Source organism: Lytechinus variegatus, chromosome 1 (assembly GCF_018143015.1).
Source record: "Lytechinus variegatus isolate NC3 chromosome 1, Lvar_3.0, whole genome shotgun sequence".
NCBI lineage: Eukaryota > Metazoa > Echinodermata > Echinoidea > Temnopleuroida > Toxopneustidae > Lytechinus > Lytechinus variegatus.
In genome coordinates, this window is record NC_054740.1 from 33,978,305 (window position 1) to 34,122,483 (window position 144,179).

Here is a 144,179-nt window from a genome sequence, read left to right on the forward strand (position 1 = left end):
ACGATGAAGGCACTTTTATGCCCCAAAATTGTCATTTCTATTGTCAAAAATGAACAATTTTGCCCCTGACGGGGCAATTACATTATCATAGTAAGCCTGGCGTCTTTTGACGAACAGTTCCTCTGTGAAACATACCTTTGAAAAGCCCCTTTTCCATCTTATTACAGTGTGATAACGTTTAACCTTTTAATGAATACATTTCAGACTAAAACCGAATGGCAAGCTAATTTTCTTTAATATCTAAACCTACAAATTATGAAAAAGATGGATATCTTCTTAGATAAATGATTTGATTTTATATATTTTGATCCAAAAAGTGAAAAAAAAATCAAGCACGTTTTGAAATAAAAAGATGGCTGTGTATTTATGCAAAGCGCAAGCGATTTTATTATTTTTATAATATGTCCTGAAAGTTTTCTTTTTTCCCAATTATTCACCTCCCTTCCATCATTCAACTTTCTTCCCGGTCCTATCTTTCTTCTTATCTTTCGCCTCACCTTCCGCCGCTTCGCTCCTTGATCTACCTATGATGACCCCTCCCACGGCAGGAATTTTGTGTAAAAATGGAGTATAAGTCTCGTTAATAGAGTGTTTAAAAACAAATTTGGGGGATAAAGCATAGTTAAAGTTCATTGTGAAGGATTAATCATAACTCATGAAAACTATTCTTTATACTGAGTACGCAAATAATTCTCAGTACGCAAATAATACTGAGAGTACGCAAATAATACTGAGAAAATATTCTCAGTATATTCCAAGTAAATTTGGAATAAAGGGAAAGTGAATTGGATTAACAAAGGTATGATTTTACTGGGTATGGAACATTCTCGTCTAACCGTCTATGCACTAAATTCAGAGGCGATTTTCTTTTTTCATCATTTTTATTAGTTATGAAATTGACAATGGCCATCGATGTCATCAATGTCATCACTCTTTGGCTGGTATATAGGGCTAGATGAGAGCTGGAGAATAGTTGGGCCGGTATGCCTTTTCTTTTCCTAACCAAGTTCTTAACAAAAACTATCTGTTTATATATATTTCGAAATTCGAGGATACATGTGTATAATTTCGATTTGAAATTATGTATTTTTTCCATAATAAAAGAGCACAAATAGTAGGGGGACATTTGATATTATGTACCTTCCAAAATGGTAGCGGACGCGTCCCCCCTGTCCCCCTGGGATTTCCGCCCATGGTGATGGGGGAGCTTTTGCATTTTCTAGAATAAAATTGAAAGATTTCGTGCACACTTTGGGTGAATTTTGTGAATTTTGCCCTCTCGATCGGCGGCCCCCGGATGCATACGGTCATGTTTGTCATCTTAAAGTCTTTAAAAGGCCTATATTACATTGGTTTGAAACAATAGAGTTTGCAATAAGGCTCGTAATTTGCTGGAACTGCGACCCTGATCATGAAGAAACACCAGTCTGGGTCAGAAGGGAGGAAACAGGAGCAAAAAGAACCCCAAGACTGTTTAATTCTCAAGAAATTTATTTTTGAATGCTCTTAGAAACGCAACTTTTACACTAAATTTTTACACCCTCTCCCGCTCGATCGCTTCCGTATCTCACGCTTTCAAAAATATTGTGCCCCCTTCGGGATTTTGCCCCCCCCCCAAAAAAAAAAAAAAAAAAAAAAAACTGAAAGTGTTCCGGCGCGCCTGGGTGGAAACAAATCTGAAAGAAAACATGAAACCAAGAAAGGTATTTCAGAGGGAGGTTTACCGTATACACAGGCTATAGGCCTACAAAATAAGAACAATAATGGGAGATAAAGATAAAGAAGATCACCTGCTAATAACGCATGTGAATTAGAAAACGTTCTGAATAGATATGAATAGAACATTGAAATGCTATCCAAACATTGTGATTCATAATGCTGGTCTTTGTATTTTAATGTTCTATGTATAGGCCTACACCTCAACTTTGAGAAAAGGACATTTATAGGCCTTACTACAGATATGATTGGCAAATGCACGTTCTTTAGAGGTGTAGAAAGGGGGTGGATGAAGAAAATAAGTCTAGAAAGAATTAGACAGCCAGACAGAGAGAAAGAAGGAAAGAAAGGAAGGAAGAAAGAAAGAAAGGAAGAAAGGAAGGAAGAGAGAAAGAAAGAAAGAAAGAAAGGAAGGAAGGAAGAGAGAGAGAGAAAGAAAGAAAGAAAGAAGGAAGGAAAGAAAGAAAGAAAGGAAGGAAGAAAAAACTTTCTATCAACGCGTGTATCTCTGTTAGCTCCATGATACATCCATGCGCTCGCCGGAACTACAGACATTGCAATCCATCGTGTGTGGCCCCCTGCTGTCACCGTAGATGCTGGGGTGAATTATCTTCGGACCGAGGTCAAGAAACAGGTGTTTCTATACTTAAATTTCATGCTCGAGGGCAATAGGATTTGTATTACTGGGAGAAGATATTTGATGATAAGGAAAAATGGGGTATACAGCCCTCAAACGCGAGATTTTCGTCATGGTAAGAAAAAGCAAAAAGAGACATTTTGAGGGTATTTTATAGTCCACCAAAGGAAAGTTGTTCATCAGTGACATCACACATCCTTGTCGCATTGCCAATGGGAGGATCTCCATAGCATTAGTGATTGCAATATTCAAATGCTCATAACTTTCTCATTATTTGTCTGATTTTTCTCAAACTTTATTCTTATTCTTTGATTTCTCTGTTTCTACACAAACCTATTTGTTCCAAAGGTTTCGTTCCCCTTTAAACAAAAAAATCATGACATATAGCACCAACATGAATATTATCCAAAATATTGTTAGAGGGTAAGGCAATGAAACTTCTTCCCATCATTGCTTTTAAAATGTTTAGGTTATGAATTCATGCTTAGTTTAGAATCTATAAGCAAACATAATGGCAAAATTAAGGTATGTTTCTTTTACCTTTTCACTATTATGAGGATGGAATCTGATCACATGATTGTCACTTGCAAAGAACTGTGTATGGACAAATATTTGTTTTTCAATATGGGAAGATATGACAAATATCTATTTGGCAGTAAAAGGTATATCAACTACAAAAACATTCCCCATGAATGCATGTTGAACAAACTTTCTTGCCACATAAAAGGTATAATTTTTCCAATGATACTCGTCCACAGAAGCCAACAGAATGAAAAGAAATGCATATTTCTATTCTTTGACATGTGTCGTGTTAGTTGATTATGCATGGATCTATTGGTAGGTTTTTGATGACCAATACAAAATGTTACCATATCACTCTATTATTTTAAAATGTTAGTACAGTGCAGTACAAAAAACGGTGGGATAGACAATACTTTGGGGTGAAAAAATACTGTTTGTTACTAAAATCACTAACATGTACATAGTACATAAAAATTTGAATAGATTGTTTTAAACATGTGAGTATTCAAATGACTTACGCTGCAGTCATATTTCCCCTACGGTGTCCACACAGTGAGTAAAAAAAAACAGCCATCTTGCGGATTTCTATATAAACCAAATACAGGAAGCTGGTACAAAAACAGCCGTTTTTTGACCCATCATAAGGCCAACATAGGCGAAATGTGACTGCGCCTATAGGGGGCTGCCTGTGCGTGGAACTTGCAAATAAATGCAAATCAGGATAATCAAACTAGCTAGTCTTTAAAAAAAACTGGCATTTGATTTTAATAGCATTTGAATTTTCATGAGTTACATTGAAATGCAAATTTATATGCAAGAGACCATTGGCCTGAAGTACAGCATTTCAGAGAGGGAAGACAAGATTGTTTATTGTTGCATAGGATTAAGATAGTGGCTCTCATCATCTTTATGGTATAACACAGGCAGTAGGAAGTGCATTCAGTCTTTTCATCTCCTCAGTAGCAGGGCAAGCTACAATGAAACAGAAATGGGAAAGTACAAGAAAATTTGAATTGAGTCGGGAGTGATTCTTGTGAAAACACACACACTCCACAATAAAGTGGTGCATCCTTGTTAACATTTGGCATACAGATGGGGGCTGTTGCCCCCCCCCCCCCCCCCCAAGTTTCAAGACCAAAAGAAAAAACAATATAGAAATTTACCAATATACAGTGAGACTAATTTCAATCCTTATCTTTTTGGTTAATCTAGAACTAGGAATTTTCTGATCATTTCACTTTAAAATATTTCTACCACCAAACAAGAGATCGTGATAGGCCTAAAGTGTGTGGTAAAGATTTTCAAACTCTCTCTCTTAACACCTATTTTGTACTGTTTTGTGCTGCTGAGCCAAATTGTCATATGTTACTTTCTCAATTAGGTTTAATAAATACTATACATGTATCACTGGTGGGCTGATAAAACCTCCTCTTGATATTTACAATTTTGAGGTCAGATTTGAATTTGTTTAAGTTATAGTAATGGTGACAGTCTCATTTTGACTGAAAACAGTCTCCTGATACCTGTGAAGAACTCTTTCAAGGCAAAAGAAGGGCTTTACCCATGTTATAAAGTTCTCTAAAATCTACTTATTCTGAGCTTTCATCAAAATGATTAGTTTTGAGATACAAGGTTTTATCAGCCCACCAGCATCTAAGGATGGGACTTCCGCATTTTTTAATTTTCGTAGTATTATCATAGGAAATCTGAGAAAACTTACGCTCTTCACAATGATCACCATAGTAACCAGTACCGGCACACTTGCAGACAGCGCCCTCTTTCTGCTGAACGCAAACTCCATTGTTACGACAGACATGCTTCTTGCAAGTATCGCCTGGAATCATGGGAAGGGAACATGGTAGAAAAGAGGTGAAATGCGTGAGATTTTCACAAGATGAGCTGGGAAAAAAGGGGAGAGACCTTAAGCAGATGGGTGTAAATCTCTTACTCTTGCAAATCACACTTTTTCGTAAGATATACAAGAATTTCAGCATTCTAAATAATTTTTTTCTTGAATAGAGTCATATGCACTGTAAATCCTTGATTGAGGTTTTTCAAAACACATTAATATCTACATTATACTGTGATATTAATATCATTAAATAAGCATGGTTAATTTTTGTTTTTATCTCCTTCTAGAGTCCTGTCTCTGCTCATATTACAGATCATAAAAACTAGCAACTATCAACGAGAAGAGAAAATACAATTGAGCCCGTCTAGAATGAGATACATCAAAACTTTAGAGATGATTTTTTTTACTAGAAAGTTGATTCAGAACTATTTGGCTACGCTGCATAATGTCTGTAATAATCGGAGGGATGAGCTGAAAGTAAAACTTGATTTGTATGCATACTGTACTCATTGAATTAACATTTCTATGGTGCCTTTTCTATGGCACCATTTCATCCTCAGCATAACAACCTTCCCTTGAATCCCTCCGTATGTTTAACTTTACAAAGTTATTACCAACCTTTTCCCTTCTCAAACAATTTTTTCGTCTAGTCTACTTCCTTTGTAAGCCTACTGCACTATGTAAATAATTGAATTTCTAATTTTCCTCTTTCGCTCCATAAAACAGCAGGGAAACAGTCCAGTTTCCTTTCCTAGTTTGTCTTTCTGTCCACTTGTTTTGATACTAACTATACACCATTCTAAACTATTTCAATCCCTCTTCTTTTTTTCATTTTCCCATTCTTGTGAAGTATCCCACAAAATCTATAGATTGATGTGAAGACTTGGGAGCATTTCATGAAAAGAATTGTCCCCAGCCAAACATGAGCAGTTCTTCATCAGTGAATTATATGGGGGGGGGGAACTGAGTGTAAATGTTATCAGTGGCGTACCGTGGGTCACGGCATAGGGGGGGCACCAGCAAAAAATGTTAGTCACTTTTATTGGCCGCGCAAAATGTGCTCAATAGGGATAATGGCCTGATAGAGACATTTTAAGGACTGTGCCATAAACATATGTATCCCACTGATCAAATAACGATAGCGCGAGTTGAAAATTTGTCGATATTCAGACCTAAAAAAGAGGCATTTTGTGCAAAATTTTGTAATCATGATGGCACCTCTCTCAGTAATAAACAATGCAAGCACGAAGCGCAAGCTGAAATTTTGGTATATATTGACCCCAAATAGGGATATTTTAAGGACCGTTCTTTAGGAATTCATAAAGAGCATACATGTACATATCTCACCATGTAGTCATCTGTGATGAGCACCAAGCGCTTGCTGATTTTTTTTTTATTACAGTATACCTAAAAATATTAAGCACTTTGTGTATTCATTGCAATCATGAACATGAAACATATTTCACTCATCAAATATTGCAAGCGCAAAGCGCGAGCCAAAAAAATTTGAAATTCAGACCTGAAGAGGGGCATTCTAAGGCTTGTTTGTAGGAATTCATTAAGACCACGTATTTCACTAACCAACTGATGCAAGCGCGAGCTGCAATTTTTTGATACTCTGACCAAAACAAAGGGCATTTTAAGGCCTGGTCCCACTGGCCGAAAAATGTATTCATGGAAGACACAGTGGACGAGCACAATTTGGGTGGTGGCTCCATTCGTTTTCATCTGCTCAAAAATTGAGAAAATAAGTGAAAAATTTGCGAAAACATATCGGAAAATAACTGACATTGGTATTATTTAGTGGGGATGTTAAACAAATGTTCATTGGAAGCCTAGCTGATGGAAGTGGATGGCAGCTCCGAAAGGGTTACCAGAGGTTTTGAATACTTCATATACAAGATGCATACGTTTACATTCTTTCTATTTCCACGCTTCTAACTATGTATAGACGTTTCATGTACCTTATCTTTCCTCCCTCTTTCATCGTTCAGCTGCAGTGGACATGAGTTAAGAGGATGCAGAGGATACAGCAGACGTTTAACAGACATGGGACGTTTTTCACCCGTTTATGTTGCCGATTTACATCGTACACGGCGGAAAGTTCATCTGTTCTAAAAGTTTTGTGTTTTGCGCAGCTCAAAACTTTTTGAGCGGATGAAATCACAGTGGACGGATGCTCCATGGATAGAGCGTTTGTAACACGTTTGCAATGATCACACAATGAATGGATAGCTTTTTCCAACGAATGACAAGATTTTTTTACGTTTCACATCTGCTTTGCATCAGTAAGTGCAGTGGAACCGGGCCTTTAAGTACTGTTTTTAGGAATTCATGAAGAGCAGATCACCAATCCACTAATGCGAACTTAAGCACAGACTGGATATATTTTATATTCAGACCTTTTAAACAGGGCAATAACTTTCAAAAGAAGAATATCAATATGTCACTAAATAATGTAATAAAAACTGAAGAAATATATTTGGTGTATATTGACTTGAAAACTGGATGTTTTAGTACAATTTAATCTCCTTTCATTAGGATTATTTACCTCATTTAACAAAAAATGTGAGCACCAGGAGTGATGAACACATAGGCACTAAACAAATTGTTTTTCATAAAGTAATAAAAGTATTTATTTTATTTTATGTAATATAATCATAATTTATAAATAACATAATATAGGCCTAATGTAATTTATTCTTCCCCAACTACATAACTCTTTCTTACTCCTTTTTTTCTCCCTTTTCCCCGTTTTTTTTTTTGTGCCAGCCGAATGGGGGGCAAGTACCCACCTCCCCCCATATAGTTACGCCACTGAATGTATGATATGTATGTACCGGGGTAGAGACCTCCATTTTTAATCTAAATTTTCATTACAGAGTGCATCACCAAAGAAATTCCCTATTTTCCCATTCCAAAGACCCTCAATTTCATGTTTTTCTCATTCCAGTGCCCGCTTATGAATACTTAGCAGTGGCAAATTGCAATTGACTGCATTCAACGGACAGCCAAAGCTCTGCACAGCGATTCAGAGACCGCTGATTGGTTTATCATGCAGAAAGAGACCAATTTTATGTATATTCATGCAACGCTCCGAAACAGAATTTGTGCTGTTCCAGAGCGTTACATTTTTAGCCATCATTGATCTTACAGCGCTTCCAAAGACGACCATGTTAAGACCAAAGATTAGTTCCAGGCCTCCCTATTTTCATTTTTGGTGTGGCACATCGGTATCATGTTATAATTTGAGTACCCCCCCCCCCCCCCCGACTAAAAAAGTTAATTTTAAGAAGAAACAAAGCACAAGATGACACAGGATTTATATTTTAAGGAAAATATCACAGCATAATAATTCAATCACAATTTATCTCAGTGTCTGTTCAGGATACTATCTAAATCACAAATACATTTAATAGAATATGATATTTGAAGCTTGGGCTTCTGAGAACAGAACTCCCCTTACTCATATCAGCATGGGGTCTAAATAATAGAGACCTTCAAAAAGTGCTTCTTATTGGGTCTCTCATTTAGCTCACACATACCTACATCAATAACAACGAGATTACAAGCTACAAGCAGGCGCGGTAGGCACGTGCCCCCCCCCCCCCCCTTGAGAAGCAAAATTGAAATTTGTAATGTAAAATGCCATTAAAACAGAGGTGTGCCCCTTTGTTTGTAATTGAAGATCGGGTACGAAATACGCTTAATTTGTGGTTGAAAACTTTTTTTTTTTGCTTGTCAAAATTTTCCCCCCGAAAATTAGCCCTCCCCTTTTGGAAAATCCTGGAAAACCCCCTGGCTACAAGCAATAGGCTATGCTCTTCAAATGATCTTTGGTAGAACCAGGATTTCAGAGAAGAGGGGGGCATACAAAGTGGGCCAATTTCTGTCAAATTCACTGTCAAAACAAGGACAAAAATGGGACTTCCAAATACCTACTCTCATTAGTAGGTATAAAATAAAAGAACTTGTACATTGTGCAGTAAGATGGCCGTGATCATGCCCCTCCCCAAGTCCCCCCATAACCTTGTGTACATGCTTCTAATACAACCAGTAAGAACTCTATCCAACCCACGTACAAGTATCTTGGATATGAGTTGTCAGTGTTAAACATGTAAAATGCATGAACCTGCACAAATTTTGTAGAAAAATCTATTCAAATATCAAGGTCTAGAATTGAAATTTTGAAAGAAAAAAATTCTTGGAAAATTATAGTAAAACGGAACCATCTTACTTACCAAACACAGCCCGTTGACAAAGCTTAGCGTTAGCAAACATCCATGTATCTTCGCATGATTTTCCGCACGTACACTGCTGACCTACTGTAGTCATGTTACACCCCTTGAATACAGTGGTACATTCCATTTCAGCTGTAGAATATGCAGCAAAAGGAGATAAATAAACCACAACTTAATTCAATGAAATTGAACAAAGTGGTAAGTGGATCTCTCCCCATGATTAAATCTACCATATCATAGTGCAGAGCTGGTATTGTCGAACACATTGGTGATAACTCAAAACTGGTACAAAATAGACAAATACATGAAAAATATAAAATGGTTCTGATCTAATAGTTTCAGAAATGAAATTTCATTTGAAAAATGGTGAAATTCATTGGATCTAACCACTAACCAGTGAAGATTTTCAGTGCAGATTGCACCAGGTCCTGATCAAAGCAATAAATACAGTCAAGTAGCTGGTTTGCAAAAATGAATGTAATGACCCACCACCCTACATATCACCTTGGTCAAAATAATTATATCATTTCACCATCAAAAGTGAATCTATACACTATGGGTTTCAGAGGAATGGGATATGACAGAATAATTCATTATCTATCACAGAGAATAAATTAGTAACTACACTTCAGGAAACTGCCCAACTGGAATATTACCTGATACTAAGCCTGAGTCATATCGATTATTTTGAAAACCGGTGTTCGACAGCTCTAAATCGATCGAACATCGATGCATCGAACATTGAAGGCGGGGAAAATTTAGTCTTGTTTTTGCGTCGATGCGATGCGCTTTGCATATTGCACTACGCACTGACGATATGCGCTGGCGTTGGCCGGGTGAGCGTTGCACAAGCAGATGACAGAGCAAAGTTCGTTTGTATTTTCCATGATCACAAAACACACAAAAAAGGCCGGGGACCAAAGCAGAATTCTTCCCAAAATATCTTCAACAATGATATTTGCAGATGACAACATATAAGTTTAAAATGAAACAATAATAAAGACATGAATCACGCAGAGTCGATCCGAATGATTTTCGGTCGACTAGCATTCGCAGTCCATTCACCAGCCCCGTCCGCAGCTCCGTACACTCACTCTCCTCCCGAAACGACAGGCGTGCTTGACGTCAGCGCCAGCAAACAATTGCAATCAACGGAGAGCGCTGTAACTTGCCTGAGATTGTGTAGTTGGATCCAAAATGAGCTCCAAATAAATTTATGGGAATAAATACGTAATTTTCTCTGGATGGTCATTTGAATTGCTATTCAATGCTGATATAACGATTGTGAGGAAAGATTGTGGAATATGAGTTATGACGATGTTCGATAATTAATCCTGATAATGACAATCCAGTTTTTTAGACGCAATTGAGCATGCGATCAAAATAAATACGAATGTTTCGAATCGAGCCCTAAATTCATCTAAATTATTACGATTTAACAAGATTTTATGGTCATACTAAGAATATTGACGATGTCAGCAAAGTATGTTATGTTCATATGGAAGAAATAATACTGGGATTATTTCTATTGTTATTCCATCTCTGGACGTCAAAGCTCCGAGAAAATAAGCACAATGCGCATGCGTGTTTGATGACGTATGACATATTTTCCCATTCATGAAATCAGAGCCCAAAGTTGGGCACAAACTAGCTTCAAATTGATGGGAAAAAATATCAAACGCAATTTACTCTGTTTTGTCATGCAAAATGTTATTATATGGTGATATTACGAACTTGAACAGAGTTTTTGCATGTAGACAATGTTCGAGAATCAATCCTGACGTGATGATTATTTTTTTTAGACAAGTGCACTAGCTCGACTCAAGAAGTCAAGTCGATCGTCATGAGATGTCCGCCATTGAAAATTGAAACGAAATACAAACGTTTCACATCAAGCTCTAAATTCATATTAATGATTATCATATGCAAATTATGGTTAAATATTACGATTAAATAATGTTCTATGGTCATGATTTTAATATTGTTCATGAAAGCAAGATTTATTTTACGTTGATCGCGTCAATTTCCGGCCATTTTCTGGTTTGATTAAAGAACAGTACTGCGCATGCACGATCGATGGCCATGACTTCCATTCATGAATTCATCGTGCATAAATTATCTCGGCACGAGCAGACGAGTAAGACTCGAACTATGATCGAAATAAACTTCAAATTAATGGTGAATAGCATCATAATTACTCATTCGGTTTCATTTTGGGGGCAATAGAAATCAAGTAAGTAGTAGTAAAGTTGGACATTACTGATATTTTGATGACTGATTGTGTAAACCAAACGAATCGGCCGGCCGACGTATTTTTTTTTTCGATGCACCGATTTTGCAAAATCTGCACCGGTGTTCGATGACATCGATCGAACACCGATTTTAAAATCGATTCGACTCAGGCTTACCTGATACCCTATAATATTATTTGTAACTATATAACTGTTAATTATTATTGAACTTTCACCAGAGCGTAAATTACATATACAGTGCGTCCCACAAAAAACGAAACCGAGATTTATCGATGATTTATCATTACTTAATCACAAAGACAATAGACAAATGACCTACCATTTTAAAGCTTAGAATCTCCTCTTTCATCTGAAATTACTTAAATTATTTTTTATTCACGCATGAGTGAGCAAAAACAATTTTAAAAGGGGAGTCCAAAAAGTCACTTGGCGGGCCGTATCTGGGTTTTAAAAGAAAACCACATTTTTAAAAAGTTCAATATCTGCTCTTTAATTTGATACCTCAATTACAGAAAATGGTCAAGGAATAACAAAGTTCTGGTTATTTGAAATAAGGCTTGAATTTCAATAATTTCATAAAATGAAGAGGTTTTACAGGCTAGCGTTCAAACTCACTCGACGCTCCGTTTTGTTGACGATCAGCCATGCATTAACTCTTTTGTTACCGTGCGATAGCTTCTGCGGGAAACTGGTGAAAACACGTTCATTTAATGAAATCATGGAAGTGCAAGCATTGTTTCAAGGGATAATAACTTTTTTATTTCTTGACCATTTTGTGTGATTAAGGTATCAATTAAAAGAGCAGATATTGAACTTTTTAGTCATGTGACTTTTTAAAAAAATATTTAGATACCCCCACCAAATGAGTTTTTGGCATCCTTTCTTTGAATTGTTTTTGCTCACTCATGCGTGAATGAGGAATAATCTAAGTAGTATCAGATAAATATTCTGAGAGCCTGAGATAAATTGTGATTGAATTATTATGCTGTGATATTTTCCTTAAAATATAAATCCATGATTTGAGCAGAGAGGGGGTGGGGCAGAATTACTTTCTGGGGAAATGATCGAAGTATTCTGGGATTACTTTTAGGACACATTAGTTGTGATAGGTAAATGTGTAGGCCCTTCATCTCTTAATTATTTTTGAAAATGTGAAATAAAAATAAGTCTTTTAAAATTAAAAAGAAGCAAAATAGAGGTTTTGAATCACACTATGAGAGCAGCTAATTGATATATCCTAGGTAAAATCATAATCATATGTCAAGCATGACACATGGCAAACACATCTTTCCAACATATGGTCCACATTTGAGGGACTAGTCTTGACTTTCCATCTTGTGATAACCCCTAACCGACATTTTGCGGGGTGAGGCAAAGTATTAGTTTAGTACCATGGAAAAATAACAATGAAGAGACTGCATGTGCATGGAAATCCAGGAATGCCACACAAACTCTATGAAGTTTCAGATCATTTATATAGATCTTTTGTCATCTTTTTTATGACATATAAAAGAACTGGAACGTTGTAGGAGAGTTAATATTTATAACAAAAATAAATTTTGCAAATTAAGCACATTTTATAACTTATAAATATTCATCTACATTATAATGTAGACCTATAAGGGGCCAGAAATTTTGAGGAGGTACAACGTGGCGTAAGGGGGGAAATTTATAAAAATTTGCGACTCACAAGCATGATATTCAGAATTTTTTTTTTGGGGGGAGGGGGATACTGGAACTACAAGTGGAGGGTCCATGTCCCCCACCAATCTATACATGCACGCCAATGTCTCTCAACAAATTTTTGTTAGCCATATATAAGTTGGCGAATATAGTGGTGGTATAGGCCCTACCTAACAAATGACCCACTTTCTGTTTGATACCCTTTATTCATGGAGCTATCAACACAGATGCTTTATCCATACTCACACACAACGAAAATAACTTTAAATGGAGATTTGAGTTGTTTTTGCTTTTTTAAAACTTTTGCCCCTTTTTCATCCCCAAAGTAGTAACAAGACTTACACTCTTTCCCATTTCCCTAGATAGGTACTGTTATTATATTGGTCTTAACAATAAATTAAGAAGCAATGGGTCTTCTAGGGTAAGACTAGTAGGAAGTCTGGCTGGTTGACCTCAGATGTAGAAGAGGTCACCGCTGTCAGATACTGAAGTACTGACACTCCTACATTGGGATCATATTACTGATGTATGAAAGCAGCTCACAAGTTTAAAGTTATATTCAGAGTACTGTTTCACTTGCCCAATATCAAAATTCATTTAATCTCCAATACACAATAAATTGCATAAGCATGTTGGTCTAATGTTGTTCATTCAATCATTTATAATTTCATGTAAATGTTTAAGAAGAGAATAATCGGAAATGCTTCATTATTCAAACTTCACATTAAGAAAGATTGCTCGTCTTCTGAACACAGTTTCTAATAATAAACTCTATTTCTTTTCAATTATTATAGTACTGAATTCCAAATAATTGTATCCAGCGCAGTCAAAAAGTTCTTAGTTGGGTTTAGTTCGAGCTAAAACTTTTCCCTTCTGAATGTGTTGCACATTAGAGTTTCATCATGAGATCTAATACTATACTTTAAAAGAGAACAATGGAATAGTATTGGCTTGAGCTAATACACAATCTCCAGCTGTGACTCAGAGAATGAGAGAATCTTTCTTTTTGTAAATACACTTTGTAACCTAAATTGTTTTAACCATACAAATAAGAGGCAAGATTACATTTCATGACTGTAAGCAAGTTCTACACCATTTAAATTCAAACTTAGCATAATACATTTTAATTGCAATTTGTTAATACCAATTATGTACAATATAATTCCTTATTTCATAAATGAATAACATGTATTAAAAAAGGCTTTAGAAGTAATTGAGTGATATCAGTGATTAGTGAAAATAATCAAAACCAAGGGTGACAGCCATAATAGATGAGAGACATGTATTTTGATTGTACTCTCAGTTTATCATTTCATTCAATCTACAACTCAGAAGAAAACACAATATAACACTGTGGGCAGCCTGATATTTCATTTTTAGCACTTCTCATGCTACCTTTAAATTCCAAATGTTTATATTTCATTTCATGCTTGCATTTTTAAAATTATTTAAACTTTTGTATTTTCACATTTGATGCTAAAAATCATAAACTGAATAACACATTTTCAAGCCCCCCCCCCCCCTCCAGAATAGGTGCCTTTTTGAAATAATGTCCTTTTGTGAATCAATTTGAATAATTTCTTTGCTTGTAATTGCATTATACTAAACAAATAAATCCAACAGGATTGAGATTTTGTAAGAGGTTTCCTTGTTCATCGGCTAGTTGGTGGTAAAACTACTACACACAACCCTTCTCTGCATAACTTTGCTTAAAATCAACCTTCAGTCACATCCATCCCCCCCCAAAAAAAAATAACAATAATAAAATTTAAAATAAAAAATAAAACCCTAATTGCCCTGGTGCTGTGTATACAAAGAGCTCTGAAGTCTGAAGTGAATAAATGAAAGCTTGATCATTACATATAACGGCCTATGCTATGACTATGAGTAAAGCAAGATAATCTATTAAAGCATTAAGCTTATATACTATAACAATGGGGGCTTGGGTAGTGCAAATATCAATGTCAGTCATCGCCTCATTATGCAAGCGGAAGGTTTAAAGGAGTGGTGTGTATGTGCATATATATATCTACATATATGTCTACATCCTATGAAAGGGCGAAGTCTATGAATGGGTTTATTCCGTCATACAGATGTAAAGACGAAGGTAGAGGGTGTTAAGGCACATTACGAACATTGAAAGACCAACAAAATATTCACCTTAAACACGGATGTAGAGAAGTATATATATATATACACACTACTATTAAAAACCACAAACTATAAAAATATAAAGGGGTGGAGGAAAATTGACAGATTGTGAATTGGTTCTCTGTTTAAATGCAGAACTCTAAAAATCATGCAAAAGAAAATATCAGACAAAAGATTTTCAATTTTATGAATTAATTTGAGCCTATTTTAATGCATTAGTTTCTTTCAATCTGTGTAAGACAAACATAATGAAAACTTATCTTTAACGTCCCTCCACTAGCTAGCAAAAAGATTGAATACCTAAAAATTGCTGTTAATTTTCACATGTGAATTCACAAATTAAACTTTCTAAAGTAATTTACTATCAAATTTAAATGAAAAAATGTAGATTTAAATGAAAAAATGTAGATTAAAATGTGATCAAATTTAAAGACTACAAATATTGTGATTATATCAGATGTCATTCATTATTATTACTACTAAATTATCATTATTATGATTATTATTATTACTATCAATATTATACTTAGTAATATTACTATTATTATATTAAAGGACAAGTCCACCCCAACAAAAACTTGATTTGAATAAAAAGAGAAAAATTCAACAAGAATAACACTGAAAATGTCATCAAAATTGGATGTAAAATAAGACATTTTAAAGTTTCGCTTCATTTAAAAAAACAGGTATATGCACATCTCGGTCGGTATGCAAATGAGGGAACTGATGACATCACTCACTATTTCTTTTGTATTTTATTATATGAAATATTTTGATTTTCTCGTCATTGTCATGTGAAATGAAGTTTCATTCCTCCCTGAACACGTGGAATTCCATTTTTTAACATTTTGTGCTTCAGGCAAGGAGGTCTTAATCATCAAATTTGTAAAAATTGAAATATTGTATAATTCAAAAATATAAACAAAAGAAATAGTGAATGAGTGACATCATCAACTCTCTCATTTGGATGTAAATGGCTCGTTCGTATAACTATTTGTTAAAAATAAGCAAAATTTTGAAATGTCATAACTTTCTTATTTTACATCCGATTTTGATGAGATTTTCAGCATTGTGCTTGTCAGATTTTTCTCTATTGATTCAAATCAACATTTTTCTGGGGTGGACTTGACCTTTGTTATTATCATCATTATCATTATTATCATTATGTATTTGTTTCTGTGTACCACCTCATTTAAGGAATTGTCCCCTTCATCAAGCAGCCCCCTTCCCCACAAATTGAAAGCACAAGCTTTCCTTACCTTTCGCTTCCAGAGCAAAGTAGAAAGTCACTGCCAGTGAGAGTACAATGAAAGCACGCACCATGGTGAGGAATCAACTATTTTCAGAAGAAAAAGATATTTTTAAAATGGATGTGTTACTGAATTGCAGAAATTATTCAATTGGGCCTATCATTGTTACATGGACTGTTAAATTGATCACGTAATAGGTTCCTGGAATAGGTAGAATTTGTTTTCTTCTCTTTTTTATCCCCTATCCCCTATTTTCAACGTTAGCATCTTCCTTTTCATATTCTTCTCTTGCAGCTTTTGAACTTCCTTTTTCTAATCTTTTTTTATAATTCTAACTAAATACTTTTTCTCAGGTTCTCCTGACCCTGGTTCCACCCTCGGGTCAGGATCCTCCCCCACCTCCTCTTCTTTAACTTTTTCTCCAGTTATTTCTTCTTTTTCACGCAAGGCTCAAGGAATGTTGATAAAATAGAATAGAATTTATTGACTCTTACGACCCCCTTCTGGGGTATGAGAGTACAACACATTTACATGACATGATAATGATAAAAAAGAAAATAATGTATAAACATATGATAATAATACAGAAGAAAAATACCGAATACAGTGTTAAAAAAACAACACTAAAATACAAATAATACCATTATTATGTATCTAGGATTCTAGCAGTCGAGTATATCTTCTCTGACTTTCACTCTCCTTCTCCAGGCTGGAGTCCAGCCTTCTCTTCTTATTTCAAAATTCAATTTCTTTCACAATTATCCCGAAATTATCCCCTCGTTTTTTCTTCTCGTCTCCCAATGCAAGTGCATACGGGGAGGAGAGCCGCGCCGTGGAATTGATGCATTTCGTGGTAAAGCAATTTACACGAAGGAATGGGTGATAATGATGATCGTCATGATTTATCTTGACGTCTGCTACCCGCCCATAAACTACTTCCAATTAAAATGTTTACATTTCATCTCTGCAAACCATTCGATCACTGACTCAGTCATCACGATATCATTTAAGCAATATCTCCTTGATTTAAGTAAGAAATGCTTACCTTAAACAACTTCGCAAAAGGACGGGGTGTAGCTGTTTAAATCACAGCAATTCAGTCACTCCTCAGCGCGGCTTGATGTCTCTTCCAGTAGGCCAGCAGTGGAGTCTATGGGAGTGGATAGGACACCGGCATTCGGAAACTTTGCGGGCAGTTCTTCCAGTATTGCGAGCAAACAAATTAGCATCGCAAGGGCCTCGCGATCCATCTGCGCACGCTATTCGACGAATTTACCCACATTAGATCACAAGTGACCAATCAGCGCACACGTTTGACAAAAACTTTGCATTGCACCTGTGCGGTCAATTTGTAAATGAACGCATGGATGCATTCGGGTATTTGTAGTTCAATAGAAAGGTACTCGCTACGCGTTCCGAATAGTCGACCCACTTACGATGCTTGTCAATCATACCATGGAGGTACCTCCATATCATAGGGGAAGGCGGGGTAAGTTGTGACACTTTTTGCATTTTGCACGTTAGAATTGATATGACTAGTAATATTGTAGAAATAAGTACCTTACCTTTAAATTTGATTCTTGGGAAATATATTTCACCTATATATAACTTTCTACCCCCACGCTGAATGTCATTAAGACCTTTGAAAAAAACGATGTCAAATGGCTCAACTTGCCCCATCTGTGATGAGTTGTGCCACCGTCTGGGGTAAGTTGAGCCACAAAAACTATGTACAAAATGTATGCGGAAAGAACCAGGATGTCATTTTTTTCATTTAAAGTCTTTTCACTTGCTAATCCTCTATAAATACTAACATCTTCTAAAAGTAAAAGAACTGACATGTGAATTTGCTCCTTTCTGCCTGCATATCAATGGCTTTTTACGTTTTTTAACTTTTTTTATTATACATCACCATAAGAATTATCATGGCTCAACTTGCCCGATGTTGATTTGGCTTCAATTACCCCAGTCCAAACTTATTGCGATATTTTCACATCCACACATTTCTTATGCATTCATCATGTAAAAGACTATGACAAGAATGAAAATCCATACCTGGACTAACAATATTGTTCTTATTTCTATAATATATTTAAAGACGTGTGTGGGTAAAAATCACTTATCTATTTCACACCCTTTTTTTACTTTTTTGGCTGAAATTTGTATTTTTCCCTCTAAAAAGTACTTTTTTCAAAGTTGAAAACAAAATGGTGGGGTTAAGGGTTATGCAATGGGTCAAAATACATGACACCACCACAATGTCTGACTCAACTTGCCCCTATGCTCAACTTACAATGCCTTCCCCTCATGGGTGTCAATCACGGGGGGGATGGGGGATATATCCCCCCAATATTTCAAGTAGGGGGGATGGCCTGTATTATCATCCCCCCCCCCAATAATTTAGGGTAGAAAAATTATAATAATGATGATGAAAAAATGAAAAAGTTTGATCATAATAATAATAACGTTTTATTTACCCAGGGTAGCCACTTCAGTTAGGAAACTGCTCTACCAGCGGGCCCTGCATAACATTATATGTTATTACCCTTCTCCAATCTAAATGCTGAGCGCCTAGCAAGAAGGCAGAAGGTCCCATTTTTATAAGTCTTTGGTATGACTCGGCCGAGGTTCGAACCCACGACCTCCCGTTCATGAGGCGGACGCTCTACCACTGAGCCACCATGTCCGGTTATAGTATGCCATCAATCAGTGTGTTTCCCTCGCAGTTTGTGTATATTAGTAAATAAAACATTCCTTTTCAGGACTATCAAACAGATGGGTGGAGGTTCAAGATGAAAAAGAATGAAATGTTTATGTATATGATATTTTTGACACAAGACATAAAAGGACCCTAACGAAAAACAACTTTTTGTTGATAGGGTGTTTCATCCCACCAGTGGTGAATAAATTAATTTTGATAAATCAATTAATTCAAAAGGGTGGAAAAATAAACCGGAGTAAAAGGGTGGCAAGATAAATTGTCTAAGGAATTACCATATAGCTATTACAGTAATAGCTCTATGGAATGACGGTAAGCCCGATGGCGCACGAGAAGCCACACAGTTTGTAATTTGTGCTAGTCTTAATTTGTCCGAATCTGCATTTTATCATCATGCATTAAGAAGAAAAAAGATATTGCCAGTCGGGTAAGATTTAAGAGAAGTTGTACACAGAGGCGGGGGGGAAAGATATCGTTTTGCCTCCCCCCCCCAATAATTCTGCATGTGCAACTAAAAAATAGAATAAGATTGTAATGCTACACTGAAATCAGCAAGCGAGATTGAGATACCAACTCGATTTTCATTTAAAATCGTGCTCAAAATGTCTTCTTTTCAGATTGGAATATATAAATTTTCAGCTCGCGCTTCGCGCTCGCATGATTTCTGTACCAAAAACCCATACTTTTCATCATTAAATAGGTGAATAGAATGTCCCGTTTTCAGTTCTAAACCTCAAAAGAACTCCCGCTTCGATTTGCAATAATCTTTTGTTGGATATAATATATCTTGTTCTTTAGTAAAAGCGTCCATTAAACTATCTTTTTTTCCAGATCGAAATATCAAAATTTCTTCTAGATACCCATCTTAATCATTGGTACCAAAAATGCTTAGAATATCAAGCTTTCAGGTCAGAATATAAAGGAATTTCAGCTCGCTCTCTAGTGAGATACATACTGATCTATCCTCCTCATGAGTTACTAAAAACAAACCTAAACAGGTAAATTTTTCCTGTTTTCATGTCATACTTAAAAATTTCAGCTCGCGCTTCGCGCTCGCATTGTTGGTGAGGGTGATATATATAAATATATATATATATATATATATATGTATATGTGTGTATACATCATGCTCAATAAACAGATCACTATGTACATGGTCCAGACAATTTTTTGTCATTTTTTTCTTTCGTATTAGTTTAGATTAGGCTTACTTGTAACACAAATTGAATTTTCAGTACACTACAACAATGAAGGAATTTCCAAGAACTCCATGCATATCAACCACTCTCAAATGTCCTAACTTGTGATTTTAGTGGGGGTAATGTTGAAAGATCCCCATCCAAATGATCATTTGTGTCAGTCATCCCCCCAACCAAGAATACCGATCGACACCCATGCTACCCCTACTCATAAATGCAAGTTCTTTGAGTTTTATTGGTGCGGGATGTGGTGTATGATGGATTTTTCCTTGGGGATTGTTGACGATTTATTTTTTTTTCTTGCTATTAAAATAAGTCATATAGACATATTCGCATTACTTTTTGCAGGGGGCCTACGCTAATTAAGCCCGGCAATTAAGCTCTGCTTTTTAGTTGTTCTTCATCGAATCCCTCTGTTTCGTGTTACTTGCAACTGGAATTGTATTATCATGGAGGTAAAGAGGGTGGAGTGACAACGCATTGCAAATTAATTCATTCATTCATGTAGTTTTCGATTTCTAAAGAAGCATATAAGAATACACAGGTGCACTGTTGCCTTTAATTGGTGGCGACTTGTGATGCCGCCAGTTTCAAGGGAAACTGAAAATTAAAGTGATTTCTGTTAAAAATAGACCCATTGCAAATATTTCCAATTTTATTTGATCACAAATGTGGATATTAAATACATGACGAAATAAACTTCAAAGCCTTAATATTATGTCCTGAAATAATTGGGCGAAATATTGTATGATTACAGTTTCGAAATGCGAAAAAAACACCTCAGACTAACAATTTTTAAATCAACATCTTACCCCGCATTTTACAAATTTACACACTTCCTCACTATAAAAAAGTTAAGATTACAGTTTCAGGGAATACACCCATTTGTGATCACAGTTGCGCCCACATGCGCCCAGCAGTCGAGTAATTTCAAATCATATTTCAAATAAAAATTGCAAAATTTATTTTTGCTTTCCGCCGTGAAAGTTAGCAATGTGTCTGCTCCTAATATCCGACCAGACGCAGCGAAAAGTAATTATCATTACAAAAGCATATTTCCTATTGTATCTGGCCAGTATTAAGTCCGTAGTTAGGGAGGAATCTTTTGTCTAAAATCTGCAAGAAAAAGCCAATGAAACACATGCCTGATACATTTATCCCTGCGGCATCAAATATGGCTTTAAGTGAAATGAGGGGGTAATCCTTCCTTTTTTACCTCCATGCATGGATTTGGGGATAGCTCTTGAACTTGCTCATCTGGAAATTTTGTCAGGAACCCAATAAATGGATGAAAATGAAAAATGTTTTAAGTCGAGATATAGATACCCTAATAAATATAACGAAGCCCATAACCTGTATGCCTTACATAAGTAATATCTTAGTTCTGAATATATCTTAATTAGAATGTAAAATTGGCAACATAACAGATGTTAAAGTACTTGTTCTTGAGCTCTACTTAAGAAATTGTCAATTTTAAATTTTATAGCATCAATTTATAATTCATATGCTTTTTTGGGGATAAATTATCAATGAACATCGATTTTTTTTTAAATCTCTTTCACAGCCTCTCCTCTGTCTACCCCCCCCCCCCCTCCACTCCCTATTTCCTGTTATACAGTGCGTCCCTCCAAAAAATGACACCGAGATTTATCGATGATTTATCATAACTTAATCACAAATAAATTAGACAAATGATCTACCATTGTAAAGCTTAGAATCTCCCCTTTCATCTGAAATTAATTAGATTATTTCTCATTCAGGCACATTTTTTTTAAACAGTTCAATATCTGCTCTTTAATATGATACCTCAATTACAAAAAAATGGTCAAGAAATAACAAAGTTCTGGTTATTTGAATTAAGGCTTGAATTTCAATAAATTCATCAAAGGACAAGTCCAACCCAACAAAAAGATGATTGGAATAAAAAGAGAAAAATCCAACAAGTATAACACTGAAAATTTCATCGAAATCGGATGTAAAATAAGAAAGTTATGACATTTTAAAGTTTTGCTTAATTTCACAAAACAGTTATATGCACATCCTGATCGGTATGCAAATGAGGAGACTGATGACGTCATCCACTCACTATTTCTTTTGTATTTTATTATATGAAATATAAATTATGCTAATTTTCTCCTCATTGTCAAGGGAAATAACGATTAATTCCTCCCTGAACAAGTGGGATTTGGTTGGTTTAATACTATATGGTTCAGTCAAGTTGGTTCTTATTGTCGAATATGTAAAAAATGAAAAATTGTATAATTCATACAATAAAAAAACAAAAGAAATAGTGAGTGATGGACATCATCGACTGACCCATTTGCATGTCATTGAGTTGTGCATATCACCGTTTTGTGAAAAATAGGCGAAACTTCAAAATGCTATAATTTTTTTATTTTTACATCCGATTTTCATGAAGTTTTCAGCGTTATGTTTGTTTAATTTTTCTCTATTCATTCAAATCAATATTTTTATGGGGTAGACTTGACCTTTAAATGAACAGGTTTTACAGGCTAGCGTTCAGACTCACTCGACACTCAGTTTTGTTGACGATCAGCCATGCATTAAGTCTTGTTACAACCGTGCGATAGCTTCTGTGCATGGGAAACCGGTGAAATTATGGACAACCATTGTTTCGAGGAACAGAACTTGTTTACTTCTTGACTATTTCTGTGATTAAAGTATCAAATAATAATAATAATAACATTTGTAGGGCGCTTTATACTGGTGTTTCAAAGCGCACAGGTTGGCAGATTATAATAATATACAGTCAATCGGTAAAAAAAAAATTATAAGAAAAGGTGAGCTTTAAGTGACGATTTGAAATTTTCTACAGAGGGAGCATTTGGGATATGAATTGGGAGTTTATTCCATAGGGTGGGAGCAATAACAGAAAATGCATGATCACGATCATAAAAGAGAAGATATTGAACTTTTTAGGCGTGTTTTTTTTTTTTTTAATTCAGATACCCCCCGCCAAATGAGTTTTTGGCATCCTTTCTTCAAATTGTTTTTGTTCACTCATGCGTGAATGAGGAATAATCTAAGTAATTTCAGATGAAAGAGGAGATTCTAAGCTTTACATTGGTGGGTCATTTGTCTATTGTATATGATATATGATAAATCATCACAAAGTCTCCTTGATGTTTTTTGTGGGACGCACTGTACACCAGTATTCCACCCCAATACCAATCTATCACCCCTCTACATATCTCTCTTAAATACATAACCATACCAATCTCACACAGCCTCTTCCAAGTCCCTCCCCCCCCCCCCCCATACATATAGGAAATCACGAATTGCCAAAATCTTGAAGGAACAACAAATCTAAAAACATTGGACTTTCATTCTGATTATTTCTTTGACAAAAACATCAAGCCTTTTATTGACTCATCATTTATACAGAAATACAACAAAAAGTAGCATCTCTTTCACGAGCCTAAACTAATACTTTCATTTAAATGTATTATTCATCGTTATCACTGTCAATGCCAAGTGCAGACATTCACTTTTAGGAACTGAACTGGCAATCTTTTAAAAATTATTTGAACAGTATTTCTTCCACACACAATTTCCATCAAGCTTTTCATTGGTTTGCTTCATATAAATACAATCATGTACAACAAAATATAATTGCTTGTTTTCCATACAATAGATATGAAATAAGTTAATCTAGTATGATCTGATTATCTTTAAGCATTCTAATGTGTTGTCTTTTAGCAGAGAATATACAAAGGGAAAGCTAATCAATCTGCTTTTCCAGAGATGGTAATAACACCCCTAACACATTCTGCTTACAACCTGTATAACAAATTTTAAGAAGAGTGGTTTTCATAAACATTCTCTCAATCAAAATATGCCATCCAGAGAGCATCACAGCTAGAAAAAATATGGTCATCATGCAACCATGTGTACCATGTGAAGATAAACTGTGATTTATTCCTAATCCATTATTCTGCTAAGCCTTGCATCGTGTCCATGCATTTCCTGTGTTACACCAACATAATTGTACTAAGAAGTGGTTTGAAGTCATTTGCAACCAGCCTAAGCAACAAAGAAATGCTTGATGCAGCCTTTGAGGGCCACTGGGTTTAAGTTTTTTTAGATTCATATTTCCCTTCTTTACTGCGCAAATGCAGTATAATATAAGGTGAACACATGATCTATTTAACTCTTTGTGCGCTAGGCAATGAACCCCTCTAACCTGGTGGGTGTTTCATATAGCTGTTTCGTAAAGTTACGCACAACTTTACGCACGACAGGAACCTGTTCTTAGGCGCTAAATAAGTTTCATAGGAATATCATTTAGCACAAGAAATGGTCACCAGTCGTGCGGAAAGACTAAAGTCATTCGTAACTTACAAACAGCTTTATGAAATGGGCCCCTGAATTGTTTTCAGGGAGGGAAACAATGCTTTGTTTGCTTGAGCGTGAAATGCGAAGTTCGCGCGACATCAAGTGTGCATTGGTGAGAAGTACGCATGTAAAGGGTTGAATATAGATTGATGATGTAAAATCTTTTCTCTATGCCGAAAGAAATATTATGTTTCCATTTTTATTTGAATTCATACCTGACAGGAAGGAATGCAGTAAATATTCCTCCTCAAATTCACATTCAAAATTCAATGCTTAGACATACACCACTTTATTCAAGTATATTCACAATTACAAGAGGTAAAGCTTTTTTATTTGGGCCTTTGTCATCAAACATGTATAGATTTAATCTCTTGCCCTATTTGATCTGGCACGAGTCAACATTTAGGTATGAAAAATATCCATTACATGTCATGTTGCCATAAAACATATATAATCTATCATTTTGAACTTTCTATAAAACTTTCTTGACCATTGACTTTTTTTAAGACCTTGATAGACGTCCCTTTTCCAACACTGGGATTACTGTATGTTGTATTACCATGTGCAGGAGCTGGCTACACAAACAATAAGGTGCTTATATGACTATGCACAAAACATCTAAAGTGACTCATTAGTCAGTGCATAGTGTCTCCGATATACAAGTATGAATGCCATATTTAAACGCCTGTACATGTGCTTCTGTTCTCTTGAACATTTGATTGGCATGAACAAGAATATATAATCACATTCATTCATCATTATTATTTACAGAAGTAATAGAATCATCTGATCACATGAAATATCTTTAATACATCATATTTATTATGATCACCACATTTGAACTATTTTCACAAACACATTTTGCCTGTGTTGACATACAAGTTTACATAGTGGCTCGACTAAGCACCAACTCTGCTCAGAAACTATTTTAAGTCTTCTCAAAGCTTGATTTGGTAGTTGAGGAGACATTGCTTTATAAATAAATAATTAATTCCAAGGATGTTTAATACAATCATGTAAAGAGGCTTATAAAGTATAACAAGAGGTAACAAACATATGTCTTGTGCCAAAACCATTGCTTTAATATGATGTTAACATGTAATGTGAGACTATTAAGAGTCTATATTAAACATGAAATAAATGGTGAAGAAAAAAAAGAATTTGTCAACCAAAAATAACGGTAAAACTTCAATGGAATATATAGCAAGATATAATTTATGTAAAATGTAATCACATACATGCACAAATAGTAAGTAATAAAGCTTCTTACATCTTGAGCCATACCACCTGCACATTGTAATGCTATACAACTTGATTCACAATAGAAAAAAAATTCTGAGGAAAACATAAAAACATCTATTGCAGCAAGAAATAAAACAAATTACTTTTCATAAATTCACAGTATGTGGACGAGTATAGAATTTTCACAGAAAAGTCAAATGTACTCTTGTTAAACATCGCATTTTGCAATCCAAAACACTTTGGCAAACATACCTATGACTCCGACTGTCAATACATATTAATAATGGTTGGGGGAAAGTGGATATTCTAAAAAATGTTCATTAGAGTATGAGAAAACAGTCGATTCAAACACTGTATGAAGGGAGGTTGGAAACTTTCTGAGAGTGACAATAATTTCATCCAAGATGTATTACAGATGGAATTTAAACACTAAATAGGACAATGATACATGGTATTCATTTCTACTGGGATTCAACAAATCAAGACCAATGTATAATCTACATAACAATGGTGAAAAATTAACACAAACATTGATACCAACAATAGCACTACGAGTTATCGTTAATCTAGTTCCATCTCCACATCTGGTTTTGTGTCGCCCTCTTTGTTAGCGTCTCCCGTGGGTGCTTGGTCGGCAGTATCCATCTTCTCCTCGCCTTCCGTGGTTGGTGCGGCGGCATCACCCTCTTTGGCAGCCTCTTCCGGTGTAGGACCGTTGTCCTTGGGAGGCTCTTCTTTTGGCTTTGGTTTGGGTTTGTTGACTATAGGGTCACAGGTGAATTTCATGCTCTGTTTGTATGGGAAGAGATAATGATAGGAAAACTTATAACTTGGCTTCAACATCCTCCCTGTAATATATGGTGAGGTAACATCAGAGTCATTTTTCTACACCCAAAATCGTTCTACATATTTGTACATTTTCAACCAACTAAAGGGAACAAAACTGCAATAATGGCTGCTAACAAGACAAGTCCCAACTCTATCCCATTAAAGACCTTTTGGTGAGACTTCATAGTTTAACTAATTCTGGGCTGTAATAAAAAGAGAGATCATTTTTATGTAAGAGAGTAGGTGAGATTTTGGAAATATTCATGAGAGAACGAATGTTATCCTTATCTAGCTTTCGGACATAATCTATCAAGCTGTGCAAGCATCGTCTAAATGGAGTGTGGGAAAATAGGTGAGAATCAATTTTTAATAGAAACATTCATTATTGCAGGGCCTTAATTATGTTATCAAAGTCTTGTCTTCAATACAGGAAATTATGAATTTTGGAAATGCTCCTTTAGGAAACAGAACTCTTTCTTTAATGTATTTCTATCTGATAGCATAAGACATACTTGCATTTATATCTTCCTAAACTTTAATTCTTACTTCATCAGCTAGTCTAAAACATAATCCCTAGTTCCTTCTTAGACTGAAAAAAAAACACTTCTTCATTACCTGTGCTTCTAACTTCATCAGCTAGTCAAAGACACAACTCCTTTGATCAATTTACTGTGAGAAAGTAACACCTTCTTACCTGTATTTCTGACCTAATCTGTGATGCCGTGACAACAGGATCTTGGTAGATTTTCTTCTGGTTCTGAGCATTCATCTTGGCATCTCTCCAGGTTTCCTTGTCCTTCAAGCATTTATCGACCTTCGCCATATCATCCTTCTCAATGTGAGAGTACTTCTCATCCTAGGAAAGAAGGAACATGTAAAGGGTCAAGAGTTTGTTTCAGCCCTGGAGTAACTGTTCATTTTTCATTTTCAGCATGTATTTCATCTTGCAATATCCCTTCATAAAAGAATATTTAGAGACTAAACTTCAAATATGATAGAATTAAACTGAAATTTAAACAAACAGAAAATAATAATTTGTATTACTTAATTCATTAAAATATATAAAAAGAAATAAAACAAAAGTGACATTGTAAATACTATAAAATCTTTTTTTCCTCATTATTTTAGATGATGATGAGTATGAGTCTGGTGGTGATGGTGATGATGATGATGATGACGATGACAATGATTGTGATGACGATGATGATAATGTCAGATAATTTTTCTGGTGTTGTACCACAATCTGCTACGCAATTTCTATATGATTGCTACAAGAAAATACCTGTTGAGTAGCAGGTTTTACATTTAGAATGAACACATCTTTGTTGAAATCTATTACTGACCAACACTGCTAAGAAAATTTGAACATTAAAATCAAATGATGATGATGATGATGACAACAATAATAATGACAATATTGGTGAGGATGAAGATAATAATAATAGCCAATTTTTAAAAAAGCGCTTTTCCCAGAATGGCTCAAAGGGCGTTACAGCATATTACTACCCTTACCCTGATGACAATGATGATGGACATAACATCATAAACACTTACCCCTTGTGAATATAGTTCTAGTGCTTTCCTGTAGTGAATTACTGCCTTGCCAAACTCATCAAAAGCAATGGGTCTCTCAGAATTTTCTTTACACCTCGTTTCAATAGGATCACCAATTTTCTGAAAAATATTACAAGAGAGAAGCAAACTAATAAATAAAGAAAATAAGTATTGATTAGCAAAAATGGGATGAGAGTGATTAACTGCTGTACATTATTGCTTACATAAAGTGGCAGGATAAACTATAGAAAATATTTCGAAAACATGATTATAATTGTGAAAGAATGTGTATGCACCAAATTTGATTAAAAGATACCCATTTTGTTGTCTCTTATTATGCTCTCTGATGGTTTCACTTTGGGGTTATTCCTTGAAATATTATTATTATTATTAAACCTTTTAGTACATGTGACCCCATTTCTCAATTTTTACTTCACTTCATATTTGACAGCATTTCAGACTGTCATAAGAACCAGAAATTAGAGACAAACAAGTGGAATGCCTCTGGCCGTCTCACCTGCATCACGCGATTCAACATAGCAGCAGTGTTGACTTTGAAAACTTTTATAACTTGCACAAGATGTTCAGTGATACTTGGTTACTCTTATTTCCACGTTTTATGAACTAGAACAATACACTTAGAGAGATAGGATGGTAATTCAACAAATACCCCTAATGTGGCCAAAGTTTATTGACCTCACATGACCTTTGACCTTGATCATGGGACCTGAAACTTGCACAGGATATTCAGTGATACTTGATAACTCTTATGTCCAAGTTTCAAAAGTCAGATCAATAAATTTGCAAAGTTATGATGGTAATTCAACAGATACCCCCATTATGGCCAAAGTTCATTGACCTTTGACCCTGGTCATGTGACCTAAAATGCGCACTGGATGTTCAGTGATACTTGATTACTCTTATGTACAAGTTTTATGAACTAGACCAACATACTTTCAAAGTTATGACGGTAATTTAACAAATACCCCCAATTGGGCCAAAGTTCATTGACCCTAAATGACCTTTGACCTTGATCATGTGACCTGAAACTTGCACAGGATGTTCAGTGATACTTGATTACTATTATGTCCAAGTTTCATGAATCAGATCCATAAATTTTCAAAGTTATGATGGTAATTCAACAGATACCCCCAATTCGGCCAAAGTTCATTGACCCTAAATGACCTTTGACCTTGGTCATGTGACATGAAACTCATGCAGGATGTTCAGTGATACTTGATTAACCTTATGTCCAAGTTTAATGAACTAGGTCCACATATATTCTAAGTTATGATGACATTTCAAAAACTAAACCTTGGTTTAAGATTTTGATGTTGATTCCCCAACATGGTCTAAGTTCATTGACTTTAAATGACCTTTGACCTTGGTCATGTGACATGAAAATCTACTAGGATATTCAGTAATACTTGATTAACCTTATGGCCAAGTTTCATGAACTAGGTCCAAATACTTTCTAAGTTATGATGTCATTTCAAAAACTTAACCTTAGGTTAAGATTTGATGTTGACGCCAACGCCACCGTCGGAAAAGCAGCGCCTATAGTCTCACTCTGCTATGCAGGTGAGGCAAAAAATCATGAAGGTCCTACACACATGGGGTCAGACGTATATATTTTATGGAATTGCCCTTTGTGTTCATTTAGATATTTAAATCAAATTACTCCTGAATTTCAGCAGGATTTTTTTTTCAGACGTTGTTTATAGAAATGCCTCTTCAATTGAAGTTGATACAAAAATATGTAGGGGAAGGCGGGGTAAGTTGTGACAGTTTTTGCTTTTTGCATGTTAGAACTGATATGATTAATAATCTTGTCGAAATAAGTACCTTGCCTTGAAATTTAATTCTTCTGAAATATTTTCCACCTATATATAACTTTCTATCCCCACACTGAAAGTCATCGTGACCTTTGAAAAAAACGATGTCAAATGGCTCAACTTGCCCCATATATGGGGTAAGTTTGAGCCACCTTCTGGGGTAAGTTGAGCCACAAAAACTATGTACAAAATGTATGAGGGGAGAACCAGCATGTCAAATTTTTGTTTAAAGTCTTTTCACTTGCTAATTCTCTATAAATACTAACATTCTTTAAAAGGAAAAGAGCAGCCATGTAAATTTACTCCATTCAACCAGCATTTCAATCGATTTTTATGGTTTGTTTTTTAAGATACATTACCATAGGAATTACCATGGCTCAACTTGCCCCATGCTGTTTGGCTCAACTTACCCCAGTCCGAATTTAGTGCGATAATTTTGTATCCACACATTTATTATGCATCCATCATATAAAAGACTATGACAAGAATGAAGATCCATACCTGGACTAATAATGTTGTTATTATGTCTTTATTATATTTAAAGACGTGTGTGTTTATAAAGCATTTATCTATTTCACACTCTTTTTTTACTTTTTTGGCTGAAATTCATATTTTTCCCTCTAAAAAACTACTTTTTGTTTCAAAGTTGAAAACAATATGGTGGGGTTAGGGGTTATGCTATGGGTCATCAATACATGACACCACCACAATGTCTGACTCATTCATTATTGGCCTGGGGCTGGTGGCTCAACTTGCCCCTATGCTCAACTTACCCCGCCTTCCCCTACAATTTTTCTAGCAATCAGATTATGTCACTCTTCACTGGTTTCAAGAAACCACAACAGAAAAAGACCACATTAAGATTTCATAGAACTCTTAACATAGTGTCCCTGTGAGTGTCTCCCTGCTGTGTGTGGTACCACAATCCTGTTACCTACAGGTCACCCAAAGTCTGTCAGTAAAACACTGTCATGTTATGAAGAAACCTTGTAGGTACAGAGACTGGGACTACACACAACAAAGCTCAGAGAATGGATTGACTTTAACATCATCTTGCTTTTATCAACGCATTCTGACCATGGTAAATTGCCAACTCATCCACTCACCACATGGTCTACCTTCATTTAGTCTAATGCCATTCCGTCTATCAACATTTTGTCTTAAAACCATTTGGTCCAATAACCATTGAGTCCAATCATCACTTCGTCTAATCACCAGTTGGTCTAAGACCGTTTCATCTCATAACTAGTTGGTCTAATATTTGTTTTATTTCATTCAATTTGCCCAATTAACACCAAGTCTAATTAGACCAAATGGTATATAGACTAAATGGCTTATGGACTAAATGGCTTTGGACAAACTGGTTATTAGACAAAATGGTGGGTGGACGAAATGGCAATTAGACCATGTGTATATTGGATGAACTGATGATAGACCAAATGATTGTAGACCAGTTGGCAATTGGACGAATTGGCTTTGGACCAAATGAAAATAAACCCCGACCATATATTCCTGTTTATTTGTTCACATATTTAGCTTACTAAAATACTCTTATATAACATCAGGGCCCATTTAATTTAGTTGTTTATAAGTTATGCATGCCTTTACACGTGACTGGTGACCCTTTCTTGTATTAAATGATACCACTACCTAGCTGAATGGCACCTGAGATCATGTTACAGTCGTACATAGCTTTACAAGCAGATTCATGAAACACCGCCTTAGAAATGCAAGATGGCTATCAACAGGGTCATTTAGGGAATAAATTATTGTCAGCAGTGGAGTTTCATACCTTCAATGAAGCAAGTTTTGTTTGGTAGACGTTCTTGGCTTGGTCCTCTCCGTCTTCATATAACCAATTCTCTGTATCCTCCAGAAGTTTACTGAAACTCTCACGGTCCTAAAGAATAGAGAAAAAAGAAATGAATAACACACAATTTTGCAACATGGTAATATACATATTTTAAAAATCATAACAATCTAGGCCTCATGTCAGATGTGATTGATCAAAATTATGGTGGCCCTGAAGGGACATCGCAAATAGACCAAATCACAAATATTCACGACGAAATTGGCGACGTCGTGAATATTCAAATTGACGACGAAACTCACGACGAAATTGGCAACGTCGTGAATTTCGTCGTTAATATTCGCGATTTGGTCTCTTTGCGATATGTCCCTTCAAGGTCACCATATGAAATAGCTCTCAAAGATGAGCAACAAGCATCACAATCCATAGTCTAAAAGGCTCATATGCACCATCCCTTGTAAACAAACCAGATGATGATTTATCATACCAATGATGCATTCAGAAAAATGTATCATCCATTGAGAGCAACATGCTCTAATAAACACATACTTAATGACAAATCATGGCTTCACCAATCTTCAATATTTAGGGTCAATTAAAATCACATACTCTTTGTGAGGATAGAACTTTGATTTCATGGTGTTTTTACATGTTAAATATCCTTTCTGGTGAAAAAAAATAGGTGGTAAGATTAAGAAAACAGAGGAAAGCACCTTTGGTTTCATCATTTAAATCAAAGTATTAAATATTCAAAATCTACAATTAATCAAATCTTTCATTCTCAATGCAATCAGATCATGTCATTCTTCACTGGTTTCAAGAGACCATCACAGAAAAAACCACAATAAGATTTCATAGAACTCTTAACATGGTATCCCTGTGAGTGTCTCCCTGCTGTGTGTGGTACCACAATCCTGTTACCTACAGGTTACCCAAAGTCTGTCAGTAAAACACTGTCATGTTATGAAGAAACCTTGTAGGTACAGAGACTGGGACTACACACAACAAAGCTCAGAGAATGGATTGACTTTAACATCATCTTGCCTTTTCACTTTTTTTGATCCTTTACACATATCCCTCAAGAAATAAAAAGCTGAAATCAAGTTTTTTTGTTTCGATGTATACATTCAGAGCTAAAGTAAACAAACCTTTTCTGAGACAAACTGCTCAAGTCTGTCACATATCTTTTCTCTCATCTCATAGACGTACTCCTCAACTGTATTCTTAGCATCATTCTTTTCCTTCTCCAGTCTGTCCTGAGCAATCATCTTACCCTATTAGAAAATTTGCAGGAAAATAATATGTGAATTATATAGCTTTCAATGAATGGCACACAGGTAAGGTGACTGTATATGTACACACGATGACAAATTAAACAGTTTATGCAAAGAAGTACTAAGTTGTAATCATTAAATGAGAAAGAAGGAATCAGGGACAATTAAATAATTCATGATTTATTTTTAAGTTTCATATTCTATACTGAATCTTCTACCCATTCAAGAACTTAAAACACTAGCTCCCAGTAAATGTTGTGTGTATGATCAAAGAAATTTACATGCTTTCAATTGTGCTAAAACTTGCCATCTTAGAATATCACAACTAATATTATCTAACAAACTAGTGTTACTCCATGGCACTATCAATTAATCATTAAAAGAATTCCATGTAACTAAGGTTAATATCAGATCCTGATAATTCATTCATAGTCCAATTGACCTCATTATCAGTCAAAATAAACACTTACCTCCTTTTCAAAGAAGTTGTTGACTTCAGTTACAGAGAGTTCATTGGTATTAGCAGTGATGGTCAGTTCATGTGTTTTGACAGTCTTCTTGTTCTTTTTTGTTGCTTTGGAGTCTGTTTCAGTACTGCCATTCTCAGATTTGCTGCCCTCGCTGTTCTCTTTACTGTCTTTAGAAGCCTAAAAAACAAGACAGAGAGATATGGAACACATGATGGTGTAGAAAATTATTGTATATCTTTCAGAGAACGACTAATTGACCTTTGGAAATTGTTAACAAGTCAGAGCAAATATACTCTCATTAAGTTCTATCATTATTAAGTAAAATCTTGGAAAGAGAATATTTGCCAAAGTAACAAAATCTGCCAGAGTGCAAAGATAAAAGCAACTATCAATGTATGTAACTGTCTTGAAATTCCATAATATCAAAATCAATAGATGAATAAAATCTTGCAAAGGAAACTGACTTCTTGTTAAAAACTACACCAAGAAATGCATCTTTATATCATTGTACATAAAAAATACAGATTATGAAATGAAATCATTAATATTCCTCTATTAGTTTGCAAAAATTGTATATTACCTAGATTCTCATTTAAACAAGTGTGTTTTGTGTGTGTGTGTGTGTTGTTGTTTTTTGTTTCCTTTGCAAATTTGATGACATCATCATCAAAGAGAATTATTATTCATTATCAATCACGCTAAGAATCTTCTCTTGGAAACATCTATTCTCCATGAAAATGATGCTTGACAACAAACACCCCTTCCTTACCTCCTTGGCTTCATTCTCGCCTTGCTCCTCCTTCTCTGCCGGTGCCTCTCCCTCTCCTGCTCCACCGTCCACTGGGCTCTGGTCCATGGGGCTGTCATTCTCCGTCTGGGCGGCTCCAGCTCCCTCCTCCTTGCTGGGTCCATTCTCCTGGGGGCTGGATTCCTCCATGGGTTCTTCTGCCTGAGCAGAAAGCTTCTCTATCAGCGACGCTGAAGACACATGGAAGATGCCGTGACCGTTCACGCGAACCTTCACCTTGATCTTTGAACTCTCACCCTCTGCCGTTGGGAACACGCCATTGATCTTGAAACGACCTGCAAGTAATAAGAAATATTACAGTAACAATTTTGTAAGGGCAACAGATATTTGCTCAGCGACCATTGTCTCAGACTTGATTTCTGATACTTGAACTAAAAATGGGGAATAATTTGGTTCAAATGAGCAAGGAGTGAGTAGTAAAATTGTGAAGACAGGTCAAGAAGTCGTACTAAAATACAAGCCTGGAATGATCAACATTCACACCTATTCCATTGAATTCAAAATGGTCTTTATTTGGCAAAGATTATTCGACCATCTGAATTTAAAATTTCAAAAACAAATAAAATTTGGGGCAAGAAAGGGGATCTTCTACATTCCATCAAAGTCTCTCTACAGAGATTATTCGGCAAATCACTGACAATAACATCATCTTAAACAACACATGGTGATTGCTTTGTGATAAATAGTTCTTACCTATCGTTGGCTCGGGAATGGGTAAGTTTGAGTCGGCGTATTGAGCAACAAGCTCAAAGGGTTCTTTGCGGTAGAATGTAAGCATCTTAGAGAATGGTGCTTGGTGGTTTTTATGGAACACTTCCATTGATCTATCAAAAAGAAAAAGGTAAATGTAAACAAATTAGATTATATGTGAGACCTTGAAATCACAGAACAATGTTGAGCTTTCAATAATGGCAAATATTGAATTTGGTGAATTTCATGCTGAGAGATTGAAAACTTAACCACCTTTTAAAACATACAAAATACTGTGCTTATCATTATACTTATACAACAAAACTTTTCGTTGTCAAGAGCTGATTGGAATTATCTGTACTTAGTAAAACCTTGTTTACAATACCTAAACTTTTGAGAAAGCCACTTGAAGTATCAGATTAAATACATAACAGATTATGAAAGCAATCAGATCATGTCGATCTTCAATGGTTTCAAGAGACCATCAAAGAAAAAGAGACCACATGAAGAATTCATAGAACTCTTAACATGGTATCCCTGTGAGTGTCTCCCTGCTGTGTGTGGTACCACAATCCTGTTACCTACAGGTTACCCAAAGTCTGTCAGTAAAACACTGTCATGTTATGAAGAAACCTTGTAGGTACAGAGACTGGGACTACACACAACAAAGCTCAGAGAATGGATTGACTTTAACATCATCTTGCTCCCTTTTATCTTCTTAGATTTTCTTATTGACCAAATCTTTCTGGAATCTTTCACTTTTCACTCTTAACTCCTTGCAAAATCAAGGGACAATCATGACAATAATGGATTAAAAACATAAACATTAAAAGAATTTCCAATGTAGCAAATTGGGATTGTGAACAACCTTAGTTGTAGTGATCTGATTATGATATAGTATTCATCTACAGTGAAGTTAAAGCACAATTTATTTTTGTGTACAAAAATGGTGGTAGCATGATTGAATATCCAGTAGCCATGATCTGGTTCTTTTGATGTGAAACAGGGAAGCCCAGTTTATGTTTGTGTACAAAAATGGTGGCAGTAGGATTGAATATCCAGTAGCCATGATCTGGTTCTTTTGATGTGAAACACGGAAGCATTTCACGAAACAAATGATTATTATCACTGAACATGTGCTACTAAATCCATGCATCTGATTGGCCAACAGTAAATTTATCAGTCAAAATCACTAACATGATGCTATATGACACACTCCCCTGTTAAACACAAGAAATCAATAACAGGATGTCATAATGGCCCTTCCAATGGGAGGGGTGGGAAGTGGAAACAATGCTGTTATACAGCTCTATTACAATATAGAGATTATCACCTTAAATATACAAAAGTGGTTTATTGTTCCATTTTCACACTTCTGGATAAGAACTGCTGATCCATTAAACTACTGTTTAATTAAACAAGTAAAGGGCACTACCAATACATATTAATCCTACCAGCATTTTACCCCTTCATACAATAAAACCTTCCCATATTAAAACCATGGGTAGACCTACAGGATAATACAATAAAAGCAATACTCTGACCAACCATTTTCACAATACAGCAAGACCAGTATGCATGCCACCAAGACAAAATGTACAAAATTTTATGATCAATTTTTTGTTCATTTCATGAATGATGAATATTCATGTATAATTTTTGTTCTGAATCAATAAATGATGGTACACATGTATACTCATTTCAAGCCAAGATACTTCAACAGAATTTCTCAGCAAATCTTGTAACAATCATTATTTCAAATTCAACTGATGTCTCTATAATTTCCTTTCATTTCTGTACATCTATTTTTTTTACATTTTGTTTTTGTATTTTTCGTTATATCCCCCCCCCCCCCCCGATAATCTCATACAATCTCTTAAGTCAAACTAAACTGTTTAGAAATATCACAGAATTACTTACCCATCCTCTCCCTCTGTTCCTTTCCATTTTAATTCAATAGGATACGGTGTTAGGTCTGTTACAGTGAAATCCCTAACCCTGAATGTAGGAGATAAGATGGCACACTGAAACAGAAAAAAAAAGCAAGATACAAATTATATTTTGAATGCTAAAAACGTTGAGCAACTACAAATCTCTCTTGAACAGTTAAAAGCTTTGAACTATAGATGTACCTGGGTCCTGTTGCAGAAAGAGTTGCAATCAAACGCAACTCTAAGAATCATGTGCAACTTGATTTTCAACCAATCAATAGTGAACATTTTGGACTTGCGATTGATTTTTTGGACTTGCGTTTAAACGCAACTCTTTCTGCAACGGAACCCAGAATATATTTAATAAGCCATTTTGTAAGTAAAATTTTAGATCGAGCCAAACTGAAAACACTAAAGGACAAATGATTTGGTAGTAGTAGTCCAGTGCTTCATGTAATAATATATATGTGAATCATCAGAGGGGGAATCCATGGAATGCAAATCTTCTTTTCATAGGAGAGAGAGGGATATTCATGAATCCCCTTTATTACTCTACCAAATTTAAACCGGAATGATGGATCAGCTGTTTCCCACTAATAACCAAGAATTTTTTTTTACTTAGAAGCTTAGTACAGAAATGACAACCCTATTAACACTACAGACTTCAGAAAGACAACATTTTGTCACATAGCAATCAGATTATGTCATTCTTCACTGGTTTCAAGAAACCACCACAGAAAAAGAGACCACATGAAGAATTCATAGAACTCTTAACATGGTATCCCTGTGAGTGTCTCCCTGCTGTGTGTGGTACCACAATCCTGTTACCTACAGGTTACCCAAAGTCTGTCAGTAAAACACTGTCATGTTATGAAGAAACCTTGTAGGTACAGAGACTGGGACTACACACAACAAAGCTCAGAGAATGGATTGACTTTAACATCATATTGCCTTTTCCTTGAATCATGGTATCAGTATTTAAATTTAGAAGAATCTATTTACAGCATGGACACCCACTTATCTTCAATTAAATATATATAATTGCATTTGACTATAAAATTTAATATGATAAAGACATTTAGCAGTAAATTTCTAAAAAGGAGAATAGTCAGTTGAGCAATGCATCCCACAATATAATTTTTCTAAACAAGCTTGAGCTTAACATCAAGTTACATATTTTCAATCACTTAAAAAAAATCAAAGATGAGTCGACTAAAGCAGCTGACCAAATGATGTAATTAACTGGCTGAGCGAGGCAACATATTTCCTTTACGTTAACAACCTACATAATAAATGATATGATTTATGAGGCAATGATGAGAAATATATCTCACTAATCACACTTTCATATACATACCTGTAGAGCACACCCCCTTGCCACAGCTTCATCCTGATTTAGCGTCGTGCTGCACTCCTTCTTGAAGATCCTCTTTATCGTTTCCTTGATGGAAGGAATACGACTGGATCCTCCAACTATCTCAACAGAATGGATGTCATCTGGTTTCAACTCTGGAGAAATGGGAAGGAAATTGACAGGAGTTGTTGATGTTTTATACAAAATGGTATTTAAATTGTTTTCAGTATGTTCCTGATCTTAAGGTCTAAACCTGGTTGAACTACTGTTCCTCAAATGAATAATGAACAAAAATTAATTATTTATGAGATGCATATCTAGTACAAAAATTCAATAAAAAAATTTAAAGGGGGTTAAAATTAATTTTTGTCTCATATTGTGAATAAAAACATAACTTTTGTTAATTCATTTTTTAAATTCTTCTTTCATAAACATTTTTTTTCTATGTTTAATGTTATATAATTATCTCCACTACCAATCTTTAAACAAAAATTTGTTACATCAATGGTGACACAATAACGTATTTTGCATTTTTAGTGCTGCTCAAAATAAGGAACAAATTTACTGCACATTTCAATGCTTTTAATAAATCTACCAAGTACTTACTCGTCTGTTCAAGCACAGATTTGAGAGGAACTTCTACTCGTTTTAACAAATCTGCAGCAAGTTCTTCAAATTCTGCCCTATAGTGCATAAGGAGAGAAATAAAGAGAAATAAATATAAAATGTCTTCAATTTTATCTGAAAATAGTAACATTCATTTTTTGACAATAGACACTTCAAACCTGCCTGCTCAACTGCAGTTTACACATACAGAAATGTAGGGTACAATTAACACACATCTACAATTCTAATTGATGGCATAACTCAATTGAATACGAAGGTGATAGTGCCTGCAGTGTAATGTGATGTATCTGATTTCTCACATTTTCAGCCAATAAACCCCAGGCTAGGTAGAATATGAGTATCTGATTTCTTTTGATAGGTCTACTACATATTTCTTAAAGCAACTAAAATAACATTTACAAAGGAAATACTAGAAGAAAATGGAATGCATAATGTGAAGAAGAAACTGTTGGAATTTTTTTTTTCATGGTATCTAACAGATTTTTTAAAATGCTTTATTCATTACTGAAATACTTACAAATAATGTATAAAATATATCTAAATATATCCCTTTATGGTTATAACTGCAAAAGGAAAACCAGTTGACTATCAGGACCTAAATATTGCACATATTTCATACATGCACTCAAATTCACCTGGAGTCATGAGTGAAATGTCTTTCTATATCAAGGTAGACTATTTGACACTTACAAGATTAATTTCATGTTAATATTTTCCTAACTAAAACTGGATAAAATCAACAAAGTCAACTCCAAACTGACCAATGTTTTGTTATTGGTAAGGATGGAATAACTTTTTTTCGGTCTGGGGATTGTTTCATGAAAGTTGTCAGTACTGACATGTTGTCTTTCTCCGACAGTTACCATAGTAACAGTCGGAGGCCAGTGCCTCTCACTAAAATTGTCAGCGCTGACAATTTAGTCAGTGCTGACAACTTTTCTGAACCACCCTCTTGGGGCCCGTTTCATAAAGGACTTGCAACTGTTGTAACTTTGCCATTATGGCAACTACCATGGAAACCTTGATTATGATTGGCTGCTAAGCCCCGTTACCATGGTCATGGCCATTATGGCAACAGTTGTAAGTCCTTTATGAAACAGGCCCCAGAAGTCAACTTCATTGGGCCTGACTTACCTATTGATCTTTCCACTGACATCCTTATCATTCATAATACACTCAATGTTCATGGATATAACAGTAGCATTGGCACTCATCAACTTCTTGGTCTTATCACACTCAGCTAGGAGACGCAGCCAGGCTCTTTGGTTAGATTTTACATCGAGCTTGTACCGTGTTTGGAAATCTACTGCGAAGTGTTCGGCGAGTAACCAGTCAAAGTCACGACCACCGAGGTTCTTGTCTGATGCGTTGGCCAGGACCTGTATTCCAATAGACACAGATTCAACTTGAACTATACTTAAAACACTCTTATTAAAGAGAAATGCCAGTAGTTGCAGTAAACACTGATTCATGAGAAAGTCTGTAAAACCAGGCTTAATTGTCAGTGTATCATAGTGGATCTAGATCTGGTACAGTTGCATAAACTGAACTTTGTGAAATCTTGAAATCTACGCTGAAAAATGTTCACACTGAAGATCACCAACATAGATAGGCACACGTGGGACAGTGTATTATTATTGCTGGAATAAAGACCCGACGGAAGTGACCGAATCCGCGCTTATTTTGCCTATTTTTCAGCAATTACACAACTTCTTCCAGAATCCTTTGGCACATATTTTTTACTCATACAAACAGACACTTGGGTGGTCATTATATTAGATTCTGTAAAAAGTCATTTTGAGATCGTTACCAAAACTGGAATTTATCTTTAATACATTTTTAATACATGAATCTGATACATTGTCTGGTGAAGTTGTCAAAACTACAAGATATTTATGATTGATAATATCGTGTCTTTGTGAGAGAAAATAAACTATCTCATTACAGTGAACTAACTTATTTATTGTAACTGATTCTTTGTCTGATTATATAGGAGACATAATGACTAAACCTTGTGGGTACATATTTTAAGTGTACATTTTTCATTCTTTTTATAATTCACTGCTGTTGGTGCTGAGGCTTTTAACATTCAGGATCTAGAACTTCAGCAGATTATTTGAAACTATAAAGTTAGAGAATAACATGGTTACTCTTTCTATATGTGAAAGCAGGGCTACCTTTCTAAAGAAAAAAAATATATTATACAAGAAGCTAAAGATTAACTGACTAGGATAAGGGGAGTAGGCAGGAGAGCTTTTATGCTGTCTTGTTAGATTTAATTCAAATATAATTGCCATAGATTATTACAGTGATAATGATGAAAATGAACAATCAAAGTGTAAGTTCAAATCTCTCTCAAAAAAATCTTCCCCACAAATCACTTTGTTTAAAAACTCAACCTGAGAGCAGTTGAGGAGAATAAATGTATATCTTTATACAAATTATGCAATATGAAAATGATTTCCATCATTACTATCATCTCACCTTGAGTTTACCCTTGTTGAATGCACATACAGAAACTTGAAGAGATGAATGACCACAGTCTACAAAGACAATATTCCTTGGTTTCTCCTCTGGGGTGGGAAGATCTTGCTTGTAGATACCATATGCCAATGCAACTGCATAAAAAAAATACTCATTGGTCATAAACAGACACACATATAACATTTGTGAAGCATCGTTAACTCCACTTACCTATTCCAAATCACCCTACATGTATGTATTACCCTGATAAGATGCACATTACTCAAGAAGCAATTGGACAAAACGAGAATTAAACTTTGTGTGTATTTTGTGTGTATTATTGGTTTTCCTTTTTTCAAGCCTTTTAGGCTTTTTGAGACACATGTTTCTTTATTTTCTTTTTCACATGATTATCTTAATGCTTCATATATTCATATGTTTATGTTTAAATGTATTATATTTGTTTCTACTTGTATATATTTAAGAAAGAAATGCATGTAAATGAAAGTATTTTCTACTCTCCCTCAATGTAAAAGCATAGTCTAGATGTAACTGCAATTAAATCAAACTGATGGTAGACCCAATGGGTTTAGTCTAACCGATATTAGACTATCTGACATGAGGACTAACTGCTTCTGCACCAAGTGAATAAAAACCTTCCAGAAGTGATTCCTACCTGCTGTGGTATCGCTGATAACCCGAAGACAATTAAGACCAGCAATCTCAGCAGCATGGCTTACACCTCTGCGTTCAAGATCAGTGTAATATTGTGGAACCTACATTACAAAGATATGGAACACATGACTGAAAATTATTGGACAATACAAACACTGGAAAAAAAACATGTAGGTGCATTTCAATTTCAATAAATATGACTTGTATGTAAAGATTGAGAAACATAAATTGTGTGCGCTCTAAGATTGCGTAGTGTGTGTGAAAAGACTGTTGACTAACATCGACGAAAGTACAAAAATCACTACAGCAAGTCTTTTGTAAAGGAACAAGATTTAAGTATGACTTTAGTTGCACTTAAATGCTGACGTGTACATGACATGCAACGCGCGATCATACTGATAGTTAAGCAGAAGTGCACGTACTCATAACATGATCTGACCAATGCGGTCACGCCTTTCATACCGTACGCATCTCGGTATTTTAGTGCGACTCTAAGTCATACTTAAATCTTTGTGAAACACCCCCCAGGTCTTTTGTAAAGGAACAAGTTGTGAACTTCTGCTTTTGAAAACCACTATATTTTCACCCAATGTCATAACTAAACCATAGAATAAATCACGTGTTGCAGATTTGTATTAGTATAGGAGCCCTTAAATTAGAAATGACAATTTAAACAAATCAGTAACTAAGGCCTGTTGGATATATATCGCTACTTTCTTATTGAAAGTTACAAGAAACTGTTGTAAACTATTCAAAAAATGTCATTTAACTGGTGGGAGAAAAATATTTGACACAGAAAGCTAGCATTTGTTACTGATAAGTTCTATGAAGCAAATCCAAAGAGGAAATAATGGTCCTTATCTTTTGATGTTTCTTTATTCCTACATATTTGCTTTTGTTTTAACATTGTATCATATTTCATAGATTAAAAATTCCATGTATTTCTAAAATCAATGTTCTTACCGAGATTACACAATCAACCACTTTCCTGAGAAGATTAACTTCAGCGGTCTCTTTTAGTTTTGTAAGCATCATGGCGTAAACCTGCTCTGGTGTGAACGTCTCCGTCTCGCCAAGATACTGTACCTGTAGGTGTAAAACAAAGGGTCTTGTTTACACATGGCCAATAGTTTTACATATAAATTAACCAATTTGGCACAAGAGAAAAGAAGTGAGTGTACTACATGAACATAATTTTAGGAATGTTCCTTCTTCATATAAATTAATACAGATAAGTGGTGAAATTACTGTGTAGTTAAGAATTGAAAACTGATTAGAAATAGTGACAATAAAACACTCTTGAAGGGCTGTGTAGAAATAAAAAAAAACCTGAACATCACCAGGTAAGTTCCTATACTGCTAGATGTACATGTAATACCAAATATTCAGAAACTTCATTAGGCAAAAAAAATATATATATTATTTTGAAAAGGTAAAATTAAGGTGGATATTTTGTAAACTTACTTGCATCCCGACACCCCCATTAGGGAGCTGTGTGACTTTATAAGGTACAACCTTCGCATCTTGTTGGACTGAGGGGTCGCTGTACTGCCGTGCTATAAACCTCTTGAACTGTGATAATGTGTTCTTGAAGTTTGTGATTGCCTGTAAAGAAGAAAAATTACAACAAAAATACAATTAAAATGAACCTCCAAACAGTTTTGAGCAGTATTTCAGTGGTAGTTACATGTATGGTTGTTCTTGCCTTCCAAGAGACCAAGATGCAAGGTAAAGTATAAATGAACAACTTCATTCATGCAATCACTATGGGAATATCCTTCAGACTTCAACATGTGCATATATACATTTGCAGAAAAAATAACATATTTCTTGCATTAAGACAAGATGTGAATGTCAATCATTCATGTACAAACAATGTACAGATGTAGAAATTTCACATGTACATTGTACATAAGTACATATCAGGATTATACTCTTGATGTGTATTTAAAGTTTAGACACAGTCTGTATGAATGGGAAAATAATTCAGCTACCTGGCTTGTCCCTCCCCTCCATGCATGCCTGGCATAAATAACCCAGAAGGACTGCCCCCATTCGATATCAGTGCATTACCTTCTACAAACTCAATCACCTGCCTTGCAAATTGGCAACTCGGGTGGAAAATGCATCAAGGCGAGGATAACCCTTATGGGAGGAACCCTAAGGATAGCTGGCATAGCTTGTACAAGTAGTATAACATTGATGAAAGGCTCGTAAGGTGGGTTGAAAAGTCAGAATATGATCTTGCTTTTGAAAATTAGCACTCTTTATAGTGTACATGAAAAGAGAATGCAGACTATGTCTGGTAGATGGTTCATAGAATGTTTATTAAGTTACAAATGAGGGCATACCTCTTACAAACAACTGATGTATTTACTAAGAATTACATGTATAAACAAATTCTGACTAATCTCAATACATGTAATCTAATTTAAATTACAAAGATGCACAGTGTAAGTTTAATTATGTAGATCTAGACATGGATTAACTTAATATTTTCATTCAAAGGCTGAATATATTTTTATAACACCTTTCTCTCAAAATGAATGCTCACTGCCATTCAACCAGCACATGTGCACATTTGTATGAGCATAATCCATCCATTTTCAAATTTGTTTTTGTAGTTTGGACTTTGATTTGAACTGATTATTGTAGCCTTTAATTTCATGACCTCATCTTGCTAACATGTAATTAGGGTATGCAGAAAAGACATTGATTATTCATGGCCCTTGACTTTACACTGAACCTCCCACTCAGCCTGAATTGCTGAATGAATTAACAATCGAATCACTGACACTGCGTTCACACATGTGACACATTGTACTTTGTAGTTTAAAAGCAGTGTCTCCAGGTCTTTGCATGCAACGGGAATGATTTCCAATGTTACATTCTACACGTTTGTCTGGACAGATGAAAAGGCAATCTTAAGAAATTTGCAACCAACAAGTCACTAGAAAAGTGTTACACAAAACTGAAATTCATAATTTGCAACTAATACTGGAACTCAATAAAAACATTATTGAACAGACCCCCCCCCCCCCCTTGTATATTAGTTTAATACATGTACATGTATATGTTTGCATTCAACTGACAATTTTACATCATGGAGTAAAACATGTTTTTCAAAGGATTTAAGGTTAAACTTGCATTCAAGCATATTTTTGTGACTTGTTTAAATATAATTCTTTCAAAACTCAGCATGCATCACCAGGTACATGTACATAGCAATTATTAAATCATTGGCGTTCATATCAACTGTCATATCAATTTTGGTTATTTTTAAAATAGATTTTGATATTTTTGCAGAAAATGAAAGTACTTAAGTCCTATTCTATTCATGCCTAAATTTCTAGGCAGCAAATTATTGTAGGGTTTCTGAGATATGTGGGAATTTTCACGGCAATGCCATACAAATTGTTGATAGAAATTTGCGCAAACCCCATGAAAAAGGGTACTGTATATATATCGCCAATATGGTATTTTTGTACAGAAAAAATCTAAACCACTCAAACTGAAATTAAAAGCACGTACAGTTTACAATATTTTCTCTGATCCTTGGTTTTTTAAAAAAAATACAGATACCAATTTCAAGCAATTGTCTTGGTCTTTCCAACCATGTATTTTACTAGCAATGAATATGTTGTAAGGCTGGGGAACTAAGAGTGAAAATTATAGTAAACTTTGAAGTCGATTTTCTCTGAAATAGGTTTGCACCGTTGTATGTGTGATACGACGGTGCGGATGACCACCAACGAAATGTTTCCTACATGTACATGGGGGGGGTCTATGCCCGACTACATACATGTACATATGCTTTTCAAAAGTTAGTAACTTGCAGGGAAATGTTGTACTAACTACTGAGACACACTGTCGGTAGTATGTACAGGAAACCTCTGAATTAAGGGGGATCCAGAGTCTAAATCCTGACTCACAAGCAGGCTTTCATTTCAACCATTGCCTCAAGCTCAGACTCAAATAATACTTTCCTCTCTCTCTCTTTACAAGTGACGTGTGAAAATTTTACTTCAAAGAATGGAACTTAATATTCTATGGAAACCAAACATGTTTTGTACTGCATGTACATATAAATTTCTTTTTTTTTCCTTTAAAAAGTATATATTTGGAAATACAACTTCTTTAAAAGGGTGGAAAGTGTTAATTATGACATACAAATGTAGTATGGGAGGAAGACTATCAACGTAATGAAATTCATTCCAAGCCAGCATGTCATACATGTAGTTGGGATCTCTTGCTCATATGAAGAAAATCAATTACGGTACCAGAAAATAACCTTTTTATTCAAAATCACAAACTTTCTTTTGTTATCAATCAAGTCAGCTATTAATAATCAAGTTCCCATATGGAATCTACTTTGCATGCATGCATATCAGGTTGTTCTAAATAACTGAGGTATGTTTGTAAAAAAAAATGAACAAAGTGTATGAATTAAAATATGTTGATTATCAATTGGTATTTTTTATAGAATGAAGAAAATAATTATAAAATAATGTACAGTCCTTTTTAGTGTTGTTTATCTGTACACTGTATATACATAAATGTAACTAATGAGTAAACTTGTTCCAATTATTACAGAGCAATATGACTAGACCCACAAAAGTGCAAAACTGTGTACGGTAGATGTAAATTTAAATGAAACCTTCTTCATAGTCATATTGCAGTAACAAGACAAATTCCTCTAATGAAACTATCACTTTCATGATTATAGCCAGACAAATCATGAATATTTGGCTTCCATTAGTTCTGCATATTATAGATAATTGCCACTGACACAATGACAATCATACTACATGTAAATAGAGCATAACATACTCTATTATAATAGATTGTTTCTTTTGAAGTTCAACCAACAATGAGACTGAATACTTTACCTGACTTCGAGCAGCATGACCTTGCGTCCTCGACTTCTCGCCAAAACTGACTACTGTACTGTTGAGGGAAAGAAAAATATAGAAGAAAGAATAACAAAGAAGCCTTCTTCGTAATAATACATGTACAATGTAGTAGAGATAAAATATGCACTTAAAAGTAGGTCACGAGAATTCCAAACATTAGCACACTGTCATGACCACTTTGCATTTGGGCCTATAGCAGAAACAGTTGTGTTTTCAAACTCAGAATATTCAGATTCATTTATTTCACTCTTTAAAATACACAAAAATACATAAATACATGAATTCTTATAATAAAAAATCAAATATGTATCAAGTTCAGCTTATGATAAATCAGAATTTTGAACCACCGTGAGACAGGATTCCTTTTGAATAGAGAAAAATCAATCAAAAATTTGATATGATAAAGTCCAGAGGCATACAGCCTGGGGTTTGTGATGAGAACTCTGAATCTATTAATACATGGAAGTTATGAGCCAAGTCTACTGTGCTCTGAATATACTGCACAATGTATACTGGTGTACTTAAACTTGAAGGCAAGATGGTAATAAAAATAGCACAAACCGTCTGATGAGGGACTACCCAGAGGGGAAGAGATCATAGACCCCATGACATGGGTCTCCTAGTAAACCCCAGGAGAGATAGAATGCGACCCTAAGCATACAAGAGGTATTCCTGGCATGTCAATGATACAGCATACAATTACAAGCACACACACACACTCCCACACACATACCCACAGACAGAAAAACAAACAAACAGACAAGTGTATCAAGGGTAAATTATGCAGTTCCATTAGGATGTTATATTTCCCTTGTTCTTTTTAATTAGCAAGGACAAGAAGAATTCTTCACTCATCACGATCTTTCGACTCCCAGCAACTCAGCAGGTCTACTTCTATGTATAAATGTTGTGTACAAATACAATACAAGAAAATACCTGATCAATTTAGACTTACATGTTTAAAATTTGGGGGAAATTAATACATGTACAATATGTACATGTATCTCTCATCAATCAACTGAAATTTAAAAAAACAGTTCACCCTAACAAACAGTACATGTAGATTTAAATGAAAGGAGAAAAATCCAAAAACAACACTGAAAATTTCATCAAAATCAGATGTAAAATGAGAAAGTTATGACATTCTAAGACTTCAGTTGATAAAAAAAAGTTACATACAGTACATGTACTGTATGATGGGGGGACCTAATACTACGCACTTTGTTTTCAAACAATAAAAACTGTCCCAATTTTAATATCTCAACAAATTATATTTCACTAATTTGTGGCAAACATTCTAAAGATCATTAGCAAAGTAGAAAATATCACAAAACTCACTAATACGAAAATCCCGTCGTGTTTTTCGAACACCTCTTGATTTCGCCGCCCGATGTAGAAGGGGTCCTAAAGCTACGCACTCGATTTATCATGCAAAAAATAGTATTTCCTGTGCCTCAATTTCTAAAATATATTCAAATTATTATAGGATAAAATAAAATTAAAGCGAATATAACTCCAAACTTCCTAACAGTTGTTGGTTTTCTCTGCATTTAGAGATTTACTGCAGCCTCTGTAGAAAAAAATTAATAGGAATTGTTCATCACTCTGCAGTCACAGTTCCACACACAGAGTGCGCATTTGCCATTGAAAACTGCATGTGCGATGAGTGGTGCGTAGCTTTAGGACCCGCGCAGCTTTAGGACCCCCTACCATACATGTATGCATCATTATATGTATGCATCATTATCGGTATGCAAATGAGGGGACTGTGCAGTGATGACATCACATCACCCACTCACTACATGTATTTCTTTTGAATTGTAATATTGCATTAAATTATATAATATTGACTAGCCTTGACGGGAACATCAAATATATTGCCAGCAAATGAATCATATTGGCCCGAGTCTTTAGACGAGGGCAATATGGGTCATTTAAGGGCAATATATTTGATGTTCCCTGAAAGAGCTAGTCAATATTTTTATTATCATCCAAATCAGATATCTAGAGCAAAAATCATGATAATGGGGATATTTCTTTTAAAAATAGAGTTCTATTGTGTCATGTTAATATCGGTCTACATGTAGGCTCTGCACTTTACTTTACCATTATGACGTACTTGCAAGCGCTCGGATCCAGCGTTGTCTTTATTATGACGTATTTGTTGGTTGCGCGGAGCCGCGGATCCTTATGAAGCGTACATGTATCTCTTTATACGCATCCTAAAATGCCCGGATGTGAGACCAGGGAAAATACAAAGGTATATTTTGTGTCGTCTCTACATGCAAAGTAAATATGCGCATTGAGACCTAGGAAAATACAAACAATATACCTACCCTTCCCGATATTCAGAAAATGTAGGGCAATACGGTTTTGTAAATGACCAGCTCAGATGTCTGATACGGGTGATAATATGAAATATATCTTAGTTTTCTTCTCATAATGTGAAACAAAGATTGATTTCTGCCTGAATATGTGGAATTACCATTGTTTTAACATTTTGAGGTTTTAATAGTCAAGTTGGCCATTAGTGTCAAATCTGTAAATATTGAAATATCGCATAATAAAAAAAAGTGAGTGATGGACATCATCATTGTCGAAACTCCTGAGAGACTCCTACTATCCATAGTCTACATGTACAACTCACAAATTTGTGATTCCAAGATTTTCATCATCAAGCAAGAAAAAAAATCATCCAGCTTGTGAGTTGCATATTGAACAGAGCGGATGGTTACTATTTTTCTTGTTTTATCATGAAGACGATCTTGTTTTACAGATGAAATATAGAATTAATGAACAGTATTAAAGTGATAACAGATTTTGGAACAAAGATGGCAGAGCTCCTTAAAGGACAAGGCCACCCCAACAAAAAGTTGATTTGAAAAAAAACAAGCATATAACACTGAAAATTTCATCAAAATCGGATGTAAAATATATTTCAAAGTTTTGCTTAATGTTTGTATGCAAATGAGGCCGGATCCACTCGCTCGCTACATGTATTTTATTAAATACATATATACATGTACATATGTATATGAAATATTCAAATTTTCTCCCAGTTGTCCTGTGAAACAAAGTTTTATTCCTCCCTGAACATGTGGTATTACCATTGTTTTAACATTTCGGTTCTGACAAGTTGGTCCTTTTTGTCAAATCTGTAAAAATATAAATAATTAAACAACGAAAAACAAAAGAAATACATGTATTAATGACTCTCATTTGCATGTCACTGATTTGTGCATCAGCTGTTTTGTGACAAAAATGCTATACTTTAAATTTTCATTACTTCCTTATTTTACATCCAATTTTGATGAAATTTTCAGAGTTATGATTGTTTGATTTTCTCTGTTGATTAAAATCAACACTTTTCTAGGCGGACTTGAACCTTTCAAGAATTTTACTTGGGTCTATTCTAGGCCCAAGCTGCTCAACTTTAATAGCCTTGAAATAAAGGCGAGAAATAGTCTGTAGCATCTAGACTCAAAGTATCTACATACAGTAGGTTGGCTACAGGCTAGTCATGGCAAGTATTCTTTTCTTTCAATGTAAATTAATTGATTTCATGTACAGTACATACATACATGTAGATACACCAGGGTCTTACAAAGAGATACGATTGATCTGATCAATTGCAAATATGGACGGCCAGCAACGTCAACATCTATTTTGCGTGTTTGTTCAAAATATCTTCTAGCTATGATGTATATTCATGCATTCATTGTTTTCATGAAAATTCACTTTACTTGTCTTTGCCTACAAGGGACATTGTGCAAGTTTTTCATAGAAAAAATTATGACATTAATGGATTTCCATTCTCTTCGTAAGACGGGGCCCAAGGCTCTGTTACACAAACACTAGCAGTTATTTGCTAAATGAAATTGCCTTTCAAGATCATCATCGCAGCATGTGCATTTTCCTCAATAGATGACTAAGAAGAAGAAATCAATCAGAATTGTTCATTCATCAAAGTACAAGTCCACCCCAACAAAAAGTTGATTTAATAAACAGGGATAAATCCAACAAGCATAACACTGAAACATCAATATCAGATACATGTACATTTTTAAGTTTTGCTTAATTTTGCAAAGAGCTACATGCACATCCTGGTCATTATGCAAATAAAGAGACCTACGACATCATCCACTTACAATTTCTTTTGTATTTCATTATGAAATATTCAAATTTTCTCATTTCAAGTGAAACAAAGATTCTATGAAAAAAAATCCTCCCTCAAAATGTAAAATTAAAATTATTTGAATATTATACACCTATCAATGATAGATAATTGTGGTCTGCATGGCCATGCATGGTCTTGTTTTGTCTTGGGTTACAATTGTAAGTCGGCATATGCAAACTTGCTGTACTCCGCCAACTGTGTGTGAGATCACCAAGTACTGTAAAAGTGGAAATTTTCGCATATTTCGCGGCAAGATCGGTGAGCGTGAATTAAAAAAACATGCGAATTTATGAGCATCTATTTTAACGCAAGTTTTGAACCGCGGTTCAATTGCATGTATCGTTTTGGCAAAGAGATTGCATAATTTGATCCAAAGAGGGCGGCATTTACGCAAGCAAGTTTGAGCCCCAATTTCATATGCATCGCGAGAATTTTATCCAAAGCACTGCGATCATTTTTTTAACAGTCGCAGATCGGTATTCAAATTATGATTTTTGGGGTGAAATATTAATTGCTTTTGCTGTTTGATTGGTGAGTGTTTAGATCTGTTTAGTATTTGAGAAGACGTTGGGTCGATCGCCCATATTTGTTGATTGATCCCATGCACTTTTAATAGCCATAATCCCCTCGGTCCTTAGCCGGTGCTCGGCCGTCCATACAAGGCTAGCAGCCCGACAGGGCCTCCGTTTTGCCTTCCCTGATGTCCACCCCGCAAAGAAAAGTTGCACTAGATGTCACAAAAGCTCATGATAAGATCAAAACAATGCTGAATAATGCTGCCCTAGAGCTAGAATTATGATCAGAAAATACAATTTTGTTGCTGAAATTTTCATTAAAACCATTCACAGATGGGCAAGAAGTGACTTTGTGATTATGGAGGAGTGTGCAGCGCGAATTTAAAAACCCACGAATATGTTTTGAAGCTGCCAAGCGCGAAAAATTAATCCCGCGAAAATAACAGCATTTACAGTAAGCAGGTCACTTACTAGGTTTTTGAGTGAGTTTGGATTTGAAAGAGTCCAATGAGTTTAGCAATGTTTTGTCCATGTTTAACTCGTTCTAATCTTTGGTAGTTCGAGGGAAGAAGCTGTATTTATGAGCATCCCTTTTGACTACAAAATGCCGGAGCTTGATACTATTTCCTCTAGTCTGCCGGGTGATTTGCTGGATGAAGTTTTTGGGGTTGATGGCAACACGACCTTTGATTATTTGGAACATTAGGCAAAGTCTCCTATGTTTCCGCCTGTCTTCCAACAAGTCCCATTCTAAGGCCCGTAAAATGGTTATGACGCTGCTGGTTCATCTGTAGTTCCCCAAACAAAAACAAAAAGCTGCCTTTCTCTGAATGGCTTCTATCTTCTGCGAAGTTCTCTGTATTTTTCTTGTAATAGGGATCCCATGCAGGGGAGGCGTAGGATTGGTCTCACCGTTTGGTAGGAAAGTTTTATTTCCTTGGGACCAGACCAAAAGTTCCGGCGCTAATGCAGTTTCGCACCGGCTGGTTACCAGCATACCTCATCACAAATATTTGTTCCCAAATGTCATGACAAGTCTCTCAGTCACATTTCGATGTCAATATATCCACCACTTTTCAAAATATCGTGATCGGGAATGGCCTTTATTTCGGCTTCGATCTCAACGTCGTTGATCGACACGGCGTAGACATCGCTTCGCGGATCGCTTGGATTCACCGTGCATGCACGGTAATGTTGATATGAACTGAAGTTAGCAACCAAATCATGCGAACATAGATTCGCATGCGGCATGCTGGCAGTTTGTTCGCCACATTTTCGCATGATTAGGTTGCTAACTTCAGTTCATATCAACATTACGGTGAATGCACGGTGAATCCAAGCGATCCGCGAAGCAATGTCTACTCCGTGTCGATCAACGACGTTGAGATCGAAGCCGAAATACAGCCATTCCCGATCACGATATTTTGATAAGTGGTGGATATATTGAGTCGACATCAAAATGTGACTGAGAGACTTGTCATGACATTTGGGAACAAGTATTGGTGATTAGGTGTGCTAGTAATCGACCGGTGCGAAACTGCATTAGCGCCAAGTTCCTTCTCAGGAAACAGAGTACTCTGGTCTGATAATATCATCTTCGCATTTTATCAAAAATTCATGGTTATAAATTTACCAATTCAAAAATATCCCTTCCGCAATCGCAAGTACATGAAGTATCGCCGCGATGTCTGACGGCGCGGCCAGGCATTGTGGAAGCAATGCTTTTTAATCAGTGGCTTTTGCGCAACAGCCATACATATGAAAAATTCTGAGTAAATACTAGTATGCATGATCAGGCTTCATCAGTTTCTATATTATCTGTCAAAAATGACATGATCTCAACTGACACTATTTTTTAAATTTTTTTAATGAAGATCATTATCATTTTTGAGGTGAAGTTCATCATACACAAAGTGAAAATTGTCAGGCCAGTATGGCAGTAAGACCAGTATTTCATGCAAACAACATTTTCTTTAAATTACAAAACATGTAAATGTCAAAACAGTTACTCACGGAGTAAGCCTGTCGCTGTACTCATTAGCGATGGTCTCAATCCCTCCTCCCCTCGCTACGGCGATATACGACGAGAGGTTTCCGACATCGAACCCTACCACCGACATTTCCGACCTTCTTTGTCTTTCTTTCCTCGTATTAAACAGTGTCTCTACCCTTTTTGTCAGCCCTGAAATTGTTCTACGTGCAATTTCCAATGGTCAGAAATGATATCATCCGATTTATTCACTTTCGTAAGCAGAACAGGAGGATAGTTTCTTCCACTTTGCTCATTCAAAATATCAAATTTGGAACCAGCGAGCGCTGTTTAAATACCACATGCCTATATCGAATGTGCAGAATGTACGGGGAGTATCCAGAAAGTTCGGATTGATGTGCCGCGCCGGTATTGAGTGTACACGTGAGAGATCGCCGAGACTGCGGTGGTGCTTTACTACGGTACCATACGTTACCACAAAAATTAAATCAAACTCATTGAATGATAACAAATGTGTGAATAGATCTACTGACCTAGTATGGATCCGGATCCGTGCATTGCTGTGTTTTATATAGTTTGTAATAAATGGACTAAATCATCAGTCATTATCGTATGTAGTTATGTATTCATTATAATTAAGGTCAGTAAGAAAAAAAATAATGTCATTTTCATCAAGAAGAACTATCTCAGATTGGTTTTGTATCTTAGGTCTATAGACCTATAAATTAATATAAATCGCAATGAAGAATGTGAATAATAATTATGGTGTTGAACTGGAGTGAGAGGAGAGAAATAATAAAAATAAGAAAAGGGAGAACAAAAATAAAGGAAGGAAAAGAAAAGAAAAGAAGAGGGGGAGGAGGACGAGGAAGAAGAAGAAGAAGAAGGAGGAGGAGGAGGAGAAAAAAGAAGAATATTTTTTTAAATATAATTTTCAGTCTCATGGTCGTCACTGAATGCTTCTAGTAGCAGTAATACATCAGCTGTATATAGCAAATTATGCATATTAATGATAGATAAAAATTACGAATGCAAAATAATACACTAAACATACTGTAAATCAGATGAAGGTGCACAAAGCTGGCAACCCTGATATTTATATTGTCTGTAACAAGAGATGGCGCTCAACTACTCGTTTGACGGCTTCGTTCACAATCATGATGCGAAATGATATACCACCGGTAAGAAGTGGCAATATATATAGCAATAGGTTTTAAAACTCATTGGTTCACTGATTAATCATTTTTTAACGTTTTTTTCAAATGTCATTACTATTCAGTCACACTTTTTTTTTTTGGGGGGGGGGTATGATTATATTGGACACGGGGTCATATATTGATAATTTTCATTTTGTGCACAGCATGGGTGTCGATCGGTGTTCATAAGGGGGGGGGGGGGGTGAGGGATGACCATGGTCATGAGCAGAAGTTTTTTCCAGGGATAAGACACGTAAAAGAACAAACTCAAAATCGAGGGAGCTAATTAATCTAGCTTGCCATTTGGATGCTTTTTAATTTTCTAAAATGAAATAAATGGATTTCGTGCACACTTTAAATTTTGTGCAAATTTTTCAGTAAAAAATATTTACATTTGGGGTAGTAACTGCCCGGCTCTGCCTCTTCCATCGGTACATGGCCATGGGATGGCTGACCTAACTTTTGTTCTCTGTGAGGGATCTTTTTTTTTTGGGGGGGGCAATTGCGTAATGCGAGACATGACATAAAGACAAATTATTTTTTTTAATGTGAGCGAGCAAATTTTTTTACCTTTTAAAACAAAAATCTAATTTTGTAATAGATTTTGGCATATTAAAAAATGTATATCAAAGTAATCCTATTCTTCCATGGTCCCCAATCTCCACATCTTCACGCTGGGTAGTGTGGGTGGGGGGTCCTAAAGACTAAAGTTTGAAAGTTTGAAGTACAAGTTAGTTGTATTTCTATTTGATTTCTTTCTTCTATTACTATCATTATCATTGTTATCGATATTATTAGTAGTAGTTGTAAGTTATGATCATACTTGTCATATGATTCATTATATTGAAATATGATGTTCGACTTTGAATTATTGTTGGGATGATAACAAAAGCCATCCCCCTGAAATATTGGATCGAATTGCTTTTGTTTTTTTTTAAATAGGCGAATTTCAACTGTTGCATATTTATTTTTCATCCATACAGCTTAAATTAATCCTTTGCGTTTTGTTCTTGTTGAACTTACCCCCCCCCCCTCCTCTCTCCCTCTCTCCTTCTCTTTCTCTCTCCCTCTTCTATTTACTTAATGATATGGGGTGAAGGACTCATGTCACAGAAAAATCGGCCGGCCCAACTCAATTTTTTGTTTTGAATAAAATTTTATTTTGTTCCTCTTTCAAATCAATAACAATTCATATAAATAAAGTTTCTTTGCATGTGTACAACAAATAAACAAAGAAATAGATATATATATATCAATGTCAATGAGATTACAAATATTTTAAGTGGTTACAAATGAAATTAATCTGCCAAATTTTTCTATGACAATGTGAAACTATAAGGGAAAAAACCCATATCAATCGACAAAATAAAGAAAAAAAACATACTTTGTAAAAGATTACTTTTTTTCCCTGAATAGAAAATTCAATTATTGGACAAGAAATATAAGAAAGATTAAAAAAAGATTATTTTAACGGTTAATAAGAGGAAGGTTATTATCCTAAAACGTCCCTACACACTCACCTTTCCCCCATGCCCCTCCCCCCTCATCTCTCTCCCCAGACACCCACACATGCAAGCTCACTTCAAAACTCACAACCACCCACAGCTCACCCCCAACACAATATCTTAAAGTGGTCTAGCGCCATCTTTTGTCTAAATCATTATAATTTTAATTAAACATAGGTCCATGATTATAACGCACAACATATCAGAGATCTGAATTTGCCCAGCTGTAAAAGAAAAGGAAAAAGATCAAATGAAGTTTTACTTTGTTTGAATTTAACACAAGTTATGATGAACTAAGTGCTTCGTCGTACCCATATCTAATGATACACACATATCTTTTTCATCATAACTTTTCCTCAGAATACAATGTAAAACGGTTATTGTTTGATCACGTTAATCTGCTAATAAGTTATTTAAACTTTCGAACAATTGGAATTTTAATGGCTTGTTCAATATAGTTGTTACGGTGACGGGTTTAATTATCGTGCTTAAAATTTCAAAGCGTTTATACAGTGAAATCATATAGCTCCATGGTGATAGTTAAGTAAAGATTAATTTTTTTTTTTTTTTCTTTCAATAGCATTTATTTAATCATCTGTATATACATTTCACATTTACATCAAAATACATTAAACATAATCAAATAATACATACGGAAGACGATACAGAGATTTACCAGTACAGTTTTTGTTCATTTCTAGCCTTCTCCGCAATTCTGATTTAAATAAAAACGTTAGATTTGATGGTCTATTGTCTACTTTCCTGTAATTACGTAACAAAATTGATTTATATACAGTCCAAAAGGCTATATTAATGATATCATCTAATTCTTTGTGCTCGTTATTTTTTATCAAAAGATCGACATCGATAACAACGTGTTTATTGAAGACTTTTTTGATCAACCAAATTATATAAGACCAAAAATTTTGATTCAATTTACAAGTAATCAAAGCGTGTGTTATGTCTTCTTCTACATGGCAACTATTACAATAAGCATCTTCGCTTATGCGCCATTTACATAAATTTCTTTTCACAGGCAATATATTATACAGTATTTTGAAATTAAATGATCTAAGTTTGTTTTCTTTTACTGTTAACAAGTTTCTCTCGAAACAAATATTCCAGTCTATACTCATTTTCGAAATATTTTCCCAAAAGAAACAACAACGTGAATTTGACCCTTCAAGACGTATAATATAATTGTAAAAGTATCTTGAAGGTACATGGTCCAGACATTTTACTGAGTTACCTATTTTTAGTCTGGGTATATCAAGATGCGCAGATTTTTGTAGGTTCTTAATAAAAGATTTTGAGAGCCAAATTTTTGGTATAGCTTGCCTCAATTTTGAATAATAAAAAATGACAGATCTTTTACTATTCTTAAATTTCAACATTGATGAAATTTCGGATACATCTTTAAAGCCTCCATCAACATTCAAAATGTCTTCCAAGTATATTATTCCGCTATTGTACCATTCCTTGAAAAATAGTGGTGATTTATTAAAAACAATATAATGATTGAACCATAAAATATTTTCAACCTTATGTTCTTTTCTGAATAATATTTCTTTATCAATCAGACTCCAAGCCCGAATTATTTCAACATAAAATGGAGGTATTTTCTTATCAAACAATGGGATAACGTTATGAACCCGAAGGTCGCTATTCAAGATTAGATTAAGAGTTCCAAAACGCTCAAACCAATAATTTCCAAGTGTTTTCCACATAGAATTTACCTCATTTGTTAACCTTCCTAACCACCTTAATCTGAAACTGACTACTTTCTTTTCTACATCAACCATTTTCAAACCACCTTGTGAGTAATCTTTGATAACATCACATCTTCTAACCTTTTCCATTCGTGAGTTCCAAAGAAATTTGAAAAACATTCTATTTAGTTTCTTGATAATTATTGATGGAACAGAGTTAAACATAAGCAAATGGACTACTTGGCTGAGTGCCAGGCATTTCACAATCGTCACTCTACCGTATAATGTCAAGTTTCTTTTACGCCAATTATCTAGAAGACGTTGCATTTTCTCTAACTTATTTTCCCAATCTGCACTGTTAGCAATTTGCTCATTATTAAAGATAAAAAAGCCCAAATATTTTACCGGGTTTTCTGCCCATGTCAGGTCAAGGTCTTGTATTACCCATCGATTCTTTTCCTTACCTATCCATAAGAGTGCAGTTTTTTCTTTGTTAATTTTAGGACCGGCTACACTACCAAAATCTTCCAATTCAGTTAGAATAATTTCTAATGAGCTATCATCTCCAACAAAAAAGGTAGTATCATCTGCATACTGTAATACCTTTAACTCAAAGTGACCATTGATTTCATCAAAACAAACACCTCTTATAGTATCATTTTTGCGTATTTTGTTTGCAAAGAATTCAGCTGCAATCACAAACAGAAGTGCCGAAAGAGGACAGCCTTGCCTTATTCCTCTTTGCACTTGAAACTCTTCTGTTATCCTGCCATTTACAATTACTGAACTTACTATTTGATTGTAAAGGACACAGATCCAATTGCGAAATTCATTGCCAAAATTCAACTTGTCTAAGCATTTCATTATAAAAGATATATCGATACAATCAAATGCTTTGGTGAAATCAACCATCATGACCGCACCTTCAACATTTTTTTCATGCATGTAATCTATCATATCTTTAACAATTCTTACATTAAAACCTCCTAATCGTCCTTTAATATACCCTACTTGTGTTTCCATAATAATACTTGTTAAAATCTTTTGTAATCTTAATGCTAGAACTGTTGCAATTATTTTATAGTCACAATTGAGTAGTGTTACTGGTCTCCAGTTCTTTAAATCGTCACTGTTTCCTTTTTTATAAATCAAAGTTATGAGACCTTTTCGTTGTGAAGGCGACATCTGTCCATTACTGAAAAATTCATTGAATGCATTAATTAACAACTCGCCTATTTCTTCCCAGAAAACTTGATAAAATTCAATGGGCAGGCCGTCCATACCTGGCGCCTTATTCCTCTTCATAGAGAAAACAGCCTTTTTGCATTCTGCCATATTCATTAAGCCTTCACATTTATTTCTTTCATCTTGACTAAGCCTTTTCACATCTTGTGAGAACACATATTCATTCATATGATCTAGATTAATATGATTTCTCTTATACAGATCTTCATAATACAGTTTAACTTCTCTTAAGACATGTTGTTGCTTAGTAACTACATGTCTCTTCCCATTCACTCTTAGTTGAGTAATAAGCTTATTTTCCCCATTTTTTTTCTCAAGGGATAAAAAATAGTTTGTGTTTTTTTCCCCTTCTTCCGTCCATCTGATCCGTGACCTTACTGCGGCCCCTTTACACTCATTTACGTATAACTTCTCTAACTTTTCTTTAACTTGAAGGTATTTTTCTTTTGATATATCATTATTTCTATTGTCTAAATCACATTCATATTTGGCTAACTCAATTTCCAAAAGTTCTTTTTCACGTTTTGTTTTCCTTTTACGTTTGCTAAATTTCTGAGCAAATTCTCTACATTTAATCTTCAGAATCTCTAGTTTCATCATAGAGGTATTTTCATTATCACTGAGACATTTTGATATAACATTTCTAATTCCCGTCTTAAAGTTATTGTCACTAAGGTAGGAAGTATTTAGTTTCCAATATCCTGGACCTTTAATTATATCACTCAATCTTAATTTCAAAGAAATTGCATTATGATCTCCCTTAACGACGGGTCTAATGTCTGTAGAGACAACTTTCCCCAACATGTCCTTACTTATTATCCAATAGTCTAATCTGGATGCAATATCCATGTTCATATTTCTCCAAGTGAATTGTTTTACATCTTTGTTAAATTTTCTCCAGACATCTACGAACCCTTTATCTTTCAGCAAAATTTTAAGATTGTGTGGAGTTTTATAGTAAAAACTTCTTGACCCTTTTGTATCTTTAACTGGGTCTAATACAGAATTCCAGTCGCCTCCAATAATTAGATAACAATCTTTGTCTTCTTTTTGGATATGATCTATTGTTTTTCGTAGTTTCCTAAAAAATGAATCTTTGTTCTTTTTCTCCGTTGGGGCGTACAAATTAATCAGACAATAATTAACAGAGTTCTTCGTGAATCTTATCACTAATAGTCTTCCAGTGTTATCTACACAGCTACTGTCTCTAGTAATGTTGATTTTTATATTTTCCTTTGCTATAACTGCGACACCTCTTGCACGATTGCTTCCATGCGAATAAAAAACTTTGCCTTTCCATTCACTATTAATCACTGGTTCGATCTCCGTCGACCAATACGTTTCTTGGGCTAAAATGAGGTCAGCTTTTTGGTTTTGACACCATTTGAAGAAGATGTTGCGCTTGGTTTTATTGCGCAATCCTCTCACATTAACGCTTAAAAGATGACACGTTGACATGATGTAAGAAAATTACGGTTAGACACCAATAAGATTTTTCCTCACTTTTTCTTTGATTTCTTCTCCTTTAGTTTTCTTTTCTTAGCTGGTTTCTTCGCTGCGAGTTGAGATCTGGTCTTCGGCAACTCGGGTGACTCTATCGATACTTCCGATTCTGGACAATCATCTGTCTCGATTTCTAGACTATCACCATCACTCGATTCGTCAGCGCTGGTTTCCGTGTGACCTCGATCCCGGTCTGCTTGTTTAAGACGCTCGCTACGAATGAATTGGGTAATCTTTGACTGTGTGTTGCCCGACGTTTCATCTTGTGAAAGGGACTGTAATTCGGTAGCCTCTTGGTTGTCAGCTGTTCGTCTCGTTGTCTTGGTAGCGGTCCGTTTCGGCAGCTCAACTCCAGCCTGGTTGTCAGCTATGTGGCTGGTTGTCTTGACGACGGTTCGCATCGGCTCCCTTTTGTCGTTCTGACTTCGCTCCCGAGTATCTAAGGTTCCCTGCTTACCGATCGGCTCCTCTCGGCCTTCTTCGCTTGTTAATCCGGGGTTCGGACAATCTCGTTGTAAGTGCCCTTCCCTCTTGCACATCCGACATACAATCTGGTTTGTGCATGTTGAACGATGATGTCCCTTATTAAGGCAGTTTGAACATATGATTTGATCTTTGATGACTTGGTTTGCATGAAAGACCTTTCCACGAAAATTTCCGAAAGACAAGATTCTCGGAACAGGTTGTGCTGGTTTTTCTATATAGATGACTCTGTCGCCTGTTAGGCAGTTTGTTAGTTGGCCATCTACCCTCAACTTTGGGAACGTAACCTTGCCCGACACCTTGTATTTTCGTTTCTCAAGTTCATCTACAATCACTGAGTTGTCTACAGACAAAGGAATGTCTTTCACAGTTAGTCTAAGAAGGTTCTCGTATCCACCCGCTAGAAATGGGTTAGAATCATATACTGCTATGCATGCATTACGAATGTTCAAACCACTTGCTATCAGTGCAATTCTATAGTCCTGATGTGTAATGTATAGCCTCCATAACCCACCAACTTTCTGTATGCCCATGATATGAGATGTAGGCACAGATTTTAGTAGGGCCTTGTATACTTCTTGACTTTCCAAGTCCTTTTCCATAACATGGGGTACATCCCGATGTTTAAAGAAAACTGGCTTACCAGTAATGATGTGTTTGTCTTTGATCCCTGTTGCCGCTGCGTATGATTGCCTGCCATTGGCTTCCGTGTTATAAGCCGCCATTTTCAAAAATGCAAAGACGTATCATAAACTATATCCAAAATCTGACAGAATCCAGTCCAATTTTCGTCCAAACAACAGATCCCTGCTGCCTTTGTCTATATTGTTCAAATCCAAGTAATTTATATTCCAGATAATCCTTTGATTTTGTCGATGTAGAGAGATTTTTCCAGAGCTTCATGAAGTCGTAACTTTCAAGAAAGAGTGGAAATAGCGCCCTCCGTCTAGTAAAGATGAATTAATTTGAACGAAATCTTACATAATGTCTTTCAGCAATATCTAATTTTATTTGGCAGTAAATTTCAACTTTGGACACGAATAATCATTTGATTTTACAAAATTTAGTACACATAAAAAGTCATAATACACCAAAAGTACTTTCCAAAAGACAGTTGTACACAATAGCCTCACTCTCACGGTTACGCCTGAAAATAATGCAGAATGTCCGATGATGGAAACATCTAATTCTTTTTATTTTGATGATTTGATTCTATCAGAAATATCCAAATAGAGCTAAATCTAATTTTTATCGAAATTGTTTTTAAAGATAAACTGATAAATGTGTGCATTTTAATACATTGATATCGAAAGCATTTATTCCATACAGAGCTCCTTCCAAGCGGTCATTTAGGATATATTTGAAACACATTATAAAGTTATGCATGCACTCACGATGCCATCAAATTAGTGTAAAATTTCTATGATTAACATAAGTCTACTACCTTGTGTGAACAACCACTAGGTTGGTGAAAATTGTGTGTCACCCTGTATTGATATCAGAAATATTCTTAGATTTAGCTCCTATATGATTATATTGGAGTGAAACCTCGAAAAACCTCCGCCTTTCTTTTTCATTTTCAACAAGAAAGCATCAGGAAGGAGCATTTAAGCTCTATGATGTTTAATTTCAATGTTTTTTATGTGTTTAAATGTTCATGCGTTTTCCGTTTTGACTAAGATTTTATTCCAAATTGAGCTGGAACTTTTTTAAATACATTTCTTGGAGATTTGATTAAAATATTTCTCAGATTATATACAGCCCTATCATACATGCATCAAAATAAAAGTAACAGTATAGAACCAGGTATAAGTAATAAAACCTCGATTTGCAAAAAAAAAAAGGCTAAGTGCGGATTATTAAGCTCCCTTTGAAATTAAATCCTCCATAATTATACTACTTCTAAAGTCAATATAACTTTCATTCGTTCCACGAAGATAATATATGTCAATACACTAAAACGGGAAATCTAGACCATACTCTTTGGGTGATTTAAAGGAGTTTGCAAGAATAGGCCTACTCAGGTCCCGTTATTACTTTTTTGTGTCCAACAAGTCTCGAATATGCTCTCGTAGTTTGAACTTCTGAATTTTTCCAGATACTGTCGTTGGAAATTCGTTGACAAAGCGAACGTAACGGGGTATCTTATAATGAGAGATCTGTTAAGAAGAAGATACGAAAGAGAAGATTTCAGTGTGGTTGCATGGGGTGTGAGTTGATGAGCGTGCGCTGGGAAAAGGAAGAGAAATTGTGATATTTGAACAGAGCAGATGTGAGAAGATGCTTAATTCAGTAATAACGGAGAATAACCAAACCAGCACAAGGTTTAACACATTGTCAAATTTAAAAGGAATTTCTTAAAAGCATGAACTTGCATAATGTACAAGTGAGAGGAAGGAAAGAGGGAAAATTGTTTTTTGTTCAAAATACATGGTTGTTAATGTCATATTAAAAGAAAAGGAATTGGGAATACATCTTGATATCATTTGATAATCCAATATTTGAATAGGTTTGAAAGAAAGAAAATGACGAAAGGGGAAATAGTGTGACAAGAGAGAAATTAGAGGAGAAACAAATTGCATAAAGGAAATGCTGTTGAAAATAATGAGTAAAAGAAACGATGTCATATTGGCGAAAGAAAAAAAAACAGGTCACGCCTATACCTGAAACTTTGAGGACGAGTCAGGGGGGGTATAAGAAAGAAAATAAAAAATATAGGTATTGGTAATGAAGGAGATGAAGAGGGTGAGAAAAGAAAGATAAAACTACACTGCAAAAACTCCGGTGTTGATTTAACACCAGCCCGGAATCTATATATGTCCACACCAGAGAAGTCTTAAACCACACCAGTTTCGTTTTCGTCTAACACCAGATAGGTGATTATACAACACCAATTAGTATTAATACAGCATCAGTTAATTCCAAACTGGTGTTGTTTCAATACTTCTCTGGTGTGGACATATAGATTCCGGGCTGGTGTTATATATCTACACCGGAGTTTTTGCAGTGCAAGAACTTCAATCAGAGATCGGTGGAGTGTGGAGAAAAAAATAGACTTTCTTAAAGAGACTGCAACACATAATTAGGGCCAAAACTCGCCTTTCCTTTGCAGAACTCTTTGATGTCTTCTTCCGCACTGTTCTCTGTACCTGGTTTTAACATGACTACAGCACAAACCTCTTCACCCATGACGTCATCAGGAATCCCGATCACCTGACAAATCACAATTATGCAGAAAGATACGAAGATGATTTTACATCACTGGCGGATCCAAGGGGGGGGGGGGCACAGCTGGCCCATGCCCCCCCCTTTGAGAAGCAAAATTAAAATTTGTAATGGAAAAATGTCATTAAAACAGAAGTGCACCCCCCCCCCTTTGAAAGTAGAGATCCTTTTTTTGCCCTCGGAAAAATATGCCCCCCTTGGAAAATCCTGGATTATGACATTTTAAAGTTTCGCTTAATTTCACAAATCGGTTATTTGCACATCCTGATTGGTATGCAAATGAGTAGACTGATGACGTCATCCACTCACTATTTCTTTTGTATTTTATTTTATGAAATATGAAATATTCTAATTTTCTCCTCATTTTCAAGTGAAACAGTGATTAATTCCTCCCTGAACATGTGGAATTAGCATTGTTTAATGATCCAGTCAAGTCGGTCCCTATATGGTCAAATCTATATAAAAAAAATGAATTCAAACAATAAAAAACAAAATAAATAGTGAGTGATCGATATCATCACGAATGTAATGTTTTACTATGTTCAATTTTGTTTGATAAGAGAAGAGAATAAAAGATTATTTGAAGGAAAAAAGACTCATTTGCATGTCACTGAGTTGTGCATATCACTGTTTTGTGAAAAATAAGCGAAACTTTAAAATGCCATGACTTTCTTATTTTACATCCGATTTTGATGATCTTTTCAGTGTTATGCTAGCTTATCCTGATTGGTATGCAAATGAGGAGACTGATGACATCATCCACTCACTATTTCTTTTGTATTTTACTATATGAAATATTCTAATTTTTTCCTCATTATCAAGTGAAACAGTGATTAATATCTCCCTGAACATGTGGAATTAGCATTGTTTAATATTTAATTCAGTCAAGTCGGTCCCTATGGTCAAATCTATAAAAAAAAATGAAACACTGTATAATTTTAACAACAAAAAAACAAAAGAAATAGTGAGTGATCGATATCATCATGAATGTAATGTTTTACTATGTTCAATTTTGTTTGATGAGAGAAGAGAATAAAAGATTATTAAAAAAAAGAAGACTCATTTGCATGTCACTGAGTTGTGCATATCACTGTTTTGTGAAAAATAAGCGAAACTTTAAAATGCAATAGCTTTCTTATTTTACATCCGATTTTGATGAACTTTTCAGTGTTATGCTAGTTTGATTTTTCTCTATTCAATTCAAATCAACATTTTGCTGGAGTAGACTTGACCTTTAACTTGAATTCACCTCCGGAGTAGAATTTGAATCCGTGATTGTGATTAGCGTTCGTGATTCTAATCATGTTCAAGATTCACGTGTGGAAAGGTCCTAAGAAATGTTTGCGATCAGCCAATCAAAAACCAAGAAGGAATGTAGTAGATTTTGAAAATTTATTGTAAATTATCGTGTCAGGTCGCAGATGCACCTAATTATTTCTTTATCTTAGTTTCATTATTTTAATTCATTTTTAGGGGGTATTTTGTTGGGGGGTGTTTAGACCGAAAACACAATGAGGAAATGACTCGGATGTACTTACTTGAACTTCCTGTACACTAGGGTGCGTATGGATAAGATGTTCAACCTCTGCAGGGTAGATATTAGACCCTCCTCTGATGATGAGGTCTTTCAGGCGACTTTCAATCTTAAAATATCCCTTGTCGTCTATTTTTCCGACGTCACTATCAATGTAAAGAAGATTGATATTAAAGGTATACATCAGTCACCTTCAAGAGAATAATTTCCAGTTCGGGACAACCTCAGATTACTTATTAGAATTAATGCAACGGTTTGATTACATAGTCTTATGATACATATACCCTTTGGACGATTTAACATTTAACCGCTAGTCTTACAACACCAGTGGACAAAGATTGCAGGACGCTCGAAACATTCTTTCTTTTGAAACAGCTTGGGCCTTGGCCCGTATTCTGTACTCGGGTTTAAATTAAAACTTGGTTTAAAAATCTGGATTAACTATGGGTGGCCGATTGGGGCACAAATCCCTAACAGTACACATGCAATAATTAACGCATTTGACACTCAACTTGTTCATAATCGCCTGGGAATGATAACTGAAGTGTGTTTCTTCATTTTGAAAGCAAAAGCAAACGAAATAGTAAACATAAGAAATAATATGAATACAACATCTTTTGATTTTTGGCTTCCAATAATTTTAGCACATAGTTAGACCGTGGTCTAAGTTGAACCTGACTTCAGAATACGGGCCCTGGTGGCTTTCGTATATCGAGTCCTCTGATTGGACATGGATCCCCTATAATGAAGTGGCTCCCATTGGAATCTGTATCAATACTATATCTAGTTTCAGTTTGTGAAGGTTATCAATGCCCCCAAAATATGGAACAACTTTCTCCAAGATATCAGATCAATAACAGATTTTGAAAGACTCAAGTCTGTGGTAAAGTATATATATATATATTTTAACAAGAAGGACATGTATATCACCTTCCAGTCAAAACTTAAATTTACACACACATAATAGCAGTGTGCATTTGTAAAATTGAATAGTTTCATTACATATACATTAATTAGACAACCCTACATTTCTTTTCCTACCACTTTTAAGTCGAGAATCCTTTCTTTTCTTTTTTTTTTTTTTTACAGAGAAACAGAAATGGGTGAATAAGTTTACCCTGTGTGGAACCACCTATTTTCATCAATGGTTTCATTGGTCCTGTCCGGATTACCCCAATACTCCTTCATGACGCACCATCCTCGGAAACACAGCTCCCCTGCTGTTCCCATGGTAACCGTCTCATTCGTGGATGGATCTATGACCTTTACCTGCTCAAATACATTAGAAAGAAAAGGAGGGTTTTCAACTATCAAAAGATACTGAAATACATTTAAAAGAAATAAACCAAACCAAAACATTTCTTAATGCAAACTTCAAAAACACCAACAAACTAAACGTAATCCCATCGTCATGATCGTTGTGTGTGATGGTTATATTCATATTTATATAGAACATGAGAAAACGGGGTCCCCTTGTCAAAATTGAATAACAAAAGCATATTGTTAACTCGGATCATGTAGGCTTGTCTACTTTGGAATGACTTCAACATACAGTGGAACTAAGTTTGTCGCTCTCCTGTATTTGGAGTTTGATTTCCTTTCATAAGACCACGAAATAACCCAATTATATACTCAAATAACTTCGGATGAATAGTGTTTTTCTTCTTCCCAGTTTTCTTTCCAATAAAACAATATTTTTCCGATTTATGGCAAACCCAAATTAAAAGGATTAACCTATTTATTTGATATGATTTTATGTTCCCCGTCCTCTATATCCTTTCTTCCCTTTTTATGACCTTACAATCTATCAGTGCCCGTCCAAATAAAACGAAAATCATTGCTTATAAAATCACACATGAATATAGTGCATTTAGTAACCTCTAAATGATCCTGGACCTTGCCCACTGTGTTTAAGCGCCGCTCCAATGTATCCTGTTTACATACCACAGTAGATATTCCCCCGACTTCTGTAAGTCCATATGCTGACTAGATTGTTAAAAAGGGAAATTAGAATACCAGTAATTTTCATACAGTCACTATAAAAATAGGCAATCGTGAAGACGGTATACAGCAGATGTAGTTCGGTCACATTTTATGGCAATGGCGTACGAGCCAAAAAATTGAGGCAGAAAAGGAATAATGGGCAAAATTTATAAAAAGTTGCAATCAACCGAAGCGAGCGAGCAAAAGTTTGGCAATTTTATTGCTAAAATAAAATTTTGTGATAGATTTTTACATACTATTCAGAACATTATATCACATTTCCCCGTCTCTTTTTCCTTTTTTTCCTGGTCGTGAGAAATGGGGGGGGGGGGGCAAGCACCCCAATCCCACCATCTGTACGCCACTGTGCACAGGAGACCGGGGTATCATAAATTGTCGGAACGTAAAATCACAACACAAGCTACAGCTACAAACTTTAAGCGGGAAAACCTACCACAACTTCATCCAGTCCCATAATGCTTTGCGCGAGTTTCATCGTCTCTGGTGGTATTGATGCGCCTCCACAAAAGATGGTGTGAACGCTCGATACATCATAATCCTTTAACGATTCATCGTGGAGAATGGATATAAACATGGTAGGAGTTCCGAAAACTAATGTACATCTATAAGAGAAAAGGGGATTATTCGAACATTTTCTTGTTTATTGAGGTTGGCGAGAGCTGGGCAACTGTAACTTCGGTTTTGTCTGGATCAGGGTGAGATAGCTACTTCCCTCGGAATATTTTTTTCTTCTTCATTTACCGTTAAAAGAACTTGATTCTCTCGTTTCCATATGGTCCTTGAAACAACCACAATGACTTTAATCCATTTTTGTCATGATTCACTTCAGTTTCAATTCAATCAATTTCTCACACCTAACGAAAGCAAAGACAGAGGCATTATGATAATAGTATTACGAGATTACGTGAAACTAATGATATGACAAAATAACAAGACCCTACTTTGTGGTGTATGTGTGGGATATATACCATATTTATATGGCATCGCTTGAAAAACGGACTGAAAATTTGACAGTACACGTTTGTCTATAACCAAAAACTCTGTACAAATCTACTTGATGAACACTGAAGTTTTTAATGATCACCAACTTTTCATCCTGAATGGCCTTGATCGTAGGTCCAGGCTCGAAACTTGGTGCTGGAACCACCATCTTAACTCCATGTAGCATACAGTTCAAAGAGATGATGTTGGTTCCGAATATATGGGTGAACGGTGGGGGTGCACACGCCACGTGGTTCTGTGAAAAAATGGAAAAAGGGAACATAATGGTTAAAGAGACAAAATAAGGGACCGTTTTTATGAAAGAATTATGATTATGGTAACTTTGCAAATGTGGAAACTGCCATGGTAACTGTGCTCAACCAAAAATCAAGGATTCCGTGGTAGTTACAAAAATGACAAATTGTAAAAATTTGCCTGAAACTGGTCACGAAAGCGTTTCAAAATAATGGGATAAAATGGGACAATTGTCTGAAAACGAAACAAAAAAAAACACACATACAAAATCAAAACAATACGGACATCTTTTAAATAAAGCACCGGAGAACAGATCAGAGGGTTGATTCTTTTTCAAGGAAAGTAGTCTAAAATGTTAATATATATACCCTGACCAAAATGGGGACTGCTTACATTAAAAATATGTTCTTAATTTTAGTTTATTTCTGCATCTGCATGAACATCATCCATCTATTGGTTATGATGGTTCACAGAATCAACTTACTGAGTTTTCAAGTTCCATTCTGTTTCCCAAGAAGTGTGAATTGTTTACAGACAAGTGGTGGGTGAGCGTCGCACCCTTGGGTAAACCTGTAGTGCCCTTTGATGTGGAAATAATCAACAAAGCAATACTAGTCTGTGATAATTTATCATTTATTTGCATATTAATACAACGACGAATCAAGAAACATAGCACATAATGGTATCAATTACAATAAACTGTACAAAATATTCTTTTCCTTTCATTTTATATCATTTAAGAATTTCACAAGTTGCATTACCTCGTATACATCATTCATTTAAGTCTAAAAAAGATGAGAAAAGTTTGTAACAATCGGGTGACACATGTACCAATAATTACGATAATATTTATAATTATTATTAGTACTCTTCCAGACCCGTATCTTAATACTTTCTTCAATTAAGATTCATTACAGAACGAAACTGGAAAACTTATGGAAATTTTGACAGAGTTATATTGATATTTCATCTCGATGTCGTAACCCAGTGAGGTTTTGTAGAGGACAAAATCTCTTATTCACATCTACCTGCATGGCTTCAAATATGGCTAACTTCAAAGTCCTATTGGAAAGCATAAGCATACGAATCTACATTTTTAATATATACGTATTTGAATATTCATAGATGTAGGTAGCAAAATCAATCTTTGCAAAGTTTGATGAAAATGGCATAGACTTCATTCTTACTGTTTAGCACCATGAAACGTGTATCTCTGTTTGCTTTCTCTTGAGATAAATGGGAAAATTCGAGGATGAGAACTTTCTTACTGAAGTGAATATAATGTTGCTTGGATCATCGAATTGTACACTCTTCATGCAAGCATCCATGATCTTTGCATCCTCATCATTTCCCATAGACATGACGTCATCTAGGGAACTGGTTCCGGGTCGGGATTCGCCTCCGTAGAGTACTATCGATTCCAAATCTGGAAGTCTAATGAAATGAGTAATACCAAACTTCTAAAGCAAGGTTTCCACTTTGGCGAGTTGGAGTTGCGAGTCATACGCGAGCTGCGCGAGCTCTAACTCGCCATAGCTCGCACAAGCTCGCGTGAAATTTACATTTTTTCCTGGAATTTGCTTCAGTGACAAAAGACTCAACATCGAGTTCACTACGCTCGCTGTACGAGTGAACCGAGCGCGAAACGAGTCAGGCCGAGCTTAGTATGAGTTGCGGTGACCTTTATACGACTTAAAGCGAGCTATGAACGAGTTATCAAGATTTTGTTACGAGTGATAAGAGTTTCATACGACCAAAGGACGAGATATGCACATTTTTGGCACTCAAAGATGGATGCCGGCGGCGGTGGCGTCAACACCAAATCTTAACCGAAGGTTAAGTTTTTGAAATTAAATGGCATCATAACTTAGAAAGTATATGGACCTAGTTCATAAAACTTAACCATAAGGTTAATCAAGCATTACTGAACATCCTTCTTGAGTTTCAGGTCACAAGACCAAGGTCAGAGGTCATTTGCGGTCAATGAACTTAGACCATGTTTACTGAGGGAATCAACATCAAAATCTTAACCTAGTCTACGGTTCAGTTTTTGAAATGTCATCATAACTTAGAAAATATATGAACCTAGTTCATGAAACGTGGACATAATGTTATTAAAGAATATAAACATCCTGCTTGAGTTTCAAGTCACATGACTAAGGTCAAAGGTCAATTAGGGTCAATGGACTTTGGCTAATTGGGGTATTTGTTAAATTAACATTATAACTTTGAACGTTTATGAATCTGATTCATGAAACTTGAACATAAGAGTAATCAAGTATTACTGAACATCCTGTGAGAGTTTCAGGTCACACGACGAAGGTCAAAGGTCATTTAAGGTCAACGAACTTTGGCCATGTTGGGGGTATTTGTGGAATTACCATCATAACTTTGAAAGCTTATGGATATGATTCATCAACTTGGATATTAGAGTAGTCAAGTATCACCGAACATCTCATGCCAGTTTCAGGTCACATGACCAAAGTCAAAGGTCATTTAAGGTTATTGAACTTTGACCATTTTGGAGATTAATACTATATTGCTGTCATAACTTTCAAAGTTTAGATACAGTTTATAAAATGTGGATATAGGGTAATCAAGTATCACTGACAACTGAAGTCTTAGGTCACATGATAAAGGTCAAATGTCATTTATTGTCAGTGAACGTAGTATTGTATCATTGTATGAATGGTGTTTTGTGAATAATTATTTTATAGTAGTTTTCAAAGTCAGCACTGCTACTTTATTGGATAGCGTGATGCAGGTTAGACTGCCAGAGGCGCTCCACTTGGACCTTGTCTAGTTTGATGTCTTGTTCTTTTACCTTGGCTCTGCTCGTCATTGAACTTTTCTTCCGTTTCAATTGTCTCTTCCTGCACTTCTTCTAACCTTGTTTGAATGTCATCTTCATTCGCTGTTTCCCTACCTGAATGGCCACAACTCTTGGATCTTTTGGATCGAGGTATATTTCTCTCCTTATTTGTTTAAAGTTGTAATAATGCAGTGGCAACAGCCTTTTTAAAAGTAATTGTACATTGCGTGGGTCAGTTAAAATGTTCACTTTAAAATAAACTCCCTCCTCGGTTTTAATAAATATCAATTGTTATTAATATCAATGATTAGATCATCTAATTTTCTTTAAAATGATACCCTACATGATATGATTATGGTTCACATGGAGGTGCAGTGCCTTGAAATGTGGGGCAAGGTCAAAATTCAAAATTTGCAAAATGACATAATATTGAAAGTCACTGTTCTTTTCATCCATGATGATGAGTGAGATTCTCAGCAATTGTTTTCATGCACCTTAACATCAACATTCAAATGGAATCAAACATACCTCTGCGCAAGCAAACACACAACAAACAAACATAAACCACAAGAAAACATTATGAAATGAAAAAACAGGGCCAATGGATTTTCATCTGTATTGACACAGACAAAAGAATCATGTTCTGTATTGACCCTCCATGATTATTTCTGCTCGTTTTGCAGCTTTTTACTTCAAACTTCATCCAACACTTTTCAATTTTGCTCTTTTTTATGACATGATCATAACAAGCATGGGATCATTTTAAAGGGAATCAAATGATCTTTTGAAAGATATCAAATATGCATTGTGTAAAATTTGGAGTCGGAAGAAATTAATGGCCAAACTCAGATTTCCAAACTTTTTTGCTCATTTTGCAGCTTTTCAATTCAAACTTCATTCAACTCTTTTCAATCCTGCTCTTTTCGTGATGACATGATCATAACAAGCATGGTATCATTGTAAAGAAAATCAAATGACCTTTTAAATGATGTTAAATATGCAATGTGTAAATTTTGGAGTTGGGAGAAATTAATGGCCAAACTCAGATTTCCAAACTTTTTTTTTAGGGGTTTATATGTGGGGAAAATATAGATCACTGGACATTTATCATTCAGTCGGCATGCCTCTGAGCCCTTGCCACGCACTCGGAATAAACTCATTCGAAACTCGCTGTAACTCGGGGTGCTCGATCTAAAGTCGCGCTAATCTCGTGGGCACCTCCACTTGACTCGTAAAACGATCGCAATGCTCGTATCTCGCTCTTGAAAACTCGGAACGCACTCGCGTATACTCAGATGTGGCGAGTTATTACGAGTTATTGTGAGTTTATCTCGAGCTTCTTACGAGTTATTACGAGTACTGCGAGTATACAACGAGTTTAGGTGAGTTCAGCACGAGTTACAGCGATTTAGCAAAATTTTTGAACATGTTCAAAAATTTTGAAACTGCTCACGACTTCAAGGAGAGTTGTCCCGAGCTTGAACGAGCTCCGCCGAGTCATGCCGAGTTGTCGCGAGTTATCCCGAGTTTCATGGTGAGCTTTATGCGAGTTATCGCGAGTGCCTCATTTTGGCAACTCGCTATAACTCGCCATAACTCGCGATGTTAACTCGCCAAAGTGGAAACCTTGCTTAAAGCAAGGTTTCCACTTTGGCGAGTTAACATCGCGAGTTATGGCGAGTTATAGCGAGTTGCCGAAATGAGGCACTCGCGATAACTCGCATAAAGCTCACCATGAAACTCGGGATAACTCGCGACAACTCGGCATGGCTCGGCGGAACTCGTTCAAGCTCGGGACAACTCTTCTTGAAGTCGTGAGCAGTTTCAAAATTTTTGAACATGTTCAAAAATTTTGCTAACTCGCTGTAACTCGTGCTGAACTCACCTAAACTCGGTATATACTCGCAGTACTCGCAATAACTCGTAAGAAGCTCGAGATAAACTCTCAATAACTCGTAATAACTCGCCACATCTGAGTATACGCGAGTGCGTTCCGAGTTTTCAAGAGCGAGATACGAGCATTGCGATCGTTTTGCGAGTCAAGTAGAGGTGTCCACGAGATCAGCGCGACTTTAGACCGAGCATCCCGAGTTACAGCGAGTTTCGTATGAGTTTATTCCGAGTGCGTTGCAAGTGATCAGAGGCATGCCAGATGAATGATAAATGTCCATTTTCCCCACATATAAACCCCTCAAAAAAGTTTGGAAAGCTGAGTTTGGCCACTAAATTCTCCCAACTCCAAAATTTACACAATGCATATATGACATAATTTAAAAGGTCATTCAATTCTCTTTACAATAATACCATGCTTTTTATGATCATGCCATCACGAAAAGAGCAGGATTCAAAAGTGTTGGGTGAAGTCTGAATTGAAAAGCTGCAAAACGAGCAAAAAAGTTTGGAAATCCGAGTTTGGCCATTAATTTCTCCCGACTCCAAATTTTACACAATGCTTATTTGATATCTTTCAAAAGATCATTTGATTCTCTTTAAAATGATTCCATGCTTGTTATGATCATGCCATCAAAAAAAGAGCAAAAATTGAAAAGTGTTGGATGAGGTCTGGAGTGAAAAGCTACAAAACGAGCAGAAATAGTCATGAAGGGTCAATACAGAACATGATTCTTTTGTCTGTGTCAATAAAGATGAAAATCTATTCAAATCAAACCCCTGCTTCTTCATTTTATAATGTTTTGTTGTGGTTTATGTTTGTTTGTTGTGTGTTGGCTTGTGCAGAGGTGTGTTTGATTCCATTTGAATGTTGATGTTATGGAGGTGCATGAAAACAATTGCTGAGAATCTCACTCATCGTCATGGAAGAAAAGAACATTGATTTTAATATTGTGTCATTTTGCAAGTTTTGAATTTTGACCTTGTCCCACATTTCAAGGCACTGCACCTTCGTGTGAACCAAAATCATATCATGTAGGGTATCATTTTAAAGAAAATTAAATGATCTATTTATTGATATTAATAACTATTGATATGTACTAAAACCGAGGAGGAATTTTTGATCATAGTCAGATTTCCCAAATTTTTTTTGAGGAGTTTATTTTAAAGTGAGAGCACATTTTAACTGACCCACGCAATGTATACACATACTTTAAAATGGCTGTTGTCACTGCATTATTACAACTTTCACCAAATAAGGAGAGATATATGCTTCGATCCAAAAGATCCAAGAGTTGTGGCCATTTAGGTAGGGAAACAGCGAAAGAAGATGCCATTCAAACAAGGGTAGAAGTAGAAAAGGTGCAGGAAGAGACAACTGAAACGGAAGACAATACACTAGACGGTGGACTGTACTGTTTCAATAAGAAGAGGTCAATGACGAGCAGAGCCAAGGTAAAACAACTAGACATCAAACTAGATAAGGTCCAAGTGGAGCGCCTCTGGCAGTCTCACCTGCATCACGCTATCCAATGTAGCAGAGGTGCTGACTTTGAAAACTACTATAAAATAATCATTAAAAAAAAACATTCATTGAATGATACAATAGTACATTCATTGACAATAAATGACATTTGACCGTGATCATGTGACCTTAGACTTGTCAGTGATACTTGATTACCCCTATATATCCACATTTCATTAACTGTATCTAAACTTTGAAAGTTATGACAGCAGTATAGTATTAATCTCCAAAATGGCCAAACTTCAATAACCTTACATGTAAATGACCTTTGACTTTGGTCATGTGACCTGAAACTGGCATGAGATGTTCGGTGATACTTAACTACTCTAATATGTCTAACTTATATGAACTAGATCCATACACTTTTAGAGTTATGATGGTTATTCAACAAATACCCCCGACATGGCCAAAGTTCATTGACCGTAAATGACCTTTGACCTTGGTCATGTGACTTGAAACTCGCACAGGATGTTCAGTGATACTTGATTACTCTTATATCCAAGTTTCATGAATCAGATCTATAACCTTTCAAAGTTATGATGGTAATTCAACAAAACCCCCAACATGGCCAAAGTTCATTGACCTTAAATGACATTTGACCTTGGTCATGTGACCTGAAACTCGCAAGGGGTGTTCAGTAATACTTGATTACTCTTATATCCAAGTTTCATGAATCAGATCTATAAACTTTCAAGTTATGATGGTAATTCAACAAATCACCTGAACATCACTTAAGTTCATTGACCTTTGACCTGCCACATGTGACCTGAAATTCGCACAGGATATTTAGTGATACCTGATTGTTCTTATTTTCAAGTTTCATGAATAAGATTCATAAACTTTCAAAGTTATAATGTTAATTTAACAAATACCCCAATTGGCCAAAGTCCATTGACCCTAATTGACCTTTGACCTTAGTCATGTGACTTGAAACTCAAGCAGGATGTTTATATACTTTAATAACCTTATGTCCACGTTTCAGGAACTAGGTTCATATATGTTCTAAGTTATGATGACATTTCAAAAACTTAACCGGTTAAGAATTTGATGTTGATCCCCCAACATGGTCTAAGTTCAATGACCATAAATGACCTCTGACCTTGGTCTTGTGACCTGAAACTTAAGAAGGATGTTTAGTAATGCTTGATAAACCATATGATTAAGTTTCATTAACTAGGTCCATAAGCTTTCTAAGTTATGATGCCATTTCAAAAACTTAACCTTCGGTTAAGATTTGGTGTTGACGCCGCCGCCGCCGGCATCCATCTTTGAGTGCCAAAAATGTGCATATCCCGCCCCTTGGTCGTATGAAACTCTTATCACTCGTAACAAAATCTTGATAACTCGTTCATAGCTCGCTTTAAGTCGTATAAAGGTCACTGCAACTCATACTAAGCTCGGCCTGACTCGTTTCGCGCTCGGTTCACTCGTTCAGCGAGCGTAGTGAACTCGATGTTGAGTCTTTTGTCACTGAAGCAAATTCCAGGAAAAAATGTAAATTTCACGCGAGCTTGTGCGAGCTAAGGCGAGTTAGAGCTCGCGCAGCTCGCGTATGACTCGCAACTCCAACTCGCCAAAGTGGAAACCTTGCTTTGAAAATGAATTAGTATTTTGATACGAGGATAACAATGTATGTTTCGCAATATAAAAGAACTGTCACAGAAAACGGCGGATTGATTAGAATTTCAGGAGGAGGTATTTTCGCCGGAAAAAGGTTGATAACATGGCAATAGAAGAATTATGCAGAAAAAAAGAAACAATATAGTGCATGACGAGACAGAAACAATTAAAAAAATCTAATGTGACTTGACCTTGGCAGAGAAATACCCTCATTGATATATTGTTGCGTTTTGTTTTGCTTCCGTTGTCAAAGATTTAAGATACTCTCGTATTTAATAGTATATATTCTAATTAGTTTGGTATTTTGTTTTCATTTATCTTGTTTTGCTTGTTTTTCTGGGTGATTTACCTTTGGCCCTGAAGGTTTCCTGGCTTTGCTGATGTGATATGGGGACAGATAGTTGCAATAATATCATAATAATCCTGCGTTTTAAACGTAGACGCAGAAACCAGCATCTTGACACCAGCCTGCCATCAATAGTAGATGTGAACATGGTTCAATCATCATCAGAAATATAGATTAAAATAAAAAGAAAACAATAATTGATAACAATAAATGTGAATATAGGCCTAATATTTCTACTGAGAGGAGGGGGTATCGGTCTTATACACTAGTTACTTCTACATTTCTTCTTTGAGTACAAGACTTTTACTAACTCCATCGCTGATGCATATTGCTATTGCTCCTGCTGCTACTTCTATACTACTACTCTAACTACTACTACTACTACTACTACTACTACTACTACTACTACTACTACTACTACTACTACTACTACTACTACTACTACTACTACTACTACTACTACTACTACTACTACTACTACTACTACTACTACTACTACTACTACTACTACTACTATACTACTACTATACTACTACTACTACTACTACTACTACTACTACTACTGCTGCTGCTACTACTACTACTACTACTATATACTACTACTACTACTGCTGCTGCTGCTACTACTACTACTACTACTATACTACTACTAATGCTACTGCAGCTGCTACTACTACTACTACTACTACTACTACCACTACTACTACTAATGATAATAATGATAATAATAATAAAAAATACTGCTGCTGCTACTACTATACTGCTGCTGCTACTACTGCTGCTACTACTACTACTACTACTACTACTACTATTACTGCTGCTGCTGCTGCTACTACTACTGCGGCTGCTGCTGCTTCTTCTCCTCCTCCTCCTTCTATGCCTACCTTTACAACTCCCCTTGTCATTACTTTGGTTGCATCAGAAATGATCAAAACTTCTTTATTTGTGAATTTCCTTAATTCCATAACCTCCATGCAGACAGCGATTATTTTTATTTGTTCTTCATCAATAGCGTGACGACACTTATTATATTTTGATCATCGTTCGTGTTTTTCTTTAATTTATTCTCTCCTTGGAAGAAAAGATTGGGATTGTTACTTACAGTTGACAGGGCATGTTCTAACTCAGCATGGCGACACGCTGGATTGATGTTAACCAAGATGGCGCCGATGGAAGCGACAGCATATTGGGTGTGTAGCCATTCCAGTGAGTTTGGACCCCAGATCGCAACTCTATCACCTCGACGAACTCCAAGGTGTATGAGACCACGTGATAATTCATGTACCTGATGGAAGATCAGGGAATATTATTAATAGGTATAGTTTTCGCATCTACTACGGGGAAACTCTCTATAACGCATCGATTCCCTTGAAAATGCAATTGAAAACACAATGGAGGGATGAGAGGCTTTTGTCGAAAGTTGGTAGACTGGGACAGCAGATCATCCGAAGATTTGCACCGGACGAACAATTGCAAATATGTAGTTGTCCAGAGTCAAGAGATTCCGATGCTGTCCCGGTCCTCCAGCTTTCGACAAAAGCCTCTCAGCTCTCTATTGTGATTTGACTTGCATTTTCAAAGAACTTGTAGAGAGTTTCTTCGTAGTAAATGTGAAAAATCCGGAGTATTGCGCGGTTACATAGAATACAATTCGAGCTCAATCTCAGCTTTTCAATTACCTGGTTATTGTTGTTGATGATAATGATGATGACGATGATGATGATCACGGGAGTGGTCTTGCTGGTGGTGAGGAGGCGGGCAAGAGGAGGGTGGCGATGATGATGATGGTGGTGACGACGACGATGATGATAGTGGGCATGGTCGTGGTGGAGGTGATCATGAGGAGGAAGACGATGATGATGGGGACGATGTTGATGTCAGTGATGAAGATGGACATAAGGGGCCCGTTGCAGAAAGAGTTGCAATCAATCGCAACGCCAAAAATCATGCGCAACTTGGATTTTCAACCAATCAACAGCGCGCATTTGGGACTTGCGATTGATTTTTTAGCTTGCGTTTAAACGCAACTCTTTCTGCAACGGGCCCCAGGAGGTCAATGACGATAAGGATGATGATGGTGGCGATTGTGGTGATTGTGATGATAGTGGTAGTGGTTGTAAGGAAGCGCAAGAAGAGTATTTTTTTTATCCAGGGCATTGTATCCACTTTTGTTGACTTGTCTTCAAGCGAAGCCCATCAAATAGATTTTGAACCCATGATATCTTGTTTCTGAGGTACTCTGCACATTGAGTCAGTACTTGCGGCTACTCTCCCTGAATATCTGGACCAAATTTTAGAGATATTGACAAATTAACACAGGAAGGGGGGGGGGTGGTCCGAAAGAGACTAATACCATGGGTGAAGTGGGTGCTATTGCTTCAAGCACCTCTGTGCTTATTATAGCTGGCCGGCTGGCCCTGTATTCTAACAAACTTACTCTATCACATGCTTATGTTGCTTATGTATATTTTATCAGTATTTTCAGTATTATTTACAATGTATTTATACACGTATTGTCACATTTGAATTGTATTCATTTATGTTTGGTATTATGTGAACATGTTAATTCATTATTGATTTATGAATAGAATGCATAAACTCTTGCAAAAAAGGTGTGTTGGGGTGTGAGGGTGTGTGTGGGTGTGTGTGTGAGAGAGGGCTTGTGATCTGTATGTGTATTATAATGAGTTTGTGTTCTGTGCATATGTGAAAGTGTATATATTTGTGGAAGATGAGTTTCGAGCTTTCGCTCAGAAACGTATATATACGAGGATTGAAAACGGCGTATGTATTGATAATGACCATCATATAACAAAGAACATCTGAGATGCCTTTGTCGAAAACTGGTGATTCGGAACAGCATATTCGTAGTTACGTTTCAAAGCCGACGAAAAATTGCAAATATTATCTCGATTGTGTAGAATGAAGGGGTAAACTGCTGGTTTGTTTTAATTCATCAATTTTCGACAAATCTTCTTTGTTGTCCTTTTTCATTACGGGCATTTGACATAAACCTATACATTTTATCTGTTCTTGAATCATCCCTCTTTACGTCGCATCGCTCACCGAAAGCTCTCTATTATTTTTCAACAGCGCGCATTCTAGCAACAATCCTTTAAGATTGAACGAATATTACTCTGTATTACATTTTTATTAGGTAAACCAAAAGCGCTTCGGGCCGTTTGGGAAAAGCGTGCTATGAATTTTTGGCATTATTATTATTAATATCAAACATTAACCGGCTCGTTGAACATCTCACCTCATTTTTGAAATTCCTAAAAGTTTTCCTCACATTTCCAGATGAAAAGACGACGAATTCTTTGTCAGGGTGTTTCTCTGCGCTCTCAATCAAGACATTACCAATCGTTTTATCAAGGAGTGGTATGGAACTTGTTGCATGGAAATAGCTAAGTTTGGTCTTCCTCTTGCAACAAAGGTTTGTAGATACATTCAGATTCCTACAGAAAATAAGTGAATAGATCGTGCATTTCACGCATTGTTAGATATAGGTAAATTCTACGTTAATAAAGTAAAGCCTAGAAATTACAATTAATTGGTTTTTGCACTCCATCTTGAATAGAGAAAATCATTGCTACACCATTCTAAAGCAATGCTTTTATTTTTGCTTATTTACTCTGGTCAGTTTATGTGTTCTTCGTCTATAATCACAAATATAAATGACATCATTTTCCAGCATGGTATAGGCCTTCGCTGAGCTACAAGTTAAAGTTTTGTATATGACATTTTACCAGAAATCTTTAGACATGTTGACATGGGTCTTGACCATGGCAATGACTTTTAAACGTACTATCAAGGTAAGATTATTCAACTTCATGAAAAGCATGTCCGCTGAGTTTTCTGAAACCGGTATAGCGTCATGACTTTGTAACCGGGAATTGCATGAACGTTAATGCTTTAAACTTAACAGGGTTACTTTTCAAAATGCAATTAATAATTCCACTGTATAGTTGAATGTTCGGCTTACCTGATAATTTTCAGCTTACTGAGATTACCTTGCCGGCGAGATAAGAATTGTGAGGTAACCAGAAAATCTGGCAGGAATATCCTTGAAAGTGACCCCATCGAAACTGAGCTTAGCAAACACCATTATACATGTTATGGTGATTCTGCGTTAGTATACCCATCACATTTCAATATCCACCGAATAGCTTTAATGATCATTGTGTTTTGAAAAGATTTAAGGGCATGGTAAGCTGCAATCCCGTCATTTTGTACAGTACGATCTGAGTTCATTCAGTTATCATACCATATAACATGGACTTTGCTTCCTTCACAACAAAAGTGTGACATAGCATAAAATAGGGGCTTACTATTTCCTTTGCACTGTAAAAACGCTGTTTAAAATTTCAAGCGCGTTTCCGTGGTTTAACGAGGTTGATTTTTTTTCTCAAGACGTATTTTCTTTTATCAGAATGTTTGTCTACATTGATCATCGATGTACGATTTTGAAATAGCACACTCTTCATTGTAGACTTATCTTAGTCTTTTAGTTTACATTTTATTTGTTTTGAATGAAAACTTCTGATCGGACCAGTCGGATTGGATTTAAATCCTATAGATTTCTTTCTAAATATCGAATGATTCACATTCAATTTTAATCCAGACTTTATCGGTTAAATCATAATTCCCACTTGTAAATCCAGGGGCAAGGGCACCCTCCCCCGCCGCTATTACCGTTTAAGGAGCTTATACGCTAATTTTGAAAAAAATTTAACACTTAAGAAAAACTAGCCGTTTAATGATGCTGTCTTGATGGGGGGGGATGCTTTTGGCAACCCGCCCCCCCCCCTTCCCCCCGTCCAATAAAAAAAAACAAGTTTCGATGATAAACGAGAAAGAAAAAGAAAAGAAAGAAATGGAAAGGGGAATGGTTAAAATATGAAATGATTTTACGATATGTTAAAACCTGCGACGATTATAAGAGTCAAGTTTCAAGTTTATTGATTCCATATCCATACATAAAGGATTACATTCAAAGAAACTTAACATTTTTTTTCAAATGACCAAACAAAGAGTGTGATTGATAAACGAACACACCAATGAACAAAATAGCAAATCAAAACGAAACGAAAAAAAAACAATTAAACTAATAACTATTTGCTATCAATACCTGTTACTATCATTTACGCGTTAGTTTACAAGGCATAATGCATACAATAACCAGGTACAAAATATAAAGAGCAATCATTTTGTAGTATACATGTAGCGAGAGGAAGAGTGTATGAGATTAGACGTCAAAGTTTTAATATACAACTTCAATCGCAATTCATATATTCTGTTTATTCCACTGACGCACTGTTATCCGTTTTTTTTTTTTGGGGGGGGCGCCAACAGAAACTTGAATTTTTCTACGTCATTGTATTTAATGAAATCTGGTATTTATGTCTGTTGTGTTTCTACATTGGGTAATAAAGTTATATTCATCCTCTAAATCAATAGAGGGCAGAGCCTTTTCCTATCGGGAGTTGATTATGTCTACCTTGTTCGATCATTAATTTATAATCGCTTATTTTGAGTTTGACGAACGTTGTAATTTCAATTTTGTCAAATCGAAGAGTAAAATTAAATTTCAATTGAGTTTTTTATGCATTCATTAGCATTTTCGTCAAGACTTTCTTTCAATATAGTATATACCTCTCTTTAAATTTATCAACCAGTGCTTTTTCAAGAAGTTTTACCGAGAATGTATTCAGATTTTCCCATGCAAGTGTGAATAAAGCTACATCAAAAAGTGTTTCTATTTTATTTTAGTGAAAGTTGTTTTAAATTTACAATGCTTGGGTTTGGGGCTTCCATGTTATGATGCCAAACCTAATCGATTTTAAAACTTAAAAAGTTATTAGGTATCGACCAGTTTCTGATAAGACTGCACTTTTTACTGTACAAAGTGTATTGATAAATCTTATGTGAATATTTTCTGGTACAAAATATTTCAATACTTTTCAATTCTCCTTAGGTCATAAAATATCTTTTCCATAAACTTCGGTATTATAGAGAACAATTTTTTGATTTTTTTTTCATTATTAAAAGTCTGTTACATCATTTGCATTAAATATTGAGTTTTTAGCATGCTTGACTGCTGCGGAAAAGGTTCCAGACGGTCTGAATATAGACCGGATTTATTAGTGTTCGTAACGCCTTAGTATTAATAAGTGTCCATAATGCCTATATCAGGGGCCGAGGAACCGGGGGGGGGGGGGGGCTGGGGGGGGGCTTCAGCCCCCCACTTTTTTCCAAAACCGTGTACAAAAACGCAAAAATGACCATACGATTGTGATTTTTAGCATGGTCAGCCCCCCCACTTTGAAAATCGTTCCGCGGCCCCTGTATATGTGTATCCTTCATAAAAAAATTATATATTTTAATCATTCTTCAAATTCTTTTTAAAGATTGTTATTTTCGTCTTTTCATCGTTAATATTTAAGTCTCATTTGTAACAGTAAACACAACATTTGTTATGAGCCTTATGAAGTCGTGACAACGTCAGAATTTTGAATGGTATGCCCATCAGATCCTTCATGAAAATATTTGGACGTACTAAGAGGACATTTGACTCTCATTTTTTTCTGTTCAGATGAAATCAAGGATTGCTCCGCTTTAATAGCTTTGAAATTCCATTCTCTGAGGCGAGGTCGTATTCTTTGAACGAAAAATCCACCACGGTCATTGTACACGAAGAAATCGCACCACGGACGTCTAGTCACTGCTAGTTGAGTTTGTACCTGATAAAAGTATTCATGATTGATGTCAAGTTCGATGCGACCACGTAAAGATTCCTTAAGGAATCGGGTATTATGAGGTTTTGGTACCTCACCAGAACCAAGGCTAACGGGACATTTGATTTCCAGAAGACCACATCTGTCGTCGTCGTTTTTGCAAGCCTTGCAACCCGATTCACAATTGACAAGGCCATCTGGGATTGCAACAATACGATTATTTTCTGGGTGGTGAAATTTCGGGCTTTTTTCGACTCGAATCTTGTCGTGGCCCTTCTTACACTTCATATACTGTAAGTATTTTTGTCTTGCAATGGGCTCTTTCTCCCGACCCCATGCGCAGTTCGCAATAATCGGGTTTGGACTACTGCGATTATCTTTTTCTTTGACCATTCTGTTTGGATCACGTGGACGTTGTGACCCCTTACATGAGCAGGCACTCTTGAAGCGCGAAGCACTAATTACATTACCATGGTAACGAGGCTCCGATGATTCAAGACCTTTGGATTCTGCTACGGATTGGTCGGGTTTTTTTGGGCCATGAAGGTTGTATTCTCTCCCTCTTTCACTCAAACTGTCAGATAGTGCGCTTTCATCCCACAGGTTTGGCTCTCCTCGTGATGTGCTTGTTGGATCTGTGTGCTGAAGACCGGGGTTGAAGAACAGGGGCGTTGGTACATATTATTAAGATGCATATTGATAGGGATATATCAACGAACAAAGCGAATAAAATAGTTGATGAAGCCATATGCTAACTACAATAATGATATGGATTTAGAGAGTATGATTTGATGATACCGACAAGTTTTAAAAGCCCCATACATTATACATATAAGACACCACAAAAGAAATGAAGAAACCTCGTAAAGACTGGTTCTATTCGTGGAAAAGAAAACTTACGCCAACATTTTCTCTATACAGTAAAGATCTTGTAAACATTACCTTCAGAGATGCAAATGACATCTTCTTGGCCGCTTTCTTTATACGAGATGATGTGATCCCAACACTTCCTTTCATGGACAACGGATATGTCATCACTGAGGTCTTCAGAGATAAAACTGACATCATCTGGTGGGCAGTCATCTGTAATATCTTCAGATGTATTCATGTGATGTTGAGGCTCCCGTTCAGCTTGATGACCTCCATGGTCAAGATCCAAATTTTGATTCTTGGCTTCATCCATATCTCGACGGCACTCCGGTTCAATGTCAACATCTCCTTGATCATTTGACGGAGACCGGACGTGATTTTCAAGTTGGTTATTTGGTGGTCTGGTTTTGACGTCCTGGGTTTGCCAAGCTGTATTGTGACGGCCAGAATGTTGATGATTAGCATCATCTGTTTTATCAGTGTTTTCTGTAAATATTCCCTCTCGGATGTCATCTCTACCGGGATGGACACGAGGCTTGTGGTGATTACGGGAATAAACACTTCTCTTACCAGTTTGTCTTTTAGGCCTACTCATCCCGACTTGCATCAGATCATGCTCACCTCCTGTCTCCTCACACGATTTTTCTCCCTCAACTTCCATGGCTGTCGTTTCAGTCCCCTTCCAAGGTTGAGGTTCAGGGAATTCAGTGTCATCAGAGTCAGAGAAATGTTCTGATCGACCGAGTCCAAGTTGACTACGAATTTTGCGATTTTTTTCGCTTGGAGTGTCGTTTTTTCTCTCCCTCCATCACGAAGTCTGCCTTCACTTCATGAAAACCTCATCCAATCCTAACCTCTAGTCAATGAATGAATGGATGTCTATCTGTTCTAATCTAACCAAGATAAAACAGCTGTTAATTTAGGCATATGCACAGGATTGATGATTAATTTCTGTATAATCGTGGGGAAAACCAGTGAGAGCAGCAAGGTCACACAGCAGTGGTTCGAGCAAGAAACATATTGTCCCGTTTTTTGTAGTCGAACAATGAATAAACAAGTATTACAATAATTAGATTAACCTCTGTTCTGTATAATCAATAATGGGGAATACCAGAGCCGCAATATCACACGCAACGAGACGTTCAAGGGAGGTAACTGAATATTTTGTATGTTATGTTTACTCCTTACACATTGTAAAAGTTTAATGATTTTATATTACTTTCCCTTTCTTTTTAAAAGATATATTATATGAATTTCATGATTTCTCAAGTTGCCAAAATTATGGTGGGGGAAAGAGAGGGGGGGTGGGGGCAAATCGATATAGATATTATTTGCCCCCTCAATATTTTCATTAGGAGCGACAAGACTCGATGCCTTTTCTAACTGATCTATATCTGACAAAGGATTGTTATAACCCAGTGGATTAGTCTCAAGACTTTGAAACAGAGGGTCATGGGTTCATACCCTGTCCATCATGAAAACCTGATTCAATTCTAACCTCCAGTCAATGAATGAATGTATGTCAATCTGTTCAAATCTAAACAAGATAAGACATTAGCTGATATGAATTTTAAGAGTATTTGCATGTGATTAATCATTAATCTCTGTAAAATCATTTGGAATGTCAGTGAGAGCAGCAACGTCACATGCAACGAGACATAAAGGGAGGTTTGTTGTGGCACATATTGGTAAACTATCAGAATGTGCCGTAATCTTGTTATGGTACATTCTGGTGAAACATACTTGTAACCAAAATGTGCAATTAGTGCACCTGTATGCATGACGGGATCTATTGTTATCAACATGAGCAGTTAGAATCTGATGTGCCTGCACATTTTGGACTATATGCGCATGTTGGTAACGAAACTTAAAAAAACACTTTGAATACGGAAAGAAAGAAATGTGATACCATTTTCTGAATATCATGGCGTGTACAATTTCGTTTTACTAAAATGTGCAGTTACCAGAATGTGTCGTAGCAGACGGGGCGGTGAATATAAGTTAGTCATGGATAAGGACGTAATTGCCTTGTATAATTAATTATGAAAACCCGTTTTTATACTTCAAATGACGAAATCGTTGTTGGATTTCTTTAGAGATATTGTCATAAAAGGTAATTGTTTGGTGAATTCACATTCGTTATCTAAATCTTTTGTTGGTTTGGGGGCAAAATTAAAACCAATAAGAAAACCCAAACGGGCGTCGGGGTTGGTGTATGACAGAAGTGATGTTACTCAAAGATAAACTTATGTGATTAGAATCATATTTATAGGCCATGTATGACCAATGTTGGATATTCATTAAAGTGTCCTTTCCATAAACACCTTACTGTAATTACCAACTGCCAAAAAAAAGAGAGAGCAAGAATATATGAAGATCACAAAGGAAAGATTATAACGTGTATTGTTTGTTGTTCATAGATATTTTCTTTGATTACATAAATCCCAGGATACCACAGTATACTTTGATATAATTATTAATTATGGGTACTATAAATTGCAAAGTTTGATTTTCCTTTAGGATAACCTATTGTGTTAGTATGATGCAAAGTTTTGCTTAACTTAACCTCATATATGATTGTCTCAGTGATAATTTCATTGTTGTAGCTTTCTACGAAATTCAAGAAGTTTCTAATTAAGGGTGTGAAAAGATGAAGTCACCATACTCCATCATCTATTCCTTTATATCTGACATATATTCATACCAGGGTCTCATAACACAAAGGTTAGCAATTGATCGTATGCTTGATTTTCAAGGTTGATTGTACATTGTAGTCAATGGAATCAATCATAAAAAAGTTCTTTGATAACTAAGCTTTGTGTTATGAGCCCCTGGTCTCCAAATTTTGATGATGACCTTCTAAAATTTATAACAAATTGAAGGAAAACAAGATGAGAAGAAATATATTTGGGATTAAACCCTATATAAGCAATCAACCATTCAGATTTAGAAAAAAACACACGATTAAATCATTTTTTTTACAATCTCATAAGATTCATTTATTATACCCTAGGAGTCCCATCATGAACAAAGAGCCAAAATATACAAGTACTTCACAGTAACACAAACTACACATCTGCTAAAAACTACAATTCCAAAATATACGAAGCAGAAAAGAAAAACAAATGAAAGAAATGATTAACGATACAACAAACATACTCAGTACTCATGAGACATACAGAAAATTATTGCAAATTGTACCATTTCATAGTTATCTTGAATATGATAAATGTAATTCAAAATCTATCTATATTTTATTCTGTAATTCTTACATCACTACGCATGTACATAATATATGGTTGTATTTTTAGATTCAAAATATGACTTGGAATTTCAAATGAATACAAAGAGAAAATAATTGAAAAAGTTTTGTCTTTATACATAATATAACAGTTCGTGCCCTGTAACATAAATGAAAAATATACATATATATTTTCATGATTGATATTAATAACAGGTTCTTCACAAACACTGTATTAATGAGTTGCACCAGGGGGCCGTTTCATAAAGCTGTTTGTAAGTTAAGAGTGCCTTTAAGAACGACTGGTTATCCTTTCTTCTGGTAAATGATATTCATCATTAAATGTTCACTGGTGATTATTTAGTGGGTAAGAAGGGTTCACCAGTCATTCTTAAAGTCGATCTTAACTTATGAACAGCTTTATGAAACATCCACCTGACCATAAGATTAATTGCATTGTTTTATGTTACAGAGCACTGATCTAATCATACACAAAATAGTGAGAGAAGTTCATCTAGGTTTATATTAAAAAATTTTCTAATATTCTTTTACCCTTTGTGGAGATAAATATATTATTTCAAACAGTGTTTAAACCAAGGGCTGGGCAAAATCCTCTCTTTTGGAACTTTCAATAGTGATTGTTTGAACAAGTACATTCCCATTATTTCTGCTCTTTCAAAACACTCAGGTTTAAAGGGGTATAGAAGAGCAAAAACAATGTCTCCATTAAGATGTAATGCTATAAAAAGAATATTGTGAATCGATCATTTCATGCAACATAATAATAAATAAATCCATTCAAAATATTCAAAAATTCATGTTACAAATCAGAGACGTTAGTCGTTTTAGGAAAAAAGTATATGTCTGTAAGTGTGTAACTTATGGCTTTAGGTCCTTTCTGAGGGACTTAGCTGTTGAATTTAATGCATGATAGTGCATCAGACACTAGTCATTAGGCTATAAGACCATCCAATAGGTAAACATGCCTTCAAATATATCATATTCATATCTTAAAAGAATTGACACAGTCAGTTTACTGCCAAAATTAAAACCAATACTAAAAAATACAAATACTCCGCTGTAATACCAATCATAATTTTTTTGCAACATCAAACAAAAATGGCAATAAATCAAAACATAACACAAATATGACACCATGATATGATTCATCAAGGGTCTAAACAACAGCACCTCACTTATACATCTAAAATAACAGTTTCATAATGGACAACAAAATAAAGTGAATACATACACTGCAAAAGCTCTGGTGTTGATTTAACACCAGCCCGGAATCTATATCTGTCCACACCTGAGAATATTGAAATAACACCAGCTTGGAATCAAATTGATGCTGTTTCAATACTAATTGGTGATGTATATACACATATCTGGTGTTAGACTAAAACCAAACTAGTGTGGACAGATATAGATTCCGGGCTGGTGTAAAATCAACACCGGAGTTTTTGCAGTGTAGGGCTAACCTTCTCTTGCTTATCATGAACTTTAAAACAACTACGAAGAGCTTTGCTAATATACATGTATAGATATTTAAAAGACTACTAAAGCAATTACATAAGCTGCAAGAATCTTCATCTTGAATCTTAATTCTTGGAAAGAAATTAAGGGTAAGAACTGAATGGTATAAGTTTTAGAAAAAATAATTTTGTTCATATCTGTTGGATCATGTCATTTTGTCAGAGAAATTCATTGTTTCCAAGATTTAAAGTGTGGAGTGAGATGTGAATCAAATAATTATGAACTTGACAGCAAAATCAACAGCTTTGAACAAAAATGGGCCAATATGTGCCAATAAATTTTCTTTTTGAGAATATGGGTTGGAAAAAAACAATGGATAATGTTTTTCTATTTTGAAAAGTGGAATGTACAGGTTACTGAATTAAAAACAATATACATTAATTCAAATTTAACAATAACTTTAACTCTTTGACCGAATAATCAATTTTATTCTTGCATGATTTACCGGATCACCTGGTACTTAACAAGCAAGGTATTACAGGAGAACATCAATTACAAGTGTGACACAAGGCATACTACAAATAACCAGAATATGAGCCCTGTATCACAAAGGTTTGTCATCAATTACATACTAGTAATGACCAATCAAGATCACTGTTGCATGTATACACTATCAGCTAGTTTGAATTGCTGTTTGAAAGTTGCCATTGATCATGGAGCTTTGTGTCACTGGACCCTAGTGTTTGTTTTACTATGAAAACTATGAGTGAAATAAAAACAAGTTGAAGCTTCCATCTTATATTAGAATAAACCATAGATTGCACTATTCCTGTGAATACAAACAAAAAGTGCCCATTAGTGGGATTAGCAAGCTCTGGGCCCTGTTGTACACAGAGTTACGATTGATCCAATCAATCATAACACTATGGAAATCCATCAGTGTCATAATTTTTTCTACGAAAAATTTGCACAATGTCCATTTTATGCAAAGAGAAGCGCAGTGAATTTTCAAGAAAACAATGAATGCATGAATATACATCACAGCTAGAAAATATTTTGAACAAACATGCATAATCGATGTTGACGTTCCTGGCCGTCCATAGTTGCGATTGATCAGATCAATCGTAACCCTTTGTACAACAGGGCCCTGGAAAGCTTGATTTCATTGTCATTTCATTTCTAAACATTGATGTCTGTGTCAAGTAATGATGTTCAGAGTAATAAATAAGCAGCCAATAATATAAACATTTTGATATGTGACATTGTTGATAAGATATCTAGGATTGAATACTGTCACTGTTATTGTTGGAACTATCTGGTATTTGTGGTCTGAAATGTATTTAACATGGAAAATTGTGCCATCATGTAAATTTCAGTGCTTTATTTTACTTAATGAGAGTATGAAAACACAGCAGCAAAGGATCCTGTTTCTTAAGGAGATGCAATTGACGTTTACAATCAATTTTGTTTGTTTGTACATGGTTTGCCTCAGACCTACAATTACAATCAATTGTATAATTGATGCTATCTTCTATCTTACTGGACCCAGTTCTGCTATGCCCATCATATCCCTTCAAGTCACAAGGCTATCCAAAGTTTATTGATAATAATGGGCTAGGTGTTTGTAACAGTTGATAATCTGTTCCTGAAGCTAAACATAACATCTCCCCCTTTCAAAAATCCAACATTGTATTAACTATGATTTAATTCAGTTTGCCTGTAAAAGCAAAGGTCCAACTACACCTGCAAAATTCTCAGTATTTTGCTTTGGCGATTACTCTGTCAAATTGTTGAATTTATCTATTTGAAAAAGTGAATTCAAATTTTCTTGAAAAAGAAATGATACCATACATATTCCAAAACATCCTTTACAAGTCTTTAGTTTCTATAGTATCTATAGTTAGATTTCAAAATTGATTAAAAAAAAAGGATTTAACCACAGTCAGAAAAGGATCTGTGCTTACGTTAACATTAAGAAGACATAAGCCTATGCGATCTACATTTATAAGTACAATTTACAATGTACTACACAGGACAGTGAGACTCGGAACAGAATATCTAAACATCTATATGCAATTCTATTGCAACTATGGCACTGGACATACAATTTAACCGAACATTCTACACCATCTAAACAAGGGCACTTCTAAAGAGTAGTAGGCTGTTTAACATTGGTAGGAATATACAAGATTTATTCATTTCATGAACGGAGGAATACATTCATAATCATCTTCTTCATGTCTCTGTCTTAATAGTAATTCAGCTATTTATGCATGTCACAATGCTCATTTATACAACACAGTTGTATTATCATTTTGATAAAATAACGACAAAAAACAAAGAATCTGATAATTGTATACAGTATCTATACAAAATTGTACATTGTATGTATAATATCAACAATGTAGTAATTGTACAATTTACACACATCAGATCATAGCATCAACGGACGAATGTACAAGATCCAATGTGAGTTTGATCTTCAAGGCAACCATACATTGGTTTCCTTTGCATATATATGTTCATCGATATGTTCATAAAGGAATAGTAAATATACTACATGTACTTCACTAGTTTCTTGCATATGTCATATACACTAGACAATAACGGACAGAATCCATAGAATGTATGCCTGTCAATAGTGCACTTTGGGCACTAAGAATTTCTTTCATTGTGGAATTATACACACACTTTGGTCTTTTCCACTGAATGCCTGTGGGTTATTACACACTTCAACATAACTCTACAAGAGCTACAAATATACGTATCTCGGTATGAACAGTTGCTAAAACTAAGAAATAGTAAATAAAAATTGACAATGAAATAAAAATGCTCATACTTAAGAATGACTTATGGACTGTTTGATATCATCTGGACAGGTAACACCTCATATGGAAATCTTTCAATCTAAATTGAAAACCTCTTCTATATAGGATATTCAACACCCATGTCAGATATTTCTTTATTTCATATTAAGATTAAGTAACTGGCATGCCGAATGCTCAGCTAATACAGTGCAGAGTTCCAAAGGAAAAATCCTATTGGGAACTTTGCTATTTCAGAAACCATAGAAACCCAGATCTTGATGGCTCATTTTCCATGGTAATCATGCTTCCAACGGCAATGTTACCAGAGTCTAGTAAGTACTTTATGCAACACGACACTGATTGTTTGGGAAACTGTAAATATTTTGTCCAAGAAAATATTCTGCAAGCCAGTGGAATGTACTACAACTCTCTTTATAAAGTATATTTAAGCCTTAAACCTTCTCTTATATTTCTCCAAGAATTCAGAATGCAGTTCATGGTGCATTCCATGTGTAAAATCCTTTATCCTTGAATAACACATTTTAGATCTTCCCATTAGATAAGACTGTGATCATCTTTAGTGAAAATTCTTTGTTACATTTAAACTTGTTAACCTTCTAAAATACGAATGATATTTCTTTACTATCAGTAGTATACATCTACTACAATGCAAAATTATTTGCAAATAACAAATTAATCATGGTCTGAAAAAAAAATCTTGGTCTCTTGCACAATCCATTAAGTGCCACAAACCCAAAGAAAATATTGACATAAATGTATTTGCCAGTCTAATTTGCACTTTAAATATTTTCTTTCATCTTTGTATTGGCAATTATAAGCAATACAAATGTCCTATATTTTCCCTCACATTTTATCACCAAATGAAGAATTGATTAAGATAACCACTGGATAAAAGTATTTTTTGCTACAACTACTGATGTACGTGATCACATCAACGTATCTTTCATTCATTAATGCAATATACATATAATGTCTGGACTCCAGTTCCTCATTGTTGACAGTATTCAGTGTGTTTGTGCATGTAAAATGGGACACAGTACACCAATGAATCCTCTAGACCATGTATCTTTCCTTGTATTAACTCTACTGTTTACGTCTGTTTCATGAAAGCTTGTTATTCATCCGTTCCTGTTATAGGCTACAGAAATCTAGCAATGCGATGAGTCATGAGCATGTTTGCCAGATGAAACAGAGACTCCTCTTTATGAAAGAGAGATATTTATACATGACAAAGAGAACTTAAATTTCTAAATGTTGAGAATAGAAATTAAATGAATTGAATTGAACTTGCCATAAGGAAGTTTTTCATCAATGAATACAGCCATTTAACAGTATCCACTTGACCTCTACATGCCGTCATTCCCATATACTCAACACACAGATGACGAGGTCCCCAAGAGTGATCCTGGTTTAACCCGATAGAGACTGCATGATTATGCTATACCACACATTTTCCATAGACCTAGCCCACATATACGCGGGCTCGGGTCTCCAACGGGTTAATACTCTTGTGCAGGATGGGCATCCCGCGGTACAGTACTCAGGGTTCTTTTCAGTGATGGATACTTGTTTCTATAGTGGGATAATAGCCATAGCAGGTTGGGAGTGAAGAAGGAAGAACAACTAGAGTTACTTATCAGTACGCCTCCCTGTATTCATGATGCCACTTTTGGAAATTGACATGAAAGGCCACGATGCTACCTGTTGCCATGCCAGCGATGATTGTTCTGAGTGAGGTAAATAAAGAATGGTTGCAACAGAATGAGAGAGTTATATCATACACAGAATATATTCTGTGTGAAAGTATTTCTTTGATTTTGATTACAGGCTACATGTGATGCTTACATTAACCTAATAGTGATAAAATTAGTTAAAAATTTCATGAGGACTGTCTTGCAAAGTCAAAGAAAGCAATAAGATTTGTAAGTACATTTGTCTCAGATTCCATTTTACTATTGAAATCATTAAATAAAAAGTTGTGAATATGACATATAAAGGCTAGAAATTACACAATAGCTCTCTGTCAAAACAGCTTTAATCTAACAGATTTAATCTAATAGATTTAATATAACACCCACTGATTTTTTTTTCTAATATTCTATGATATAATTTTGGAACAAATGTCAGTTTAAATAATGAAATTAATATACCCTATCTGAGATTCAGATAAACACAAGAAAAATAATTTAACAATACTAATAAAATGGATTATTATGGAGTGAATTCTTATCAGAGCTGATCATATGATTGCTAGGATGTGTTATATTTATGAATTAAATAGACTATATACTCAAGTATTCATATAAAATTGAGAATTTCAAACACTAGGATGTTCTGTGTGTCAAGGTTCACATCAAATATCATTTTTCTTCTATTCTTAATCTGGGTCATAGACTAATCTAAGTCAGAGTAACTCCTCCACATCAAGTCTCTGTGAGCTTACCTCTGTTCATGAGCTAGGTCTAAAGCTAGAATAGATGCATCACACAGCGGGAATGTATGCATGAGTTTATGATCATGTGTCCTCCAAACCTGGACTACACGGTTGTCACCACCAGTGATGAAATAATCTCCTTCTGGTTTCATCCTTACAGCCTGCATAAAAAAAGATTCAACGTTAAAAATGTAAGGATTTTCCCCCCTCATGATTTCATGACTATACTCCATGGATGATTCTGGTATTCACTCATCAAGTGGCACATGATCTCTAAGCTTTAACCCAGGCCTCGATCCTTCCTTAAAACCCTATCAAAATTCAAATACTAACACTCTATCTTTAGTCGGAGGGATTGCCACAAGAACACATTTCAGTTCACCCCTTCAAAACTGATGCTCCTGCTTTTCTATAGAGTTAGGGTGAGGATACATTAAAATTGATGTTTCCAATGCCATAACAGAACACAAAGACAACCCTAGAATGACTAATACAGAAGCACAAAAAATCTTTACAATCAGTTCACTGAAAACATGAAAAGAAAAAACAAAACTATTGTTTATGGATCCTGGGACATTAATACTAATCATAGATCATCAACTTAAAAGAAAAAAATAATATCCTTATCATATCAATTTTCCATTTCTTTAAAATCGCCAAATTCTGATACCTCAAAAGTAAGACTACATGACCTTATTTCTCACTGCATACATGAAATGTTCTGGGAATACTCTCAATGATAAAACAAAGAATAATAATCTTACATGAAGGTTAGCTTCGACGTCGGTGTGGTTGAGGAAATGACCATTGAGGGTGAAGGAACAGATGTTACCCTTGTCAAAGGTCACCATGATGACCCCTTGCTCCGCAGCTATGGAGCAGAGACGAGGTACCTTACAAGGAGCAGGGGGCTCCAGGGATTGAAGGAGATCACCGGATACTGTGTGAACCAAGCATGCTCCACCTGGAGAAAGGATATACTCCATGTTAATGATCAAGCTTTTATGATACATACATTTACATTTCACTTGCTCAAGTAGTAGAACAGCAGTTATATGTTATGTATCATATGAACAAAATTAACAGGAAAAGATGGATTGAAACAAAGGTTCATATTCATCATACAAGTACAAACAAAACAATTCAACTAATTTTTTTTGGAGGTAAAAAGAAAACATACCGAGAGGGAAATCATCACTTCTAATCAACAAAATATTTGGATGAATTTGCATTATACTAACCTTTTGATCCGCTGACCACGAGACCTAGCTCTGTACAAACGGCTACTGAGATGATTTCTGTGTCATGACCAGTCAAAATGGCTCGAGGAGTAGCCATCTCACCTTCAAGAATTAAGGGAGAAGATTTTATTTTATAATCAGTAAAATCATACATACAATTATAAACAAGAGACAAATTGTTCAGAAACGTTCCAAATATTGGAAGTCTCTACAGAATTGACCCCCTAAAAAGGAGTACATTTTCTACCATTAATCCATGTAATACTTGGCACAGTGGTGTGAGTGGTCACAAATAAAAAGATCTGAAAAAAGCTGAAGAGTGTTGTAAAAATCTGAAATAGAAAGAGCTCCCATACTTTTTGTACAGAGGAATGCCAAACATAAGCAGAAATTAAGCTTTAAAAAAGTCTGAAATCAGCTAAAAATCTGAACTCTCACACGCCTGTTGGCATTACTTTACTTTACATTGGATTTGCATTGAAAATTAACATACTCTGAATTATGAGTTAACTTAGGCAATGGATTAAACCTGTGCTATAAGTGAGGGTTGCCAAAAGTGTTCAAAACTTTATTTATTGATGGATTGGTGTTTTTTTCTTTACCTGATTGTTAAGAAAGCATGAATGCTTGTAAGCAAGCAACCATTACATTGCCCATTCCTATGTCTACTCTGTTATTTCATCATGCTTCAATGAAGAATAACACAAGTTTAGGTATTACTCCCGGACTGTCATTAAAGAGTGCCAAACATCCTGATAACTTGAATCTCTACCATTCAAGACATTGTGTCAGACTCCATATAGTAAAACCACAGCTTTAGAACCATAGTTTCCATTGAACACACAATACGGGCCAATGCATCTACTTTTGACCTCCTATTAGCAGGAACAGGTTGCTTTTGCTAAATGTTTAACAATGAAGATACTTGATCCTCAGTAGATAATATTAATCCTACTCACCATGTACATGATTATCTCCTAGCACCCACTGCTGCTTGGCACTCCAATGCCAGACCAGGAGGGTAGCGTCCCTTGAACCTGATACAATGTAGCAATCCCCACCAACAGGACACTCAGACCTTCCTAGACACGTCACCATGTCCCAATGACCATATACCACCTGGGTGACCTTGCCTGTATTCACACACAAAAAAATTAATGATGATGATGAGAAGGTGATAGCTTGTTACAATTTTTGTTTTGTTAATCAGGGGTTACATTAAAACTGGAGAAATTGTAAATGTTAACTTGTATATCCCTGTTAGAATCTCCTATTCTCCTATGATTATGGATTGCATAATGTTACAAAAAGATTTTGTTTTCTCTAAGCATGAACATGTATTGACTAGTATATTGGCAGTATACATGTATACGGTGATATTCAATTGAATTTCAGGCACAATTTTAAGACACACCTTGTTCTTGATAAGAATATCAACTGATAAATTAGCATGACTACATGTATATTCCAAGGACAAATTTCGAATGGGGGGGTGAGGGTCCAAGACTTTGAGGTGATTGATCTAGAAAATGAGAGAGAAAGGGGGTGGGGGTAGTTTTAGAATCATGAGGGTTCTGTACATACACTTATCAGAGATGAAGACCATGAAGCCTTCATCCAAGAATCAAGATGATATGAGGGGGGGGGGGGGTGTCTGAGAATATGAGGGGTTGATCTTGAATACAAGACTGATGAAAGGATGAGTGGGTTGATCTAGAATTAAAGGGTTTGTGAACATACATGTATCTGTGAGGAAGACCCTGAAGCTCTTATCCCAGAAACCACATGACATGACATATCTGTTGTCTGCTGTGGCAATGTAGCAAGATGATTTAGACTTGATGTTCGAATCCATTGCCTCTACAATCTGTCTCCTGTGCATCCCAGTCTGTGATACTGAAGACATTTCAGATTAAATGAAATCAATAAGAAATATTGCAGTGATAAACTATGATAAACTATGCATGTATATTCAAGATTCATAAATGTATATAGACGAAATGGGTGATTTAAAGTTTGGTGTTGGCAACTTGTGGCAGTGTTAGGCTGACATTTACACTAGCCATAGCACCAAATTTTAAAAAAGTTGGCGTGGAGATGTCAAAACCTTGATGTATTTATTTATACCACCTTCCTAAATAAGTTCATGTAAGGTCGCTTGATTCATGCCCCAACAATATGAAATCAAAATCACCATTGTATTTGTGTAGGAACCTGAAGAACCAATTCAGAATAGTACTGCTCTTTGCAGTGTAATACTACTATTGTGGCAGAATCAGAACTGGAGAAATTAAGTTGTGGAGTCCTTGCTTGGAAGCAGGAGATGAGGTTCAAATCCAAATCTTTCTTAGCTCTTCCAGACGGAACATTCAATATAATTCACTGATAACCTGGGGCCCGTTTCATAAAGCTGTTCGCAAGTTACGAATGAATTTACGCACGACTGGTGACCATTTCTTGTGCTAAATGATATCCCTATGTAACTGATTTAGCGCCTAAGAACAGGTTTTCGTTGTGCGTTAAGTTGTGCATTATGAAATACCACCCAGTAATGCTGTGCATTTTTCTGTTACGAATGTAAGTCAGAGTAAAATCAGATGGGCAAGGGTATTTGTTTCTATTTCATCATGAATGTGCCAAGCATCAATAATGGCCTGGTGGCCGCTGACCGAATAGCAGTAGATGATGGGTTGAAATCCCAATGGCAACAAGACTTTTTTCTGACCTATTTTTCAGATCAAACATTAAATCTTAATCATTAGGTGTTAGGAAGAAGAATATCTTTACAGTACAGCTACTCTATTGTTACTTACAGACGAGTGGGTCCAGCTCAATAAGAAGGTTCTTGCCAGCATCCATTGAGTACCCAGGAGTACCAGGAACACCTGAAGAAGAAAAGAATTACAGAAAGAGCACAGGCTATTTGGTAAGATGCTACAAAGATAAACCTACGGACAAATTACACTTGAATTAATCTTAACTCAGAATATGGACTGAGAGCGTTACATAAATATTTTTGTCCATCAACTTTCCTTTATTTGATTGGCTGAGAAGCACTGCTACTTTGGTAACTGTCAGATATTACAGATTTTGTCATATAAAACATCCGACAAGCCCTTTCATGACTCATATGACTGGTGTTAGCAGCAACATGGACCCCACCTTACCCCCTCCCTTCCAGTAGCTTACCACACAAGACATACCTGCTGTTTGGTTGTTCCACTTGTTCATTGCGTAGGTTTGGTTACAAGCTACTGTAATAATGGCCGGAGTAGGTACCATAGGACTGGTGTTAGCAGCTACATGGATGACGGGTGAGTTGGAGAGGAACTTGATGATCATGAGTACTTCTTGCTGTAGCTGGTCTGTGTACATCATTGGGGACTGATACAGGAGGAAATGAGAAAAAGAAAAGATAGGAAAAGGGGAACAGATTTGAATGGATTTTAATGATTTGGATAACAATTTGAAATAAATGAGATTAAGGTATCTTAACAGAAGTTGCATTCACATATTCATAGCATGCAGTTTCTTTTCCAATCCACCAATGTTTTGTCTATGCAGGAATTGAAGGATAGAAGGGAAAAGACAATGAGTAAAATTTCCACTTAAAGCTAGCTGCAGCTAAATACGGTTCAGACTTTTACAAAGTAATGAAACACTATTATATAGCAATTAGAATTTCAGTATTTTCATTATTTAGTATTTTTCTGTATCTCTAGTGATTAGTAATTCTAGTCCAATAAAAAACAATGTTTTAATCTCTGATTGTGACTAATGGCATATACAAGATAATAAACTTTAAGAGGAGTTAAACCTGCATGTTTGTCTTGTAAATATTAAACAAAGTCAGGGATGGAAACTAAATTCAATTTTGAAAGCTTACCAAATGCATAGCTGAACTTCTAGGAGGGTGTGGCTCAGTGAGTAGTTGGGCAGGGGTTTGACCAAAGCTTCTAATCTGATTCTCTATAGCCTGAAAAAGAACACAACCAAAACAAAATTGGTAATGGAGTAATAAAAGTATGAACTGCACCAACTGCTCATTGCTGGAATACTCCCCAGGGAGTGGTAATAGTACATAATCTGTACACAGGCAAGCCAGAATCCAATGACCTTGGTAATCATATATCTGTAAAGCATTTAGAGATGTCTTTTCAATGTGATTAAGTGCTATATAAAATGGATTATTATCATCATTAATTCACTATATGACTAATGAACCCATGACTATCCAGTGACGGTCACAGAATTTTTGTTGATACTCACGTACTTCAACAAAGTATGAAATGAATTTATCGCACGGAACAGTTTACCTCATAACTATCTTGAAAACAGTGTTAATCCCGGTCAACTGCCACTGTTAATTTCTTGATACCATCAAACTCATTTGTTCTGTTATATTGAAGATATTACCAATTACACATAAAAATTCACTCTCGGTTCATTGCAGAGCTACATTTCAATCAATACTCGATCAAAGCAGCTCATAATTTTTTGTTGAAAACAAGTTTTGTGAAATTAAGCACTGGATATTTTTGGTTGTTGTCATCCAAAGCTCGATGACCTGCCATCCAATAAAATAATCCATATCATTAGGATTTTAAGATTACCTCTTTCATAACAGGATCATCAATGGTCTCTAGATCGATGCTGCCCTCATAGGTGAGATAGTAGAAGACATTGGTAGAGCGTACAGCATCGAGTCCTCTCTGCTTGTAGCCAAAGATAAGGTCTATCCATTGATGGAGCTGGCAGGATACAAACTCTGATTCTAGGGCCTGTCATTATGATAAAACAAAGGTTGAAGTCATTGCAAACTTTAGAACATGATTTCAATTTTTTTTTGTACTTAAATTTTTTAGATTTTTTTCCCCAATGTGATAATTTCTTATTGGAACCATTGTGTAATATACTTATGTTATTATTTAAGAGGCTGGACATAAACTAAATAAGCATATGAGTGAAACATAAGACCTTTATCTGTGGTAAAATCTAATATCTTAAAACTATCTGACTACTTAGCAGGATTTTGGTTTCTTCTTCTCAAAATCAACACCCAGGAGTATCTTTTTGAATGTTTCCAGTCATTGGCAGAGCAGAGATAAGAGCAAAGATAGTTGTTATATTGAGCACGTCCAACATACCAGCCTGTTTATCCTGATGAAGTCTTCTGGTGACTTCGCCCAGGGTGGTAGCACAACATCATCAACGACTGTCCCTTCATCCAGAGTGCCTAGCTGGTAACCATTGTTATTCATAAACATCTCAGGTAGATAGAAGAACTCTGGAATCAATTCCTGTGTGAATCACATTATAAAAAAAGCATGGCATTCAGAAAGATTACATTTCTCCTAAAAATTGGCAGATTACTTCAAGAAGCAATATATTTCTCCATAGACATTAACATAATACTTGAGACTTGTGTAACTGATCAAGGACAGGTATACTGCAAGCTTATTTGCCTGTATAAGATTTGTAGTCAATAATTCAAAGTATGGCACAATAATACGTAAGAACACCAGTTGACAAGTAATATATGTTAGTCATTATCTAATCCTGTGCCAAGGAAGGATTGGTAGCTACACACCTCCAATACCTTCTACTTTTTTACTTGCATTGTATCCTTTACAGATCCATTCATATTATTGTCTTTGAAAGGGGTGTGAGGAAGGAAAAATAAAAAGGAATAAGAAAAATAGAAAGGTTGACAAAAAGGAATAGGAATAAGTGACAGAGGAAGTAGACAGAATTACATGAAGATGATGATGATGGAGATTTCATTTCCTTTATTTCACATTAAAAACCATACATAACATTACAGAAAATTACAAAAGAAAGAATAAATTGTATTCCATGTACATATGAAATAGATAAACATATAACAAAATTGAAATACAATGGTAAATAATGTGACCAGGGCTAGGAAAAGAAGAGCTTATCGAGTCTAGCCTGGGCGTAAAAGGAGGAGAGGCCCACCCTGGGAGCACGTACGGTCAGAGGCAGAAGAGGGTCGGGACAGAAGCGGGTCAGGGATTCCCGATTATCATGATTACTATTCAAAGCATTTATATGGAAAATATCTTTAATAGATGATTCAAAGATGACTACCCCAAAGACCTTTTTGGTAAAAGTAAGTTCAAGTAAAGCTTTCAAGTGTTCCAGATGGTAAAATCATCCCATACAAACAAATTTCTCCACTTCATCAAGTTTCTTACTTTGACATCCGATGTGTCCCTTTGGCAGTTCTTCCATGACGAGGCGATAGACGAGAATGTTCTTGATGCATGGTCAAATTTACCTCCTTGAAGATTCAGGAAGTATGTGGTGTAAGGCTCCTGCAATAAGCATGGAATAAAAAAACAAGTAGCTATTATACAACATACAATATTGATGGATTTCCATTCAAAAATGCCTATTCGAGATGAAAAAAAAAGCATTTTCATTCTGTCTTCAGACAATAATAATTTGGAATTAGTAATGAATTATTGGATGACAACAATGAACATACAAATAGAAACAGGTAAAATGGTTGTTCCAATATGTAGGTATATCTTTTTCATCTTCACTGAATATAATATTTATGTTTTTAAGTACTCTTATTCTTTAATTATTCTATCGTTTCTTTCTTATTATCTCATCAAGTATCATTTGAAATTTGTGCAATTTCACTTTAACATGTTTCTGTGCAGTATCAGCAACTACAAATTTAGATTAAAGGTCTGTCAAAGCTTGCAGTCTTGCAAGTGAAAACTTACCCAAAACCGAAAAAATTCATTTTTAGTATCTTATTAGGTATCCAGTAAAAATTTCATGATTGTTGAAAAGAATGTTTTCTTATCCAGTATCATCACTTTCATAATATATCAAAGACTATCTTACCAGTCTCATAAGCCACATGAGTGTGAAGCCTAGAGTTGAGTAGTGTGTGCCGTAGTGGAATGCTGGTATCTTGTCATCTTCCCAATTCTCATACCTCTCCTGGAAGAAAGCTTTACGACTTGGATTCAGCGCCCCCATTGGCTGCAAACAGGAAAATATATAATAAAGGTTGAAATAGAGATGTGATTATTAAACATACACTGATTGACATCTCTGTTATTTTATTTGGTACTAATAAGAAATTTAATTTGAGAATGCACAAGGAAAACATGAAATCAAGGATTTATACCATACATGTTCAGTTGACTGGCACAGGGAAAAACAAAAGTAAAATCAATTGATGTCACCCATCCCATAGGATAAATACATAGAGTAAACTAGGCAACTTTGAATCCCAAAATAATTGTATTCTACATCGAAGTTCAGTTGATATTTCTTAACCCAGAATGTTGTGAATGGCATACCTAATGAAAACCAAAACAATTAACACTGTTGAAAAGTGAGCTTTTAATTTCATTTACCTTGTGGCTTATGGATATTCATAACAGGAAAATGCAAATAACTAGCCTTTAAAAACAAGTGGAATGCCTCTGGCCGTCTCACCTGCATCACGCGGTTCAATATAGCAGCAGTGCTCACTTTGAATACTACTCTAACTTGCACAAGATGTTCAGTGATACATGGTTACTCTTATTTCCCTTTTTTATGAACTAGACCAATAAACTTACAGAGATATGATGGTTATTCAACAAAAAACCCCAACATGGCCAAAGTTCATTGACCTTACATGACCTTTGACCTTGATCATGTGACCTGAAACTCGAACAGGATGTTCAGTGATACTTGATTACTCTTATGTACAAGTTTCATGAATCAGATCCATAAACTTTCAAAGTTATGATGGTAATTCAACAGATACACCCAATTCGGCCAAAGTTCATTGACCTTTGACCTAGGTCATGTGACCTGAAACGCGCACAGGATGTTCAGTGATACTTGATTACTCTAATATCCAAGTTTAATGAACTAGACCAATAAACTTTCAAAGTTATGATGGTAATTCAACAGATACCCCCGATTCGGCCAAAGTTCATAGACCCTAAATGACCTTTGACCTTAATCATGAGACCTGAAACTTGCACAAAATTTTCAGTGATGCTTGATTACTGTTATGTCCAAGTTTCATGAATCAGATCCATAAACTTTCAAAGTTATGATGGGAATTCAACAGATATCCCCAATTCGGCCAAAGTTCATTGACCCTAAATGACCTTTGACCTTGGTCATGTGATGTGAAACTCATGCAGGATGTTCAGTGATACTTGATTAATCTTATGTCCAAGTTTCATGAACTAGGTCCATATATTTTCTAAGTTATGATGACATTTCAAAAACTTAACCTCAGGTTAAGATTTCGATGTTGATTCCTCCAACATGGTCTAAGTTCATTGACCCTAAATGACCTTTGACCTTGGTCATGTGACATGGAACTCTAATAGGATGTTCAGTAATACTTGATTAACCTTATGGCCAAGTTTTATTAACTAGGTCCATATACTTTCTAAGTTATGACGTCATTTCAAAAACTTAACCTCAGGTTAAGATTTGATGTTGACGCCGCCGTCGCCGTCGGAAAAGCGGCGCCTATAGTCTCACTTTGCTTCGCAGGTGAGACAAAAAGGATCAGAATATTCCAATAAAGGCTGAAGTGGTAGCAAGTATGAAGTATACGCAATTATGCATTAATCTGATATAAATCCCTCACTAGCATATGCTCATTATAGAAATTTAATAATATTTAGCCAGAAAACATTCTGTAGCAACGGCCACATGTATCTCTTAAAGAGAAATGCCAGTAGTTGCAGTAAACACTGATTTCATGAGAAAGTCTGTAAAACCAGGCTTAATAGTCAGTATATAATCAAGGATCTAGATCTGGTACAGTCACATAAACTGAACTTTGTGAAATCTTGAAATCTATGCTGAAAAATATTCACACTGAAGATCACCAACACAGATAAGCGCACGTGGGACAGTGTATTATTATTGCTTTGAATGTTGTGCCAGATGCTTGACCCGAATCCTGTGCTTATTTGCTAATTTCTCAGCATTTACACAATTTCTTCCAAAATCCTTTGGCACATATTCTTTATTTATACAAACAGACACTTTGGTGGGCATTTCATTGGATTCTGTACGAACTCATTTTGATATCACTACCATAACTGGCATTTGCCTTTAAACAAAAAGGGATATATGCAAGTCAAATAATCCACTGCTAATGCCCTCTTAGTTCATCAAATGATTGTGTACTTGTTCCTTTAGGATCACATCAAACTGTCTCATGCACTGGACTACGTTACTAAATCAAAGCCATACAACCCACCACACAATTAGCACAGATACAGCATACCGATTTGATCACATTATACCACCACTTAACCTAATGATGCCTGCATGTTCCTGGCTTGGGTTGCAGCATTAATCAAACTTCCAAGGACACATTTCTGTCCTGTCTCATTACAAGATGGCACAACCCAACGTTAACATTCCTCTAATCTTCAGAGACACATTGACACCCACTTTACCCGCTTTGCTGCCACGGACAGTACACTCCCACAAGAAGTCAATGCTATTTGGTCTCTTATGGCATAGAATGGGTTAATTCCCTATCAAGATTGTTACTCAATCCTGAAAGGATAAAGATGATTTCAACCTTGAACATAGGGTAACTTTTCAACTTTTACTGAGCTATAAAATACACACAGGAATGTAACTTTGAAATATTCAATTTCCTTTTTAATATCTAAAGTACAAACAAATTTACAAAATCCTTTGTAAACTAATAAGTCAATTTTGTTAATGGTGCCATAGGTTAGAATATCAGATTATAGACCATTTCATTCATCAATTGGCAGAACAGAAGATCTTTTATGATCTCTATACTATATTTTATTTTTATGCCATTTTGCATTCTGCCCTTATTCCCTCTTTTCAAGAAAAGTCAATAACCTCAAAAATCTAACACTAGTTGATTGAATTGTAAGTTTCAGAAGTGTATCATTGCAAAAAAAAATGTGCCCCTTTTAACTTTAATGCTGGATGTTTTTTTTTATTTCTTTGGTGTCCAAGACTTAGTAACATTTTTTCATCATTTATTTCTTTTTAAAAACACCGTACATGCAGCATACTAGAAAATGGCACTGGGGCATCTGACCCCCCCCCAAGAGTCAACACTATGCGTAAGTAGAGTACTATATGCGCGAATGGGGCTGTACTAAACCGAATGATGTAGGTAAAGGTAATATCGACGACCGACGTCCATGACATAATGATTGAAATATCGCTGTACTTTAGGGGTTCAATTCAGGGAATACTTGCCAATAGTATCGTTTTGTTTCCAATACTTGTTAAGGGTAGGGTTTCGCATGCCAATACTTGTTAAGGGGTGCATTTTCAGAATATGGAAAATATGTGTTTAGGGTGCTTTTTGAGACCCCATGGTCGCGCACAGTATCCACTCGTCAATGGAAGTGGCCTCCCCCCTGGGTATCAACCCAATGAATACTGAATAATCTCTATTCCAATAAGCATACTACATGGTTTTCTGGATTTCCATGGTGTGCAGGTTAAATTGTATGATACCATGTATGTAACTTTCCCCTGCAGCCTGATCTTAGTAATGGAGTGTTTACCTTTGAAAGATCTCTGTAATTGCTTGGTAGAGTCAGGTCTAATTCTGGAGACTCGTAGTTCGTCAGCACCCATGGAAATATAGGATACTGGTTGAGGTCGTTGTATGTACGTCCTGGAAAAAAAAGATGAAATAAATAATATATCATAATCATTACATGAATAAACATTCAATATACCTACATCTGAAATACTACAAGGAAAAACAGGCTAAAAATCCCACAAATTTACATAAATCAGCACTTTCTCAAATCTTGTGGGAAATTTCATATTTTTTTTCTTCTTCTTACATTCAAAGTATTGAATGCATAAAATGGTACTCTGACGTACTTCATATTGTAAGTAACTCAAAATATATTGAGTTAATTCCCATGCAAAGTCCAAATCTGTTATATATATTCAGCTTGATGAAACCATTAGATCGAACATTCTGTAGAATGGACATACCCACCTGCTATAGTATTAAGGTACATGAGATATTCAAAGTTTGAGATCTCTCTTCTCTGCCAGGCTGCTGTCATGTTGGATGCTTTGAAGAGCTGTCGAGGGGTAGCCAAGGAAACATGTCTGTATGGGGATGCGTGATCAAATGGAAGAAAAATGTGTGAAATTGTCAAATAATTTTTTTTTTTTACATTTAGATTCCCATCAAATACTTTGCCAATTGCCATACTGAAAAGCAATGGCTAAAGACTTGTGAAAGATATGTTGGATGGGATTGGAGGAGTAGAGGTAACATAATTGGTGTGGACAAAAACTGCAAGAGAGTGCCAGAAAGGCATAAGATAGAGATAGGTGGAAAAAGTTGCTTTGCTCTTACTGGTAACATCTGAACCAGGAGAAGAAATGTGGATAGATAGAGTTGTCATTAGTAATTGTAATTCCCTAGCCAGTTGCATCATTGGACTGACCGTGTATGGCACAGTCCATCTAAGATTGCTTCTAATACCAGTAATTCATGTCAAAATAAGAATGCCCAAAGTTCCACACATAATAGCATTTTGTGAGAGAGTAGTTTTGAAATGCAAGGGAATATGGTCCTATCTACTTAAGTGTGTTCTCACACCAATGAAAATGAAGGTAATATAGGTGGCATTTCTCAGAAATTTATTGATTCAAAGCTTCAAAAAAAATTATCGCTAATGGCAGGGTTTTTTTTTTCTTAATCAGGGACCAGACGAACATATCCCTATGTACATGAAAATTTGGAAAATGTAACAACACTTATATTTTTAAGTTTTTATTTTAAAAAAGTATCAGGGCTTGATTATTTCTATGTTTTCAAGAGTACCAATTAATACAAAAAAGAGTAGAAACTGTGAATTCACTGCTTTTCTCAACAATTCTGTCTTTCTGTTGTCACTTAGTCCCACATAAGTACTTTATCTACCCCAAAACTTATATCCCCTTTTGTTTTGGAATGAATTGTAAAAATGAAGAAAATAAGACTAAAAACATTGCTAATCTATTGGATTATTCACTGTATCTCATCTTCCAATGCATTTGTATTATAACAAGTAAACAGAGAAAAAAAAAGTAAATCGTAGAATACAAATAAATAGTAATAAAGGAAACCAAAGAGAAAATAAAGCAAATCTTAGGTTAACTACAGCCTTAAAAACAATCTTGCAAAATGAGTGATCAATGTGCATGTAAGTGTTCTATGTCATAAGGTTGACCGTTGCTATAGTTTTGTATAATGTTCAAATTTTGAGATGAATTATGAGAACAGTATTTACAGTTTACGAATGGCAAACGGTGAATGCCTATGTTGACCAGACTTTAACAATGAGATGAATTTCCTTAAAACCCATCCAAACCAAAAACCTATTGTAATCAAATTCATGCAATCTGAAAAATATGAGAAATAAAGATGATCAAATATCAAAATCAATAAACCTAAACCCTTTACACCAGAATACAAATGGTCTGAAATTTAATAAAACATGCACGATGTATGATGAATGATCCGCCAAACCCACTGAGCAATAAAAGAATGAAATTCTGAACATCGTATGCATGTCAGAAGTGGGTGAAGCAGGGAAATAAAATCCTCATCATATTGAAGTTTCCAATATGGAGATCAACTAAGATATCAGGATATAAATCATACACCAATGTATTGCATTCAAACTAATCATTTGTAAAGTTGATAGACTAGAGCATTGGATGGGTAGCTAAAGTAGGGTTTATGTCTTTTTTCAAGAAGTAAGCAGTAATTAATTATATGAAATAAATTTAGGCCAAAGGTGACCTTCACACTTCTTACAAAATTAAACTCACAAAAACAGTCATTTGAATAATTTTAACCTTTTTTTAGGAATATGTTTGACTCATGAGTCATTTGAGTAATTGAATTTAATATTTTGTATCCCTTATTTTCATGATGTTCTGTATGAAAAAATGATAATTAAAAAGAATGCATCAAAAGTCGAAACTAATCATGTGAAATTATTTATTATAAGGGCTGATTTGCCTTTGGTTCATTAATTATAATTTCACCTTTTTAAAGGCAAACTATAAAATCAGAAAGGTGATATGTTGTTTTTATTCATGAGAAAAAAGTTGGAAGAGATTTAGAATGACATACAGGCATCATTACAATTTAGAAAGAGAGACAGATGAAGAGGGAGCAAGATATGAGTGGAGAAGGAGGAGAAGAAGATGGAAAGATGAAAAAACAATACAGAAGGAAGAATAAGAGGAGTTGAACAATTTAGAGAGGAAATAAAAAACAAATATAGGGGCAAAATGAAAATAAGGACAGCAAAAATGAGGGCTGGAGAACCAAGGGAGAATGAGAAAGAGGATTGATCAGTAGAGAGCTTGAAAGAAATCTAAAGAGTAAAAACGGTAGAAAGGAGTTCAAGAATAATCAAGAAGTGCCAAAGCTTATGCTCAGTCACACCATCGAAACTGACTCCAGACCGACCAGAAATCTATTATGTTATAACTAATGACATAACATCAGTCAGTTTGGAACTAGATCCCTTGGTGTGACTGTAGCATTAGAAAGCACCCACTAGGTCAACCTCAAGTGCCCTATCATAACATTTTGTTGACAAAGCTCAAGATTATATTCCTCTTGATAGTGTCTTTAAATATCCCTGCCACACTGATAGTCATACAGAGTGTCATCTTAGTGACATGTTTGACGAGTCTGTTTGTCATATCTTAAACAAACTCTGGATGAGATTCACTTCCACACTGCTGGCAATCACTCACAAACTGCCCCATTTACTTGGAGTGTTTCAGAAGTAGCCACACTGACTCCTTGGCAACCAGGGTTCACAACTTTTGGAATTTTAAGCAATGTTTTCAAACCTCCAACTATTTCATAACTGTCTTTTTTCTTATTTAAAGCAACAGTAAGCCTGAAATGAAGTAATCTCGAGAGGACAAACAAAGCTGTATAAAGCGTAATCATGTTCACAATAACAATCTCCTTGAGTTCTTTATTTGTTTTCTACTTTACCATGAGAACGGAAATATAAAAATGAACACTAAAAATACTTGTAAATGATACAGGTTGATCTCTATAACCTACATTTACAGTTATAAGTTTGAGTAAACTTTTAAAGTATAAAGATGTGATGAGCATTGTCAATTTCCATTTCATATCAGTAATACCAATGGATTCACACTGTTTAAGAGTGATTGCTGATGATAAATCACAAATCATATCATTTTATATTCTTGAAAATGAGTTATGATTTATCTGCCATATCTTGATGTGACATCCCAAAGAAATAAAACATCCAGTCTCCCTTCTCCCTGGCTAAATTGCAAGATTATAGACCCCCATAAAATGAAACATGTGATATTACCCAGAAAGCATTAAATAAACAAAACTATCTCCAAGTGGTCTTTGGATAATATCTGTTCTTTTTTTTGCATCATTATTGAAGATTTATTTCTGATAGACTCGCTTTAGCTGCTGACAAGGAGGTTGGGGTTGGTTTAGGAGAATAGAAGAACTGTGCCTGGTTGCCATCACTTGTGACCTCATCATCGCAAGGTCATGGAATGTGTCAACAGGGGTCAGTAGAGGGCAGCAAAGAAATCAAAGTTTTTGAAAGGATCACATCACAATATCCCTTTGAAAGTGAGGGGGATGGCAGAAAGTTGGTTGTATTTGTGGAAAGTTTGCTTTTTGAGAAATGAGGCGTCGTAAATATTTGTGGTAACTTAAGTAAACTATGCAACTGGGCACTATTGGTTCTCATTTTCTGGTTATAATAGAATCTCCTAATATATTGGATTTGAGAAAATGGCATTATTCAAGACATACCTTAAACATTTATCTTAACATTATCAGGATCTTTCTACATATTTTAAGTCTGTTACTAAATAGAACTAAAACTAGTGGGTGAACCCGTCCATGATACCATTCTCTTTTTATTGATTATCAATGAATGGAGTGAAATATTACTCATATCAGAATAGGTGATACACTTGCAGGTTCAATATTAATTGATCAACGATGAAATGAAGTGCTGAACCTAAAAAAGTGATCTGTACCAATGAAGAATGAATGGATCCTTGCTTATTACGGATTTGCAAAGATCAAAGAGGAGTTTAAAAAAACGGGGAGGTGGAGATCCCCTGCCCCAAAAAAGTGTCTTTTTGGCAAAGACCTAATGAAATGGGATGTAATGATATTCGGTTTCTAAAAGTGGAGAAAAATGGTTATCTATAATTGACTTTAATGCAGATTTTCATTATTCCAGTAAGTCCCATCATTCAAAGTGAAGATATAATTCAGGAATGGTAAACCACCAAGTGCCAAGCACAAACCATTTTCTAGTGTAAATCAAAGTCAAATAGAATAGATATAATTAAGTTTATTACTATAATTTACTTTATCAAAAAGGTAAATGGAAATAAGTCAATTGTAAATACTGTACTGTTCAGAAAAATAAGAAAGAGTTGATTGTATGTGAAAAATACGGGAAAATAGTGAATATGGATAAAAATATAATAATGTATATGCCTAAATAATATATGAAGTATGTATAAATGTATAGGAATAAACTTTTATAATGAAATGTATATTATGCAATGACAAAAACTACTGAGCTTTCCAGATAACTTTCAGTAATAGAACAATCTCAAATAAAGTTCTAATTTAAGTTTTGTTTTAATAACAATGGTAAGGAAAGTGATTATTCAGATTTCATGCAATACTTGACTACTTCGTAGGTTGTATGTCTCATTACCTTATTCATAGCTAGAGTTTATATGATACACAACTAAAATTAAATAGGCGAAGTAGCAAGTGTTTTCAATTGTACGAGGAAAAATATTTCTAAAAAATTTTTGTCCATACAATATAACAGAAATTTTAAAATGATAACTTTACAAGATTTTACAAGGCACTCCATTCCATGAAGGAAATTTAGAAAGAAAACACTACGATATGCTGGTAATCGGTAGTATTAAATCCTATTTCTTACACCATATGATACACATACACTAGGATATCATAATTTAAAACTGCAATTAAAACCCAGACTAATGTTTTTCATAAATGTAGGCCTACATGTGTAAAACATGTAAGGTGAACCCAATTTCATACAGATCATCACTACTGAAAGTATCAATAAAAATCACTTATTTATTTCTTTTTATACTTCCATATCTCATTATGGTGGAATGAATGACAGAAGATTAAAATGAATTGTAAACTGAATCAAGTGATTCACATGGCAGGCTATAGTGATTAAGAATAGAATTGAATAAAAATGGGGAAAAATATCAAAGAAGGTGGGCTGAAAGCAAAACATGCACAGGATTATAGAATTACATTGTTACCTGAACTGAAAGAAACTATCAGTGTCGAAAAAGCTCGTGTTATATAATTGTTGCCTACTGCTTCTGCTGATTTTAAATGAAACATGCGAAAACAGAGCTGCTAGTACATATAAATATTGCCAAGATTTTCAGTTTTTACAGAAAAGGGAAGTGAGATTTTAAGATATTATTGTGAAAAATGATTTGAAATGCCTAAACTGCAGGGTTTATAGCACTTAATCTTAACTAGAGCATCACCAGAAAATTGAATAAACTTGCGGTTAATAGAAAAAAAATAATATTGCAAATAATATTACACAAAACAATTTGTATAAAATCTGTTCTTTTGAAATAAACAATTTTTAAAATGAACTGAAATTGTTTAATTAATTCAATACAAGTCCTTTTTAGCAGAATCATCTATCTAAACTGTGTAAGTAATTGCTTAATTATGAAATTGGCAAGGCAAGTCCATCCATTTTTCAAAAATTATAACAAAATGTGTGCTTTGAGCTCTAAAGGTGTCAATGGTAGTCATAAATATGAAAATATATTTTTTAAACATTTGGTAAATTGTTTAATGGTATTATTCCTTATAATTTGCAAGTAAAGAGCTTCATATTTCAAAATTTTCAGCAAGTGTTTGAAAATGCAATGCAAAGCAAGTTATCAGAGGAATAAAGAAAGGGGGAGGGAGAGAGGCTTGGTTCAGAGACAATTAAGTTTGACTTTGACCATAAAGTTATGTATCGGACAAAGGAATTTAAAGTGAATCCTTTCTTCAACTTAAATAATAAACATTTTCAAGTTACAATTTATAAAATATAAGTGATTAACCAAATTTGGGAGATTTCTCATGAATACATAAATATTCCCATCTCTCTGATAAGATTTTCCAACACAGATCTACAAACTTTAAATGCAACAACCAAGTTGGTATGGTAAAGTGGGTAACACATTTATAGTCTTTCAAGATACTATGGTCCTGAATGAACCTTACCAATGTCACTTTGCAGTCTTACCACACTCCTATATACTTTTTGCATTGCGTTAATATCCGTTTGGCTTTGAGCCTTTGACACTACCATCCTTCTTACCTTGATGCTGGGATGCCATACTTGAGACCTACTCCAACCCTAGGTAAAGCATGGACAACCTTCTTGACTGTACTCTTGTTAGGTAGATTAAACATCACGGAAGCTGTAAGAGATAATAGCAGTCATCGAGAATAATAACTGATTTTCATGCATATGATTTATTCTTCATGGCAATATATTTCTATTGCAAAATTGTATCGATGTGAGTGTTTGTCAAGCATAATAAGTGACAAGCTTGAATATTTTGAGAGCTCTGTAAGAACCCATAATAATCATCATTATCATCCTAATTACAGTTCTGCTTTTACATAATGCTTGAAAATGTAAAAAAAATCCATTGGCCCAGATTCACTCAGGTGGCTTTCAAAACCATCGATTGAACCCAAAGTTTATGTAGATTTATTTACCGCATATATTAAACATGTTTGATTCCAAGGCACACTTTTGTCACATTGCGATAAATTAAAGCTTGTTGCCATGGTTGAGCACACTATTTTATTCATGTGTCAGCGTTTTGAACAGTGGATTTATCAACATGGGTCCTGACTTATGACCTGCCATTCTCATGAATTCAATGCAGTACTATACTACTAACTACTGACCCTCATCTTCTCTTACAGAAGCCTACCAAGTACATGAAAGTAACAGAATTCTCAACGAATTCCTATTGCATAGAATGGGCATGGTGGATGATGTAAAACAGAAAATAAACTCACAAAAACCTTCAACTTGACCCTTAACATGGATACCTTATATCTCAGGATTTTTTTTGATGTATCCCATAATTTTGTGCTTTAATATGTCACAAGTCCCTATAATTAAATGTCATTTCTATTTGGAGGGATATAGATTTTGACTGCACATACCCAGAGGCAAGTGTAAGGTCTCCAGACACTTATCCTCAAGAGGCAATTCTCACTGCATCAGTTGGAGACATGACTGGGGGTCATTATTGGGGCGACATGATATCTTTTCTTTAAACAGAGGAGCAGAATTTCAGATTTCTGGAAGCTTGAATATTCAAGACGTCATTACTGTCATATCAATGATCTTCCCTCTGGTAGATTTTCATGATTTAATGAGGAAAACAAGGATTTTTTTTCAAAATATATTGCAATTCAACTGACCCAAATTTACACATATCAATTCTTTGTAAAAATGGAAGGGTAAATAAATGTAAACCAATCTGCTAGTTGTATTTTATTCACAAGAGTCAAATACAAGTTCAAGATTTTAATAGATTCATTTCATCCACGATTGTTTCAGCATGCTTGAAATATATTCTGTACTACATTTTACATGTATGAATACAAGCCTTATGACATTGCACATTGTTTCTTATCTTAAATTGAACCATGTCACATCTCATTCAATGCAAGGTCCATTGCATTAAAACTCTGTTACAGTAACTTTGCCTTTAAATGGTAACTATTATGGCAACAATGCTCCAGCTCTGCAGCCAACCAAAATGGAGGATTTCATGAAAGTTATCATTGAATCGCCAAGTTATCATCACAGAAACTTTTATGCAGTAGGGTTCAAATTGTCCCTTAGCAAAAAAATTGGGCATGCGTATCTAAATTGAGCTTTCATCCAATCGTCGATTCCGACTGGGTTGTTGTGTTTGAAGCATCTAATAGACGAAAATTTGAAATCACGTTTTAAAAACGATCGTCTCCTGCCAAGAAATGTGATGCCTTATCTGTTACCTCTTGGCGTATAGTGAAAGAATACTTACTTCTGTTAGCTAAGAAGATCTCTACTGCTGTATTCTGTAATAGGTATCTCCTTGAGAAAACTGCTCTGATGTCGTTGAAATGCCATCTTCCATGTAAACCTTCTGTGTATACCATCACCTGTAATGAACAAACGAGGAGATCAATAAAGAATGACCAATTTTCATACTTTTTTCCCATATTTTCTTATCACATGAATAAAGTAACAAAGTGTGACGTCATCAATATTCACTATTTGCATATCAGCGTTTTTGATACCATATTTTGTTAGAGCATTATGGAAAAACCGCCACAACCCAAATGTGGTGGGAATCGGTCCATGGGTCCCAAAGATATGACCTCATGAATACTTGCCTGTAATTAGCCCCATTGAAGTCAATGCATTATTGGCCTGGTTTCTAACATTTAGAACCAGGCCGATAATACACCCGACTACAATGGGACTAATTATGTATTCATGACGTATATCTTGGGGACCCATGTACCAATTCTCGCCAAATTTGGGTTGTGGCGGTTTTTTCCATCATACTCTACCAAAATATGGTATCAAAAACACTGAAATGGTGAAAAAAAAATTGTGATGTCATCACTTCGGTACTCTATATTTATAATATACAAGGTAGATTATAGCAAACATACAAACACACGCATATGATACATAGATTTTCAATAACAAACCTAAACCATATCACCTGCAGCTGATAACTTTTTTTTTAAACTAAAGAGCAATATTTGTAAATGCCTAATTCATAACAATAAGCAACATTTCTTATCTCTTGTATGTCTGGGGTCAGATACGTAGATGCGTATGTTACAACTTAAATACCTATTGACCTTGTGCAGGGATCATCTGGCCAATGAGAGTCAAAAGGTTAATCTCTAGAATCCTAATTCTACCAATTCCCATAGGCAATATATACAGAAAATCATTTAAAATAGATAACATGCTAAATCATGCACTAATACAGAATATTTGTAATCTAAAGTAGATGTAAACGAACTTAAGTTGAATAATTTGTTACCCCTTCACATACATGTTTGACAGTAGCATAAATAGAATTAGATAAAATGGGGAAAGACAAATATGGAAATTAAAGAATCAAGGGGGGGACTATTCAGACTGGACAGCATCATGGATGTATAGTACAAGGGAGATTGCAGGGATATACCATGTTTACAGAGATGGAGGAGTGTTTAGATAGACACTTGTGATTTCAACAAACTTAGCAGGGATGCACAAACCACCTGGGGGGAAGCTAGCCAAGACTTTGAATAGTCTTTGCTACATACACATTTATTTCCAAAGGGAATATTCCTTTGGGTGACCCTTTCCCTTTTATTAACTAAATAGGGCTTACAATTTTGCATGTCAAATATATTTACAAGGAAAACAAATTTAATTTGAAAAAAAAATCAGAGTGTAACTTATTTATCTTCCATAAATCAAGCATGAACTAAAAAGGTCTTAATATATATTTCATACATATGAACTCTTTATAATACTGGCCCATACAATATGAATTCATATAAACAAATGTTCTAGATATACCTTAAAAACATGATGACATTTGGGTTTGATAAGTGGGGTAATCTTTGAGGAGAGTCAGAAATATATCACCCTTCCCCAAATTAAATAATATTTTACATACAAGATATTCATCAACAGTCTGCTGCTTAAGACTAGCAACAAATTTTATGCCACTCAAGATTGACAGGGCTGAATATGAGACCACAAACTTTATCCTGAACTTATTCCAGCTTCCAATGTTGATCAAGTTTTCTATTTCTATTTTTGTAGGGGGAGAGAGGAAACTGGGAGGAATAAAATAAACAAACATCTGTCACATTTGCATCTAAATGGAATCCTGCTGGAAGGATATTTTTGAAGAGGGGGTCTAAAGTTTCTTGTGCAACCTCCACTTGCAATTTATCATATATACACAACAACTCACTGGAATAGTATAAATCCATGTTACATGTACTTTGCAGTAAATGTGATATACTGTAACGTGTACTGTAACTGAAATATCAATTCAACACATATTTGTGTTCAATTACATAATACTTTACCTGTTTCTGTGGAATAGTGCATATTTAGCTTTATCAACTGACAAATTGTCAATGATGTATACTTACCAGTTTCCTTATCTCCAAAACAAAGTATTATTCAGTTTTCCAGCTATCATTTATTATATCACATGCAACTGTACCTTCTCTCTCTATTCCCTCATGTCATTCTTGTATCTTTCCTCTTTCGAGGCAAATCACATTTCTCTTGAAATTACTTTATCAATTATAAGTATTCTCTAGTCCCCCACCCCCTCTCTCTCTGTTTCTCTCTGTCTCTTGCTTATCTTATCATAATAGCAGTCTGTATTTATCTGAGATATTCTCTTCCAAATCTATTTGATTTCCTTCAAGTTCATGACTGAACAATGTATATGTATCTTTACCTCTTCCATTCTTCTTTCGACATATCAACCACTCTTCATTCCGCCTCTCTTCTTCTCTATCTCTTCATATTTATTACTTACTCCCTTATATCCAAACATCTGTGTGAGCACATTTCATGTATTATATCATTAGAACGATCATCAAAATTAAATATGCTCCTATATTCTAATGATACTAATAAACCCTTCTGCATTTTATAGTGATGGGCTTAACTAGTTTATATCAGGAATGTTATTTTGCCTTACTAATACCCTTTTCATAAACCCATCCTCCAATTAGCTGCCTAAGAGTAATGCGGATAATTCAATAAAAATTACGTTCACAAACTCCAAAAATAATCCACACTATTTTTACTAGCGCCCGTCCTGAAAAAGGTGGACAATCGTCATGGCAACTGCACATGCCCACTCCGATGGGGTTGTATTGGAAAAGGGTGACCTTGTGACCGCACAATGGCAATTATCCGCATTACTTTGGGAATGCATTCATAAAGTCAAAATCTGGTCCCGATGCTGCTATTATGCGGATAATTGCAGCATCAAAATAATGCAGATAACTCTGGTCCTCCTGCGATTTTATGAACAAATTATGCTGCTATTAGCCGCATAATTGGATTTATGAAAGGGGTATAAGTCACAGGGTTTTCCATTTTGCATATCAATACACTTCTTTCTCCAATCAAACAGGTCTGTATGTGAACTGGAATGACTGACAGTGTCATTTTCCCAGAGTGGATTAAACAAACTTCCATTACATTAAAGACTAAATGACCAAGGAACTGTGTAATGTATACTGGTTATCATCTAACCTAAACATCATTAATGATTAAATCACCACTGATTGTTCTTTTTTTTGTAAAGAGGAATGCCCTTCCCCCAAAAAAATTCAATCTCATGTAGATAATGGAGAAGATCCAAGGATTTTTTTAATACACTGCTGAAATGGGTCACATTATAGCACTTTCAAGAAGTTTTCCTTGGTATTTTCACCTATTAACACGAAATATTTTCCTTCGAAGACAGGGTACTTTTACAAATCAATCCCATCACATTTGGGCCTGGAGGTATTTTAAGACTATTTTACTACAGTCTCTGTTTCCCTGCAATTTGTTTATTTATTTACATGGGAGCATACAGGGGTCACAGACAGGGTTCAGAAGTGATGCAAGCAGGGGGTATCACCCACCCCTCTCATGTATCTCCTACTGCCCTGACATGATTCCAAACACCAGGGCGGATTCAGACCAAGTGAAGGTTTCAGATGAAACCTACAGGTATACAGTTCTGGAAAAGCTTTCGGTCACCGCTGTTATGACTTGACAGATAGAGAAAAATGATGATCTAGAGCTTAGAACCAATGCCAATGGACAAGTTTGACATTGAAGAAATGACATAAGTGGTGAATAAAACCCCCACCATCTAATTGTCATTCATAATTGGCACATACACTCTAAAAGTTTCTTGATTAATTTTAAAGAAATATTGAACTTCACATCAGCAACTTTTTACCCCTTTTCAATAAATCCTTCCAAAAACAACATACACAGTGTAGGCCTTATATTTAAAAAAAAAAATTGTTTCCAGAACTTTTTTTTTAGTTACGAAGATATTTGAAAGTAAGATGGAGCAGATAAAGGTTTGGTATGAATGCAGCCTGTGTAACCACCCCCATTACCCTGCCTTCTCTACATTGTCCTATTTACCTGTTTGTTTAAGCCCAATCGTGACTTTGCACGCAGCAGAGGCCCGGCGCCAGCCCCATGCCGGGAGTCTGGGGTATGGTTTCGGCTGCCGAAAAGGCCAGCCTCGCGGGGTAGGATGCCCAGCTCGGCGTGCCCCTGTAATTGAGTGGCTCTTTCCGTGTCAAATTCAATTTGGGGAGATCTAATTTTGAGAGGCACTGATAGTCAAGAGAATGCTATGCCTCGCAGGCTTGTGCGCTGTAGGGAGCATACCAGTAGTGGAGGCATCACGGCAGACTGCGCGTCTGAAACGCACCATGTAGGCCTACTACTTGGCTACTCCATAAAATGTGGAATTCATTGCCTTCAGTTTGATCATCCGGTATATTACGTGTTGCAACCTATCGTGTCATCGAGCACTATAGGCCTACATGTACTAATTTCGATAAGTCACTGTAAGCCACTGTCATCCAACAAATGGGACACAATATAAATCTTAATAATCCAGCAGTAAAATAAGTAAATAAATTCTGTACTTATTAATTTTTATAAGATGGAAATACTAACTTAAAATTGAAAAGTCACAGTAATAATAATAATTATTTATATAGCGCTTAATACATCGGAACGATGTCTCTAAGTGCTTTACATCCGGTCTTTGGATCCTTGCATGCCCGCATACAATGTATGCACCTTCTCCACTCCCTTGGGAGCATTCCAACAAGAGTTCCGAGACACAATTGCTAGGCATACTACAGTAATAATATTGTCATCATATTTAATGATTCTACAGCTTCCAACAGAGGAATCTATGAACAAAGATGATAGCTTAGAAAGTGATTTTTTTTTGTTGGCTAGTACTAGTAGTACATTTCTTAATATTATTCTCCAATTTCACACAAGATGGGATTCAGTTATAATGAATGATATGACCAATTGATAAAGGGTCTTTAGTTTTGGCTTTGTGAACTTTGACACCAAGATAGATAAAATACCTAATAAGATACATTAAAATTGTACTTGGGATACCCATGCATGTTTGAATACCAAGAAAGCTCATAAAACCCACGCAGACTACTACATGTGGGACCACAATTCAGAGAAGAACTATACCTAAGATGATCAACCCTAGGATTGAATATGACAATGCAATGGAGGAATGGCATAGCAAGATATTAAGATGTTATTCAGTCTGTCATTGAACATTAGGATAACACATCTTCATAGATGCGTATATCATGCAGGTGCATAGACCTTTCTCACCACATGGCCAATGATGGAAAACCACAAGGTCTACATTTTCTAAACCATTTTTTATGATTGCAACTGACAAATAGCCTTAAAGCTTAGCTGAGTTTGATGTCTGTTCAGGGGAGGGGTGGATGCAAAAATTAAGCCTACAAAGACTATGATTATGATGGAGTATGCTTCCCATAGAACAATAAATATAAAAGCTTATTATAATGCATAATTTCTCAATGCGAAAGATCTAACCTGGTCCCTAATCATACTCCTCTCATAGTGAGATGAGGGCCCAGTCCAGATTGATTGAAGTTTCAATCTTTCAAGAATAAATTTTTACTTTTTTTGGAGAAGTGTGAATCTTTTTTAAAACTTTAACCACCAAAAGGTAACAAAATTCACTCTTGAAAGATTGAAATCTCACTCTATCAGGACTGGTCCCTCATCTCACTCTAAGGGAGTGTGAATAGAGACCAGATTCGCATTTAGAGAGTAGCCAGATTATGACTTGCAGTAGACTGCAATGTGTAAACTTGAGAAACAAGCTCAGAATTATTCACAGGAAATTATCTGAATTATTGTATCAAACCATTACCATGAGGCATGGCCATCAGGTGAAAGAAAAACCATATCTTTCAATACTTTCAGCATATGTTCCTGGAATAAATCAATATGGATCATGATAAAAAAAAACTTCCCCTCTATAGCTATGATTTAATGAAGAATTGACAAAATTGTATCACATACACAATCTGTTTAAATAATTTACTCTTATTAATTAGAATTATTGTGGAATTAAACATGAATACATTTTTGTTCATAATGTACACATACATATATGCACATCATTTGGATTAGCAAATATAATCAAACATGCTTAGAAGTCATACTGCACAATCCTTCCACTTTTATGACCCCCATTACCTATTTCATTCAGCTAACAAGAATGCAGTGAATGGTTAAACTGAATTAAGAGTATGGGTGATTGGTCAGGCACACGAACCCATTGACTCTCTACTTTGATCAAAGTATTGATACAAAAATTTAATCAAGCTTATGACAAAACCAACAAAATGTCTTTTCTCCCCAAGGTCTAAATATGAGATTGTTTTGACTAGTGAAAAATGGAACAGAACTTGAAGTATTTTACATTATTACAAAATTCAATAGCTAGGTGGCAGCTGGAAATTGACTGGCCATTATAAATCAGATTCTGAAGTGATTAATTTTAAAACTTTTTGATTGGTTAATTTTGTAAACTGCTGTCTGGGTCTTAAAATGTTACACATGAATGTAAGAAAAGGAAAATAAAGAAAAGAAGTTGCATTTGCATTCAAACTAATTTGCACAAATTCAGGAAGTTATGTAAATCATAGAAGTTCATTAATAAGCATCAATTTATAATATTGTGATTTACTTGAAGAATATGAACAAAAATTTTTTTTTTATCCCAACCATTTTTCATTTTATGCCAGACTTGTCTAAAAAGACACACAATTGATTGATGGTGATTATGATAGTGGCTCCCCATCAACATCTGGACAATGATTTTATAATATAAAATAACTTTTTTAAATCAAGACTTTACATTTGTTACACAGTATTTACAGGTAAGATGGACACATGACATAAACTGGTGACCTCACATGAACTTCTGCAGACTTTGCCCATAAGACACACGCCAGTGAGTAGCATTATTAGTCGTTTTTAGGTCGAACGTGCCTTGGTATCATTGCCGCTAATGAGAGCAGATTTAGGACAGCAAACCGACCGACGAGCCGCTCAATGGCTGAATCGTCTGATAGCTAGCGACAGGTGGACGGCTACTTAAACCCTTTAACCCTTCCCACTCACCTCATCATTTCTATTCCTTTCTCTTCGTGTCCAGGAGGTTATTTATGGTACGGTTATGACCTTTATATAAACAATAAATCGATGTTATCATGCTTGATGCAAAAGTATACTTCAAAGTTTTACACTCGTGCTGAAGTTTTCGGTATAGCATATACGAAAAGGCAGCTGGAAACCTCACCCCGACTCTCGATTCAATAGTTTGAAAATTTCGGATTGAACTAGCACACTATTCCACAATCATTTTCTAATGGCCAACGCCGGGGCGGCGCCGATTTTCCAAAGCAGAAATGAAAATAGGCGAAGAGACGAAGTGTAGCGGGAAAAGTATTAAATCTATCGGTGATTACAACTAATCAGTGAACACACTTCACACCACAATTAAATGAAATACAAGCACCCATCGCAGTCATTTTTAAGTTTGTAATATATGAAACTCAAAATGATCTTTGACCTATGATGTAGGGAAGTGACGATGGCAGTGATATTATTTCTTGAGTGGCGTCCCGCGTTGATGTGTATATCATATGAGGGTGTGAGTGTAAGTGTGTTACCAAGTTCTTCTCTCAAACGAGTTTGGGGCTTTTTAATAGGTTAAATAACTTGAATAATGGTAAAAAAAAATTATGCAGTACACAGCCAATCTCCATCCAGTTTTTACAAAGATCAGGGTTGCACAACAACTGCGCATGCGCCATGATGGTGTTGTAAAGCAGGGGTAGATATGAAAACATTCTGCCCAATATACATTGCTTCTATGAAACGGGAATATGACACAGTCCCTACGTTCAAATTTCACTGGAGTGTGTATTTTCTTTTTTTCTAAGGCATGCAATACACAATCCATTTCACAATTCACGTAGAAGCGCACCGCCGAAAATCGTTTACTACGACTAATAAACAAAATGACGACTGTCACTTTTTAGCACTCCATAAAACAGGAAGAAAGGATCGTGGTATCATAATTTCTTAGCTCGTCATGTTGCCGATGACTGCTATTTGATATCCCACTCGTGGATGAAGTGGCTTAAAAGCGCGAGAAGTAGACGTATCTGACAGGTTATAAACTCTTAACAATTATCACTTCCACTTACGTTGTGGGCCAGAAAATGCACTTGATTTATTTACGTCTCGAGCCACTGAATTTGGATATCTTGGACGCAACGGGGCAAGAAGAGAAAGAGTGGAGGAGCTGGAAAGAGCGGTCATAGAAAGAGTTGGGTGGGGTGGGTTAGGGCTTTACTCCATATATATATATATATATATATATATATATATATATATATATTCAACGATCACATTAGGATGAAATAAAGTTATGCTGTCAATTCAAAGAGTCATCTTATCCATGTCAACCAATCATAGCTTCTTCGGCTTTCCTACCATTTCGTATCTTACAAAATTTTGCATGTTAATCTTTTTATCAATTTTGTGCTACTTACATTTATTAAGATACTGCTCAGGAAATTAAGAATATTTTAGATCAATGGAAATAGTATCGTAGTTGAATCCACATGGAGCCAAAACCTAGGATACTATATATTCCTGTGTCCGAAAAGCAATTCAATTTAAAGCATTACAGTATGAAAGAAAAGGTTTGTAAAAGAAAAAAAAGATCACGAGAAGGAGTTTAAGTAAAGCAAAAATGAAGTAAAACCCATTTTCGTTGCAAAATTCGCCTGCTTCCTGGTAGAAAGTGCCCCTGTGTGGCGCACCATTTTGGAGAGGAAATGATTTGTTTATGCAAAACAGACTGTCATCTAATTTCGGAGTGTCAAGAGGGCGAACAAGCTAATATATCGCCCGATACTGACGGGGTGGTGATTTATGGTGCCCGTTAAGCTCAGAGGGGGGATTTACACATGAAAAATTGATTATCAATTGCTCTGTAAGGGATTACTGCTAAAAGTAGGGATGTCTGCCACTGACTGATGAGCTGGCCTATACGAGTAAAGTATTCAAAATGGCAAATTACTCAAGCATCAAACCATACCTATGTACATCCGCCCCAAACATGAAAAGTTCTCTTTTTTCTTGGTGGTGGTTTTTAGATAATTTTACAGTAATCAACAACAAATCAATATCTTTTTCAATAATCCCCGTCCTCATTAAATAATGCATCTAAAAACAATATTGTTTAGTTTTAAAACATTACCTTAGACGAATCCTTCACCTCTTCCAAGTAAAAACAATGATACATCGACAAGTGTAGTATTAAAAGTTTCATTATAAACTAATTTTTCTTTATGCCTTGGACAGCACAAAAGATAAATAACAAATACTTTTAATTTTGCTCACTCGTGGCTGAAAAGATGTCAAATAAAATGTAGTCTCGCTAAATTTCGGTATGTGAATAGCCCCTCTCTCGTGGCGTGTGCGCGCTAGCTCGCATGGGCGATTTGCATAAACATGGCATCGTGGGTTGCCACCATGCAGAAAGTATACCATCTTCCGGATAAAGCAATCACGGAGTGACTGAGGCGGAGCAAAGATCATCAAACAACGGTCCAGGGCCTTACTCGTCTTCTAACATCCACCTCTGTCATCATCTTGTCGATAAAAAAGAAAGAAAATCTTTAAAACAAAACGAAGCGTTGACACTAAGATTAATTGACAAAGGTTGGAGCTTGCCATGGTGTTGATATTGATGTCACTTCAACAATATTTAATAGCATACAATACTAAAAAGAATAGCTGTACGCATTTACAATAATCCTGAAACCATCAAAACGGCTAAAATCATTCACTGCAAACTGATAGTGTTGAATATCAAGCAAGTTTAATTGACTATTGCATTTGCTTCGCTATCCTTTCGAAGAAATTATAGAATTAAAATGTCAACTTATTTTTTCTTTTTTTTAAGAAGGCTGAATAGAAAAAAACTTAGTAAATAGTGTTTCCTTTGGGCTGAAAAAAATCTTGTTTAATACAATGAGGCATGTGTATACGTGTTTTACAGAGTTGGAACGCCCAACATCCAGTAATTCCGTAACATCAACAACCGCATCATTCTCTAGAATATACGAAGAGATTGAATAAAATGCTCTTTCAATGGTGAACTTACAGAACTGTCGTTGATTTTTCTCCCTTTTTTCTCTTTTTAAAATGGAATTCTCGGAGGAGGTTGATCGGTAGCAACGTTAAGTGTTTTTTTTTTCATGGGATTACAACATGAAAGTGATCCCTCCATTTTGTTTAGGTTCCATTTTGGTTGTAAATGTCTGTATATACGATCTTGTTACCTGATATTCTGAGTGAACAGTCCAAATTATTAAATGTTTGAACGTTGTCGAGTATGTACCACCGCCTGCCAATCTGAGCAGGGTTTTAGTCCTCCACTTTTTTCAAATGATTTGTCTTACACATCGAGCTTATAATCATTCTTCTGTTTAATCTATATCAAGCTCAATAACTCTTTCCTTTTTAATCTTCAAATTTACACAGCACTGAAAGTATTTCATTCTTATAATATTCGCCTGTAATCCGATCCATTTCTCATTCTAGTGCCCAATGTGAATAAGGCTTGCAAGATAGCCCTCGACAAAAATATGAAGTACAAGGAAATAGGAACGTGTATGTAGATGATATTAAAGAAAGCAATTCAATTGCATGTTGATACTCAAATGTTAAAATTAAGGGAAATTGAAGAGGAAATATATTGGAATACAGGAAACAGTTGGTTGGCAGTGCAATGAAATGCGTCTAATTTGGTTGTGAAGCTTCGCCAGCATTACGATTTTCCCTCTTTTTTGACAGAATCATTGGGTTGCCAAATTTGGATTTATAGAAGCGATACCAAGCGTAGCACAGTCCTGCCGATTATTAAGAATTTTGAATTACGCACTACATTAAACAAACACAATAGTTTAACATAATTCTGGCGTGGGGTGACATTGATGGTTCGCAGTTTAGATTTCTTGACTTATGTTACAAAATCATGAAAAAAATTTAACTAAATTGGAGATTCAGAGAAGGTATGTTCCAAAAGCCACGATAGTTGAAGATTAAGGAAGCGGTTCAGTTTACGGATAAAATACACTTATTTACACCACTTTTTTTTACAAACTTATAAAATAGTTATTAATTCATGTCACTCGCTGTTTGTATAATTCGTATCCAGTTTCAATGATAAGGCCAAATAACCTTTCCTATCAAAAAATTGAAAGACAAATTGATTTTGTTTTAAATTGAAAAATGTTAATTCATTTCACGACATTTCGTTCGCGTCGGCATGGTCAGACAGCATATTATATGGAATTAGGAGTCCGTATATTTGTCATGCTTTGGGAATCCACTGGAGAAGAGAAACATTGTCATGACAAAGACAACATGTCTGGCACCGGACTACCATTTAAGCCTGATTCAATTTTTGCGCGGGAAAGAGGGTCGAAAGCGGAAATCACGGTGGAAATGAAAGATATAGCGAAGTGACGACAAAAATGGGTCAAAATGCGCGGTAATGTTCCAATTGTTCACACCTTAATCTCCTTTTGAAATATGAATTACAAATCACCACCGCTAGTTTTCTTGAATTGCAATGGAATAAACGCGGATATGAGACTAATCATTCGGCTAATGAAGTAATAGTCCAACGGCAGGTGTGCACCCGGTTGAGGTGAAAAAATTGGCAGAAAGAGGGAACATGTCGGTGAGTTTGAGATTTAAACAGTTTAAGAATGATAAATTATAATTTGACATCATGGAAATAAATGTATCATTCCGAATGCGTGTACATATACACTCCTCTTTGTCTTTAATATGCGCTTAATTGTGCTATCAACGCTGGCGAATGCAAATTCGTTGAAATTTTTAATTTCCGCGACTGAAAGTGAGTAAGTTGGTTTCTATCTCTGGGATTGGACTCACACGATGACAGCAGTTATTTAGAAATTTCGCATGCTTGTTCATTTCTCGCTTGGCTGCAATACCCGATATTTACATTTCTCTAAAACAATATTGCTTTCTATATTTATGATGAGATACTCCAAATATCACATTCGATATATTTGATTTTGAATGTATATTGCCAAATTATAACTTGCATAATTTATTTCTCTAGATATTATTAGCCTGAAAGATGAATTAGCTAAATTTCTGAAAATAGCAACGGTTATTGAGTTAGCAATAGTCAAAGTAACCACATTTCACTCACTTTTTCAATACTGTTGCTACGATATTATAGACCAGATCTTTGGTCGCTAGCATTTCAGTGAGCCATTAAACGTTTCGGTAAAACAATTGATCACTAATGATCAAGAGACTTCAGTCAAAATGAGGGAATATCATAGCCAGTGTTACAGATATCTTATCACTGCATCTCCTTCAGTAGCCTCCAGTAAGCGCCAATCGTTTCGCTGGGCGTATGGTACGTGGTATTTTGTCGTCCGAGTCACGTGACGGTCTTGATAACGACCTTGAACACCGATGAGTAAATATGAACTTCGAACAGAGTTCATGACCAAAATATAACACATGCTGTCAATACTTTGGCAAAGTCAATGCTGGTTTGAGATCAACAAGCATCGTGAACTCAGAGTAAGGTTTATAAAACAATAGGTATTTACTGTATACACGGCGCCACGGATAGACAAGAAAGTCGATATTAACGCCACCATACTATCATTCGTCATAAATAGGCGCCACGCGACAGAGAAAATGTGTATGCGTGTGTGTATTGAAAAAAGCGCGCGTGTGTCAGAGAAAGAGGGGAGAGGGAAAAAGACATACACATAAGTTATACTGTTGTAATCTCTGTTATATTCAATACATGTAGATTAAATGACACAGAAATGAAAATAGACCGTGAGAGATGGCTAATTTGGTATTGCTTTTGCACTCTTCGAAAGGTGGGGTGAAACTTAACACAATATTTATGAAAGGGGGATAATTATATTTGTTTGGTAAAATCTTAGGCAATGAAAGCACATTTGAGATTCTTGAGTAAATTTGACCTTACACATAACCTAACGAGGTATTTGGCGATATCTTGTTAAATCTCATACTGCCTTCCTGTCGTAAGCAGTATGCTCCCGTACCTTATTTTTTTAAAGAACGGAATTATGCACAGAGGAGCAAGAAGTGTCTGTTCTTATAAGAGGAAGAGCGTAAAAATAACGTTACACTTTTCTTAGACCAATAATAAAATCCCTTGCCCTGCGGTATAGTATTCCATTAGTGTCAATTCAATTGAAGTATCTACCCGATCACTGATTGAATAACGGAAGGAACACAGCAAAGACAAATTATGAGGAAGAAGAAACAAAGATCATAACTGCATAAATAAGAGACTGGGTTGAAATGTATCAATGCCTACTAAATCTAAAGTGACGCGAAAATAAAGAGCGACATAGGACTTGCGTATTAAATACGCGTTGACATTGATTTTGTGTTGGTTGCTATCATCTCCTGGTTCAATCAAGAACCGAATAACTAGAGCTCATTACTTTAGTATTGTAAGCATTGTCATTTTGTCAGGTTTACTGTGCTATTGTTTTGGGGACCCAATTTGAAATAACAGAATATGGATGCTTGAAGGAATGCATACGAGCATGACGAGTGACTGGTGAGTTGACTAGGTAGGTGGGAATGGCCATGATGGTGAGAGAGTGAAAGAGAAAGACAGAGAAAGACAAACAGGATGGGGTGAGAAGGAACGAGATGTCATAAGATATTGGTGAAAAAGTGAAGGAGAGACAGAAGAAGAGGCAAGACCCATTTCTTTTCTTCGTAATGTTCCCCTTGATATTTATTGTAAGCACTTGGAGAGTAGAATTTAATGTTGGTTATGTTGTGCAGATTGCTTTGAGCATGTTCGGCAGAAAAAAGTAATATAAAATGCTTAATGTATGTATGTAACAGGGTAAGAAACGAAAGGTGAATTTTAAGAGCGTAGAAGGGTGGGGTGTTTTTATTTTCGTTGTGGATGTGTGATTGGATGAATAGGGTCTCTGTATGTGTGTGGGTGTGAGACAGAAATGTGTATTGTGTGTGCGCGCGTGTGTGTATCTGTGTATTAGACATGTTTGCTTTATTGTTTAAATGGAGGAGTGTGTGTAGGTGTGAATATGAAACAGAAAAGTGTTGTTGGGGTGTGGGGTGTATGTCGAGGAGTAATTTAGTTCAAACATTACGCACTAACAGTTGTATTGTCAGTCCTCGGATGTGTATCTTGCGAACACATATGGAACGTTGACGAATACATGGAATATTTCACACAGCGTGTGCGTTCCGAACATAGATATACATGTACACATATCATGCATTAGTTTACATCCATGATCTGCAGCACTGCAATCACTTCCATAATGAAATACTTATATGACACCGCGATAACTCATTTATAAATGCAGACACCTTGATGCGTTTGTGTGTTTTTTATTATAAATTAAATTGACATCATTTGGCAGATCATTAACTAGAACGGTATTATTTTTCTTTAAACAGTACAATGATGTTTGGTATATTCATTTATCGCTCCTTCTCTCATCTCTCTTCAAGCAGGGTTCATTCTCTCATCTCAATGACACGTACTACAGGCGTGTCATCCACGGTACGGCAGCCGGTGAGTTGATCCTTGTCCATTACAGTGGGACAGGTGGTGTCGAGCACCCTGTCATCCCCGCCATCGTGCCCAAACCAGGTCGAAATTGAATTATCATCAAGGTGGTGACAATGGTGTTCTCGATATCCATACCGCCAAAAGGAGGAGCCGCGTGAGAGATCTCACCGATGTCAGTGTACGAAAATAAGAATTTGTCCTATGCTAACTATTTATAGTGCTGAGAATGAAGGTATATAATTATTTGTAGCAAATCACCACGTCATAACAGGCCAGGTATCTCTTTGGTGAAAAAAGGCCTCAAGAGTTTTTTAATGCGTCGTAAAAAGTCCTTAAATTATAAATGAAAACCTAATTAACCCGAAAGCGCGAATAAAAATTTCATGCCAGAGCGAGTTTGGGTATATGGGGGTGTGGGTGTGTGTGCGTTTGAATAGGTGTGTGTTGAGGTTCGTGGAAACATGTAGACAATATGACACGATGGAGGTAAAAGTGGTGAAAACATACGCAAGAGTTTTCACACGGGATGGCGGGGGGGGGGGGTAGGTAAAATATTCAGGATTCTTCAAAGGCGCCCTCTAATTGCCAAAGACCATGATGACCAATATGCCATCGAAGTATCTTGAAACTACCGAAGGTGAATACAAAACATGCATGGATTGCCTAATTAGGGGCTTCGAAGATCAGGCTAAAATTGTACATGATTGACTTTCTCACAATGTTCCGATCCTATAACTTTGTAATAGAGAGGACCACCCCAAACCACGGGTCTTCGGTAGCCGACACTCTTCTTCGGTCCATCGCATGATTAGACAGGTTCAATGTCTGGCAGTACCTCAGAGCATACTGATTGGTTGGAGTCACATCTTTATTCGACCAAATCAAATTCTACTAACTGAACCGGAAACCGAATTATTGCCGTCTATTCGGGGATTACTTCGACCAATTCGAGTCACTTTTGATGCTATGATTTGGCCGTGACGAGTGATGGAAGCGTGCACCCTGGAAGTGATACCTAAGCACTCGACGCACACACCTGATCAGCGAGGAGCTATTTAGCATCTATGGACTATAATGTATCTTTCAATAATGAAGCATGTAGTCTGGATGATGAGGATGATATGTCGCGTTTATTTCGGAAATATCACGGATCGGTTCAAATGACTGGACACGCTTTATTTAGATTTGATGACAGATCCGAGCGAAGAGATATAATCTCAAGATTCACACCGCCAATTGGGTGTGGCCACCCTGAATATCACGCCCGTCTTGAAACTAAATAAACACTATGGACTCAGATCTTTGGTCATCATCCCCCTCATTGCAGAATAAAAATCGAGTGGTTTTGGTGTAGGTTTAATAAAAAAAAAAAGCGAAATTTTAATTTTTAATACGGTTCCCCTGTTCACATGTTTTAATTGTAAGGGCCAGTATTCAATACACTAGAGTAACATAATTGTCATAGATCTACAAAATACACTTGCCACAATATAGTTTGATGATAACTCAACTCGTCGAGTTCGTAAGAATAGTGGCATACGATTACTTCCAACAATAAATTGTGGACCACAGTCTTAACACTTTTTGCCGTTGTTGTAACTTGTTGCTAATTTAAAGGATTGTTATAAGTAATATCAATTTCATATAAATTAATTACCATTATAATCCAATATATTTATAATACTTGCAATGTCTTTTCATTAATAGTGAATGAAAACAAACACACATTCTCACTTCCGAATTCAAATCTGTCCCCTATAAAAAGAAACCGAAACTATCAAACTTGGTGACATTCAGACATTTCCCTTGGATAAAACTCTCAGACAAATATCTCTCAGACAGAAACAATTACAGCTCATTCTAAAGCACTCACACGTTCAGACAAATTGCATTTTGTGGCTCTTCTACACCTAACGAGCTGCTAATTCCAATCACATTGGACTCGACCTGAGTCATCATTTGGTCATGAAACATCCAGTTCGCTCAGATCATTGCACTTTAAATGAAACGATGGAGATGGGAGGGTGTTGTTTATACAGTTTCTGTTCTTTCCTAGCCCAAAAACGAAATACATGATTATCATAATTTACTTTTCAAACTTCCAACAAAATTTACAGAGTGACATTCCAACAAAATAGTGATTGTCACTGACTACAGAATTATTAGCTACATAAATATGAAAATATTTGCATCTGCTCTGCCATGCTCCCTAGAAAGGTGAAGAGCAAAATAACGATACCACCAGAAAGTCGTGATGACGTGAAGTCAGATCACGACCAAAAAAGAATACTGTTGAACATTTTACTGAATTTAGTATACCACTGTAATACACCAACTAAATGCAGTTTGAACTTTGAAATCACATACATGTATATCGTATCATGAACATGATGAAATATCCTTGGCACGCACGAATACGTGATACTAAGGGCGTTTCTGCACGGATACAATGTGCGATATCAGCTAAGGGCGTTTTGCGCCACTGTGACGATTTTATTTCTATTTGGTCTAATAGTAAAAGCCTTCTATGTTCCGTCAACACTCTTTACTTCTCTATATCTCAAATGTTTCCAAGTGCCGTCCTCAATCTAACAGACGCCGGTGTTTAGATGAGTGCGTCGTCGTTTTTCATTAGCGTTCGATTTATGAGTACACGTGTTTATATTTTCATTACAACATCATCCGAGGAAAGACGAATCCTTTCCTTCAATACTACTTGCACGGTCTTGTACAATGATACTAGATTTTGATTTCCGGGAACTGGTGAAAGCCATCTTCATGATGTCTGGTCTCGTGGCGACATTATAAAAGGCCTATATCTTTTACGAGAAAATATTTCAAGGATTTTGAAAATTAAATACCAGTTCATTAAAAAATAAGTAGGCCTACATCCTTTTCTCCATTAGCAAGCAAGCAAGCAAGCAGGCAAGTAACATAAAACTATTCGCTTGAATTATCCCTTGAAACTTCCATAGTCCTGACCCATACACGCTCAGACTATGGATTAGGACCTTTTGTTTAGATTTATACATACCAGGGTGAATCCGATATTTATCCCCAATAAAATTTTTCAAAATCACTGAGGTAACAAGTAGAAACATTTTATTGAATTCAAATAACGTTATTCGTATTTACAGTAAATGGTGTAAAATATAAAATAGATCGTGATTGATCTTTTCGATACAGACTAACCAATTTATCTTTTTAAAGTTATCGGTAGGGTGGATATATTTCGTTTAACCAATTAATTTTCTTTAAAAGTTTAGATACAAACAAACACCGGATTGGATCCTGTGAATGGTGATTTAAGCAGTTGCGCATGCTCACAGCCAATAAATTTGTTAAGTTTTCTCGCGTTGAAACCGTAAGTGGGAATCGGAGCTTGATATTTAGAACGTAGGTAAGCACTCACTTCTCGATTGAGTTGTTTGTTTTCGGCTATAAATGGCGCGTCCAACCACGATCATAATAAACCATCTTGCACGTCCTATATAGCCTCCACGAAATTGTGATATACTACCGGAGAATGTATACAAGCATACACAATAGGACGTAGGATCGAAGGGAATAAGGACATAGAGAAGAGCTCCTTCTCAAACGTTTTCCTGATAAATACAAGAAGAGGAACTAACCTAAAATTAGAAAACAAATCAATATGAGAAGACAAAACAAAAATTAACAATGTGATTCTTTTTAACGCGAATTGAGAAAGGCAAGTAATTTTAAGAATGAAAAGCATATCCTACATGTGGCGTGAGAATTTGTCTATCTTCAGCTTTCAAATACATACTACACTTAAAAAGAAAATACCTAACGAAATATGGTGCTTTTCAGAGTTAGGTCAGAAACCTTTTTATTTCCCCTTTCTCTTCCCTTTTCATTTATCAAAATAACTGTTCACTTTGATTTTGATGTAATATCTATAGCAAGATGTCATTGACATTGGTCAAAGGGTTGAGCTATCACGTCTCAATTCTGGTGGAAAGATATACAAGTAAGCTTTGTTGTTGTGCCCACACGTAAACTTTAAATCACCCTACGATCCCCTATGACACATTTATCAATATAATTTCCAGCCCAAATGATTCAATAAATCATATTTTATCTGCGCTCAGAGATTGCTGTACCGCGCTGCCCGCCATTTTTCTATTAGTGAACCCTTTTCACATTCATCGTTGAAAGTTCTGGAGATGCAGACCAGCACGGCTCAATGACCCAACATCTCATTACGCTGGCTGTTAGTAGTCGTAGCACTCCCAAACTCCGAAATCCAGGTATGTGCATCAATATTGGCAAGGGTAGGAGTAAGATAATGCAATTTTTGATACCGCAACTTACAATTTGTATATTCTGTCGGCTTTGATATTATTGAAGAGCGCCACCCAGTGATGAACTAATTACATCCCGTATTTTACTCCCGTTTCTAATTCGTCACATTCAATTTCAGTTATCAGACATCACATTTTCGGTATAATCCAATGAAATATCAAAGTTTTTTTTTCTTATCATCATCACATTAAGATTTTCATGATAATGCGAAGGAATATAATTCATGTTCCTTTATGATTTAATTTCACATCACACATCCAATCGTATTTCTTTGTCCTTTTTTTAAATCTGATTTACGTAATATCATCAGATAAAAAAAATATTACTCATTTACGGTGCACTGTTAACTATAGTAATTCTCTCTTCTCTCGATTCCTACATTCTCCAATGTTCCTTATTGTCCACATGACCCAACTATGACCCGGTCATTGCAATAGAGGTAATAATTCCCCGACAATAAATCAATTAGGATTTCAATTTTAAAGCTCAACCTGTCTACTGCGTCGCTCATGTCCAATATTACGTCCAGCCCTCGTAAAGGAGAAGCCCTTTCCAAATGCTACTTGTTTCATTTACTTGCCAATAATGAATCACTATAGTGGCATGGTCAGGCTAAGGAAAAGAGAACTATGGATTGCGATTTATCATACTTCAGCAGATAAGCCAAAACTTCCTCTCCGCCACAAAATCCATCAGATGCTGTTGTCCTCCCTCAGGCAATATCCTCATCCTTCTGTCCGACTCTGAGGAGGCGTGGTTGGTCAAATAGTGGTACAGGCCCTAAAAAGCATTACCAAGTTTCAGTATATGTTGATCTGATGACCGTTAATTTTTAGTTTTAATTCATTTTCAGATCAAAATAATGCAAAATGATATACATGTACAACTTGAATAGGTAAAAATTAAAATGTAAATACTTGGAACTATATTTGTTCCAATGTTTATATATCAATTTGTTATTATAATAATGAATCCTATTCTGGGGTTAGGGTAGTAAACCACCCTTCAAACATGAATATGACAGAAATTTCGCAATATTCTTATCTCATCAACTGTGGCATTAAAATGGGTGAGACTGTTCCTGTAGCCCTTCGCATCGAACAGGTTGGTTGATGCTGGTACGTACCCTTCATAAAGTGTGGCAGATGATTGCCCGAGGGTAGTCATTTCGACTTAACACTCGTCAATTATTATCATTCACAGCCATCACCATCCCATCGCGTAAAACTGACCTCTGTAAGGACACTGGTCAAGATACTGGTCAGCACTAGGAGAGAAAAAAAAAACAGAATACCCCTTCCTCCCCCTCCCGCCCAACAACATGAAACCTTTAACAGTAGGCCACATAAGTTTAAATGTTTTCATATATTTGTGTTTGCTTTTTGTAGTTTTCCTTACAAGACAAGCGAGTTCTTAGTTGCGTAGTTATGATTTCATTGGTACCATATCTTTTGCTTTTTTTCATCGGTTTCTAACCTTCCGGTGAATGTTTTCATATTGCCTGAATGACCAGAAAAAAATGCATACGAATGCGTTAAACATATCAACAATTAAGTTTGTACGTATAGTCAATAATAATCTGTATTACTCTTCACCAAGATAAATCATTCTATTCGATGTGAAATTGATTACGAAGCGACTGTTACGTAATCAATCCTAGACATCCAGGCCCTATACATTTTTAAAATATTCCATAAAATCAAATATAACAAAAAATGTTTTCACATGCACTATATATTACGAAAAGCTCTACGGGTGTCTGGTGTAACATAACATCTTTTTCGATTGCATTGTGCTTGTTATATCTACTCCAGTGCGCTAAAAGCCCCCTTAACAATGTGCCCTAATTACAATCATTGATGTGATGGTCACCGAAACATGGTCCTTGTCTTGTTGCCGAGTGGGTCCTTCGATATGCTCATCGTTAATGAGAATGATGAATGTCCAGTGGATGCAAGATATAAATCAAACAGTATGTTCAGCTCCGTCTTTGATGTTCCCGCGGTTTCGTCATGAGAAGGGCCTGATGCATTTTCTTGTAGTCCCCCCCCCCCTTTATTACAGCGCGTAAATGAGGGATTATTATACACGAAAGACAATCATTATGATAGAAACGCCACGTTCACATGAGAAGATTGCCTTCAAGCATGTCCTTCCTGAATGGTACCAAACTGGCATGACTTGCTACAAAAGAGATTCCTTAATAAACACTTGTGTACTAAACTCACATTGGTTAACAAAAAGCACAAAGAAGTAATTATGCACACAAGAATCTATAAGTGGATTACATCACTATTTTAGGAAATATGAAATGTCTTGCCATATATTACGAAATTTGTCTAGAATAAAGGCAAAATATCGCATTCGAAACTATACAATATTTTCCAGCACCATCAATATTAAAATTCTGTGTATGAAGTTTCTCCTTGTAAGTAAAAAACATTCATTTTCTTATAAAGGTTAATCATCACAGCTGTCTTTTTAAGTTATGTACCATGTTTATTATATTATAATATGTTTTTAGATTACTATTATGATTTATTTGCAGTAAATTTTCCCTCCCATTTTCGTTTTTCTTTAACCCCAAAACACCACCTGCTATAATTCAGACAATATTCCTTCCATATTTTACCTCTCGCATGGAAAAACCAGTGCAATTGTAGCAGATGGGTCCTTTAATCGGTATACTTTGAATCCCAAATCTTTCAAATAAAATCCCATGTCGACGTTGTGTGCTCCCTTCACACAAGGACAGGGTGAGGGCCTATTCAATGACATGAAGAAGAAGACTAATGATATCAAGGATTTTTGGATAATAGAAGGAAAGATCCGATCAGTAGTTTGATAATTGCGAATGATAATAATTTCTGAAGAGATGAGGGTCCAAAGGAATCTAGTATAATAAAGTTAAAACATAATGACTGAACTGACGTAGAGGGATGAGAATCGCAATATTGACCCCCTTTCATTACATCTCAAGACGTTGAAATATAAATTACTGCTTACAATGTACACTGTTTAAAAAAAAAAGATCGGTAAAGACTTGTGGCTGCTGTGCAAACTGTGAAACTATTACTAATGGTTTCAAACAAGACAAGTTTGAAATGTTAATGTTTTTATCATGTCATTCATTTATTTTTATCTATCTATTTATTTATTCATTTATTCAGTCATTCATTTTTATTTCATTAGTATTCTTTTTTTTTCGGGGGGGGGGGGGTATCCGGAAAATATCATTTATCTTATTTTACATTTAAGAATTTTCAGAGCCCTTCTAAACCATGGACCTACTAGCATGATTGTACTATCTCAACCATGGAAACTCCTTTTTGAATTACAAAAGACGAAAATATGTAGACCTGGATGTGGTCCAGGACCGCGACCAGGACTAGGATCTATCAGCTATGCGTTTGAACCATGGATGACCGCTTTCTGACTGGCATGCTCTGATTGACAGGGGTCTAGGGCACTGTTTTAAAGATAGGTCCATCTTTAGCAGACAGATAGGATTCCCAAGCTACTCAGCCAGCCGGGCGCCGAGGCATGAATGAAGATTACTTCCACGTCAAGAAACCCGTATGTGTGTTGTGACGGGATTGAAGGGTGGATTGCAGAGCGAGGGGTAGGGATCACCGTCAGGGATATAAAGGACTATTCCCCTCCACCGAGGGCGATATGAATTACATCTATATGTGAAATACCTACCATCTCATGACAAGGGTGGACCCCCCCCCACCAAAATGACTTACTACAAATTCTTAAACAATCATGGTTGCAGTACAGACCAAAAACGTCTTGATTATGGAAAGCATTGACTAAAGAAACTTTCTTGTTTGTGTGTATGGTGTCATTCTGGCGATGACTATACGGACGCTTTTAAAGTTAACCAGGGTTAACAAAGTGGTTAAAAAGTGGATATGTAAATTGTTTTAAAATGACAGACATCCAGAGTGTGCTGGTTGTTTCTCCTTTTTTTATTTGCAATATGAATTAAAACTGTATATGCATTTTAACTATTAGTCTAAGAAGTTTCAGTCACTAAGAATCTGTTTCACTATACATTTTACCCATGCAAGCTAAATAACAGAAGAGGAAAGTAGAACTCCCGTAAGAATACCTCGATATAAGAAAAAGATGATGACATTACGAAGGCCAGTTCGACAGCTTAAATCAACAAGTATACAAAACGCTATCAACAGTACGACAAAAGTCACAAAAGCTGCATCGCTTTCGCTGTCAAATGGCGCTAATGATTCCCATTGTTGGCACGGCACTGTCTGCTTATCTTTCAAAGCCATACTACTCAATAAACTATTCATCATTAGGCCTACATCTCCACCCTAAACGAGGGTATTGGGTCTTCGAAATAAAATCGTTTCTCCTTCTAAATGTCTAGTTTTGGGGATGGCAATTATTGTGCTCCTTTCAGACGGCATTACGTCCATTTACATGACAGTTTTATAATCAATTATTTGATCGGTTTAAATCTTATCTCTCCTCTATAGTGTCTGGAGGATAAAGCTGCACGTTAGGTTTCATAATAATCTTGGTGGAAACGTAAATGTTTTATCATTTTAAATAAGTCAGTGTACTTTGGTGGAAAAGGTTCTGATGAAAAGTAACGAAATAAAATGTAGGGACTATTCTAATTATGAATGGACATTTGCACCAAGGACGAGTTAAATGTAACGTGGTTCTCTATATGTATTTCTTATAGTTATTATCCCTAAGAAAAACACATCTTGAGTTTTAATTGCATGTCTGAAGCTATTTAAGAAATGACGGATGGGTGTGTGCCCGTTACAAAAATGGACAGATTATTATGGATAAATGGGCCATACATCTAATGAAAAATTAACAATAATTTAAAAACATTTAGAAATGATAATATGCAATAAGTAAATGACGGATGTAGGGTGAGCAAAAATATTGACAAAGCAGGGAATGAATATTAATGAAAATAGATTGAAATACAATTCCTTCATTTTTTTATATTCAATATAGATACCTGTTTATTCTTATTTCTGAATTATTATAACATTTATCTATAACTGTATTCTAACTTCATTTTCAAAATTGTAGGAGACGCCATATACAATGATATATATATATATATATATATAAAAATATATATATAAATATATATATATATATATATATATATTCATTTCATTCTATTTCATCCATTCAAACTTCAAACAAGCAAACATTATGTTCTTGAATCGTACTTTCATATAGTCGGAAATTTAGCATTAATTCATCATGCAACTGGAAATGCTTTAAAGAAACCTTATCCGTCTAGATTTCAGACACAGCATGTTGTTAGTTTTCCCTGTTAATGATCGAACCATAGTGCTATCTATGATCGAACTAAATCCAGATTAAAAATCCTGCGGATTATAGAGGCTGAAGGCGTACGACGAGTTCACAAGCGATTGTCGCGCTGGGTAACGATTATAACATGAACATAATAACATGCTATAAACTCCGCTAATGACACTGTCAATGTGGACTTGATGTCTGAAATCGATCCGGGGGCTCAGCGGTATAGTGGTGCCATGAACAACCGGACAAAAGACAGAGCCACAGTTAACCCAGCAGGTCACACACTACCTTGCCGAAAAAAGGGAAAATAATAGGAATGTATATTCATGAAAAGATATAGTATAGAGAGAGGGGGAGTGGGTGTGTGCAAAATAAGACATGGATTTAACGAACATAAATGCATAGCCGATCTACAAATTTATCTTCAATGAAAAGGCTATCCAAGCTAACGATATGAATTTTTTTTAAAATGTGTCAATTCTATGTTTAATTTCAAATAAATCACTAAAAAAAATAGCATGAGTATGATACGATCAGCTCTCCATTTTGCTCTCCATACTGACCACGATGTGAAAATAAGCAAAATCTTCTCATAAAAAGTTGATTTTGATTTCATTTTCAAGACTATATTTGTCAGATTTTTCACCTTTTTAAGTCAAACTCAACTTGTCATGATTGTTATTGGGATGATGAACCCAATCACCTCGGTTGTGCGTGCCACGTTGAGGAGATACCTGAAGCAAGTTGTTATTGAACACTTAATGAAACAATTCATACTTCAATTTCGATCACCAGTCTAAACATCCGGTCACTTATTTACATAACCATGGACTTTTCAAGTAAGGCTGTGAAACAAAACGGCTGGACAAGAGCGAAGGTCGAACAACAGAAGTTTGAGAGCCACAGAAAACGGTAATACATATCGAGGTCAAGAATCAAACAACATGAACAACTTGAATGTGTTTATATAGCAGAAACAAAAAAGGGAACGATACGAAAACTACAAATCCATAGAATTCAAATATTGTTTGAGTGGATATTCATAACAGAGACACAATATAAAATAGAGGGGAAAAGTCAAAAAGGCCCGAAATTAGTACTTCGCACTGAATGCTACCATGGCTACGTTACAAGGAAGGTAGTTATTTACATAACCTAATTTTTTAGTTTTTGAGAAGACTCCGAATAATGCGATTAATACACGCACCAGTACTGACGCAAATATCGAAATCACATCGAATTTTGACATGCCAAAGAGACGCCGATTTTTTTTTTATTTTGTAAGCGAATCATGTTTACAGCAGAGGGGACATCCGTGATTACCGCAACTCAATATTCCAAATGATTGTATATATTGTCTCTTGTAATATTGAATATATTACGTAATACAAAAGATCGCAAAGTCACTTTCGAAGGTTGAGGGTGTGTGCGGCTGTAGATGTGGGCGTGCGTAATGATGATTTTATTTAAAAAAAAGTGTGGAAATCAGAACCTTCTGAGAGAATTTCCAAGAAGATAATGTTCTTTTAATTCATCTGAGTATGATCAGAGCAGAACACTTGCTGTGTGATTAGATCAGACAGGTGTATTATCTCTCACTTGAAGAGTCTCAATACTTGAGAGGGGTACTACAGACATCCCATGGCGTGAAGGAAGGGGGCAACAGTGTGAATTCTCGCGTGAGGAACATCCCATTCGCAGTTGGATGTGAATGAAAAAAAGTTCCATGGAAATTTTATTGCCTTTTTCAAATAATACACTAGTTTCAAACATAAGAAAAGTTACAACCTTCAAAATTGTGCATCTTACATCAATCAATATAAAGGCGATAATGCAAGATTGAGCAGGAAAATTTAGAGTGTGCACAGTGCTCAGACAATTTCGAACTGTGGAACCTCCACATGTGTGAGAATTCAGCGTGTTCGCAAGTGTATCTTTCCAGTATAGGCCTATCTGCAAAACCTTTCTTACATTTTTTAAAATAATGTCAATAAAGAGACACTGCTCTGAAACAGGAAATGGTATTTCGATCTTCGGATGAGGCATTGTAGACCTATATAGTCAGCTAGTACAATAAGCTTTTTAACCGACTTATTAATTCGCAGCGCACACCAAGTAACTGCAAAGTCGGGCGCCCACTATAGTCTATATCTCAGTAAAAGTTGGATGACTAAACACACGTAACTTTTCTTCGACATTAATCGAACTCGGTTTCAACAAGCCATTTTCAACATAAAATCATTTCCATTCAGCGATGGAACTTATTGTTACTCTACAGAATAGGTTGATAACTACATATACCGAATTTTGAATAGGAAAAAAAAATGTTTGGAGGTCGACAACCGCTTATGGTAATCACATCTGTGACATAATTGACAAAACATGATGGTACTTAACGTTGCCATACATTCATCATGAAAAAAGACTTAAAACAAAAGGGAGGAATCAGAAAAATTGTTTCATCCATTTTCCCCAGGACTGAGATTGAGAGAGAGGGGGAGGGAGATATCTGAGGAAAATATCACCATGGATCCATATTACAATCATGAACATAATTTTGGGGTCAAATTGGATACACGCGCAGCTAACGCAGATACCTCCAGCGGAATGGGTAAATGGTTTTTGACAGGGACGTGTGGGCTCATTAACCTCCAGCCAAACACACACATCTCACCTTATATTCTCCTGCCACAATTCAATGTTTTTGCATTCAATTTTTATTCGGTGAATTTTTTTTTCATCTCCAAGTATCTGTTTGCGGATAGTTTCTATAGATTCGACATTATCAACGACATAGAAGGGAATATAATTTCAATCACTCCATGATAAATTCAACCAACTTGCGAAAAGATCCCGAATTTTCTTCCATTACTTTCGATATTGGAGAAATGGAACGCTAAATTTTCGAAACTAACATATCTTTAATTGTTCTTCTTTAAATGACTTCGGTTATTAAGGCTCTCTTACTCACTTGTAGTAGTCATTCATTCAATTATTGAATTTTGTTGTTATTACGTTGCGGAAATATTTACTTACAATGTTTATATCTACCTTTATTCTGTCTTTCTTGGCTTCATTAAAAAAAATGTAAACTATATACAATTTATGCAATGGAATTTTTCATCATTTCCCCTATTTACTATTTTTTTAGTCTAAGAAAACTTAGCCCCCCTCCAAAAAGAATAGCATATTACTTATAGTGCAACTGAAATATATTTTCCCCCAGTTATTTCATAGTTACATTAGACACAAACATCTCCTGAAAGGTCCGACATTTTGTACACATTTTCGTCTTCGACAAAGTGAATTTCGAATTCTGTAGAAAATTGGTAAAAGGGAAAATACATGGTATGGTAGTGGATAGAGCAAGATGCGAAGTTCATTGATATCGGTGAACGTTTTGGTATAATTTGGTGTATTTTTGGATTGATGTCACAATCCCGCTGATTGTGCGACATAGCCTGGAGCGAGTGGGCAATTTTTTTCTCCTGTTTGGGGAGAGTTTGTTGGACCCCTCCAAAAACATTAAGTCTCAACAGAAAAGTGTCCTTTTCCTGCAGAGTGTGGCTTTTCACCGCCAAACTAGGGGGTTTGAGAGCGATATCAATCCCAAATGAAGGCGTGGCTAAAGCTAAAATGAGCGAGATGAGAAATGACGGCTTGCGAAGTATCGACGCATTCCATTGGCTATCGTCATGTTTACGGCTGCAATACGCATCGGCTTCGCTACCACTAATGAGGGCATTCGTTACATGCGAGCTCGGTGCGGCAGTCTGATCAACACCAGAAAGTGAGTTCCCCGTGCGGTTTCAGCATAGATGTCAGCCAGTGAACACGACTCATCAAAAAGCTCTCGAACCTTTACAAACAAACATTACGAGTAGAGTATCATGCTCGAACAGGACACACTTCCCCTGCAACCAATACTTACTACTTCTACTCTCTTGTAACTTATTTCAAGTGTAATCTTGTAAAGTGGAGGACTATTATTGTCGATTTGAAAAGGATTTAGACTTACTTTCCTTACTGCAGACCACGGTGTGGTAAACTACGGCTCTTTCATGCATGCATCGTGTGCTGAACTCCCTGATTTCACCCAGTCGACAGCCCGACGCTATCTATCGGCAGTACCACCAACCAGCAT

General features: G+C 35.7%; 5 protein-coding genes across 7 annotated transcripts in view; 1 reads left to right on the forward strand and 4 right to left on the reverse strand.

Annotated features, from left to right (window-relative positions):
* Positions 1–3,081: 3,081 nt before the first annotated feature.
* On the reverse strand, positions 3,082–17,456 carry LOC121412103 (protein eyes shut-like). Its single transcript, XM_041605014.1, has 5 exons — positions 17,350–17,456; positions 16,314–16,390; positions 8,969–9,100; positions 4,596–4,709; positions 3,082–3,847 (listed from the first exon to the last, which is right to left on the reverse strand). The coding sequence occupies exons 2-5, from the start codon at positions 16,375–16,377 to the stop codon at positions 3,783–3,785; spliced, it is 375 nt and encodes a 124-aa protein (XP_041460948.1). The 5' UTR covers positions 16,378–16,390; positions 17,350–17,456; the 3' UTR covers positions 3,082–3,782.
* Positions 17,457–25,165: 7,709 nt separating this feature from the next.
* Positions 25,166–54,146, reverse strand: LOC121412113 (97 kDa heat shock protein). Its single transcript, XM_041605022.1, has 18 exons — positions 53,758–54,146; positions 47,029–47,086; positions 43,604–43,744; positions 43,103–43,225; positions 42,141–42,240; positions 41,486–41,619; positions 40,136–40,380; positions 38,981–39,057; positions 38,378–38,529; positions 37,010–37,113; positions 35,093–35,223; positions 34,361–34,674; positions 33,592–33,768; positions 32,996–33,121; positions 31,830–31,937; positions 28,203–28,322; positions 27,343–27,504; positions 25,166–26,609 (listed from the first exon to the last, which is right to left on the reverse strand). The coding sequence occupies exons 1-18, from the start codon at positions 53,862–53,864 to the stop codon at positions 26,382–26,384; spliced, it is 2,607 nt and encodes an 868-aa protein (XP_041460956.1). The 5' UTR covers positions 53,865–54,146; the 3' UTR covers positions 25,166–26,381.
* An 8,193-nt stretch (positions 54,147–62,339) lies between these two features.
* On the reverse strand, positions 62,340–86,912 carry LOC121412123 (medium-chain acyl-CoA ligase ACSF2, mitochondrial-like). Of its 3 annotated transcripts, none has more exons than XM_041605040.1 (13): positions 85,247–86,912; positions 84,775–84,939; positions 78,670–78,852; positions 77,571–77,689; positions 70,643–70,808; positions 69,859–69,954; positions 69,227–69,375; positions 68,572–68,740; positions 68,013–68,120; positions 67,252–67,403; positions 66,139–66,280; positions 64,475–64,588; positions 62,340–63,534 (listed from the first exon to the last, which is right to left on the reverse strand). In XM_041605040.1, exons 2-13 carry the CDS (start codon positions 84,775–84,777, stop codon positions 63,409–63,411), a joined length of 1,527 nt encoding a protein of 508 aa, XP_041460974.1. In that variant the 5' UTR covers positions 84,778–84,939; positions 85,247–86,912; the 3' UTR covers positions 62,340–63,408. The 3 variants fall into 3 exon arrangements, with proteins under 3 accessions (XP_041460974.1, XP_041460981.1, XP_041460966.1); XM_041605047.1 differs by having other exon boundaries at positions 84,775–84,946; XM_041605032.1 differs by lacking the exons at positions 84,775–84,939; positions 85,247–86,912 and adding exons at positions 80,827–81,025; positions 81,553–82,315.
* Positions 86,913–93,632: 6,720 nt separating this feature from the next.
* LOC121430421 (neurobeachin-like) lies at positions 93,633–118,057 on the reverse strand. The gene is made up of 19 exons (XM_041627708.1): positions 118,049–118,057; positions 115,598–115,715; positions 113,860–113,962; positions 112,784–112,846; positions 107,421–107,536; positions 106,972–107,084; positions 103,277–103,417; positions 102,613–102,732; positions 101,542–101,694; positions 101,008–101,175; positions 100,281–100,370; positions 99,598–99,778; positions 99,208–99,279; positions 98,135–98,290; positions 97,354–97,527; positions 96,395–96,496; positions 95,918–96,117; positions 95,163–95,314; positions 93,633–94,446 (listed from the first exon to the last, which is right to left on the reverse strand). The coding sequence occupies exons 1-19, from the start codon at positions 118,055–118,057 to the stop codon at positions 94,356–94,358; spliced, it is 2,322 nt and encodes a 773-aa protein (XP_041483642.1). The 3' UTR covers positions 93,633–94,355.
* Positions 118,058–143,755: 25,698 nt separating this feature from the next.
* LOC121412144 (protein mab-21-like 2) overlaps positions 143,756–144,179 on the forward strand; it is a 3,151-nt gene continuing 2,727 nt past the window's right edge. The window contains exon 1 of the mRNA XM_041605053.1: positions 143,756–144,179. This exon is cut by the window's right edge and continues 2,727 nt beyond it. Within this exon, the coding sequence (XP_041460987.1) occupies positions 144,097–144,179 (83 nt within the window). The 5' untranslated portion in view covers positions 143,756–144,096.

Coding starts and splice junctions, on each gene's coding strand:
- LOC121412103 (XM_041605014.1), bottom strand. CDS start 16,377: ATGGTGCGTGCTTTCATTGTACTCTCACTGGCAGTGACTTTCTACTTT. Junction 9,101..16,313: donor CTTTGCTCTGGAAGCGAAAG/GTAAGGAAAGCT, acceptor CATATTCTACAG/CTGAAATGGAATGTACCACT. Junction 3,848..4,595: donor TGGTGATCATTGTGAAGAGC/GTAAGTTTTCTC, acceptor GTTTCATTGTAG/CTTGCCCTGCTACTGAGGAG.
- LOC121412113 (XM_041605022.1), bottom strand. CDS start 53,864: ATGTCGGTGGTAGGGTTCGATGTCGGAAACCTCTCGTCGTATATCGCC. Junction 33,769..34,360: donor GCGAGAATGAAGCCAAGGAG/GTAAGGAAGGGG, acceptor CTTGTTTTTTAG/GCTTCTAAAGACAGTAAAGA. Junction 27,505..28,202: donor TAGAACTATATTCACAAGGG/GTAAGTGTTTAT, acceptor CTTCTTTCCTAG/GATGAGAAGTACTCTCACAT.
- LOC121412123 (XM_041605032.1), bottom strand. CDS start 81,650: ATGGGGTCACTTTCAAGGATATTCCTGCCAGATTTTCTGGTTACCTCA. Junction 68,121..68,571: donor TGGGACTGGATGAAGTTGTG/GTAGGTTTTCCC, acceptor TTAACAATCTAG/TCAGCATATGGACTTACAGA. Junction 67,404..68,012: donor AGGTCCAGGATCATTTAGAG/GTTACTAAATGC, acceptor GTATTTGAGCAG/GTAAAGGTCATAGATCCATC.
- LOC121430421 (XM_041627708.1), bottom strand. Junction 112,847..113,859: donor TATGGCATCCCAGCATCAAG/GTAAGAAGGATG, acceptor TAAAATCAGCAG/AAGCAGTAGGCAACAATTAT. Junction 102,733..103,276: donor TCATGTGGCTTATGAGACTG/GTAAGATAGTCT, acceptor TGCTTATTGCAG/GAGCCTTACACCACATACTT.